A 101,101-nucleotide genomic window follows, 5' to 3' on the forward strand; every position below is an offset into this window, starting at 1 on the left:
TTTTTTTAAATTTTAATAAGAATAAAATAAGTTTATTTTAGATTGTTTATGATACATAAATATTCAATTTAAACAATCTTTTAATATTTAATAAAACAATATTAGTTAACCGAACTCAGAGGGAAAAAAATATTTTTTTTTTGTATTACACACTTTACATAAAACTTGGAATTAACGTTGGAATCGCTACTCTCCTCTCCCCACCTTAAAAAATGTGTATTTAATTCATACATATAGGATTGTCAATTTCTATTTTTCTTCATCTATAGATTACGAATCAAATCACAACAAAATAGTATCGACCTCTTAAACATTACCTTTATGGTCCATTCATTGAAGAAAAAACTATAAAAAAAGTTATTAGTTGTACATACAGGTCATAATACACTTTTTAATTTCGTATTACACAAAGTGTGTCACATAATTTTAATTTATGACCGAACTTGTGATATTGTGTACTTGTGTTACCAAAGATAATTTTTAATAAGCTTAAGTTTTGAAAATGAATGTTTCACTGAAGTTTTTACGGCACTGACTCTCCAAATTTTTAAAACTAGTAAACTCTCCTGGGTTTACATTTTATTTATCTGAAGGAATTATATTTTGTTTTTACTACTTACCATAATTAACATACTTGACTTTAAAAAAAAATTGTTTGTTCAATTTATTATGTTATATAAAATAATTCAAATATACAGTTACAATGTATACAAACGAAATTATTACAGACTGAGATTCGGGAGAGGTTACAATCACCTCGTCTACACAATTGACAAGCAGTATAGCTCAGCTCCCAAAAAATTTGAATATTATAGTATATACCTATTACTTAGGGCCTAGTAAGTAATTATAATTTATTTTATCTTACCAAGTTCCTTACACGCCTAGTACACTTAAGTGAAAAATACTGACATTTAGGTAGGTAATGTGATTTTATTTAAAATGGTTAATTCCCTTATTTTATGTTTGAATAAAACAATGATCATAAGATATTTATGTATATATAAAAAATATTTCTTACAAAACACGGTAAAAGAATAAAATATAAAAAGTAAACATAATTTATATATTTAGTTATTACCATCACAAAAAGTTTAATAACTATTTAAGTACAAACGCACAGTGAACGATATACGTAATAGCATTTTGTATCATGCAAATTTCGTAATTACACAACATTACATCAACCTACAAAATTCATAAAATCAGTTTTATCAAACATTTTGACATTTTTTAATTTAAAATATTAAAATATTTTGTATTTAATGCAATAATGCAGTTAAAAATCGTTAATAGCTGTTTCACCTTCACTGCCTGCTATAGTTTTAAATCTTAATAACCTTACATTATGAAAATTATTTAAAAATAATAAATGTCCAGGACATGCGAATATGTCTTATATAGTTAGGTACATACTTACATTAAAATTCACAGTATAAAAACGAATACACTACGTATTAAGTATAAACATTATACATATAATATACAACACTGTAGCAGTCTGATATCGATAACGTTCTACTGTTCTAGATATTACAATGGTATAAAAATTTGGATAAATTAAATTTGAATGAGCTGCTTCTTTACTTATAAAGTGGAAAGTCACCCCATTTGCACACTTATATCACAGGAAAAAGCATAACAATAATACTATTTTATAATTCTAATTTTGGTTTTGTAAATAGCTGATCGTCTTATTCATAATGGTTAAAGCTACATAAAATGTAGATGTGACTATAATAGAATATTTATTGAATTTTATATTCACATTAGATACATTGATCAAGGAACGAGAAATATCAATAATAGCATAACTTTAATTATCTAGGTATAGGCGTTTGAATTAAATCAATGTTATACAATTTAAATATATATCATATTGTGTAAGTATTATACGATATGTACTAAAATAATGAAAAACTGACTAATTAGTAATATTATATTAATAACAAATAAGGAGATAGTAATGGTTTGCAAAAAATTACATAGAGGTAGTTGGCGAATAGTAATTGTACTACATTGATGAATAGCTAGGTTTTACAAGTGCGTAGTAAAATAAATAAAATAATATTATTATGCACACAGCAAAATATGTATGCTCAGCAGTTCACATCTATAGCTTCGTTCATTTATCTTAATTGGTCTATTGATTATAGGTATAGATAGATTTATCATACATCAAGGTACACGTCAACGTGTATATTATATATCGTGGTCCGTAGTACATTTTATGTCAGTTTGTTACGATGCTCAATGTTAAGGGACTTGTACTTTTAAATAAATTCCTCTCTTTCTATTCATATAATAGATTTAAAATTGATGTATTGTACAAAACAAACGTACAAACACTGTATATAATGTTATACCCTTAAAATTTGACAAAGGATAAATCTGTCATAATAGGTATTAGAAATTTAAAATCGGTGGTTGGTCTATAATTAAGGAGTTTAGTATAGGCAATAAATAAAGTTCGTGCGTGCATGGCTTGTGACTGTGGGTGTAGTAAATGATTATTAGTGTGTGTCGAGTTCTCGCAATGTTTACCTACTCCACTTCTTATCTGCTAATTAACAATGACTGCAACAAAACTATATAGTAATACACATTACACAATAATAATAATAAATTACGCGTCTTCTAAATTATTTTTCACCAAAGCTAAATTGCATATGTGCTTAATGTTAACTATACTGAGCGTAAATTGTCTATGTAGTATGTTACACTTTGCACAATAGTAAGACGACTAGACAATACAACTTATGGGTGTGGTATCCTTCTTATCACAGTATAAATAATAAAACAATAATGTACTGTGTCCTAATTTCCCATATCTTAACTCTAATAAGGTCTAGAGTAGTTAATACCTAATACCGTAAATAAATAGGTATAGGTATCTTATACGAGTAATACTCCCATATTGCAATTTGTGATGTGTTTGATTTATTATTGTTGTATAATTATTTTTAAGTAAATTATGGTAGTTTTCAATTGTTTTTAAACCACATAATTTACTTATATAATAATTTTATATTATATGATTTAAATATCAGGTACCTACCTACTAGATATTTATACATTCATTAAATATTAATAATAAAATTATTATATTGTTTTCGGAAAACATCGGTTTAACTAACTGGCTACTATTTTACTAGACTAACTCACAGATTAGTAATTTCTATTGGCAAGAAAAGAACTCCCCATACGTGAAATTTTTATTTGTTTAATTTATATTTATTTTATAGCTAACCATAAAATTGTTAACTCTATTTTAGCTATACGCCTTTTCGCCATACCTAATAAGTAGTAGAGGTACCATGGATTAAAACATATTATACTAGAATATTTAATTTGTGGTAATACTTACAATTTAAAAAAATTACATATTATGGTTAATATAAACTAATTAAAGTGACCTGGTGTGACGCAGTGTTTGGATTACTAACGTGTTCTGAGATCAATTAGGTATTACATTTTTTAGCAATTCGTCGTTTACGGATTTTCGTTTGGGTTTTCTATGTTTTCTTGTCCATAGTCATTTTTTCCGACATCCACTCTGAGAATTATACTATATTGAAGTAGTAAAATAATGAATATATAGTATATTTGTGAAAATTCTACTGATTATTAGTTTTACTACGAGTATGGTAAACACGTTGAATGACTTATATAAATCTGTTTGAATATAATATTATAGCTCTCGACCAAATTTTTCGAAGTTGATTTTTTTCAAATTATTTCCCTTAGGCCGTCTCCATTTCTAAAAAATCCAAAAAAAAAATTTTGACAAATTGACTAACCAGTAACCCGTGTCACAAAAGTAGTTCTGTAAATCTTTCTTTTTTATATAACCATTAACCAATCATAGTTTTTCAAAAAAAAATTCTACAATATATAATAATAATGATATAATTACAATAATGATACATTGTGTATGGATACCATTTTTAGCCTTTTAGGAAATGAAATGTACGATAATTTGCTACTCAATATGTGTTTTTCGCATAATATATTCGAATAAAAAGGTCTTAGTGGACTGGCATCAGTGGCAGTTTTGATAAAACATCAAGGGGGGGGGGCTATTTTCAATTTTTGTATTACTTATATATATATGCATTATGCATATATAACTTACAGAACATAACAGTTGACACAAAAAAAATCCAAGGGGGCGGCGAGCGCCCCCTTCGCCTTCCCCTAAAAACCGCCACTGACTGGCGTGATATGGTGGTTGGTTTTCACTAACTAACGCGTTTTGAAGTCAAGCATCAACCGGTATCACTAGTCCCCGGATGGGTGACCACCCGGGTTCTATTGAAAAATATCCTCCTCAATGCCATATAATATACACGTGTTCTAACCGACCAGTACTCTCTTCCGCAGTTAAAAATCAACATATTCAGGCTATAATAGACCATAGATGTTGAAGCCTTAACTCGAAAAAAACAACTAATTGAAAATAAATTTTGCCAGTGACTCAATTACGAATCCCAGCGACCCAGCTTATATTTTGTAAATAACAAGATATTAATTATTTTTAATAAACCAAAAGATACCTAATAATACTTTTTACCGGTATAATAAAAATTATTTTTTGAATCCATATGGAGGCTGTGATGGTTGTAGTGAAATCATGGAGGTAAAAATAATAACGTTTTTCACTCGACGTCGAGTTATCAATAAATTTACGTCATTTCAAAACAACTACAAGCACGTGGTTTTGAGAGTATTCGCGACGAATGATAAGAGACCAAATAGTGAGAACTCAATTCGCCGCTTTTGTAAAGCGTAAAATTGTTTTTAACCGTTGTTTTGTTATTCGTTTAATTAAAATGGCTTGGACTTACGATGCGATAATTGGGTTCAGCAATGGAATGTTAAAAGGTAATATTTTTAAGTTTTTTGTTCTGCTAAGAAATTTGTCTAATGCCAATTCTGATCGTGACCACCAAGTGTAACTATTGGTTATTTAAAATAATTTCCTCATTTTTAAACTTGTATGAATGCTAGAAAATCAGTGATTTGTTGTTTTGGATTATTTAAATTGTTTCATTAAGTTAATGTATTGATACTAAATAGTTAATTAACATTACTATGAATATATAACCAACCTGATCTGTTCTCGTTCCAACAGATGACAAAGTTTAAATCACACCTTTAGAATGTGATAATAATACTGCATAATTTATTTAACATTTAACCATCATTTATACTTTTTATGATAGAATAATATTGCAATCAGTATAAAATATCAACAATAATGTCTAAATAATTATGTTATACTCTTTTTAAAATGAGAACCCATCATGTTTGCAAATACGGCAGGGCGCGCAGTGTCAATGACAATGGTCTGCGAACCCACAAACTAGAACCAGAACTTGTCCACTGCCTGGTACATTCTCATTTAAAAAAGTGTATTATGAAATAGTTAGCTTCCTAAAAATAAATATTATGATATTCATTTTGAAATTTAATACATATTATATAGGGTTGTAGGTATTGTACCATTAATGTATCAGTAGCATAATTTTTATTTTTATTAGCCTAAGTCCGAGAATAAAATTTTGACCAACATGTACAATTGAACAAAAAACTGCTATTTTCTCTTGAAAATTAATTTCCACTTTTTATCCCAATACTATTCCCATATTACAAAACTAGTTTAATAAATTTTTTTATCTACCTCCATGGCATCGTTTAAGATTTTTTAAGATAGCTCGAACAAATTAAATTAGGATAATAAATCTGAAAGATGTAAAAACATACATTCTATCCGAGATCTTTAGAAGTTACAGGCATATATGACCCCAGCTCTCCCGCACATTGGAATTTTACAAATTAAATTTTGTGGGATTATAATACATCAATACTATTATTGTTTTGCGTTATACACATCTTTGTAAATGTAGACTTAACAATATTTTTTATCTTCCTCCATATACCACTTAACGTTACAACACTTTTCATTTATACACTTACATGTCTATGTAACATTTATTTAAGCTTAAACATATTATGCATTTTAATTATTATTGTAATAATAACTTATTAGTGCTTCAAAATATTATATTTTTTTTAAATTTTAAAATAAGTTCTATTTTATCACTAGTAATCAGCCCATTGCATTGCATTTGCATTTTGACAGTATGTAAAATAAATTTATATTTAATTTGCAAGTTTTTATTTTGATTTAAGTTGATTAATTTTAAATTGACTCGTGACTTCTCTTATTTTGTAATTAATTTAAATGCTTAATCCTTGAGACTTTAATTTATACTAGGTTAGGAGGTATTTTCTGAAAAGTCAAATATTTTTTGGATTAGGGTTTTATCAATTATATATCTTTAGTTATTGATATGTTTAAATAATTACCTGAATAGTAAATGTTTATTATTGAGGATTCATCATATTTATTTGCTAACAATAATTTTAGAAAAGCTTTGGAGATTTTTTTAAATGTTGTTTTACATGTTTTAAATTTTTTTGTTCTTAACAGGTGTTGAGCTTAAAAAAAACAAGTTTAAATACACTAATTTACTGGATGCATCTTTGACGCTAAATAATCTTAGCATTTATGATGAAAGCAAAACTATAATAAGCTCAAAAAGAAAAATGTTGATATTTGATTTGAAAACGAAAAAAATGTCTAAAAAATATCTCATTAGAGAATCCGGAAATATTATTGGTGTATTTAAAAAAAATAAGTAAGTAATTTAGGTATCATAAATATTTTGTACTTTATTATTAACAATTTATGTTTTATAATAAGTGTTTTAGTTGCTGGAGTGGATAACGGAATGGTGGTGGTCAAACCTATAAAACAAACTAAAATAGTGTCGGAAAAAATAAGTGCTGGATCACATTTATCATGTGTTAGACAAGTTCTTACATTTGATAAATTTGCAACAGGAGGAAATGAAAATCCGTTAAAAATATGGGATTTAGAAACGGGAAAGATTGAATTTACTGCTAAAAGTGTAAGTCTTTATTTTTTAAAATATTTTTAATGTTCTTACCTTTTTTGGGTTATAATACATATTTTGTTATTAATATGTACTTAATAGGATGCCAGACCCACATGTGTTGACTCCGTCTTACAAGTGCGTTATATAATAAATTTTACGCTCGGCGTAAAGATTGAATTGACCACTAATAAAAATTAAAGGTAACATTATTATTTAGGGCATTACATGGACTTTTTCATCATATTTTAATTTTAAAGTGAGTTATGAGTATTTTAAAATTGTAAATTGTTTGGATATCTTAAATTACTCATTACTCGCTTTAAAATTTAAAAAAAATAATAATATAAAGCCTATAAGATGCCGTTGATAATAATCTAGCCTTTAAATTTTATAAAAGGCCAATTCACTCTAAATTTTAAATTAACAGAACTAAACGTGAACTTCTGAGCATAAAATTTGTTATGTTACGCACTTATAAGACATGCGGTTGTGGCATCCTTTTAATATTAGACTAATAGTTTTAATGATTCTTATTTGATTTGTTTTATTGTTTACAGCCTAAACCAGATATGCTTCAGCTCAAATTGCCTTGTTATGTATCTGATATTCAATTTTTTAATAACAATAAAGTAGTAGTCTCTCATAGACATGGAGTGGTAAATATTAATTTATAATTTATTTAAAGCATAAACATTTTTAGAAAAAAATATTTTAAAAATGTTTTCATTGTATCTTTATTTGTATATATTTTACGGGCAATGTCGAATACCATGCAATCTACACATTGCCCGTTCAATGTGGCGCTGCCCGGGCAATGTGAACCACAATGATTTTTTTTTACCAACAAATAATATTTACTGAATTAAAACAATAATTAATTATATTCATATATCATATTAATATCACAAATATTTTGACGGAATAACAAAATAAAGTTAGTCAAAAATATCAATTATTGTTCGTAATATATTGTTGACTGATTTTATCAAGACAGCTCTTAATTTTATCATTCCAATATTAGCAATTTTCTTATTGGAAACTTATGATTCTTAAGTACGACAGGAAACAAAAACAAGTTTGTACAGCGTGTTTCCACAATTTCATAGTTTATTGTAAAATTTCATTTCATTGAATTTATTATAGCTTACTTAAATTATTTAACAATTATTATTATCATTGTCTTAAAATATTCATTATATGATAAAATTTAATAAGATTATAAATAATAATAAAAATAATATTTGTTGGTAAAAATAACTGTGGTTCGCATTGCCTGTAACATATATATCAATAAAATGATATTATATTTAGTAAAAAGTCATACTTGATACATCTTGCATATAAATACTAATTCATAAGGTGTTTGATAAATTATACGATTTGGTAAATATTAAACATGGTAACATCACATGAAATTATTTTAATATTAAGCTGTTAAGGTATTAATAAATAAATATGATTAAAACCTTGAGAAAATCAGTACAGAAAACCCATAAGCTTTAAGTTATGAATTAATTAATGAAAATAATATTTTAAAAATGATGATCTTATTTGAAATATTTTAATTACTTTATACCTTACCTTCAAAATATTTAAACATTGATAAATAAATAAATTTACTATATCGTTTCCAAAGTGTATAGACAAATATATAAAGTATTAATCAAAATTATGTTTTGGTAAAATAGTTCTAGTTAGTAAATATTACTAGAAATTTGAAGTCTAGCTTTGATAGAATTCAGAGCTAAATTATATTTTCATTTACTGACAAAATTTCATTAGCTTAACTATATAACACTCCTAAAAAATAAATGTATTTTCATAAATTATACAAATAATAATTCAACAATAGATCTCAATAAAATACTAATTTTAACCTAGCCCATCCATTTTTTTTTTTGTGGATCTTTATTATTTAAGTATTTATGGCTGTTATCTATTTTGTTATTCTAAACTATTTTTCCAAGTAGAAAATTCTAGCAATTGTAACTTATTTCTATTAGTATAATTTTTTGATGAAGTCCATAATCAAACTTAATCAACTTTTTCACAAATAAACAATTACATAAAAAAGAAATACAACTTAACCTATGATGTTTAGTAAGGATAAGTGCAATTAAATTAATCTAAAGGTTAGATATTATTTGTCTTGAAATTTAAATAATGGTTTATGGAGCTTTTTCTTCTTATTGCTTAGTATAGGCTATAAACTTGAACTAAATCCAAACAAATTCTGTTAATTAGTGCAATTTGTGTATTTATTTATAACTAGGTCTCCCATCCGTCCCAAAAGATCTGTTGTTTTTATAAATATATTAGTAAGTAATGTATACATCATACTTGAGATAATTATAACATTAACTATTAATATAATATGTAATCAATGGTGGAAACCTTAGACACATACAAACAAAAAAAAATTTTTTTGTGAGATTATAAAAACTTTGTGTGTAAACTACTTTTTAGCTACCTGTTGCAGGGATTGAAAAAATAAACTATAAAAACGCTCTGAGTTTCAAGGAATTAGTTGGTATTTGAAAATAGTTCAGTAAATTTTTGAGTCTAATAACTTTGGGTTATCTTACGCTGGATAAAAACATAGTGATTAAATATCAAAATTATAAGTTAAAATATTATGTTTGGTTCAATTATATTATTGTATGCAAACTATAGTAACCATTTATATAGAAAATATAATGCTAATTTCTACTTATTTGCTTATACAACTGTATTATATAATATGCAACTAATGTCAAACATTTATATCCATGAATAAAAATTCCAATGAAAAGGCCTTTTAGTTTTTCAAAAGTTTTCCAATGTTTTGGACTACTTTTCCCATTTTTCTCTCATTTGGAATATTATGAACATTTAGTAAAAAGATAAACCAAATTGATTAATTTGTTCTCGATTAATGCTATTACCAACGAATAAATTATCAATGACCAATGACTAATGTTTAATAATGTAGCATAACAATTTTAAATTTACTTTTACATTATAGGTTGATTTACATGATCCATTGTCTAGTCAAAGAAGACCAGTAGCATCTTGTAAAGCAGAAAACACAGGTTTTGTCAGCTTAAGAACTATGCCAGATTACAGTGATTAGTAAGTGTCTTATTAAGTATTAAGCATTGTTAAACCGAGTACCAATTAACACAAAAGCATTGATGTGTATATTAGTGGTTCCCAATTAGCATTGAGCCACAGACTCTTAGCTAAAACTTAAATTGGATCGAGGACCCCTTATTTATATATGCTAAATAATATTTAATATACATTTAATAAGAATTACCTTACTAGATTTAATTTATTTTTGTAAATATAGAAAAAAACATTTTTATTTTTATATTATGTATGAGGTTAGGTGTTAAAATCAATTTTATATTTTAAGTAAAAAATATTGAAAGTTTTTGATAGCTAAATAATGTTTATTTTATAATTTTAATTAGCTTACTATAAAAACAAATATAATATTTGTTTTAGAAATTAAATATAGCATCATTTTTTATTAATCTATTCATCTGGATTTATAGATTTAAAAAAAAACTGACATTAAATTATTTGCTGTGATTTATTTTTTGATTAAAATGTGTTCCAAAATATTTTTAGGTACCAATTTTTTTAAACTTTTACTTTGTTCCCAATGTCGTTCGTCATATTTATTTAGATATTATTTTTTTATGCTGTAAATATCAATTAAAATTTAAAATATGTTCATAATTATTTATTATTTTTTGAATTGCAGTGAAGTAATCGTAGGAACATCAAAGGGATCTATATTTCATTATGACTTCCGTGGAAAATCTACATTACCTGTGAAAACATTTAGAGGATGTACTGGTTCTGTAAAATCAATATCCTGTGTTAATTATTTAAGCCAAATGCATGTAATGAGCATAAGTTTGGATTGTCATATAAGATTACATAACTTTACCAGTGGTGACCTCACTATGCAGGTATTACATTATAAATATTTGTATACCATGTCATTAATAATTAATGTTTTTTTAAATATCTTTTATTTTACTGAACAGTCTATAAAAAAACTAACTAACTTTTGTAAGAATCAATATTAATTTTTTTTTTATGTATAATATAATTTATAAATGGTAAAAACTTGTGCTATATTTATAATACATAATATTTCATTTTATTTCTTGAAATTGAATATTAACATATTCATATTTTTTTTGAAAAATTTTTGTATTGTAAATTTGTAAATATCAATGAATACATTATACTTTAAAGGTTTAAAGTTAAAAGATATTACAAAATTAATCTATTCTGTTATTTCTATTGCCATTATTACATTTGAACAATTGTGGTATACTATGAACTTCTATAGAATGGGCCATTGCTGTTCATATAATATCATATGGTTTCTTCTTCCACACGACCAGATGGTTTTGAATCGGAGATGCGTGGCACTAACTGTTTTTGGTTGGTGCCAAACTTGTTTTCTCTTAGAATAAAGCTGCGGTCTTCAACCTTTTTAACATGCAACACACTGTGTTATTAAAAACAATTTTATTGAATAATAAAAGGCTTTAGCTGCTATTTTTGCGTAATTTTTCGTTCACAAGTGTGCCCAAAACATTTCCTAAGAAGTTTCAATCAATATTTGATTAATTATTTATATATATTTACGGGTAAAGCCCTTTACAACAATTTGTTTGTGATCACAAGCTTAATTTTAAGTAATTGATTTTTATATCAGTAGACATTTTAACATCAAATAACTGCTCTTAAATCTACTGTAAATAGTTGCTCAATCCTTTCATAGCTTATTAAAATTCATAATTAAAAAAAAAAAACCTGTCGCAACCCTGTTGACCCAGTCCCTACCCACTGTTATAGAATATAGTAATGTTATAGTTTAGTTATATTGACAAAATATGTGTTGAAACTTTGAATCTAATAATTATTTAATAATTGTTTTTTGTTACAGGATTATATTGTAGCTAAGCCATTAGCATTATTGATCAAGCCAGATGAAGCTACAGTTTAATTAATCTATTTATTCTTTAATTGTAAATAAATAATGTCCATTTTATACGATGTGGTAATTGTTAAGATGTTTTTATTATTATAAATAAGGTTTAAAATTATTTGAAGTACCAAGGCTGGACATTAATAAGTTAAAAGGTTAAAGTTAAGTTACTTTTAACTAAGTTAGATAACGAGTTTTTTTTAGTAATTTTTAATGTAACCAGCTAATTTTGTTCTATCTTATGAACAAACTTATGGGTTAATTAATGTTATTGTGACATTAAATTATTTATTTTCCAAAACTGCCGATTTAAAATATTATTTGTTTATCGATTTAGTGAACACTGAAATTCTCGACCGGATTATATTGGAATAAATCGATTTTATTTTTTAAGTTAATGGTATATAAATACACATTTATGGATGCATTTCAAAATGTTTATCATTTTGGTATGCACATGCACAGTAAAATGTGTTATTTTTAGTAGTAGCATCTATTTTGAACACCATATATTTGGAGACTTATTTTTTAAAGTAATTTTTATGGATTAACTGTGGTTCTAAATTTAAGATTGATTGAATAAGAGCCATTTCAATTTTAATGAATAATACATTTTTAAGATTCATTAAAATGCTTAAAGCAATACATTTATAATTACAGTACAATGTCAGTAATCCGGCCGTTCGATAATCCGATATGTCCAGTAATCTGGTTATTTTAACCTATACGTATCAATATATGTTTATATATAAAATTACTATCGTAAACGATAAAATGTTAGATAAAACTAAGCAATACGTATAAACCTATTTGATATTTTATTTGTATGAATATTCGATGAAATTATCGAGGAAGTGACGGCCGAAGAAAAAGATGATGATGTTAAAGGAGGAGAAGTAGGTGTTCAAACAATAACTCACTCCACTGCAATAGATTCCTTTACTATGTCCATACTTGGGCAGAAGAGAACGGATAGTGATGCATGTAATATTTTGGTGCTTAAATGACTATAAGAAAAAGTATTAGAAGTATCATTTCAAACAAAAAAACAAAAAAAAAAATTAATAATTTTTTTAAACCTATCTAATTAAAATACATATTAATTAAATATAACCATGTATATATTACTTATATTCTATAATAGTTACAAAAAAAAAAATAAATAGTAATATATGTATATATAATTATAATACTACATAATGTAATTTATTTTTTTTACAATATGTATCAGTAGAAATGTTAAATTAAATAAGTAGAAATGCGTTTTTATGTGAACCCTTGTTAATCCAGCAGTAGCGTGGTCTGATATGTGTTGGATTACCGAGATAGTATTGTATTTGTTATTGGTTACGTTTGAATATTTTTTTTTATATGTGCTTTAAAAAAAGATTGATCTGTTTATAACTTGTAAAAAAATATTTGTAAAAATATTCAAAATGTAATCAATAATAAATAATTATAAACGCTTTTATGTATTTTAATGAATTACAAAAATTGAAAAATGTATTATTCATTCAAATATAAATGGCTTTTGTTTAGTCAATTTTGAATTTAGACTTTAAAACCATAGTTGACTCATATAAATTACTTAAGCAAAAATAGGCCTATCTGAATATGGTGTTCATAATTAAAATATTTTTAAAACATAAACTAAGACTACATAATTATATTATGATAATATTATTATACACTACAAAATATAATATAATAATGTATTCAAAATATAAATAATCCAAAAAAATGGTTGAATATTATACCTACAATTTTAATTCATAAAAATAAGTCAATTTTACATTGCATTATGGAAAATGTTTTGATTATTTCTTCAATATTTATTTGTATACCATGGTGGACTGACAATAAAGCTAAACCAGTTAGACGATTTTCACTGCAGTTATTTCTTCTCAAATAGGTTTCTAACCTGTAAACATCTGCACATAATTAGCAATAGGTAACCTATAATCCTATCTGTTCGCCATTCTTACAAAAAAATAAGTGATATAATGAAACATCATAACTCATAACATAAGTGTTTCCTGTTAGATAGATTTTTTTTAATATCTGTATGATATATTGTTTAAAATCTACATTTATATGTTCTTTGATACAAATAAAAAATAAAATGTTTTTCGTTTGATTTTATAATATAAAGAGTTGACTGTTGACTGTTCGGTTCCAATTTCATTCAAAATTTGTATGTTTAGGTCTGTGACTGGTTAAAACTATAAATGACTTATAATGTACATTGAATAGTATAAATGAAGAATATTAGGAGCGATTATTTTATTTAAAATTCAGTTTCAACCTATAGGGGGTTATAACGCATCATGTTCTAAGGAGTAATATTTAGGCAATTCATATGACATATACATTTGAGCTGTATTATAATAAAGAGGACGTTATACCCGCAAGTGTTGTCTCCCCTTTACAAGTGCATAGCATGGCAATTTTCACGCTCAGCAGAACACGTGTAACTCTGTTAGTTTAAAATTTAGAGTGAATTGACCTCTTATAGAAATTAAAGGTATAACGTTATTCTCGTGGGCTGTTATTTATTATATTTCAATTTTAGTTACGAGTATTTTAAAATTGTAAATTGTTTGTGTATCTGAAAATACTCATAACTCGCTTTAAAATTAAAATATTATAAAAAGCCTATGAGAAGCCCTAGATAATAATGTTACCTTTAATTTTTATAAGAGGTCAATTCACTCTAAATTTTAAACTAACAGAGCTTCACTTGTTCTGCTGAACGTAAAAATTGATATGTTACGCACTTGTAAGACGGAGACATCATCACATCTTCTTAATGTGTGAGTAGTAAATGAATACAAGTGTATGTGATCGTTATTTGTTTTTAAATCTCGCTCACGTTCGCATATTTCAGTAAATTATGGAAAATGAAATACATTTTTGTTTGTGCAACTATGAAAACTAATAAAACCAATAATGATATAATACTTCCTGAAGTTCAATTGTAATTCCTAAAAATAGATTGAATTCATACGTGTCTAGACTATCTTATTTAGGAATTACTCTTGTTATTTAAGATTTGATCTATACATAGTACATACTAATAACAACCTTGCTCTAAAAATAAAAAAATATAAATCGGAATATTAAATATGAATTATAATAATTAATAATAATATTTTTCTTAAAGAATAACTACCATCATACCTGACCTAAAATTCTTTTTCAAAAAAGTAGTACCTAATAATAAATTAAACTGATACTTCATTTTTCTATCAAATTCATATTGATATTTGCTATACCTATTTCATTTAACCATAAAAAAATTATAAAATATTTTTATACCAAATGTTCGATGTTGATGAAGGGTGGGCAGTCCCCCCCCCCCTGTTCACCTAGATTTGCGCCTCTAATTTTTAAGGAGTTGTGTTTAAACAATCCTTTAGTTATTTGCGTTCACTGCTCGTCTTTGTGTGAGTAGTAAATTACCAATATCGTGTGGATACCTCTGCAGACTAATCACTTGCATTATACATATTACAGCATTAAGTATCCACAATCCACATGCACATGTAATTATTATAGTCATTTTATCATGACTTTTTACAAAGGTCCGATTTTAAAAATGTGAATATATTTGAACGCACACTTAAGCAATCTTATATATTTTTATTTACTTTACATCGGTCGGAAAACTTTTTTAAAATTTTTTAATTCTTGACGGAAATAAACTTTTAAACTTTTATCAATTTTTTTTTAATGAATATAGTTCAATATACTAAAAACTATTGAAAATAATATTGAATATGTGCCCAGAATTATGCAAAGTAAACTATTTCATTAAATCAAAAATCTTTAAATTTTTTACATTGAACCACTAGAAAACTTTAATACCCCAATTTTTGTCAGTCGCTAAGGTCGTTTTGATGACAAACTGGTAGGGTTTACACAAGAGCCTTAACCCTTTATAATGAAATTTTTTATATTATGAATTTTAAAATGTCAATCAAAACCTAAACCCTTGAGCAAGTTCATCAAAATTGCGTTTTATTATTCCTCTTCTTTTATATAGGAAAATGTTTGTTTGACGTTTCATTTATTAGCATATTTAAAGCATTAGCTTTTGCGTTTTCATTTTAATTTTTTTTAACGTTTTGTAAATTCTTTGTGGCTTTTAAAAGATTTCCGATAAAAATAAATTTAAAAATAATCTCAAAAGTTTATGATACGAAACAACACAGTCGAGTTCACATATTATTTTAAAATATTTCGCCCATGTTATTTGTTTTTGGTTATCCACAAAATATTTCAATTAATAATATAAAAAGCTCATCTCGGTCCATAACTCGGTGTACACGCGGGAAATAGGATACGATTTGCCCTTTAACCCTCCAATTCCAGCGCCCCGAGGTATTGCTGTGCCTTGCCAACCCGTAGTTACGACCACTGCCAACTCGTAGGAGAATTAGATCGTGATTTCTATTACGGCGGCCGGTTCGAATAGAGGACTAAGCTGACTACATAATATATTGTATGAGTTATGGAGGGTGGCTCGAGAATAATATTTCAAGACGACGATTGGGGGATTAACGCGTGCTGCGAGGGCTGGTAAGGCGAAGCATTCTGCTCCCTATATTATGGTTGTGTTATGATTTATGCCCTCCGGGTATAGGTACCTGGAGCATCTGCTAAGTGCCATGGGTGTCCCCAGGGGGGCAATACAGGGCATTCCCCCCCTAGAATTTTAAATTTGTTTTTTAAAGCATTATCTGCAACGCACCAATTTAGTAAACATAGATTTACTTTTAAAATGTATAAAAAAATCATCATATATTTTAGATTCTGAGCGGTGTGATATAAACATTTGGATATAAATTGTACCATAGGGATGAACGACTTTTATTCATAATTAATAAAAATAGGTAGGTTTATCACATACCTACCTAAATTAATGTTGGAGGCAACGAACTTTTAAATTGTACAATGATGTGATGTGTTTTAGATTCTGAGCGGAACGACGAATGTATGATTTTACAATGTTGTGTTTCTTTTTGTGTCTATTTACACGATAAGTTGTAGAAATAATGATTCGACTTTCAATTTCAGTACCTACCTTTTCAGATTGTAAAGTGAATCTAGTTGGTGTGTTGGGACGGTCTAATTTTAAAATTCCCGTTAACCACCAGAAAACAAAAACAAAAATTAAGAAAAACTGGGATTTTCTACGCAAAATCATTTTTTGAGAAAATCACTTTTAAATATTGGTGTAACTCTAAAACAAATTACCGTAGACACATGAAATGTTTATACTGGCATTTTCTATGTTTGATAACATTTTCAAAATATTTCAAATCTATTTAAGGTATTTATAGACATCTGAAATTTTCAATCTTTTTAGTTTTTTTCTTTTTTTAATGATCATAACATATTTTTATTCGTTTGGTCAAAAAGCTTCAAAATGTAACACAAGGCTCCTAATATATTGTCACAATGGCAGTTAAAAATAATAAAAACACATGATCATAATTTTTTAAACCGAGCATTGCAAGTTTGAATTTTGAAAAATAAGTAAAAATCACGAAAATTTGCAATTTATTTTGAGTTAAAAATTCATAAAAATGTATCTTTTTAAATTTAAGATTTGAAAATTTAATAAAAGATTCTTTATAATAATTAATTTATGAGTATTAAATGTCTACTGGAAAGTCATATTAAATTTTTATGAGCTTTTGAATTACATTAGATACTTACTCAATTTCTCATGTACTGATATTCTTATTTTGTTGTTATTCAAAACGAATAGCTATAGAAACTTGAAATTTATACTGAATGTGTATTTTATCAATTCCTATACGTGATAAAATTTTAAAATATTTCAATAAATGTTAATCTATTTATAGACATTTGAACCTTCCATTTTTTAGTTTTTTATTCTATAAATGTCAATACAATTTTATTCATTGGGTATAAAACCATAATTTGATATAGTAGCAGTAGGAAAGTATTAAAAACACATAAGTACATTTTTTTATGACCATATAAAGTTCAAATTTTGACAACATTTATTTAATTGAAAATGTACAAATTCTTTAATCGTTAAAAATTATGAAACGCTTATATTTTATAGCTAAGAATTGAAAATTTAAAACAAAGTTCCTGGAGACTTAATACTTCTAGAATATATATTTTTTATTCTAATATTAATATAGTGAATGTCGTTGACGACTTATATTAACACTATATAATAAATTGTATATAAAATGTATGACTGAGTGAGTCAGGTACACAATGAATCTGATTTAATTAATTTAGAATTTGTTTTATAGGTACCTAATTTTTTTTTTGAAATAATATCAATATAATTAATATTGTATGAAACTATAAAATATCCTAGACTGACGAACCGTCTTCGCTCAGAATCGTTTTTCGCATACAATGATATTATAATTATTTTATCATTGAATTCAAATTTAATACCATTCATCACAGTAATCCATTTGTAACCTATTGTACAGTAGAATGACATCCACTTACCCGCTTTTTTAAATTAATTTTGACCCTCCACCCAAGAAAAATGTCTGGGGACGCCCATTTACAGAGCTACACACTAACCTAGCGCTAATCAGGAAGGGAGCTTCTGGTCTTTCTGTGGGGTTTTTATGATATGTGTACAGTGGACCTATACATTTGTTTTGTTTCTTGCTCCAAGTTTCAACAAATGATGTCGCATAGGTGAATACTAAAGTAGTGCGCCACTATAATATAATACTATACTATAATATAAATATGGCGGTTCCGAAAAGGAGTGGAAAAGGTAACAGCCAATAGTATATTATAGATAATATTGTAATTTATAACTAATTTTGTTTACATTTTGCAGATTATACGATTTAACATTTTCCGGAACATCATTACATAAGTTAAAATGTTTATTGTTGTTTGGGCTTTATGCAATTTCTGTAGATAATGATAGCGATTGGGTGCAATGACGGAATATTAAAACAAGTAATGAAAAATAATTATTTAATTATAATTCTACTTGCTATACAATGAAGTAAACCTATTCAAACTATTAAAAAAATATTCGGTTAGGTACTTTAACTAGTAATCGAATTATATCTAATTTCAATTCAGTTCAACTTTTTTGCTTAAACGAAAACACGCATACCTACCTATAAGGCTATCAATATTTAAATGTTAACCTACTTAAGGTAAATTAATTATCGGTCGCAAATTTAGCAGTAAAAACAAAATATCGAATAATATTTGATAACAAAATAAATATATCTTATGATAAAAATAATTGTAGATATTATATAATGTTGGATTTTATGCAAATATAGTCTGTTGAATCGTAAGTTGTATTATGTCAGTAAACTGTGCGAAAATTCTGTAATATTATCATTATGGACGTCAACATTTCTAATATTTTTAAAACATGGTGAGTTGGTATATATATAATATATATATTTAACATCTGAGCACGCAAATGAGTGTATTTAAAACTGTAAGTTTTTTTTTTTTTATCACAGCTAACTAAAACTGAGTAAATTGAGTTGTTTTTTTTTTGGCACGAGTTGTAAAAAAAATTAAATGTGAGAAAACGAGTTGGGTACAGCCTTTCAGTTGTTATGAGTAAAAAAAAAAAAACCAAAAAAATAATACTCATTTGATCATATCAGAGAATAGAGGTGTACATAATGTCTTGGTCTCACCAAAAACAAAAACATTTTCTACACTCCATTGTGTATACCTACAAGTGGACTTGATTAACTCGAAGTTGAAGGGACCGGACAAAAATGTTGAGTTACTCCAGAAGTCCAGAATTCGAGTTATCCGAAGGTAATGCAATACGATAGAAAATTCTAGAGAAATGGGAAGAAGCTCTATCGACGATTGCGAGTTAATCAAGTTCAGCTGTATACGACTGTACAACATATTACTATACGAGAACAGGGCGAAAATGTGTAACCTATATAGGGCAGTAAAATTCCAAATACGTCTCTGCAGGCTCTACTGATTTATAGGATGTCCTCTAACATACGGGCATTGCGATTATAAGTATATAATAGTTTACCGCGTCCACTCAGTATAAAATACAAACTAAGAAATGACAAACAAAAAATTTCTTTTTTTTACAATACATATATAATGTATATATATATATATATATATATATATATATATATATATATATATATTACATAATATTATCCAGATATATTTTATTTCAAGAACAATTTGTACAGTACATAATATATAATAATAATAATAATAATAATATACAATAATATAAGACGAATACCCGTTCGATACAATCACTCGGGCGTTTCTATTTTACAATATTAAAAAATCAACAAAAAATGGTCGGGTGCCACCCCGTAAAAAAAGATTTTAATGCGGTTACCTATATGAATAGTAAATCTAATCACCGCAGCAGCACATATATAGCTAGGATCCAGCTAGGTTTCTGTTTTCCAAATGCGTTTCACTTCGACGTGATTTCTATTTTATAACATTTAGTGTAGATATAATGGTTAACGATATACCTACTAAATATTACGTATTCTAAAACACAACGACGCACGTGATTTTTGTAAACAACTTTAATTCTATTTAATAAGGAATTAATTTTTCGCAAGGCCGTGGACCGAGATAAAAGCCAGATATATAAGACATTTAGATTGAACTAAGATGATGTTTGACGTCGTCCATCAACTTGTAATCATCTCATATACCTGTTATATTATATGTTTGAAATGGCGCGATAAACTAAAAACATAATTCGGGTATTACCTATAAATTATAATTGTCTAGAAACAAAAAAATATTAAAAAAAAAAAAAATTGTTAAAATTACCATAAAACATTATACATTATATATGTAATATTTAATGGGTATAACTATATACGATTTGTGTATTATTATATTATACACAATATAATTATATTTATATATAATATTTAACCACTTACGAAATGTATTTGGTATTTCAATTAAATCAACTATAGGTAACAAAGATAAAACTATTTTAATCATTTATAGGTGCACACACACACACACACAAACACACACACGCATGCACACCTATATATATGACATAAAATATGCCTACTTATATTATAGAACGATTATTTTCAAATGGATTGCACATGCCAATATTGTATCGTTACTCGTAAATAATATGTATATAATTTCGGTGAACTCAATGGCGCACTTCGAAAACAATTTTGCCAAATGTTAACATGTTTAGGTGATATGTAACTGTCATTTGTCAGTCAGTCAGTCCATATGTGAGTGTGGTCTCATATCTATGAAAACTTTCATAATATTATTGTCAACAAATGTTTACTAGATATTTAAACATATGTTTTAACTAAATGATATAATACAGTTAATAAACACGCGGTAATCATTTTTAAACTTATTTTAAGACTTTAATTAATACATTTTTTAAATATTCTTTCAAGAAGTTTCAGAGGAATCTTCTAGATACGGCCCTGTTGAATAGTTACCTACGGGACGTCCGAATAACTTGTCATTAGTAACGTAGTGTAACACTGCTGATAGAACAATCTCTGCAGTCAATTTAATTAGTAACGTGTAATAATAATGAAAAAAAAAAAGAAATCGAAGTAATGATATCTATCGATATAGTTTAAATATCTCAATTGTCAAATTTGAAAATGAGAAAATATTCGGAATGCCTATATTATTAAATAATGTTTACGTGGAGTGAATCAGTTTGGATTCTTATAATAGAATATTGTCGAAAGAAGAAGTTACAGCGTTTTACGTTTCCTATTGCGCTATATTTTTATTATATTATTACTTGCGCCGTATTTTTTCACTGCGTACGAGTAAGATAGAATCGAATAATAATCGTGCCAGAAAAAAAACAACAGATATAAATGAGATGTGTCTGGCTGTGAACAGATATGTCTGTTATCTGGCAATAGCTTCAAAACAAGGAAGGTATGACTAATATGATATCCATTTATTGTTATTTCTTTTAAGTCTCATGATTTACATATAAATATACCAACAACATAATTATAATATTATAACAACACAATATTATTATAATACCTATACCAAAATAATTTCACCTAATTTTAATTTACTAATTAATACATTTTCGGGTTTCCTTACCCATTTGCGGAATTATATTAAATTGACTATGACATTATATTTTTGTGTGTTAAAGGTACCTATAGGTATAACGGGTAAAAATATGATTGTCTATTTTTTATTCAAATGCCGTAATTTAAAAGGTGAAATATAATGAAAAAGGTCAGTTTGAAATATAAACAAAACAAAATAAAATTATTAGTCCGCAAATTTATTGCTAAATGTATAATGTTATACACATACATATTCCTGGACAGAACAGAAAATGAAAGAAATTATCCCCAAAATAGATAAATTAATTTTATTTGTTAAACGCATATATGATAGACATCCGGCATTTAAGAAACCAAAATAGCCAAACCCTTTTAAAAATAAATGTTAACAATAGACGATAGGTTAATAGCATATGAGTTTTTCCATAGGAATTTAAAAAAATACATTTTTAGTATAATGTCGGCACAAAAAATGTAGCTAATATATGGATGGGATTCATAGTCCTCGTTTACAAAAGGTAAATAACTAATAAGCTTTCTTTCAATCACTATTCACTGTTAAAACTTTTGCAAAATGCCCAATTATCGATCGAAATAAGCTATTATAATTATTGTTTTGTTAGTTGCAAATCGTTAGTGCGCCGACGGAAGTATTCGGGAACACAAATTGTGGGTTTGCTGAACATTTTGCTAATATTTATGCATGAAAATATTTAAAAAAATCTAATAATATTCATACATGCAAGTGTCAAGTGTGGATGACGAAGTTTTGCATACAATTTATACCATTTTGTGTTTTTCTTTTTTCATAGTAATATATACCTATGTCTATACGCATGACGCATATTGTACTGTTTGATCTATATTATACTAACATAATATTATATTTAATAATAATAATTAAATTATCAATTCATTATGAATGCGATGCGGCCGAAGTTTGTGGTATGGGCTGGAGCATTTGGTGATGGTGATTGTGGTAAAGATGACTGAGATGATTGTTGTTGTTGTTGTTTATGTTATTGTTGTTGGTGCTGTAATGGTGTTGATGGGGATGATGGTGATGGTGATGGAGATGGTGTGGCGGATAGTCGGACGCGAACATTTCCGAGTCGGACGCCGGGTATCCGGCCACCACCGTGGCCGTGGCGGATTTCAGAGCCGCGGCTGTGGCCACAGAACCCATTTTCCCGCCACCTGTGGACGAAGCCACGTTCTGGTAACACATGGACTTGACACCATGCACGTCAGCCATTTCATAGTTTCTGCTATCCGAACTGCCTATACTCAGCAAATCACTGAAACAAAAATTTCAAAATAGGTAAATCAAAAATATCAAAGTATAATATTGAATTACATAGGATCGATGGAAATCGTTTAGAAAAGGGTGTGAAAGTAAACAAATCTGTTCATTTAATACGCTCTGTAGATGAATTTGAAAAAACTGCCCAGCGATAAAAAAAAAAAATGTTTTTTTTTTTTTTTTTGAGCGTGACGTATATTATTTCGTTCTAATTATTACAAATTACAATATATGTATGTATTGTATTTGAATTCATTGATAAATCATAAAACGATTCTGAGTAAAAGCAGTCTATCAGTTTATATTACAAAGTATATTTTTTGATATTGCTATTAAAGTAATTTATTCTATAAATCTATAATACGGTAGATAAATTTTATTTTTGTCGATCACATTTCATTTATTAAGTATCATTGATTTTAATTTATATAATATTAACACATATTTTTGTCATCATCTTTTAGGGCAGTAAAATGCTTTGATTTTCAATATTAGTATTTTCTCTAATAGTCTTCAAAAGCGTCTAGAAAAACAGGAATTTCGGCGCATAAACAGTTTTCTACAAAATCGATTTAGTTTTTTTGGTGTTACTTAAAAATAACCATAGATACTTTAAATTTTTATCAAATGTTTTGATGAAAATTTTCCATACATAATTAAATTTTCAAAATATTTTGACTTTTTTTAAACTGTTTATAGGTCATGATAAATCTTCAATTCTTTCAAGTTTTTAAAATTATTTTTGATAAACCATTTTTTGCTAGAAAAAATTTTTAAAATTGAATATAAGGTTCTTCATAATATGTTTAAGTGTAATTATAAAAATAAAAATTGAGCGTTATTGCACAATGATTTTTTTATGAGCTTCTGAAGTTCGATTTTTGACAATAATTTGCAAATTATTTTATAGTTTTAAATTCAAAACAATTTTTCTTTTCATAGCTAAAACTAGCTACGGTTTAACCATATAATTAACGATAAATTTAAATTAAGGATAACAAATTGAATACCCGCAGAAGATAATCAAAAAATGAGTATTTTAAAATAATAAGTTTGGTAAATAAATAACTATCATAGTAAACAATTTAACAATTAAATGGTTTATATATAAATAATCTTGTTACTTAAAATTATGTGTTCATTAGATAGTAAATACTCAGAATTTGTGTTTTTGTTTGTAATTATTTCAAGATTTGGCAGTTTGCGATCTTTATGGTATTGTTGTTTGATTCAGTGAGAATAAACAAATTCTTTCGATACACATATTATCTTGCCCGTGACATTCCAACATACAATAGGCCATGTTAAATTGCGTAATAAAATTATCTGTTAGGTCATTATTATTTATTAAATATTTATATATTATAGGGAATGCCGGTAATATATTATATTAAATGTTAAAACAAAAATGACGTTTCAAGAGATTTTACAATTTCTGACATACTAAGATTGACATAATAGTGGGCCATACAATATCACAAAATATATAATTAAATCCAAAAACGACAAAAACCTAGGTAATAATAATTTAAATTGGTGACTTGGTGTGGCGCGGTCTTACGCTCAACTGTGGAAACGTTTTGAGCGTACGTACCGACCGGTGTTGCTAGTTACCGGATTGGTGACCACCGGGGTTTTTAGCAACAAATCCTAGCCATTTATACACAGTACACACATGTCTTAAATCCATGAATTTCTCTTAAAAATAAAATATCAGTGATATATTGAAAGGTATAAATTAATTAATATAAAATAAATTAAGTACTGCAGTACTCATTAGTATCATTTTACTGGAGGAATCTGTGGAAACTAGTGATTTATACATATTCTCTGAGAACATTTTACTATACCTAGCTTAAAATTTAAATTTTCAAATATTCTAAAATCAAATAATTAATAATTAATTTTCTAATAAGAACCAAGACAAATTACTAATCAAAGAAATCATCAAAAATTAAAATTATTTTGAACAACTATAAAAAATAATACGAACATTGTTAAAGTAATAGTTGTTTAATAATCTAATAAGGTTAAACCATTCCGCTCAACGATTACAATAAACATTTGAATTCAAATTTAACCATTTGTGATGATTTTGGCTCGGATATTCATAAACTTTGCATCTTACAATGAAATATCAGAAATTATGTATTCCAAGCTTAAAATGTGTTTCAATAACATACAATCTATATTATTAATTTTTATTTTGCATTTTTAGGTTTTTGTTTTCATTTTTGCGACCTTCGCAAAAAAAATCTCCTTCCCAAATCAGCTACTGATTAGCAATTAAGAAAATCTAGCTCAGATTTTAATACTTCGCTTCGCTACCTGCCTGTTAAAGGTTCTTTGCTCTCCATATGAATAAACCTAAATGTATCATCCGTAATATCATCTGCAAATGTCTAAACTTGATTAGTCTTGCTGAACGGTGGCTTTCCATCAACTTATTGTTTTTCTTAAGGGGATCCTATACCGTGATTTCCTGTCTTTTTTTAACACACGTTTTTTCTAAACGTACCAATTTATATGATAAAGCGACAAGAGTTATAAGAATAGATTTAAATTTGGCGTCAAGACTACATAAGATCGGTTTTCTCAGAGTAGTTAAAAAATTGTCATATTTCAATTTTTGGAGAAGTTAAAATCAAAAATAGGAAGTAAAAAAAAAAATATATATGGAAGTCGATCTCATGTAAATTCCACGAGAAATTCAAATCTGTTTTCAGAAATTTTATAGTTTAATTGTTATATCAATTGATACGGTTTGGTAAAGAACACATCTAAAACCCCAAGTCACGCTTGTGTTATAACTTATAAACAAAGGCAGAAAATCACGGTATCGAATCCCCTTAAAAATAGATATTATTTAATTCAATAGACGGCCCAACACGCTTTTCTCGATTACATTTCCTTCATAATATCATACTGGATTCACAACCCTCCCCATCTTTATTCGTTTCACCACAACTGATTATCTAATCAATTAACTATCCTCTTTACCGACCAACGAGGCTAGCAAATGAAGACCCCTCCCTATCAATTTCTTCTAGTTCAAATTTAATTTTAGTCCATTCATTTTATCGTATTATTATCTTATTATATTGTTATTGCTGCAGTTATTAAATTATCTAACTTGTTTTTCGGGCTTCAGCCTGCTAATTAAATAAAAATACATAATGTTTACAAACACGATAGGTGTATCGTTATACGTTTTAAGTTTATGACATTTCATTAAATGTAATACAATACATTTAATTTTTCATTGTTTAGATATAATTTACTACGTTTTAAACACATTACAAATACATTGGAGGTACATTCACAAAACAGTCTAGCTATAGTAACCTGTGTACGGGCAAAGAATGTTCATATATTCATTTTACACAATACACATAAAATAGTAGTATTTAATTTTCATGACTTATCATTTTGTTTATTAATCGTTTACACAAACTAATGATCGTATTACTCGTTTATGTCTGTTTTTTTAGGTATATACATAATATTTAGTATTGTCATTGATTACAAATAACTAAACAATTATAATCAATGATATTGTTTTCAATTACTTTAATTATTAATGTTATAAGCTCCACTCCAGTACACATATTTTATTTTTACTAAGAGTCAGCGTAAACATATTTTGTTAATGAATAATAAAAGAGTTGTGTTTTGCAGTGTATTACCTATAAATTCCTACATGATAATATATACTATATTATGGTATTTGATTATCATTCATTAAAAATGTTCATAATATTAATGAACTATTTTATTCCTATTATATCTACAGAGTGTATACCTCATAATATGTAGTTATATACGCTTGGTTTTTTTTCAAGATTAGATACGGATCAATAAAATGGAATTTCACAAAAATAGATTCTGGTAATTTTTTTTTTTTGATAAAATCCTCAATTTCAGGTCATTATAACTCATAGTTTATAAGCTTATTGGTCTTTAAGCGGTCAAATTCAGCAAATTAATGTATAGATTTAATTGTAATTTTATACATTATTACATTTTATATATTTCATACATTAATAACAGAATATTGTTTTACCTATGGTAATAAACTAATAACTGTCAATAAATAGAATTTTTATTCTTTCTACAATAATATAATGTACAATAATAATAAACGTGTTCAAAGCCTACAAAACATATAATAAATTAATAAACACTTTTATCACTTTTAAGTATGATGATGAATTGAATATTTTTATTTATAATTTTCATAGAACTCTCCTTATTTTAGTTCAATTTGTATTTAATTTTAACTATGGGTTAGCTAATTATGAAATCATACAACTATACAAAATTAAACAATTACTAAAACTATGATAAACTATGATACAATTTGACAACTTTATTAATTTAATTATATATTTACAATGACATACCCATATAATATAGACAAAAAAGAAAGTTTGCAAAATAAACTTTTTTGACATTTTATAAATCTAACTATATAAAATATAGGTTAGTTAATTATATTATTATATTTTTTATCTATTTCTTTGTCTCATCGAATATAATATGTTTATCATAATTTTTTTAAATTCATTTTATTAAAAATATAAGCTATTAAATGAAATATTCTAATTTATAAATAAACTCCAAAACAGCCCTTCGTCGAAATATTCTAGATCGATTATATTTATATTATTTACCTTAAATCTGTTATAATGTAGTTAGTTATAATTGGTATGTATGTTTTTTCTGTCTATTTTACAAATAAAAGTCAAGACAACACTATATTTTCTGTTACCGCTTTTACATACTATAATATAATATAATAATGTATAATATACTATACTAAAGTAACTCTATATTATGTATATTCCCATTACATATTATTAATGATGAGTGTAATTGAAATCATTACTAGTCATATTTGATTATACTCAGCTGTACAAAGTTAGTAATACCAGCCTTGTATTTTAATATTCGGTACACTAACTGGCATTTTTAAATTATATACGCATAATATGTATAGTATATAGATTAGTACTATAGTAATAGTCTACTATCAATCATCCATGTAGGATGTGTATAAATATATTCTACTAAAACATTTGTAGGTATATAAATATAATATATATATATATATATATATATATATATATATATATATATATATATATAGGTTAGGTTAGGTATATAACTTGTAAGCACAATATACAAATATACAATGTATACTGTGGATCTATCTATATATAACTTACTGGCTACTATCGAGAGGCAAACAATTACATTCTTTAGTAGGTAGTTCAATATCTATTTAAGAACTCAAGATAAATATTAAACAATTTGAAGACTATTCGATGAAAACAATAATTATTTGTGATAACACCTAATATGTGTAATATAACGTATGATTCGGAGTAATGGAGTGCCACTATTAATATTGTTGTTGAACCACTAAATGTTTCCAAAATCATGGTTTATATTATTAACCTATATATTTGTTGTGTATTAATTTAGAAATATATTGGGCAATTCGGAAATAAAATAATAATATTTCGATGTTTTTTCTTGTCTTTTTAGAATTTTTTTAACTATATACCTACTATTGTAATATACGAACAAAATATTATATTTTTATAGTTTCCATTAATATCAAAATGTATTAATAGGTATACTGTCTTATAGCCTATAGGCGTAAACAATTTTTCCAAAGATCTTAGATCAATAATCGGTGAAATAAAATAAGTATTCCAAAATAAGAAAATATCGATTACGACCATTCGCCATTGATATTATTTCAGAAAAAAAATGAAGTATTTATGGTAGGGTTCCATAATTTTAAACATATTGTTTTTATTAAATATTTAAAAAAAATACACTTTTATGCATATTTTAATTTTTTAGTGCACATATTTAAGATTTTTTTAGCGCATATTTATAGTTGGTTTTAAATGCATATAAATCTAAGCTCTAATGATAGTTTATCATTCTGGAGTTTATCTGAAGGCATTAAATTGGGATGAAATGAAGTTCACCGCCATCGCCGGGTCAGCTAGTTTATTATGATTATGAAGTTGATTAAACATTTTACACTGATTATTATAGCGTTTAAGATATACCTATGTTTTAAATTTAATTAAACTAATATTATTTTTCTGTCCGATGTGTAAATCTATTAAAACTTATCGAACAATAAATTAAACTTTTAATACCTAAAAGGCGTAAATTAACTTCTTAAAAAAATGCATTCAGCAAACTCAAAATTGTAAAAAAATTCAAAAATTAAATGAACATAAAAGTAATTTTAACTACTGCAATAACTATAGTATCATTAAATAGTTTTTGAAATTTTTTTACTTATTCGATTAACTTTTAACAAAGTTTCTTTTATATAAACGTTGTCCAGATAATTGCGAATACAAAAAAGTCAGCAAAATCTGTCAAGCTGTTCTCAAGTGACCAAGGGAAATAGGGATTCATTTATATATATATAATATAGTTTATCCTTGGTTCTTGTACTCTTTAACTTTCTCAAAGAAATAACCATTAATCACCACTTTTCCTTCTCATTGGGGACTGGTTCCAACACTTTATTTTTCTCTTAAACAATTTTCAAACCGACTAAATTTTATGCTATAATATATTATCAATAATAATGATTTTCAATCGTAACTATACAATATTTTATATGGTAATTAAAATTTTATTTTATGATTTTGTTTTATTGGTATATTGTGTAGCAACTTGTTTCTCGGGGGAATAATGTATTTTTTATGCACTCGTATCTAAATAATATCTATGACTTATACCATGATATATATAAACAGCTTTATTATGTATAGGTAAATGTGTTATAATTGTAATTTATCTATGTTATTCTTATTTATTGCCAAACAATTAATTGTAATTGTTTTAACTGTCTTAAAAACTTGTTAGGCCTATTCCTATGTTAAAAATGCATATAATTACATTTTATGAGCACATTATAATATATATATATTTATTATCTTAAGCAAGTTAATTTTATATAATACCTACTACACAGATTAATCTAATAAAAAACACAATTTAACCATAAACGACATACATTAGAATATTTTGTTATAGACAATTCTAAGACTGAAGTCTGTAAAAAATGGAACGAAGATTTTTTTACTTTAAATTTAGGAGGAACCGAGTGACATGGACCCAAATAGTTAGTAGGTATGTACCTATAAAACGTGTCTAACAGGTAACGAACTCAGTTCGTATGCATCAGTCTTAATAACATTGTTTTATAAGCACGATAATGTCGTTCAGGTACATCCATGTACTATATTATTATATTATTATGCGTCATCTCACAAATGTTTGCATATTGGATCTGCGTAAATCAGTCACAGGGACAGGATTTAATCGACACGTATAAAAATATGAACATCGTCAAATCAAGCGTGGCGATGGCCGAAATGTGATATCAAACGCTCGGCTTGTTTGATTTTTATTCGATTGATGAAGCAAACACAAACGGTACATATTATAGCTGGCAAGTCATCAGACGCACTACAACAATATAATATAATAACAGAATGATCTATAAATATATTATAGGTCACGGTTTTAACCAAAAGCATTTCAAAACCACGGTACAGGTAACGACATATCGACTGCAACGAATATGTGGGTACCTACAAATATTATGATTTTATGGGAACATCCAATAAAACATTCAATAAAATCGGTGATACTCGTTTGCGCACAGTACTCAATTTTTCACCTGTAGACTGACAACTCGTTTGCGTACATCGAAAAACGTTAAAACCCGGTTAATACAAATTTTGACCTGAAAAATGACGACTCGTTTGCGTAGGTACAGCTATTAAAACGTTTTTTAAATTAAAGACTTATATTGTTACTCGTAGAAAAAAATTTCTATAAGATACACGTAAATACGTAATTGATTAACTAGTGTGCGGCGGTTCTAAACGATAATGTGATTTTAGATAAATGTGTGCGTTATTGACGACCGCTGGATGTTACTATATATGCCTATTATTTAGTCGAACGTACGATGCTACCGAGGATTCCCGGTCGAAAAGTCTGGGGACAAAAAGTCCGGTATGGAAATAGTTGGACAAAAAGTCCGGATTCATTATTTGATTGCCGGACAAAAAGTCCGAACACATTTTTAGTGTCGGACAAAAAGTCCGAAAATACAAAATTGTCTAATTTGTCAAATTGTGTAATTTATTATAATATTTTATATATATATATATTTTTTTTTTTTATATTTTCTTATTCTTATTATTTAATTAATATTATAATTAATGATTGTTAATAACGAGTTAATAATAGCAGAATTTTTAAATAAGATACGTCATTGCTTAAGAAAACGTAATGTAGATTAAATTATTATTGTATTGGCAAACATAATGCGTAGGTAGATATCTGTAAATATATCGTATAGGTACCCTTTTTTTTAAAAATATTATCATTATTCATTATATTATTATTACTGTAGACAAGATTTTTTAAGACATATAAATTTAAAAAAAAAAATATCTTTATTATATTTGGATCAATTTTGTATTGCTTTTTGTCCAACTATTTCCATATCGGACTTTTTGTCCTCGGACTTTTTGACCGATTACCGCTACCGAGATAGCATGGTCATTTTACTTCGTGTAGTACCACGGACATTCAAATATCGAATGTTTTTGAAACGCGCAGAGGAAAACGTTGTTTTAATATTAAATACAAACATAACATTGACAAATTTAATTATCAAAAAAAAAGACATTTTTAATCACGCCTGTTGTAAACAGACAGTCCTAAGCCTGTAAAATTGAGAAGGAAAATGTTTGAAAACAATCTTAAACATTATTTTTGTTAAGGGTTTTAGAAGACTTTTGCTATAGTTTATAAACGAGTCCTACGTTTTGGGTCATTTATCACAGGTATTAAAAATTCGGGTACGCAAACGAGTCGCAAAAAAGTTTAAATGTACGCAAACGGGTATCGCCCGATAAAATTATCCGAACATATTATTATTATTTTTTTGAAAACTGTACGACGTAGGGAGGGCCACTATTAATTTGTCCGTTCGGTTATTAAACTACATCCATCATAATATTATTATCCTATTACGATGTTGTGCACTTGTACCTCCTAATAATAAATAATTTGGCGTCACTGCAGCGCGAATATCATGTCATTTAGTTTTGGACGATTATCGTTATTTTATTTTAGATATTATTATTGTATAATAATTATTATTACTTTTATAATGACTACGGCGTCGTATGATATGCTGGCCGAGCACGACGGCTACGACGGAATAAAATTTAATCTACACGGTCGTATAATATTATTACATGTTTCGCCGACGTGTGGTTCCGCGTATTTTTCTCCACTCATTCGAACGGACAGGATCCGTACGGTTCGCGGCGGTGGCGACAACGGCGGTTGAGATAGAGGCAACGCCGTCATCGTATATTATGGTATATCGTATATGGGCAATCATGCACACACACATATAAGTATAGTTAAATAACCCAGCCAGTAAAAACGTCAAAAACATCATATATATATTAAATAATATAATATACGGCCTCCGAAAACCCAAATTTCATATCAGTAAACAACAATAATAATATATCATATTTTTAAAATTACAAACACTTGGTCGTTGATGTTTTTCAGACCTCGGTATCACCGGAGAGGTCGCACACACTCAAATATAGGTACGTCCCTTTGGCCGTCTTATAATAAATGCGTTTTTGTTTGTTTTAGGAGCTTGGAAAAAATATTAGAGATTTTAGTGTTTTTTTTTTTTTTGTTTAATTAGATTATGCGACATGCGTTGAAACGGAAAGTTATGCCGAAATAATGAAGAGGTAGATAATATTGCAGTAAACAAATATCCAAAATAATATTATGCTTATGCAGCGTGTGCACATGATTGTTCGATTGGTTAAAACTTAACGTTTTTAATCATTAAAGTTACATTGAGTGGCGCGTGATCAAAATTAATAAAGAAGCCTATTGTTCATGTGGCAATTTATTTAAATTTTACGTTTTGTTTACACATTGTTTCGGGTAATTGTAATAAGTTTAATCATCTATAAAACCTATACATTTGATGAATATTTTTGAAACTATTTCTCCGCTGGTTTTGGTGAGAGCTTAATGCTTATAATATAATACGTATATTGTACCTATATATAGTGTTATTATAATATAATATATAAGATATATTGGATTGCAGGGTACGCACTACTACGATAGTCAGATAAAAATACTTATGACCTACTAGTATATACCTAAATGTATTGATGTAACTTGAAAATGATACAATTAAATGTAAATATATATGTGTGTGTGTGTGTAGGCGTAGTGGCCTCGTGTGGGTCTCTTATTTTTTATATAATATATTTAGCAACAAGATTTATTCTTAATTATTATAGTAAAACCAATGCAATAATATAAAATATAACTGGAGTAAAATATGGGCAATGAGCATTCCATGACTACCGTTTGTTTGGAGGAATTTAGGTGTGCCGATTAATAATAATAACGAAAAAATTAGTCGACCAAACAAAAATCGAAAGATAGAAAAAACAAATGAAACATGTAGGTATGACCAACATTAATACAGAGTACGAGTATAATATATGCTATATAATAATTTTATTATGATTTATATTATATTAATATGTACACTCGTGTAATAATTGGCGAATGCTTCAGCGGCGTCGACCTTGAATATAACGCCGTGCAATGCACAATGTGTGCATCTAGACTAACCTACATGCACATTATGCACCTTTCATCAATTGCCGAATGTACATTATAATATTATTATGCCCTATATACATATCGTTGAGACTCGAGTGTATGCTATATGCACCTGTCTGACTCTGTGGTGTAAGGCATAAATCCCCCCCCGTGCCTTTATAATAATATATTATGTATAAATATGTAATATTTGTTCATTAATTTATGGCTTGTTGGATTATGTACTGAAATACTGAAATATGTTTTAAATAAATTAGTTTTAGGATTTTTGACAAATTATTATGCATGCCTTATTTTTATTTCTTGTGGGATCGCCTATGGGAGTGAACCGTTTGCACAATACTATCAACTATAGTATTTACGTACGTCACTATTCATAATTTAGCGCAGAGATCTGCAAAAAAGTAAAAAAAAAAAATCAGAAAAACTGGAGATAAACATTTTTTTTTTAAATCGTTGAAAGAAGCAAAACAAAAAGCTTTCAAATTCAAAAATTAAACGTGTTGTAACATAACATTTAGCACTTTGCTACATTTTATGTCAAACCATAAAAATAAGATAAATATGATTATATAACATAAAGACAGCCTGACGCTGAACATACGCATTAATATTAGAATATTAATATTTCCTCAAAACCGAATAAGTCATTTTCGTAGTTTTACAACGACGAAATCGTAAAATGATAATAATGATAATATTAACGAACAAGACGGGTATGTAGACGATTCGTTTTGGGCCGTGACCGGATGCACCGGACAGACTATATGGGTAGACGGTAGTTTATAATATTAATAAATTATTGTACCGTACGTACCTATATAATAATGTTCACGGTACACGACGAGGTCAGTATGTCGTTACGTAAAAACGGGGCAAAGAAATGCGTCCGTGTAGGTACGATGTTGTTGTAAAACGATATGCCGCCCGTGAGGATTGCATTTTGGAAAAATGCATAATATTATAACTATTATTTTTAGCGTCTAAATAATGTCGCTACCCTAAACTGCAGCGCGCCGCACCACTCGTCGGTCGGTCACACGCCGCAGACACACTTGCCGCCGAAACGTGTACCGGCCCGTGTGATATTATTATTATTATTATTATGCTGTCATATTAATATCATCGTGTAATAGGTACCTAAATGGTCAAAATGGAATATTATTTACGGGCGATGAGTGCCGGGTGGATTAATATGCACTTCTGTTACGATAACTACCGCAGGACAGACCACTGTGTATCGAGCGCCGGTGTTTTAAATAATATAACCTAACCTTCCTCTTATTTTCTCCCACGTCCTCTTTTCGACCAAAAATATCATAAAATAGTTTCCTTTTTTTTCCTAAAAATAATAGTATTGTTTTTGCCCACCTTACATGTTCAAAATTTTGGAAAGCACTGTCACACGGCTTTGGGCAGCTATAATTCGTCACAATTAATCAGGACGACTGATGCATGCGACTGTGTGAGTTCTTTCATAGTTTCATGCATTCTTTAACAAAAGTTTTTATTGTATTGGCTAGGTATTATACAAGAAGTACAAACTGATGTCTATACCTACTCTATATTAAATTAAATAGTATCCATTTACAACATTTTCATAAATATAGGAAAATTAAAGAACGACAACTAAAAAATGAAGACAAAATACAACAGTGCCTAAGAGGAGAGATAAGTCGGTATGAATTTCTTAAATTTATATCGTTCAAAATGTTCAAAACATTTAAGTTTAAATCAAATATTTTTTTATAAAACATCGTTTTAACGACGTCATAGAAATTAATGACAAATACATCTTATATTATATAATAATAATTTAATATCCGCACATACACAGAATATATTTTTTGGAGAGTAATAGAAGCAGCTTTCCTCGTGGTGCTCTCTGGGTCATGCCAAATTACTTAATTAAATTAATTAAAAAATTAAACTTTGAGACAGTGCTTTCAAAATGTTGAACATGAAAACTGGGCAAAAAGAATGCAATTATTTTTAAGCGAAAAGAGGAAACTATTTTATCATATTTGGTCGAAAAGAGGACGTGGGCGAAAAGAGGGAGGTCGTTTTTGGCGAAAGGAGTACCGCCCCCCGGTCGATTACCGGTGAACTATAGACTTGCTAATAACAAACCTATTTTATAGAACCGACGGTTCAGGCTTTGTCCTTTTTTAAAAAGCAGGTGTCGGCTGTTAAAAGAAACACAATCGACCAGTCTTAAGATTACGGTGATGTCTGAAAAATCGTTTTAACAGTAATAATTTGTGCACGCGCATATTTCGACCGTACGTTGGAAAATGAACAAAAATCCGTGTCAAGTATAATACGACGGCGAACGTGTTGTCGGCCAAGAGAAAACACGCGATTCGGCGTATTACGCACAGGAGTCTCATCACTCGGGAATTTCACTTTGCAGAAATAAAAATAATAATATTTCACGACGCGTACGACACAGTACACGTCGATTTCATAATAATCCGTAAGTATCGTTCGTAAAATCATTGCCAGCCGAATACGCGTAGTTATCCGAATAATTCAAAGACCCACTAAACGGCATGAAACCTTATTATATTAATAAATTTGCTGTTTTAAGTTTATCTAACGCAGTAATGACATCAAGACGTGTCCACGTTTTCATATAATATAGTTATTAAAAAATATTCACATTCGAACAGAGACTATAGGCCATAATTGACCAGTTAAACGTTATAATCCACAAGTCGAGACTTGGACAATATTGATGAATACAACAATTTTTCTAAAATTTTGACGAGCGGAGTAACGCTACGATCTTCTCTCCGACCGTTCAAGATTTAAATGTTTATAGATCGTGATAGGTATTCCACAATTATAATTAATATTCCGCTTCAGGACATGAGATCAAAAACGTATATTACGACGTGTGAAGAATCACAAAATATAGGCGCGAATAGGAGGGGGGCTTAGGGAATATTAGCACCATAAAAAAATGTTCGCGTTTATTCATCATAAACTTCTTACAAAAAAAAAAAAAGAAAAACTGAAATGAGAAAATGCGTAGCTTAAGCACCCTTAGTTTTTTTTTTTTTTTGATTGAAATCGAACATAACACGTACCTATGTGCAGTTATATATGTTATTATTTTGCACAACGATTTTTTACATTTTTTCTTCTCAAAGACACGTAGGTACATTTACCGAGAAAACCGTTGCTAGGAGATAAGATAATCACTCTGTATAATCATAATATGATGTGTATATACACGCGTGCGTATTATGGCCGTGTAGGAGGGTATTATTGCGTAACTCGACCGGAGATTTGACTTGTTATTTTGTCTGAATATTTTTGGTATCCCTGGTTGCACGTGCGTTCTCCGTAAAACCGCGGACAGTGTACAATATAATATTATTAGATTAATGCCTCTCTAAACATAATAATAATAATAATATAGAATATTATATTATGTTATTATGTACACAGTAGTATTCCACACGGATTTCGCGGAAAAACTGTTCAAACGCGAAAACAACACAGACGGCGACGCGCACATATCCATACGCAGCGATATGACGTGTAGTGTATATTATAATATATTGCACTGTACGAGTACCTGTGTTTGTTTCTGTTTGATATTATCAAGATTATTTTTTCTATTTTTTTTTTAGAGGAAAACTGTTCAGATCCCGTTGGACTCCATTTAACTTAAAAATATTACGCCAAAAAATAAAATTTCGAATTACTTACTCAATCACTAGCCATATAATATTAACATAGCTTCATTGTAAATCCATATCTAATTACAACATACTTTAATATCTTATAAGTGGTAACTTTTTCGTCAAAAGCTCTTAGGACTGCTACCTAAATTTTCGATTACAGTAAAATGATGACAGAAAAGTATAAACGATTTAATTGAACACTATATTAAAACTAATTTAACTCTTAAATTTACGACAATAATTTTGTATTCGGAGAAAAATAATAAAGCGATAGCCAATAATACAACTTGCCTGACTTCACAAAATGATAATAATACAATATTTTAAGAATTACGTACCTAGTAGTTCACCGTTTACTGGAAATTCAAATGACGTTTTGCGAATTATAAAATCAATACCAACTCTTATTATCTGGTATATTAAGATGAAAAATACATTGTTCAATTTTCAAAACAGTTTTAAAATATTTCGTCATTCGTCGAAAATATTTTTTGAAAAAAATTGGAGGGGAGTTTTAAACCTCAGGATACCCCCCACCTCCTCCTAAATACTCAAATGCCCAGGCATAAATTAGTATTCAACTGTAAAAAAAAGAAAAATTATCGAAATATGACTATTTCACGAGACTTGTAAGATGCCTTTACTATAGTAAATGTTTGTATTTTATAAAAATCGTCAGCTCCGACATTCCATCTGAATACAGATGATACTATTATACGAATTATGAAATTCATAAACTTAAATATTAAAAGTTAAGTATGATTTTTTTTTTGTGTTGATCAACATTTTTATAGAAAAATTTGTATAAAAAGAAATAATAGAAGTCACTCATATATATATATATATATATGTATAATATAATGCATTCAAACGGAATAGAGTAATAATTATTGACGTGTCCTATACTGTTGTATAGTTACCCAAGCTATACCACGAATAATATGTATTACAAGAAGGATTACAAGTCTACAACTACTGAACTACATCAAGTACATACTATTATATTATTGTATACAAATGTACGACACAATATGCTATTATAAATGGTACATCAACATAATATATAACTCGATGTCCCCATAATTGGAGGAGACACGACGATGCAGTTTCGGGCGAATGCGCAGAGATGACCCCGGTCGATTCGATTTTCATGTAAACACGAAACGAACCCGATGTATCGTATTATGCTATATAATATAATAAGTATATATATTATATTTGGGTGCGCGTGCACGTGTGTTTGTGTGAGTCGTGAGTGAAGTCCCCCAGGAGTAGTGTGTGTACCGAACGAATTAAAAACAATTAGCTTTCCGTTGTTTCGTGTCGTGACAATAATAATAAATTTTAATATAAGAAATAAGAATATAACCATGGCCATGGTTGTAACAAGGATTTGATAGTAACAGGAGATAGAGTTCTAGAAAATCAAAGCTCAAAACCGGTGGGGTGCAAAGCTTAGTGGTCACATGCAGATAGGCCCTGTCAAGAAAAAATTGAATATCAGCTATAAAATCGCTCCCCTCATCGTTAAAAATAAAATGTAAACAATAAAATAAGTATGTATAGTATATATAAAATTAAAATAAACGTAAAAATCCTTATTAAATCAACATTTTTTTTTTGTTAGGGAGAGGGAGCACAAACAGTTTTTATAACCTTGATCGCAAAATGTTGGCACTTGACCCACAAAAGGTTTGTTACGCCTGCAGTATACGGCAATATAAATTCTATTATATATACAATATGTAATTATATCAGTATATATTATAACTGCTGCAGGTATTGTATTTCAATGGTGCTGCGGATATCATACGATTCAAGTGTTGAAACGTATTGCAATTTAAATTTTCCGTCGGGTGCTATAAATTATAAATAATTTATATAATACTGTTAAATGAATTGTCCAATTTTATTTGATGTAAACAATAATTATATACATACGCACATCAATATTTTTAAAACACAAAATCGGCATTCTAAATTGAGTGACAGTAGGTATCAGCAGTATATAATTTAGCTCTACTTTAAAAAAGAATCACCCGCACAGTGGCGATTTTAAGGAGGGGCCTAGCTCAACGCTCAACGGTTCAACGGTTATAGGTTAATAATAACTGACTACTAACTTATTGTATAGTAGTTGAGACATACAATTTAAGAGTAACAAAATCTAAAATTTAACAAAAATTATAAAAACCATATTGGTTGAATATATGTAAGCAACAAGCAATCACCAATTAAGTTTAACCATCTTTAAGATTGTAAGAGTATTTAAAAACTACAATACATTTTTATTCATTTAGTTTTAGATAAATATTATTAATGACCATGTTTTATAGTATACTGTTGGTATTAATTATAAATAGTACGAAAAAGTGTACAACGTACACTATAAATGTATATTATATAGTTATATAAACATATTTATTTTAAATTATATAATAATATAATATAAGTGTTTTTTTGATATTGTTGAAATAATGCATGTTTGCAAACCCCCAACCCCTCCCAAAAAAAATCTTGGATCCGCCCCTATCTTTGTTTATAAATATTATACATTGTGCGATATTATTGTTTTATATCATTAATAAGTACCTGCAGTAGAATAGAATATAGATATAGCCATCATATAGGAATATTCAAAATGAATCATCCGATGCGTCGCACTTGACTTTCTAGATCATCTGATCTCACGTTTTGTGACTACTCCTTTTGTGGACATGTTTAAGTTACTATATACTATGTATGTACCATTTTTAAATCATCAACCAAAGAGGAGCTAAAAGTATTAACTGCAGTCAACTATATACAATAACGGTTATGCATGGTATGAATTTGAGTTCCGACTAGATGTTGTTCGAGTAATCTATGGAAAATTCACGTAAAAATATTTTATTGGTTTCATCATAAAATAAATTTGAAATATTATTTTTTTATTTAAGAGGACGCTACGCCCCCATGCGTTGTTTCCGCAGTCTTACAAGAGCACAAACACATAACACGTAGCTGAAAACTCTGTTATATTTAATACTGAATTGGCCTATTATCAAATTTATGTGTAGCAATATTATCAATAGTAAATATCATATATATATATAATATATGTTTGTTTTATATTTCAATCTTAATGCGAGTTATGAGCATCATATGTTAATAATTTGCAACTTGAATTTTATGCTCATAACACGGTTAACAAATAAAATATAAAAAAAATCTATAGAATATTTATAATATATGAAGACACACCTGATATAAACACATATCAAAGTTATTTGGATTCATTCTGTATAAGTACGCATCATTTGCTATGTTATGTTATACGTATGTGAGACGGAGACAACGCACTCCGATGTATATATATAGTGTCATCTAAATGTATCATATTACTATTATAGTACATATTATTATATTTATTATTCTAAACCTAAAAAAAGCGGGTAAGTCGTGGATGTCACTCTGCTGTCCAGTAGGTTAATGTAATGGATGGGATTAAATTTGAATGCAATGATAGGTATCATTGTATACGAAAAACGATTCTGAACGGAGATGATTTGTCAGTCTAGGATATATTATATTTAAATATTGTCATATATTCTATTTTGAAACAAATATTTTATTTTTCAATTAAGACGCATTTTGCATAAGGCAAGGTTAATCAATTAGTATAGTTATCATATAGTTATCATAATTCATAATACCTTATATTATCATAGATATACGAATACCTGGTTTGAGGATAAATCGTTATCATTACGCGATTTCATAAAAATTTAAAACTCAAACGCTCAAAACATTTTTCCTATAATGACGTTTCAAATTTTCTCTATAGCTATTTGAAGCAAAAATTATGGAAAACTTGGTGTTAAATTGTATAACCTTAGATATAAATACAAACAATATTATGAATTTTGAACGACAAAATAATTTGCAAATATTCATGATTTTGACGAATTTTTGTCAATATTTGAAATTCAAATGTTAATAAAAATTTAATTTGAATTTCCGGTGGACATTTTTTTTGTGATAAAGATTGAAAAACTTGTAAGGAGCCTTGTATTAAATTTTCAAATCTTAGGTATAAAAGGAAAATTTGTTATGAATTTCTAGAATAAAATAATTTACGAATTTTCGTGATTTTTACGTATGTTTTCAAAATTAAAATTTGAATGCATGTAAAAAAAAAATGTAGCTATATATTTCTTTTATTTTTCAACTGCTATTGAAAAGCTATATTATGAGCCTTGTATTAAATTCTCAAATCTTAGAATTAAAAAGAAAAACTTTTATGAATTTCGATCTAAGATGATTTGAACATTGCCGTAATTTGTATGTATTTAGTCAAAATTTGAACTGTAAATGCTTATAAAAAAAATTTGTAACAATATATTTCTTTTATTTTTCAAATGCTATTGTAAAAATATTTTAGGAGCCTTGTATTAAATTTTCAAATCTTAGGTATAAAAGGAAAATTTTTTATGAATTTCTAGGATAAAATAATTTACGAATTTTTGTGATTTTTACGTATGTTGTCAAAATTAAAATTTGAATACATGTAAAAAAAAATTGTGGCTATACATTTATTTTATTTTTCAACTGCTATTGTAAAAATATATTTTGAGCCTTGTATTAAATTCTCAAATCTTAGAATTAAAAAGAAAAACTTTTATGAATTTCGATCTAAGATAATTTTAAAATTGCCGTAATTTTTACGTATTAAGTCAATATTTGAACTTCAAATTCTAATAAAAAAAAAATTGTGCCTATGTATTCTTATAATTTTTTAATCACTATAATAATAACTTATGAGGAACTTTTTATTCAATTTTCAAGTATTTTGATAGGGCCAAAAAATTTTTATCGACACTTAAAAAAAAATTTTCAGACAAATTGAAAATTTCAGTCGTCTATAAATATCTCAAAAAAAGTCAAAATATTTTGAAAATTAAATCATGTAAAGAAAATGCCAATCCTAATAACTGGTAAAATTTTCAAGTATCTAGGACTTATACTTTTTGAATAATAACAAATATTTAAAATCGTTTCAGGATAAATCGTTATCGGTACACTATTTCGTAGAAATTTAAAATTCAAACGCACTTAAAATTTTTCTTATAATGATACTTCGAGTTTTCTCTATAGATACTTGAAGGAAAACATATGGAAAACTTAGTGTTGTATTTTTAATCCTTAGTTATATACGCAAAAAATTTTTATGATTTTTAAATTTCAAAATTCCTTGCAAATTTTCGCGTTTTCGACAGATTTCGTAAAATTTTGAACTATAACCGGTTATTAAAAAAATCGCGACTTACGATTTTTAATTTTTTTTAGCTACAATAAGAACAACTCATAAGGAACCTTGTATTAAATTTTCAAGTTTTTTTGGTCGTCCAACATTTTTATACCGACACTTCAAAAAAAAATTCTCAAAAAATTCGAAAATTTCAGTGGTCTATAAATAACTCAAAAAAAGTCAAAAATTTTTAAAAATTAAACTGTACATAGATAGCACTACCATAAAAATTTGGTGAAAATTTCAAGTATTTACAGTGATTAGTTTTTGAATTACAACCATATAAAAAAATCGATTTGGTCGAAAACTGATTTTGCGTAAAAATTCCCGTTTTTCTGTCATTTTTTTTTGTTTTGTTTTTCTCGATTTTTTTGAAAAATGTTGGAAAATGTTTACTTTTAACCTTACTTTTACATCGGAAACCACTCCCAAAGTTTGAAATCGAAGCATTATTTCGACTAGTTATGCTGTACACAGACACAAAAACAAAAAAAAAAAAAAAAACACCCATCATTGTAAAATCAATACATTCTTCACTTCGTTCAGAATCTAAAACTAGAAACGTTTAAGCATTTGTAATCAGATGAATAATTTGTATAACCCTAAATGGCCTAAAGGTTATTTGTATATATATATATATAGTATAATCTACCGGTGGGTTGGAGAGCTCGGACTTAGTATAATATGACAATATAATTGGTATATTTACCTATTAGTTATCCGTCAACGTGGTGCGCGTGCACGACACATCACACTGACTGTGCAATAGTGCAGTACACCTGCAGTCGCCGCGGGGAGTGGATCGCGCAAATGGGTGAGCTTTTCAATGATTATCATACACGCGGCGCGTCGAATCACCTCTGTTCCTCTAATCCTCGACGCCGCGACCGTCGTTCCGGTGGGCGTGTCCGGCCGTACACAAATGCACACGCCGCCGCTTCGTCTGTGCCCGTGCAGTGTAATAATAGTAATAGTCATAATACAACTAATAAACGTGTAGGTACATTCATGTACCTACCTATATAATTTATACGGTAGTGTTCCTTCAGCTGCCCCAAACTCTAGCGCCGTTTTAATAATAATAGTATGTATAATAATATGGGTAGATGTGTGTGTGTTTTCTCAATGTAATTTTCGGATTTTCCTTAAGGTGCGACGGCAAATACTGTCGTTTCGAAATCAAAAATGACTAAAAACTAACACGTTGCACGATGTCGTCAGTTCGACCAAAATAATACATGAATCGAATTAATGTAATTAACGAAGTTGTAATAATTAATAAATTGTATAATAATATGATTGTACCTATACACAGAATGCTATTACTTAAAATTATACGATCCATAATATGATGGTATATAGATCCCAGATTCTGTAGTGTTTTTGTTAGATTACGGTATTTGTATCCGGTCATTTAGGCGAACGATATTTCAAGTGTTGTTTTTAATATCCTATACCGGATATACCTCATTCCATCAACATTGCCATCTTTCTTATATATAATTTCAATGTAGCTCCCCTTTGAACCTTTACCTTATACATTTTATCCCACGAATATTAGAATATACTTAACAGCTTCACTGACCAATTTTGATTTCGATCGAATTTTGATTAATATTTATTGATTATAATATATTCAATATTGTCAAATAATTTGAGTAGATATAATGTCCTATATGTATTTACCTGCTGCAGTGGTGTCTTAAGAGTGGCGAATGTGTGATTACAATAATATCTGTACATAGAATATAGATATACAAATATAATAAAAATTACTTTCGATCGCTATAACGACAATCGCGTTCACGTCGAAAAATGGCATTAAAATTATGCAAGAAAAATAAATAGTAATTTTTTAAATAATGAGTGTATAGTACTGTATACGTAATTACGTATTATTTATTGTAATATACATTTTGCCTGAATCCTGATGTATATTATATTATAGTTTAGTTACTATATTATTTTTATTTGATTAGTATACTAGACTTTCAAGTTTCAATTATTTGTATGAAACCGCAGATTGTGATGTGTACTGCAGGGGACTGCTTTAAATGTTCTCCGTCACTCTGTCTTTATCTATCTATCTATCTCTCTATATATTAACGACAAGCTTGCTTACAAATCTCAAAAGAACATCGATACTACTTTTATGCTTGTTCAAAATAACTATATTGTATACGAAGAAAATACAATATAGGTACAGCCCAATTTCTTTTAACAAATAAAAACCTAACCCAAAATCTACAGTACTAATTCAATAGTATTTTAAATAAATATTTTAATATGTTATTGTATGCATACAAACGTGACCTCTATAATGTCGGTCGTTGTCTTGTGCTATACAATGATGCGACATAATCTTCTATAGTATAATAAGTATAATGATGTACAATATATAATGGGTACTTACACTACCTACACACAGAGCCCAGACTCTAGAGGGCAGAGATACATTATATAGTGTGCATGTATGTACTATGTATCCCGAAGAACAAACATATATTATATTATTCGTATATTATAATTTTAATGTTAAAACAATTGTCATACGTATATTCTTGGTCTAGGTACTGCGGTGCGGTGCACCATTATGATGGTTAAACTTGCTCCACATCATAATATTATGTAGGTGGGCTATTAAGTATTAATATTGGTATTTTTATCGGATATATGTACAGCAACAGGGGAGGCAGCAGCAGTGAGTGTGGTCTTAGAAGAGACTGTGTAGGGGTGACATTATAGGATCAAATGGTGGTAGGGGTGCAGGTCGGACCAGCAGGGATCGACTAGATGATCTGTACATATAGCTGGCAAATCTGGTAACAACGTGATTAGACGGACGGACGGAGTGAGCGTAAACGGCTCAGGCGACGTCTGTTGCGGGGCGGCGGCGGAGGGTAATTTGTCACGGACGCCGAAATACAAGAATGTGTGATTAGCAAACACGTGTTCCACCGAAAGGGACGCGCGGTTCTTTTCAGTCTCTCTCCCATTCATTCTACACACACACACACACACACACACACACACACACATAAGCATATATGTAATATTGTAATACACTTCTCGCGACCTCTCTCCATATAATATTATATATACCTCTCACGACCTCTCTCACTCCTTCTCTCTCTCTCTCTCGTTAATTTTTGGACACGGGGTATACACTGTACACACAGACACACACACACACCAATATAGTTTATATATATTATGTATATATAAATATACGTCTAATATATATTTTACATGTGCGCGCATGTACACAATAACATCGTAAACTCAGCAGGTCGGTATACTCATATACTATATTATTATATGTTTGTACTACTGGGCTTGACCGTCGGACACACCGCCGCCGCCACTGTCGCCCCATATACTAAATATATGCGTTTAATGGCAAACACGACGCGCGACGGCTTGATTTTCTTTACGAAAACGGTTATACCGCCACCGTCATCGACGACGACGTTTACGGAAATTTTAATATTTTTTTCTCCCACCTAATACAGTATGTTTTAGGTTTCGCCGTTTTTGTAGGTAGTTATTATACAATATTAAATATATATATGTTTTTACGCGTCACCAGTTATTGTATAACTAAATGTACCTATTCAGTATTCTACACATTATTGTAGGCCATAATATTATAACTGTATAATATAAATGCGCACGTTCAAACCCTTTGGTTATACACACATACATGTACACAGAATACAGAGTTTTATATTCAAATACTTAAATTTTTATACCATTTAAGGAGTGTCCTGTGACGAAGCAAGCATCGTGTTTCACTCGTTAAAATTTTGATTTAGATAAATCTACATTAAAAAAAAAATCATCTGCTTTAGCGCTTTACGAATACTGTCAGTGAAAAAGGTTATGATGGTTCTCATTTGGAAAGTAAATTTTGTATCGTTGCAGGGCTTAAACTGTATAAAAAAATCTTAGTAATTTAACTTAATATAAAATGGTCCTTAAATTATATACTTAAAATAAAAATATGAATTAATTTTTCATTAAATACAAAATCGGGTATGAGCATGCAGAGTGAATCACTTTGTATATACATTATACAGGCGTAACTAGAATAAATATTTTTATGGGAGGCTAACCTACAACATATAGCTGTTAATTTTTAAATTGCACTACTTAAGACGTATATAGATGTTGTATAATATTTGATGAAAACTTTTGATTGGGATCTTTCACATTGTGCTTATATCAACCTAAACCATCTTATTATGATGCCTGTATGTACATCTATTCATTTTCGGCTATTTTGTTTGTGTTCCGTGTGTATGTATATTGTATATATATAAATATAACATGATATTATATGATAAGTCTATGTGTATTGTAGACGTGCCACGTAAATACTTTAGATTTTACTAATAACCAAAACTGCAGATTTTGAAAAAGTAGTTGTATTTTAATACATTTTATTATAATATTCTGTATAAAGATTTATTATATATTGGTATTGATAATAAACATGAATTACCTTGATAATTGATCGGTCAACGCGATCGGGCTTTTGACATTTAGATCTCTATATAGGTACAGTCGTTATTTAAATTTAAACCATCAAAAACATATTTCATAGCTGCGCGTATATTTTAAAATCGGGTCTTGTGTGTGCATGGTATCAATTATTAATGAGATTCCTTCCCGTATAGGAATTTCGGTTGAAAAAAGTCTGGTCTTATGGTTTTCCATTTAGGACTAGCCCACGTCAATTTTTATGCAACACATGTGTTATATGCAATCGACTAGTTGACTAATCGCTTTTGTCAATCTTTTCAAAATGCAGTTATTTGGGGTAAACATATAATGTCTCAGCGCATAACTAAATTTTTGGTTAACCATTTAAATAAAACGTTTTCACTTGAGTCGTATAAAGTATAATAATATTATAGGTATTATACTGTACGTTGAACCAATAAAAATAAATGTTTCCTAAAAATTAAAATAACACGTCTGTAAAATATTAATTGAAAAAGCATCCCGATTCTAAATAATTGAAGAAAAATCGAATTATCATCCAATAATTATTCATAGAATTCATTAGTTTTGTAAATTTAACACATTTTATATGAACTATATTGAATACTGCAGCTAACCTAATGGTTATTTTTTACCATATGATATACTTATATCTATATATATATAATTACATTTTTTAAGAAATATAAAAATTACTATTGAGCATTTTTTTTTTTTTTTTTTTTGTAACTTGCGACGGGAAAAAAATGATTAGATTGCGAAAACCCCATAAATTATTAGTTTTATTGATGAATATAAGTTTGAGAAAATTAAAATATATATATATATGTGTCTAACTATATGTGCATTGTATTATACGATGGAATAGGCGAAGGTACTATATAGAGAGGGCCGGCACAGTAAAAATAAAAGAAACAACAACAATCATTAATAATTTAGCCTTGAAATAAATAAATAATATTATTCGTGTATTTTCAACTACCTATTTACATTTTTATTTCCTTAGCGATAACCTATTCTTGTTAGTTGTCACCAAATAACATAACGCTAGTGTATTTCTATGTTTTCATAATAATTTTGATAGTGCATAATAATATAAACACCTAACTGACGTACTGACGAGACAATTCGTCGTCGCGCGGACGATCGTTTTACCATTATTCTATGATTAACGTTAAGCAAAACAAAAAAAAAAAACTTCTAAATAATCATATCAACATATGTTTTCCGCATAGAAGGGCAGCGGTGCTTAGCCAGGATTTTTAGGAGAGAGGGTGTTTTAATTTAATATTTGAGTACAATTTTTTTTTTTTTTTGGGGTGGGTAGTTGTTCACTAATTTTATGGGTATTCCATCTTTAGAATGTTTAATATGTCGATAATTTTTTACGAAACGTTCCGCGTTGTCTGTAAAAAATTGTTATAACAATTATTGGCGTCAGCGGTAATAATAGTGATTATATATTATTATTCTCATTATTATACCGTATCGCGTATTTACGCGATGTTGTGCGTGAAAAAAATATTGTTCGTCTTTGTTTAACGTCCGATTGTGTATGTATCGCGTAAAAGGGAAACGTTTTTTAAGTGCGTAAACTATAAATACTAAACGTATAATAAAATTTATATTGTAGTTATATCAAACTCTAATATCACATCGCTGTATTAGTCGTGTGAAATTATGATAGAGTATAGTAGGAAGTGAACAAAATAGCAAAATAGCGAAATTATTAATTTAGATTGATTTATCTTCACTATAATATTATTAGTGCGTACTAAATCATTCAGCTATTATCATATTGCTAAACCGTTACTCGATGTTTACTCAATTTAAACTTTTTCACATTTTATTTATCATGTTGTTTATTTCAACATATTGGTGATTGCATTCAACTTACACATAATGTTTTTGACAGTTTTTGCGAGTCGTGTACGAAAACAAATATTTTTTTTTTTAATGAAATTATCTTTATTAAGATAAATTAATTTAGACTACCTACAACCGAGTAATCGACAGTATATAATATATATAAATTATAGTTATATCAAGGACTGATACAACTATCTAGTTGGGCTAAAAACTTGTCAGTTTCCATCATATAGGTACTATAAAACTACAGTACATCAGAATTGCATGCCATATGGCATTAATGGGCTATATAACATACATTATATAATTTAATTTATTTTGGGTATTTAAAAGATTTAACTCAAAAACACCTGCTGTTCTATGACCTGTCAATCCTAACTCAGCTAACACTAACAGTGGAAAAACGAAAAAAAAATTTTTCGTTTCATATAGTATAGGTACCTCAGGTTACAATTATATTTATATTTAGTGATTGTTTTCGAAAACAATTTAAAAAAAAAATTAATTTATGATTTTGAATTTTTTATTTTTAGAAATATTATAAACTTATAAATTAAGTAAAGTTTATCGGATTGTTTTTGTAAAATGTAATATAATGTAATATAATGTTGATAATAATTAATAATGTATAATACCTATATTTATATATTCCACAATGCCCGTAGCATACAATTATCGTCGATATTTTAATAAATAAGGATGTAGCAATGATGCAAAAGTTTTTTTGGGTTTTTGTTTTTTACACACGATTTGGATGCATCGCTGACCATGCGGCAATTGTAATCTAGGCCCAAAGAAAAAAATGTACAAAAGATCTTTAGTAAACTTAGCCCCTTATTTTCAAATCAAAAAGATTGACATATAATATGTAAATTTGGCCTGAATAAAATTATTTTAATTTTTATACCCATTTTCATTGAGTAGGTTTTATACCATTTTTTATGGTATAGATACTCAATGCTATAATTAAAAAGTATTCAAATTCGTAGAATTAAATAATACAGATAATATTATTGTGTGTAGTACAAATTATACGTTATATACATTATTTATTATTTTAAGATTAATTTGTGTCGTGCTTGTTAAATTTTATCAGGTAGATTTTAAAATAAAAAATATAATTATGGGCCTAGCTTACATTTGCCTGTCAATGCAACTTATAACGACCAATCAATTATTAACCAAAAAAACTATTGCAACTGACCTGTGCTGCTGGGGCGTCCTGTCACGCTGCCGCCGGTTTTTGAACCAGTTGCTGACTTGCGTGAGCGTCAGACCCGTCCTCCGCGCCAGCTCGCGTTTCTCGTCCGGTGTAGGGTACCTGTTCTTTAGGTAACAGTCCTTCAGCGCGTTCCTCGACTTCTCCTTGAAACAGTAAACGGTCTCCTCGCCGTCCCATATGGTCTTCGGCAGAGGGTACTTCTTGCGCAACCGATACTTGTCCACTGCGCCTAGCGACCGACCGCGGATCTTCTCTGCTTCCAGATAGTGCGCCTTGAACCACAACTGCTGGAGCTGCAGGTGGTGCCTAGAGTCGAAACTCTGGCTCTCTAGTATGGCATACAGCTCGTGGAATGCGTTCCTGTAACAGGGAAGTCATTTTATTAATAAGATAAATATGTGATATTTGTTCGATTTTCTATTATATATATATATATATATATATATATATATTATGCCAACTTATATATAAGATTTGTGCAGTTCAACAAAATACAAGCAGATGTTAAAAAACACAAACCTATAAAATGCAATTGTCAAGGAGCCGAATTCTTTCTTCCTGAGAATGTAAAAAATTCATAAATATTTGACTATACAGTTACGCAATCAAGTGAATAATATTTATACAATAATTTACAAATATACAAAACAAATTCAAATCGTTTTTATAAGAGAACGTAATACTTATACTCTCTTATGTATTATCTCAATTTTACAAAAAAGATGGCAAATTTATGTTCAGCATAACCGATTATGTGTTGAAAATTGTAATAGTCTTTAGTTTTAATATTAAAGTTAAGTAAAGTAAAAGCAAGTTATATAGTGTTGAGTTAACTAATCTAATAATAAAAGTTAAGAAAATTGTTTGCATTTATATGCCAGTTCTACTCTGATACTAATAATTTGTTTAAAAATTGAAATATCGTTATGAAACAAAGCTTATGATGGTACAATTCGGATTAACAACTCATAGGACAATACATTTTCAAAAAACAATAAGAATATATAAATAAATTTATAGGAGTATTATAGAACCTTGTATATGACTATTATTATTTATATATATATACCAGTAGCGAAATTTCAGGAAAATTAAAATATGCTTTCAGCGTTTTGTGAATAACGTATATATTAAGACGTATAAACTATTCATTAAAATTTTAACTTGCATGAAGGTTGCTAAATATCAAATATGCTTTAGATGTATCTTAACTGCATTAGGATACCAAACTTACTAATGAGGGATCCTAGTCAACACTCAACATCTAGAACAGCCTGCCCTTGTGTAATAAATTATCAACCACAAATCGAAATCCAAGATTCGCCACTGATAGGTGTCTATATACACATACGCAATATTATCTAAATGACTATAGATAGTTCGAGTACTTATAATATGACTTATGAATTAAGCTTAATATGAATTTATGAGTAAACTATTACCTATATATAGGATATGCGTATTTCAGTATTTGTATCACCGTCGTTTTACCATATTTTATCATGGTGGTGATGACATCATCATTTTATTCGATCCTTATATTATATTACACATATGTTTATCAGTCGTACAGACTGTATATAATATACGTGTTATTTGTAAACAGACGGTTATTGGTATACCTATAACTGCAGAGGATAACCTATTTGTAACAAAAAAATGTTTGTATTACCGGATTCATTCATAAAATAATTATTTCAGAGATTTTCGATTGTTATTATAATTCAGTATAACGTTTGTAACAATGACGTTTGATATCTCATTGAGTATATTACATATGTTCCGTGTTTATATTTCCTCGATCCGCAAAACATTATAAAAATTATGCAGATTAGCTCTTTTTATATATGTCTTTAATTACGTGTTTTTATTTTTATTATCATAAGAATTGATATGAGATTTTTTTCATCAAATGCAACATGGGTTTTTATAATTTTTTTTTTGTGAAATCCGTGAAAATTTTTTGTTTACACAATTAATTCGGGTACTTAGGTCACGTACAACGTCATTGTTATGGGATTTATTGTTTAAAGATCACTGTGTATATCTAAGAAGTCTATTATATATAAATCACAATAGAGTCAAATTGCATGCATTCGTTTAGGTTTTACCTTTAAACATCATTGTGCGCCTCTGTTGATCATATTTAATCTAATTTTTGAAGAAAAAAAATTACCTGATAATCTCCCAAGACTGATTAAGTGTATTTAACGTTCTTCACACAGCTAAAATATCGTTCAATATCACCAGTTATGGTTGTTAATAATAAATCATGAATTGATATATGCATAAATGTTAATAGTAATTGCTTTCTGTGAATGATTCAAGAGAAGGTTTCTAATGGAGCTTGCATACTTTTAAAAAATTCTTAATTGTTCATATTAATAATGTTTTTTTTATTTATCTTCTATTATAGACCATATTATAGCTCAAAAATTAATGTGAATATATTAGATGCATATAGTACGTGACAATAAAATATATAAACATAATGTAGGTAAATATTAATAAGGTTATAGTATAGGTACAAGTTCATATTAATTAATTTACAAAAATTTGTTATTTTTATTCGTCTCTTATAAAAAAAGCTAGAATATTTCTACAAGTTTGTGGATGATCATTTTATAAAACTACTATAATTTAAGTCTGACTTATAATAATTGATGATGCATATCTATTATTTTATACCCAGTAGTTCAACATTTTTTTTTCAAATATTTTCATGTAAATAACCAAATATGATGTTAATATGTTATAAAATATCAATATAATATCAATGGAATAATGTATATGTATGAGTCTTATGGGGGGAAGGTAGGACGGAACTTGGTTAGTGTAAGAACAACAGACTGACCACACTCGAACTACAACCCGTTTAATATCAAATTATGTCACACAGGATTTGAAAAAAACCAGTATTTTTTATCCTTACAATTTATTTCCCTATAGTAAATACAATGCATTCCATTCTAACTGGCCCTACACGGGTGGCCACAGGTAAGGATAAGGGTGAGGGAGGGTTCCCTTAACCATATACACGTCGTGTCGTTATCTCGTTTTAGGTTTTCTATTATAATAGCTATATAAACTTATATGAGGTGTATATCAAAATCACTCCCCCTTCTTCTCACCGTTTTCTCCCTTCCGATCTTACTCATGGATCTTTCATTATGACGGTTGTCTTGATCTTTATGCATCATCTGCACCCTTATCATCACTTTATCCGGTATTTTGTTCGTTCACCGCGTATTTACATATAAATTCGTTGTGTATAATTGAAACATAGGTATATATTAATTATTAATATTATATATTATAATATCAGTGCATTTCCGGTAGATATTGTTTTTTTTAAACGCGCCAAATTGTTAGACGAACATAATTTTTTTTGCGAAATTTCGCGTATATTGCTTAATATCGTTGAACATTAATATTCTGTTTTTTTTTTTTTATTGTTATTTTATTATATCCATGCGTATAAGGTGGTGGCTGAATACCGCTTATCCACGAAAACATTTACTTCAGCAAAAACTTAAAAACGGCGTGAGAATTGGAAATAAAGAAATAAAAATATATGCTACGTCTGTCAGGAAATATATTGGCGTTTAGATGTCTGCGAATGTGATTACGCTTTAGTCGTTTCCGTTATAAAAAAAGAAAAAACATCGCACGTAAAATATTTAAATAGTTTTATATCGGGTGAAAAAAATAATAATTGATATAACCTCTTATGTATAATAATGAATTGTAATAAACACATTAATAGCAGAGCTCAAAACTATTGGTATCATTCTGTGCAAACATATATTTATAATAGATGCATACATATTTTGTCAATGAATCTTTAGAGAAATTATCAATAGGTGACATCACGGAACAAACTTTAATACGACTATTACTGACTGTCTGACTGCCACACTAAACGCCTGGTTCCAAACAATACTTTAATGTACTATAGATATGTTAAATATTTGATTTTTTTTTTTAATTAGTAAATTGTACCTATACCTACCATTCATAAAATATTTAATCCGATTCTTTTAAATTTTAACATAATTAATTTTCGAACACATACCTATTCATGAAAAATATTAGATACCGCGAGCACGCAATATGTATACAGTCATGTGCGTATTAGGCTCTTTTTTCAGATAAATAAAAATAAGTACAAATTGCTGTAATTATTTTGATAAATTATTTATTTATTTTCATCCTATGCTTATTGATATATTATAAATTATAATTGATTATGTTTATACGTTAGATATGTATAAAAAAAAAACACCACATGCCTACATCCCCAATCGGCAATCATTGATTGGATTTTTTGGTAAGTTTAATAGATCATCATAATAAATATTTTAAATGAAATAAGTCACGAATCATAATATGTCTTTACATATATGTATAGCATATTATTATATATATTTTACTCTTTCAGTTCGATTTCACATGAGTATGTCTACACAAATCATCGCTTGAATTTAGTGTAGGTATACCTACATGATAGCGGTATTGAATAACAGGCTCCCAAAGTCTCTATCACCACTGTAGAATGACTTTAATATTCGGTATAGTTTTCTCTATGTGATAAAGCAAAGTTTTCATGTAAAATTCCGGAAATTGCAGTCTTATGTTTCACGCATACAAATTAATGATATATATATATATATATATAATAACGATCGGTAAATAGTACGTGCATCATTTATCAATGTTTCGTTTTTAACAAAATCCATCATTTGTTTACAATTTTTGTGGAAAATGGATAAGTCACTACAAGAATAATTTTAGTCTTTAGAAGATATGGTCATATAGTATATGTTGTTTTTCGAGCACAAATGTATATGTAAATCGTCGAGTGAGAGTGAATAATATACACAGCGACAGTTGAACATTTTACAAACACTGTATTAGATTCTGAGCAGAAGCGAGGAATCTATAATATTTGTTTTAAAATATTGTGTTTTTCCTTTCGTTTCAAAAAAAAACTTGCATTATACCTGCGTTGTACTGCATTATACTCACAACTATAGAAGCTATATGCTTACCTATATATAAACATTTTGTGCAAACAGATACTGTGTCGATACGAATTTAGATGCAATATTCGGTGTAATTAATTTAAGAATTTTCAATATAGGTTGAAGTTTAAACAAGTTTATCTCAAGAAAAATAACACCTTTACTGTTAAATATCAAAAATTGTTGTTTAAAAAACATTTTTCATAAGAGAAATAGTGATTAAAACGATCACATATTGACCTGCACTACAGGTTTTGAATCAGCAAAGTAAAATCTATATAATTTACCTAATCATCCGCATGCTGCAGTTAATACAATATTATTGTTTTGCGAAATGACGAAAACATTCAAATTTAATAGATAAAACTATCAATAATTCGAAATCTATTTTTTGTTCAACTTTCGGGATAGTTGTATATTATAATTTTCAAATAAAATTATGCTGATAGGGATACCTATATATATATAGTACCTATATATACTTATATAGTTGAATGTTTAATCTTCGTTTAAACGAATTGTTTTTATACAATTCATGAAATTTCCTCATTAATATATAATATTAATATCGTCATCATATTATAATGATATTAGTATTTTTTTTTTCATATGAGCCATCATAATTCATTGGCGTGCCATATTAATAATTATTACCATATGAATAATGCAACGCTGTTCGACTTTAGCGCCGGTTAGTGTATGTTATAACTTATATGTGTCATATAATTATAAAATTACAATATAGTTAACGTATAATATAGCGGCGTAGTACCTACGCATATTATAATTGAAAATAATATTATGTTTTGTTACTAAACATAAAGATAAAACCGTTTCATGAACCATACATAACTTTAAATTTCAGCAAAGTCAGTTTAGTTTTAATAAATTTGATTCAACGAGAAATGAGAACATATAATAGGTATTAGATATACAAGTTCGTATATTTTTAGAAATTAATGACACATCATTAGACATGCATTTTTAAATTTTTATTTTATGATTTAGGAAACATACGCAATTTAATAGATTACTAGGTAAATTATAATAACATAATTGTTGCATGATGTGCAGGAGATTAAATTTATAAAAAAAAATGTCTCATTGGATTTATTTATAACCAGCTGGTAACTTTTATCATTTAATATATTTGTTTTTTGTTTATATTTACAGTAGTTTAGACAGTTTAGTATGTAAATTTTATATTATAACTATGCATTGTTATATTTAAAGTAATAAAGTAAAATGTAAATATTATCGTATAATTGAAATCTTTCGTCCATTTTAAAGAGGTTGTTATTGTAAACTAAAATGAAAATCTTCTTAAAATCTGATTTCATATAATTTAATTTTTTTTTAATTATTACCTAAACTATATCTAAATTGAATCAAGGTAACATTTGTTGGTTTTATAGGTAGAGCCATATGGTTAAAAAGTCAAAATTATTTGAAATAACTAAGTATAGGTATATCAAAATCTGGTATTGAAAATACTTGCGGCCATTTAAAAAAGTTGTGTTTTGCATTTGTATAATTAAAGTGCTACAAATTTGAGAATCGTCAACAAATGTGTATTTCTGGTAGCACGTCTCAAAAACTATATTTCAATCCGAAGAGTGTCTTCTGCAGTGTGCTACAGGACAGAGATATTTCGTTTTAAATTTAAAAGGAAATGCACTATATAATTGTTTAACATGTGTAGGTAACTAAAATAATTATTTCTAAATAAAATGTCATTGTTACTATACTTACTATATAGGTATTTTTAAATTAGGATTGAATTGCTATACAAATGCCTACAATGCAAATATTTTAAAGCTGCGCGGAAAAATGCTGCTATGTCGTACTCGAATTCCGTAAATTCAGAAATAAGTCAATGTAATAATTCCATGTTTATATTTATCGTACATTTTTAATATACTATGTGTGTAATTTTTTATATTTATTACCGGAATCGTATATAATTATTGTGTACTTTACTTACCCGTAATAAACGGATTTTAAAAACCTTGTTTTCTCAAAGATGTGACCGTTCGGAAGGAAAACGAACTAGATTTTATGTCATATTTGAGCAAGCAGAAAAGAAGCAAAAAAAAAATCAAGGAATTCATCGTTTTATGCCCAGCAAGAGTGCATATTAAGTACCGTGTTTATATATGAAATAAAAATTAAAAAAAAAAAACAAATCGTTTGAACAGTGCCGTAGATTTTTAAACGGGTTACAACGAAAACAATAAAACATACTATTGTATATATATTTATTATATTTTAATACACGAAGACTAGTAGAAAACTATGTGTATACGTTGATATCGCTGATAGGCAAAACGTGTAAAACAATCGATTTCGTTTGGAGGCATTACATAAATACTTAAAATATAATATAATAATATTAGTCATAAATACGAAATTATTAGGAAACATCTAGCGAAGTCTTGTTGTAATTATAATATCACTGGAATAATCTGCAGCATTTTAAAATTATATAGTTATATGTTACATTATTAATACACAATAAGAAAACGTCAAAACAAAAGAGCTCTTGTATACGATGTTAAAAAGTATTTTTTAAACTATGTTTTTTTATAACCAGTAACATTTTTTAAGTACAAATTAATAAACCGAAAACAAAGTTTATTGGATAGCTACTTTATAGTTTAGTGGACTTAATTATTTTTATGAAAAATACCTATATTATTTAGTTATATAATATGTTATGTAAATTCAACCTATTTCTAATATAAATAACAAAACAACGGCTGATAACTACGCAATTGGCTTAAAAATAATATTTAAAAAAATGTACCTATATTAGTTATAAACTTATAAGTTATAAGTTATAATATATTATGTATCTACACTGGGCACTACACCATTTTTGATATATTAGATTATGATATTTTGATACCGTTACAGTACACCATGGATATAATTAAATACATATACAGTTATACCATTATATTAGCATTTAATGTGGAACAGTTACTTTATACTCATTATCCTAATTATATACGATCGATAAAAGACATGTGTGTAGAGACGTAACCGAAGTAAAAGAATTTAAATATTGTAGCAATTCCAATATATTAAGCTTTAGCCTGGCTTTAACTTTGAGTTATCTATAAATACAAGATTATTGTGGTTGTCATTTACTTGGTGAAATTTGTATAGATATAGAGACATAGAGGATTTAGTTTTATGTTCGCTAAGTAATATTGTGTTTATTTTTATCCTTAAACTTATAAAAATAATAAATATTTTAATATTAAAAAAGAATTAGGCACGTAAATACAAAATGAGAAATTTTATATTAGATTTTTTTATTTATGGAATATTTTTTTAAATAGTATTCGTTCGGTACACATTCTAATCATATTAATTTGATTATATAAATGTGTACATATAAATATAATCATATAATTGATTCGTTTGTAAATAAACGATCTCTTGATATTTAGTACTGAGGTACCAATATAGTGTGTTTTAGTGAAGACGTGAAGTATAAGAGATTCGAGGGCAATCGGTGGTAAAAATACGATATTAAAGTATATCAATATAGAAGGTGTGAAGAAAATAGAAAAAGACACATCACTTATGTACCTATACATATTATATGCATCGACAAGTACACTCTTTTTTTCTCTTAAAAACGATATACCTAAGTAAGTGATGAAACTATCTAATATAATATGCTACCAACATCGCGCCTATAATAAATAAATAAATATAATAATTAAGTATAGTTACTGCGATGACGCGTTTTTACCTGTGAAACGCCACTAGGGCTCTGGCCCGGAGGACGGTCTCTTGGCCACGGAGCAGTTCGCTCGGCGGTAGGTACCACAGGAACCGGGCCAGCCTGTCCACGTCGCCGGACTGCTGGAGAGCCTCGCACATGCACGACACCTGTTCGGACGAGAACGACAGGCTGCGCTTGGTCTGCAAGAAATCGGACACGGTGACAGAGCCACCCGCCGCGGCCGTCGCGCTCGACGCCGAACTCTCGCTGAGCGCTTCCATACAACTACCCGGCGACAGGCTGATGCTGCCGGCGGCGCGGACGCCGACAACGTCCCTCGGCGACATGTACGACATGCAATGGCCGGAGCGTCGTCGTCGTCGTTGGGTGACCGCAGCGGACAACTGTTTATTGAAACGCGCACGTCATCGTCGCGATCAGGTCCAATGTGATTATACTGTTGATATTAAAATTATTATTTATGCAGATGCACCAGCAGTGTCGTGTCCGTGCGTGAGACCGTCTCTCGAGTTTGGTCTGAGCTGCAGTGCGACGAAATCGTATACCCATACAGCCAGCAGACTTACGCGAATATTGTAATCAGTTTTATTGCGTTCTGTATACGAATGTACCTATACAGCGTGCATTAGTCGATCGAGACCGTTAGATACAATTGAAATGCGTTTTCGTGTTTTGCGACAGAGACACGATCGTTTCGTAGTCGTTTCGTGGTCGTTACCGTGCGAATACTGACGAAGACAGCAGTGGCAGTAGCGGGCGCGTCTGGTCGGTAGGAGGGCCCTGGACCAGGTTGGTCGCGCCCCGGACGTGCTCATTGGTCGCGTAGTGCGCGCGCGTCCCGTCACCGTCAACATCACATTGGAGTCTTTGTCGCCGAAAATGCTACAGCCGTGACCGTCAAACTCGAAAGAGATTGCAATTATGTAATAATGGTTAGATATTATGATTTATTATTATACTATCTAGCCAACAAATATTTTTAAAATGGATCGAAAATCATTTTTATTTTGGTATGATAGGTAGGTTACTTGGCACTAGGTTATTGATAGTATAAGGATTAATATGATTATGTAATACGCTATACCTATATCATTTTTAATAGTGAAACGTATAGTGTAATATAAATCAATAACAGTTAATACGCATTATATCCCTATTTATAAATTATTATAAATACAAATGTTATATAATCTGCAGTGTATACCTACTCGCGTTATCACGACACCATCACGCTAAAATTGTCAGCTGCACCCTGCCACCCTATAGGCTATATTAATTATATAGGCAAAATCGTTTGATACACCCTTAAAATCCATCATTATCATGTGCCAATATCTATTTGAATTGCAAGCATATCATAATGTTGACACATCAGTTTGTCATATTGTACCTATATTTAGATATGAGTTAGGGGCAACGTTCCACCTTTGAGAACGCCAACTTTTTGAAGTTGTGTTTTTATCGTACCTATGTTCTACATATATATAGCGAGTAGTTTCAGACTTTCTATAAAACGGATAGGACTCATAAAAAACTTCAATTACTAAGAATCAATACATTAATGTTGTTAAAACTATTGATTTATTATTTACTTGTGTCTTATATATGCGTAGTTAATATATAATATTATAGCTGAGTGTAATAGGGGAGACCTGGGCAAAGCGGAAAGGTTAACTTTGTGTGTCAAAAAATGGCACCCTCCAAACTATATTATTTTTAAAAGTAACCATTAATTAACTTATAAAAGTTATTTTTTTTTTTACTTAAAAGACACTCATACGAATGTTTTATTACTCATTATAATATTAACTGCAAATAATAAGAATATTTTTAATTTAAAAAGTAAAATTTTATTTCTTTGAAAAGTGAAAAGTGGTAAACAATAAAATAAATAAATAATTTATATTAATGATGTGACAATTTTTTAAATTATAATGTTGATAAATAAATAAACTAACTCATGGGTAATAGAAAAACAATAGGTATTTAAAAATAAAATATTCAATTCATAATAGTGATAAAGTATGAAATTCTTTATTATATACAATTAATAAATACTTTTCATTGTAAAATAAAAACAAAATAGATAATAACATCTAATCATCTTAATAAAGTAAATATATACACAACATAATAAGAAGTGAATGTATCCAATATAATAAAATACAAACAAAATATGATTGATTTTTTCTTAAATAAACATAATTTTTCTTTATCATATGAAGTGATTTAGGAGATTGTTTTTAATAATCATATACAAACTGAGTATAATTATTGACATAATAAACTTAGTTTAAGATAGTTAATTATACTTGTATGACATTTTTTATAAATTATAAAATGTTGAATGATTAGTATATTAATTATTACAATTTTCAGATCATCTCCGCTATATTTCCCATAAGGTACCTATCACATTTCTTTCAAAAATGATCCACGAAAATATATGATTATTCGTAAAATTATATAATTGTAAATATTCCAAAAATTAAAATTTGATTAAATTAGCTAGTTATTAGAAAGATGAGCGCATGCTTGGTACGCTCTGTCTATGCTATATAATATACTCTTGATTAGAGATATATTAAAACTTTATTTGTTCAATCATATAATAGGTACTAGAATTCGCTAAAATGATCACTGTTTATATCGACTGTCTGAAAATGTTCATCCCATCGCATATAAGATTCTATAACTATAATAGGGTTTATTAATAGCACGTATAGATATAATTTATTTTTCAAACTTTTATACATTTAATTTTAATTACATTGAAATATATTCTATATACAGGTGTCTTATTTTCAAATTGTTCTACTTGCTAAATTTGTCTATGTCTTATTAATTTATTATAGATATATATATATCACTATTTATTTATTATAATTGTATTTTGAGTATATTAGCTTATAGTTGTTAAGTACAATATTATACCTATAAATTAAAATTAAATAAAAAATATCTGTTTACTCAATATGCATTTAAAAATTATTCGCTGAAGGAATGGAGTCGAATCGTATCGTAATAATATAATATACTGCAGTGGCGTGTATTTAAGAATATTGCCACCCCAAGGCTATATACGGCCTACGCCCCTATACCTGTTGCCAACCCCTTCTTAAAGTACAGCAAACGCCGGAATCACGAATAATATGACGTATGGGTGTCCTCATACAAAAAAATGAATGTATTTTCCGGGACGACCCCATTATTTTATCCGGGCAAAAAACTAGCATCATATTGAATATTAATGACATCCGCTATTCGCTAAAGTAGCAAACCTGCAACCGTCTAACAGCCTTTCGGCTCACTCCTGGGAATTTTTAATCTAAAAATAATAAATATATATATAAGTATTATTTACAACCAAATATTTCCGTTTGCTCTTGTTTATGATATTATCTCATAATTTAATTAAAATAATACTATTAAACATTTGTGCTTTTGTATCTACCTTATAATTATTTAACATTGGCAAATATATAATCTGAAATCTGAACAAAAGCTGGAAACCCATATTATGACACAATATAATTGCAGTAATATACTATACCCACCTAATATATATTCAACATAATATAATGTTTCAATATGCTCGGGACTTAACAATATTGGTTTTCTTTATTGCTATCTGTAAAAATATTATGCAGTAGATGTGTTAAATATATATATGTGTGTAGTTTGGAATAATTATCTGTGCATGGGCCATGGGTTATATCTTATATATTACTAGAAAAATGTATTCAAAATCTCCTTATGTTTAAGGATAATAGAAGCGGTGGATATGGTCGAACTGATCTCGAGTAAAAATCAGGTAGTGGTCGAACTGCACTCGAGTAAAAATCAGGTAGTGGTCGAACTGCACTTGGGCTCAAAAAACGAATTTCAATAAATTTATTATGCATTTGAAGGGGATAAACTAAAAAAAATATTAAATATCAGGAAATAAGTGAAAATAAAATTTTGAAACGTCAATATTTTCAGAAAAATAAACGCTACAAAATGGTTATCTTTAATTTTTTTGGAAATAATTAAATAAAAAAATATATTTTTTAAATTTTTTACCAAAACATTAAAATCAATTAAAATATGAAATAATTGTAGTTTTTATCCCTGTGAGTCTTATTAAAAAACCAGAATTTCGATATCACGCCATTATTATATTATATATACATATTATAATAATATTATTATTATTATTACTATTACTATTTTTTTTTTTTTTTATTTCTTTTTTAAATGGTCAAATTTAATTATTGTCATTATTATAAATTTTTCTTTTATTTCGATCATTTGTTGTAGTAATGACAAACTGTATTGAAAAATTCTAGCCTGGTGATAGTTCGCTTTTGAGTAAATAAGTCAATAATATTTTTCAATATTATTTATTTTTGATTAATAAATACTATTATATTAATTATAATTAAAATAACTTTTTTTTTGAACGAGTACAGTTCGACCATCGCCTTTTTTCAATCCAAGTGCAATTCGACTTTTTTTTTTAGTAATAAGTGCAATTCAACTATCCCGGAAGCGGTGATTTTCTGTCTTTGTCTAACACACGTACCTACTCCTCAACTTGAATTATAGGGAAAGAGAAATGAAGTTCAAGAAATGTATTGTTTTAGTTATTTCCAAAATTTTTACACTAACTATGAGTAGTTATTATAGTAATTACAATTTATACAGTGCTCTGTTGCTCTGTATAGGTAGACCCCAATATTCACAACTATTTATTATTGATAAATATGTTTTATTTAACATTTAGGTATAACTATATATTTTAATTTTAGTTTATATTCACAGTCGTGTAATTCTTAAATAAACAATACAATTTAATTAACACAGAACAATAAAACCTCAAAAATTGATTTAAAAAATATATATTTAAAACCAAATATGCAAATATACAACATGTTCAAATGTAAAATTTAAAAGAGTACCTATACCTATATTTTATATTTATTTTAGTTTATCATAGAATATGTAAAAATCAGAAATATTATATAACTCATTGTAAAATTATTGTTTCTTTTTATTTGTTTACATTTTTACGCTATTATATTGATGTGAGTTAGTGAATGTAACAGGTAAATTACAATATTTTAAATTTTTATATATAGTTTTTATAATTTACATACAGGTATGTCATTTCGATTTATGCTGTGGTGCAGATTACTACAATTTTAGAGTGGCGTACATTACAAATGCATTTAAATGTACCATACTTATTGTTATAGCGAACATTACAAGTATATTAAAATTGGCATAAAATTCCATCTCCCACGAATATACGAATATTGCTTACGATATAGCTGCAGTTGGCACACACAAAACACATAATATAAATCGGACGAGTCATTAACGCGTTATCTACATATTGTGTATGATATTATGTTAAAATAATAGGCATACGTACCTTTATTGTATTATATTAATATTAACTTTTTAATTATTATGTAATAATGCATCGCACGCTAAGAAACTACACTTCTTGTCACCGTATATTTATTGGGAGCCGTGCAATGCAAGGTAAGCGTTTATATCGATGACACACGTTACACGTGCATAATTTATTATATAATTTCATACTTAAGTGTCTGTGTGTGTTAACAGTATATTGATCAACGGACTACATTGCATATTCGACCGAAAATGATGGGAACTGAATTACATACATGTCATAATATCGAGTTGTGATGCCGTTGTTACAGCTTACTCGTTATTATTATTATTTTTTAAATCGTCTTAATACCGCGAGTTGGTAATTTTTTTTTATCGCAAAAAGTTAAATGAATACGCAGACGATGATGGCCCAAGTAAACGACGGTCTATATTGTATAATTATATATAATACCTACTGCAGCGGTGTATATTATATAAAACTTTCGTGGAAATACTGATGTTCAAACGAATTATATAACATAGGTACATGCATAATTGTATACTGTAGTTATATACGAACAAAAAACTGCATAATTTGTCGATAAAAATGTACCTTTTTCATTTTAAGTAATATATCCCTTACGGAGTTTTTTTTTGGAAGAGGTGGATGGGACACAAATGGGTATTCCAGTAAATAGGCATTAGAAGATGTTTTTAAAAATAAAAGTTCTAACACTTACTGTCTGCACAGTACCGTGTTTCCCGTGCAGTAAACACTATATAAGTTAGTTATTATAGGGTGGCAAATAATTTTTAATATTAATATATATTATGTAACTAGAACTAAAAAAAATTCAACTAGTTTTATTTTATTTTAAGTCATAAAGGAAGCAACCATAATTGAATGTTTTAATAACATTTTTTAGACTAGAAAAATATTTATATTAAAGAAAGGCAATTTTCTATAGTCCTTATTATAGCGGCACAATTATGGTTAAATCCGGCACTATATCTGCAGTACTATCTATTGCTAGGTACCTAATGTCTATAATATGTCCATATTTTATTCCCCTAACTATACTGCTCAAGGTGGCCATATGGCTATGAATTGTTGAATTATTTTCATTAGAATACATATAAATGTACTATTCATATACCTAGCCGTTAATTTTAATGAAATATTTAATAGTAATTTATTATTAGTGTCGAGACTCGAGAGAAACCCGAATCGTGATCTTCAAGATTTTTATACCGATGATGTTACCAAAATATCAAATATTATCATATTATTTACTACGAGGCGCCGCCGAGAATCAGTGTAGATTTTTTATAGATGTATATAGATATACGAATTCGGTTGAAACGGCTGATATGGGTAAGGAATGATGCGATTATATTGCAGTCGAAAGGTTTGTCAACATTATATTGTAATACGATCAATATATAGTAATAATATAATTAAGGTTGCGACTCGTTTGAGTATATTTATATTTTTTACAACTTCTTGTGCTAAAAAAACTAGATTGAGCGCTGCAGACATTAAGTATAAGTTAGGTACCTAAGTGTTCACACTATTTACTGTTTACAACCCCTTTGGATAACTATAGGGTAGATCACACATGATTGTTTTTCAGCTCACGAGAAACAATTTTTTTTTTTGTTAAGTTGTCTGGTTACCATTGGTTACATATCTATTATAATATTAGAAGATATTAAGTATAATATTATATTTTTTACAAACATATTAATCATAAAAAAACAAATCTTTAAAAGCACGGGTAACTCTGGACGAGACAACTATGTTAGTATAAAAACATAAACATTGATCGTTGATGAAGTATTTATGGATTTAAGTGTATTGTCGTTCATATCGCGTACGGAAATAGTATAATACGGAGTGGTAGTTTATTTGTTGTGAATTGAAAATCACTGCAGACACGTTTACTGTATATTCTGTATTATCGGCTATATACATAATATGCAAAGTACCGATTTTAAATAACCGTAGGTACCCATTATATGTTAAAACGAAAAATGGAATTTCAACAGTTTTCTAGTGTCACTATTACGTTAATCTAATATAACATGATGAGCAAATCTATAACATCATATCATTTTGGAAGTATGGTAATAACACTGAAGATGAAAATCGTGTGACCCTGAATATATCTATATACAATATGGATGCCATCACAGTCTTCACGCAAGTTGTTATCATTATGTTCTATACCTACTTTAATATTATATTAAAATATCATTGCAAACTAGAAATTATGACAACCTGGTGGTCAACGTACTATTTCCACTCGTATAATATTATATAATACGTATTGTCGACCGTCGTATATTTATATAGTCGTGCGGGCGTCGTCACTCGCCGCTGCATCGGTGACAGACTCTCGAGATTCGCGAGCGGGTCCTACAATAATCGACGAAAGCGGCGAATAAACACACACACACACACACCGTATTTTATATACACAGGAGGGGAGGGCGTGTTACACGATGGCCCACGCGCAGTGTATACCGCGGCGAAACGGGCGCGCCTGGCATCTCCCCACTCGCGCCGCCCCGTATATAGCTGTATCACTGCTTTCACTCCCTTATTCACCACCGCCACCCCTTTATCGCTGTCTACCCCCAAACACCTCCCTCGACGACCGAGTGCCGACGTTACGCACGTCTACGCGACATTCTTTACCGCTGCCGTTGCCGACCGTCATATACTTAATACTTATATATACATACACCGTCATCATCATTCGTCCCGCGCGCGCGTAATCCGACCCACCCAAGGGTGTCATTCTACCTGTTCGTCTTTATTGTCTAACGAGCTCCCTTATATATATATATTATATAAGTTGCCGCGCTTTCCGATGTCTCCCAACGCCTGCACCCTCCCGCCATGCACCGCGTAGTACCACCTACCTTTGCGTCGCAGCTCCTACCTACCATATATACCACTACTATCCTACTATATGTATATATTATGTGTGCGTATAGAACGACCGTCGTTCGGTCCCACCCGGTCACCACCGCGCGCAAAGCCGTTCCCTCTCTGTCACACGTCTCTGTCTCTGCTGCAGTATAGTCCAACAAGATCATTCTTCGTGTACACACGCACCCCATTATCGGATCAACGCCACCGCCACCATCGTCGCCACGTCGTCTCCCCGCGCGTATACGTACCAGCAGCTCCGCAGCTACCTTCCAATTATTATTCGTGTTTCGTTTTTATGACGACGTTCTCTTTTATTTTCCTCATCGTCGTTCGTTGCTATCCTCCCCTTCACCGTCGTCCGTCTCATCCCTCCCGCGAGGATTACGCGCGCGTAGGTTTATATTGTTATAAAACGACGATGTACTTTCCATCACGTCCTCGAGTCTTTCTGTATAATATTATATTCCTCCGTAGAAGAGGTTCGAGAAAATAGAGAGGAAAAAAAACTGAAAAAAATCAACAAAAAAAAAAATCAGTACCGTGCCAATTGAAAACAAGCGTTTCCTAGAATCCCTATACACGGCGACGGCTTTCTCCAACCACCCCGACACGTCATGCATTGTTATAGGTACCTTTATAATAATATATTTGTATATACTTAATACCATATATAGTGCTGTATGTGTTTAGATTCAGAACATAATGAAATACAATGTTATTATTTTATATATATAAAGAGATAGGTAGTATATAGACACGTATTATTCGTTTGACGCATTTCCTTTTCGACTACCATTCTTCGCCGTTCGAGATTTATTGTAACCGCGGCTATATACAATATTATTATATGTTATATGTTCAGAAAGACATTTTACACCTATACCCATATTATCGACTGTACCGTCCACTATTCACTATTGGCACTTCACACGCGTATTACATTTGAGATGAGAAGTGTTTCGAAAATGCTTTGTAAATAGGTATATAATATTATTAACGTATTCCTTAACAATTTTTTTTTGTGCAGACAATATATTATAATATGCTGAGTTTAGTTTTAAAATCACTTATGTTTTTGTTTAAATTTAAATTCATTTTTTTGATTAGAAAGACTGTGTGGTACTTTGATGAGGTCATTTTTAAATTTTCCCTGAGCGTACGGAACACGGGTAAACGTTATCAAGCGCGGAGATAAACCATACACAACGCTCATCATAATAGTTTTTGGAACGCGATCATTTTTAATCATTTTTTTTTTTTAATTTATTGTATTATAATTTCTATAAGAAACGTCATGATTGGAGTCCATCATCCAGACAGAAATGAGTCACTATAACTTCAGTCTTCAATGAAAAAATCTTCAACGTTTAAATAATGCTTCATCGAGAATTCAATAGATACCTATATATAGTGTATATACCTAAAAGTTTGTTCTAATAACTTTGTAACACAAAAATCATTAAAAAAAATGGATGTTAAATTTTGATACCTATGCCTCTGTGAATTTTTACATATTAAATATATAAACATATAAAACTGTTCAAATTTCAACATTAATGAAATCAATTCAATTTTATTTGATATAATAATAAGCTGGTGGTTTAAAAATGGTAATGAAGTTTATAAATGTATATCTTTTGCACTTTTACTCGATCTCTATGTTATACCGAAAGTGCAATCAGTTTTACGCTATTGGATTATTGATAATACATTTTTTTATTAAAACTTACTATAAATAACTGATGAAAAAAATTATTATTTGAAAAATAATTACCAGGAAGATTTCTTATTCCCTACTTCAGTTGTACGCGATTGATTTATCTAACACATCTTCTGTTTTCTCTTTTATCACTGAAAATGCATTTTAAATTTATGCTACATTGCAATTATATTATAATCTCTGTAATTACACTTTTTTTTGCTTGTAAAATATTCTCACAGTTGTGCCACACATGTTGCTGAATATCTAAGAATAAAAAGTTGTTGAAATCATTAGCAAATTAAAAAGGAAAATATGAAAAATTCCTTACAAAAAAAATTAAAAACTTATTTGTAAAAAATCTGATAGATAAAAGTATAGAAATATTCAATATTATTTCATTTACACTTTGTATAGTAATTTATGATTTTTATGATGTTTTAATAAAGTACCTATATAATTAATAGGTTAAAATTCTCTTTCATACTTTCTTTATTTTTTTTTTAAACACAAATAAAGATGAAGAATAAAATAAAATATGACACGATTTATTTTAAAGTGAACAATATTAATTAGTCTGTTGACAAACACCAATGTATTATAGATTGTTTTTTCAAAATCCAAGTTAATAGTTTTAGAAATAAACATTTTCAAATCAAATTATGGTGATAAAAAAAGTTTTGTAAAATACACTTACTACACTTATATTGAAAAGTACAAATAAGGTAAAATGATTTTACTTGAAGATTTTACTCCTTCACCAACAATAAACATATGTTAAAAATATTTTTTTGGCTTTTTTTCTATTGTTCTTTTTTTTAGTTAAGTTATTCCCCCCCCCCCCACACACACACACACACACACACACACACACACACACACACACACACACACACACACACACACACACACACACACACACACACACACACACACACACACACACACACACACACACACACACACACACACACACACACACACACACACACACACACACACACACACACACACACACACACACACACACACACACACACACACACACACACACACACACACACACACACACACACACACACACACACACACACACACACACACACACACACACACACACACACACACACACACACACACACACACACACACACACACACACACACACACACACACACACACACACACATATTTTACATAGTAATTTTATTGATTATTTATTTTTCGGAAATGAGGCTTAGTATTTACCAAATATTCAAATGCATAGGTATATACACGTATATGACACACATTAAACATAGAATCAATAAAAAAATCCAACAACAATAAATAATATCACTTCATATACTTAGCTATTGTTATTCAAAGAATTTTATAGATATAGGTATTGTTACTCAACCTAAACTAAATTAATGGTTAAGTGATTGTTTTTTAATGTACTAACTTCTAAATACCATGTTGACTTCTATGATTATCAATTTTAACATTTTCTTGCGCTTAAAAATATCATTATTTATTCGTACAGTGTTGATTGTGGCTGTTGAAAATAATTTAGTATTGAACTAGAAAAAATGAGTATAGTCGCAATGTGGATCATATAGATATATAATAATGTGTTCACAAATTTAATTTCTGTGATGTTGGTGTTACGAATCCGTCAGAATATGTTTTTGATTGGTGGGTCGAAGCCCGTAGATATTATTATAATTTAAACCAATTATTAGAAAAACACTTTATCGGTATGCATTTTAATAGTCACCGTTTATTTTTGGAAGTTAGTTTTACGTAAATTTATTAATAATAACCTACATAGTCAAGGAAAAAAAATGAATGTATAAAAAAAATAGCTGCTACGGAGCTCCTTATCATCGTGGGATTTGCAATATATCAATTCATCAGGTCACTGGCAATTTTAAAAGTTTGCACGAGAACAAAATTAATAATAGTATCAAAAAAATATAAAGAAGAGATAAATTTCGCTTGTTTGAATTTTTTTGTCGTAATTCGCACATCATATAATAGCATTCTTGTAAAAATGTCAAATGCATTTTGCCACGCTATGGTTTTTATAGATCAGCCTAATTTTTATTTGTGGGGTTTCGTAGTATTTTGTTTCTATGGTTAGTTTGCCTGTAGACAAAGTGGCCAACGGATAATATTTAAACTCATCATAATCGTTTAGAAAAAAACTCCAATATTATAAATATTTATTATACCTATTTCAAAATTATTTTTATTTTATATTTAGTTTGTCTCTTACCCTCTTTAATTGTTGTTCTTGATAAAATTGAGTATTTCTCAGAAGGAATTTTTTTAATTTTCCATTTGTATAACAGCTTATGTGATTGCTGCTCATTGTTTATTAAAACTAACTGATATATAACTGTTTTATAATATTTAAGTTAGAGACTTCAATTTGGGCTCGTTTTAAAGCTTATTAAAATAGCTTTAAATTATGTTCGGTAATTTATTTGATCACGAGATTATTTCGTTTTTCACACAAACAAGTATAATAAAATATACCTATCAAAATAAAAATAAATACATTTTTGACTGTTGATTTTGGCTTTTTTTTATTAGTTTGAACTGCATGTTTTTTTTTATGGTTTTGGGCTTTTAAAGCATATTTTTCAATTTTTTATTACACAAGCGTAATTTACTAATGTGCATGCTTATTCAACAGTCTTTTACTCCTTTAGTAGATTAAATTGTCAGCTCAGCAGTTTATTCTATTTGTGTACATTGTTCTTGTCGACAGCGGACGATTTAACGCTGAAGTGTATCATCGCAATATATAAATAATAATCTGTTGTTCACCGTCGCACGAGAGGGTGAATTAAATTAAATTACAGCTATTTGATTACAAAAATACAATAATATACAAAATATATTCGCAATATGAAGTCTATTTGCGTGTATTATATTCGGAAACAAACAATTATTATTTACTCGATCAGCGTCATCAGCTTGTCAAAAATCAATACGGAAATGTGTATGTATTTGTGTGAGTATGAATGTGTGCGCGCGCGTGTGTGTGCGCGCGCGCGCGCGCTGCATCATACACGTGTATTGAAAAATAAATATTATGTTTTTTTTTTTGTTATCGCAAGGTTAACATCTTTAACCATCATCGCGATATTTCATTTTTATTCGCGCGCGGCAGTAATTGGCAAGTTTGCGAATAATAATAATAATAATAATAATAAAAGAAATCATCCCTTCAATGTGGTATGTAATATACAGACATAATAATAATACGATGGAACGTGATTGATGACCGTACATTATTGTATCTGTTGGGAGCCAATTAGGTGTCCGTTCGGTTCATATCACACTGCACACTCAGTGCAGTCGGCTAATTAAACTTGACAACAATGTATAGTAATAATTTTGGTCGATTACTATTATCATCATATATTGTCGCCACCGCATAATAACAATATGTTTTGCCTACCACCGGTGCAGTGCGCGGTGGAAGTGTAATGTGTATAATACACGAATTAACGGATTTCCTAGTGGGGTTCTGCTTCAGCTCATACGTACACGCCATTAGTTTCCCCTCAGGCAGAAACGACTGTAATTTTTAATAGGGAGAACGCGTTGTAAACACAGTATGGAACTGATAAAACCAATAATTAAAAATAAGTGAAATAATTTATTTATAAAAACTCGAAAATTAAAACAGAACTAATATCTTCAGCATATTTTGGGCTGGTTATTTTTTGGACGAGCAAATCTACTTAGGTAAATCAGGTAGCTCAGTACTCATAACATATGGATGGTATAATGTAGTGTACTGCACTAGTGTGTAGACAAACGGTCGGCATCTGGCGGATCGCTGTTCGACTCTGGACGTGGAAGGCAGAAAACTGGACCGTCAACATGTATTAAAATTTGTTCGTCTTCATATAACTATTATAAAAGTATAAAGATTTGACAAAAATTGTTTTAGTTGGACCTCATTTGTTCAATATATTATTCATCCGAGCTCCATTAGAAATTACATGCATAGTTGTAGATATCCCTGGTGTAGATATTAGAATATTGTACGGAAATTTGCATACGAGAGATATTTAGGATGGAAGTGTCTAAACCTAAGTTTTTTTTTTTATTAAGAAAGACAATTTACAATCTGTACACCTAACCTAACCTTACCTAAGTTAACATTATTTTTAAAACTACAAAAAAAAATTTAAGACAACACAATTTTTTATGTCTATTAAACTCTTTTTTAAAAGATCACATTTTTTTATTTTAAACGCCAACAACATTTTTAACCACGCCTACAGATAATTTCTTCTCACTGTAGCCAGTCCTCAGCTATTGTAAATGGGAAGGAAAATGTTATTGATCGGGAGCCGATACGTCCATACCACTGACATCGGGTCGGAGCCGATACGGTCACATTCAAATTAAAGGAGGGAGCCGAAACGGACGAACGGGAGCCGATGCGGATACTTCCATTGTATTTTCGGTAATTACCTAGGTCCTAAGAGCTAAGTGGCTAGGTACGGTATTTTTGGTAATTGCCGCAGTTCGGTATTTTCGGTAATTACCTAGGTCCTAAGAGCTAAGTGGCTAGGTACGGTATTTTTGGTAATTGCCGCACTTCAGTATTTTCAGTAATTACCGCAACTCGGTATTTTCGGTAATTACATAGTTACGGTATTTTAGGCAATTACCGCACCTCGGTATTTTCGGTATTACCGTGGCACGGTATTTTTCGGTAACAACGGTAATAACCAAATCACGGTATACCGGTATTCTGAAATACCGAAAATACCGGATACCGAGATTTTTTAAGTACCTGTAATTACCGGTATACCGAAAATACCGCCAGCCCTATAGGTCAATTCATTCTAAATTTTAAACTAACATCAGAGCTACACGTTTTCTGCTAAGTGTAAAATTTGCCATTTTACGCATTTGTAAGACGGATACAACATATGCGGGAATCTCGTCCTCTTAAGATTCAGTGTTATATATTTGTCATTTTTTATTTTTACCAATGGGGATTTATAGTAAATATGCACATGAATGTATGATATCATCATCATAATAAAACAGATAATCTTTTTTGATGCAATGCTGCAAATCGCATTTGTTTTCAAATTGGGACATTTTGTACGCTCCAGTACGCAACTGACGACGGTATACCCTATATACGGCCCTACGGGAGTTGACGAAAACGCACAACAGCCACTTATATTATATGAGCACGCCGGCTGTGTAAAGCACCGACTTTAAACATCATATTATAATATTATATCGACCCTTTTGTTCGGTTCGATTGCACGACGACGACGACGCGCACGGGGGCCACAATCGAAACGCGGCGGAATCTCGGTAATCCGACGCTCAAAGGACATAATATGCACCTACCTCTATAATATACGAAAAACAATTCGCGAAATTTAAATCACCGTCGTTTTTGCTTTTGTAGGAACCTTTATATACATGCATAATATATTGTACTTTACACCGTTTCGAATCAATGCTGCACGTTGTCGTATATACACCTATAATTATATATATATATATGTTAAACGCATGTACATTCACGAAATATAGCGTGGTAGGTAACTCGAATCACAGATGATATATATATATATAGGTACTCGCACTTGACTATATTATTATATTGAATGCGTTTTATTCGCTTTGTAATATATTGTAAACGTTACATGCTGCAGTTCGTCCAATTCAATATGCCCAAATATATTATTTTATATATTCGTTCAAAAAGAGATTCTTACAATAGACTATAGATTATATATAATATTTATTTTAATATTATTAAAAATATAATATGGGTAGTAAGTACAAAATTATTACAAAACATCTCTTTCAATATTAAATAACGTTCAAACTTTTACAAAATTATAAAATTTATGAAATGTTAAATTTTTATTTTAAAACGAAAATATCTAAATATATATATTATATAAATAAATATTATTTTATAGACATTTCAAGTTCAAATTTTTGTTCATGATTTCATTAATTATCGTTTTAGTTGAACTTCCACTATTTTTTACATACCTACATTTACTGTATATATTTATATTATATGTATTGATTATACTTATGAATGCAGTACCCATTTTGAAAATGTTGTTTTTGATAGATATTACATTTTTTTACCTATTTTCATAACAACTATTGCAAACAACTTTAAAACAATGTATATGGTCTTGAAATTAATAAAATTTTAATCATACCAAAATATATCAGATTCGTAGAACCTCAAATATGCAATTCTATGCAAAATAGATTTCCATATTAATTGAATCATTGAATGTTTCAAGCACAACAGAGAGAATGTATTTTGTTTTCTGTAATATTTAATATTACAGTGATTAGGCAAGATTGCTATGCGAATTTCATTGAACTTACGACCTCATTTAAATATAGATATACGAGATATACGCGTATAGTCTATTTATATTAACTTTTGATTTTAAATCGAAATTTTCAATTACTGTCGGTGTGGAATATTACTTTTATAAAACTGTTGAGAATATCGCATATTGTATAAATGTGTCAATTTTTATTTATATGAACCATTTGAACGAGCTTAAAATAATTTCACTCACAACACACGCGTTCTACCTGTACCTACAACCTACCATAATATTGACGACTCGCATCCATTCAATAAACGGTTGGCATATTATACACGCACATAATATTGAAATTAAAATGTGTTGGTACAATACGACAATATTATAATATTATAATAATGTAGTGCGTGTGACCACAATCGCAGTGTTCAGCAGCAGGCATCACAATGCGAATAATATAATATTATGATAAACCTGTTGACCTGCCGACGACGTTGTGTCTGTTCCCGCGGGACATTTTCCGCCTCGGACAATACGCCATTTTGTCGTCACGATTCCCGTCATTGTGGTGGTTTGTAAACAAGCTCATTGCAAAAATAACAAAATCAGCAGTGGGTCTTCGAGCGGGGGCGGCGGCGGTGTGAAATCTTCTATACGCGACAGCAGCTGCGAGCGGCGGCGGCGACGGCGATGGGAGACGCGCGCACCACCCCTACCGCCTCCCCCCCCCCCGCGCCGTACAATAACGCAAAAGAAATTCGTCGGACGGATATTATTATATTGTGTGCGCCGTCGTCGACGTTCGCGCACAGGTGCAGAGGACCCGTCGTTTATTATGTTTAATATAATAATAATCATAATAATATAGTGTACATTATTTTTTTGTGACGATTTAAGGTATCGAAAAATTGTGTTCGTACGTGAATTCGGCGAGGGAGACCGCGTCGGCATCCGCGTGTCGCGGTCCCTACTGAAATATGTGCACATATGTACAATATGTGTATACCACACACTTCACACACATACGCCTCAATAATAATAATATATTATGCTCGCCGTGTGCCCTACCAAAGGACGCTATTGTATAATATCATTGGCACTAGTCGAGAAAAAAGAATTGTAAATTCGCACTTGAATTTATTATTGTTATATCAACTTGACATCGCGGTGTAAAGACTCATTCTTCCGTGCGAATATTATTATTATTATTATTATATTATAAATACCACAACAACAACGATCGGGTGCATTCTTATCGTTGGACCGTCGGTATATAAAATAATATATTATGTAGTTATACCGGATAAACGATTTCGGGTTTTCATAATATTTGATCCTAATAATTATCTTTTCTAACTTTTGAGTTTTGAGCGACTTCTATACTATCTAGATATTTAAATCTGATGCTCTATAAAGTCTAAATACTCACAAATCTGCATTGATATACCTCGAGAAATGGTTTGATTATGAAAATTCTCCACTTTAATTGTTTTTGTGATCAAATTAAGTGAATTACCTAATAACATGACTAAATATAATAATATTAATAATGACTAGGGTTCGGATTTATATGTATTAAAAAAACCAAAATATGTAAATATATATATGTAATAATAAATCACTTTATATATGATTAAAAAATGAAAATATGGAATACAAAAATATTACAAAAAAATATAAAAAATAGCTTTATAAATCACGTAATTATCTAATTTACCTTATTTTACTACTATTATTCATCTTGAACTTGAAAGCAATGAGGTACCATATCAAATTGTCAAAGTTAAATGATCTACGGTTTGGTCGTAACATAGATTTGTACCGACTGAAGGAGCGCTCGACTTCCACCGAGGTTATAAGTGCAAATTTCATATTTGCAATGTCCAAACAGTGAGTTCAGCCGGAAATATTACCCCATTCATTTCGGAATGTGTATCTCTAATTAATTTTAGGCAGTCTAAACCAGGATTTTTATGTAATACTCTGTTTTGGTAATTGGTATTATTTTGTTTACATACTTTTTGAAACATGGGAAATCGAATACATCGTATACAATTATTAATAAATCATAAATTGTCGAAATATGTAGGGAAAAATGGAATTATTGAGAAATATGTAAAAAATATGTAGGTACTTACGACAAAATATGTAAAAATATGTAAAATAAAATATAGTTCATTACAATGGAAATCCGTTGAAACGAATTTATCACTTACCTAAATTAATTTTTATCAAGTCACAGTAAAAATAAATCCGAGCCTTAATAATAACCTAACAGATTTTCTGGACTTTAATTAAGGTTCATGTCAATGAAGATGAACTTTGTGAAGCGCTTAAATTGATTAAGTTATTACCAAATGATATCACACAGAATTCACTAGTTTTTGGAAAATGGGTATAATTTGTCCGATCATCTACTGCAAAATTAAAAAATATTAACGAATTGTGCAATGTATAGTGTGTATTTTTGGTGCCGTGTAGTAATGTATTTGTTGAACGCGTTTTTAGCCACATGAATAGTTTGTGAACGGAGCGTAATCATTTAGGAGTTGATACGGTTGAAGCCGAATTAATTATTATAAGAAATAGTATGTAATTGTTCGGAGTTATTAAAGAAATAAAGAATGTACAAAATGTATAAAACGTTGTGAAAAATACCGTTACAGAATATGCTTTTAAAAATGTATATAATTTACCTATTAAATAGTAAATACCTACTTTATTGTATTATTTTGAAATTATGTAATATTGAAAATTCACGAAAAATTATAACTTTGTTTTGGTACCCTTGGGCTGGTATTTTTCAAATTAAAAGTCCCATGATTTACAGGTGTGGCTTTTTTACAATTCTAACGACTCTGACTTCGTAATCGGTACCCACTCTCAACGTGTCTCACAGGCTCTGAGTTTCGCCATTTACTAGTTATTGTTATAAAATATGTATTCATACCTTGTTGAAATGGGGAAATACTGTGTTACAGTCGACGAATTGTCTGAAATAATGAATTGAAAAATACCTACTCAAAATATTGTGTTTTGAGAATAGGTATATTTATCTTTAATAATATTGATTACTGCAGATGCAGGTGAATCGCGATTTACAAGAAGTGGGCATTCCTGGAATGCGTAAATTAAATTATATTTTGGAAACTGAAGTTGAATGTGAAATGTGATTATATTAATCCATAACTAACAACTTTATAGTGTAAATTTAAACTAGTATATACCAATGCGGCAATGCACTTGTTGGTTTGATTGAAAAAAAAAAAACTATTAAATAATAGTACCTACTTGGCTACTTCTTGCAACTGTTACTGTTACAGCTGTTACTGAATTTAGTGAAGAATAGTAAAAAATAATAATAATAAAATGAGATTGGATATTTTGTTAGAAAAGGGTAATGTATGTATATGAAAAGTTCATGAATGGCACAAATCTTTTTCTTGAACATAGGATTTTGGATTTTAGAATGTAAAATTTAATTTTAGTGCAGGCCGTATAATGAGGACCACTGCTATTATAGATCAATTGATGGTATTTTGATATGGAGACTGTATTTATAAATTCCTATATTTTCCACGTGAGACAGATAGATAATCACCGCTTCTATTCAAATTAAATAAAAATGTTATAGATCTATTATAAATTATAAAAAAATGTAATATTATAGGAGTGGCGTGAAAACATTTTTTGATAAAATCTGTACATATCTTAGTACTTTTTTTCTTACATACCTATTTCAATTTCATACTATCGTTCTTTTTCATACAACTAATACATTACGAGTATAATTAAGAATTGAAGATGGTATATTTTTGAACAGTTTGTCCACCTATTGATTGTTATTTTCCAGACGTACTAGAAAATAAAAATTCCATTTTTCATACTAAATAAAAATAAAACTTATTGTTATACAATATGGATTATTTACTTATTAATAAACCGAAGAACAAATCTACAAATCACTTAGAAACCAATAAATTAAAAATATCAAAATATTTTTGATGATTTTTCTATTATTTATTTAATTTTCGTATTCTATACTCATCATACGCCTGTTAGGGTAGGTTCTCACCTAGAAAATGAAAGTACTTTAAAGTTGTATATATGTATGTGTAGTATGTAGGTAGGTATATACTATTTAGTATATAGATATATATACCCCCATATGCATATAATGTAAAAACATATAATATAATGTATACACAACTCTAAGAAACAAAATATATATTTTGAACTTTATCTTGGAAAAATATCATTCAGTTGATGACGAAGAAAACGGTATTGTCTAACCCTTAATAATTAGTAATTATAATCAATGGGGTATGCTTTGTAAGTGTGTGTATAGTTACAAGCGTAATACTTGTTGAAGTGTTATAGGTATAATTTAAGTATTGAATCATGTCAATACAGTTGCGTTCCAGTTATTATTCATGTGATTATAATTATTATTTAATATAATCGTACTTAGGTATATTGCAATTGTAATAATGTAATATTGAATTTATGGTTGTGGTGTAGACTATCTTAGACTAAGCATCAGATTCATTACCATTTGACATTCCTGCGATATATATGTATTATCATACGAGAGTGAGTGTAATTCGATGATATACCGTGATAACTGTATTATTTAATATTTAATATTAAAGAGGGTTCTCACATATCGAATTATATGTAATCGTATAACAATTGTTCATTTACAACATTAGCTGTATCATATTATATTAACAAGAGTACATCACAAATTGTCTAAAGTACAAATATTGTCTAATTGTACAAAAAAGCTTTCTTATTCATAAAATAAAACGCGCAGAATTGATATAATTAATATTGTCTTTATGGGATTTGTATAATTGATTAAATATAAGAAAGACACTACAAAAATTCTGTTTTAATTAATAAGTATATTTTAAAAAAAGAAAGCGGGTAAGTCGTGGATGTCGCTCTGCTGTACAGTGGGTTACTGTAATGGATGGGATTAAATTTGAATCCAATGATAGGTATCAGTGTATACGAAAAACGATTCTGAACGGAGATGATTTGTCAGTCTAGGATATATTATATTTAAATATTGTCATATATTCTATTTTTAGACAAATAAATTATTTTTCAATTAGGACGCATTTTGAATAAGGCAAGGTTAATCAATTAGTATAGTAATCATATAGTTATCATAATTCATAATACCTTATATTATCATAGATATACGAATACCTGGTTTGAGGATAAATCGTTACGCGATTTCATAAAAATTTAAAACTCAAACGTTCAAAACGTTTTTTTCCTATAATGACGCTTCAAATTTTCTCTATAGCTATTTGAAGTAAAACTTATGGAAAACATAGTGTTAAATTGTATAACCTTAGATATAAATACAAACAATATTATGAGTTTTGAACTACAAAATAATTTGCAAATATTCATGGTTTTGACGAATTTTTGTCAATATTTGAAATTCAAATGCTAATAAAAATTTAATTTGAATTTCCGGTGGACATTTTTTTTGTGATAAGGATTGACAAATTTTTAAGGAATCTTGTATTAAATTTTTAAATCTTAGATTTAGAAAGACAATTTTTTATGAATTTCTAGCTTAAAACAATTTGCGAATTTTTGTGATTATTACGTATTATGTCGAAATTCAAAATTTAAATGCTTATAAAAAAAAATTGTGACTATGAGTTTCTTTTATTTTTCAACTGCTTTTGTAACAATATATTAAGAGCCTTGTAATAAATCTTCAATATTTTCTACCCAAAAAATTATTTAAAAAAATATATAACAATTTTTTACTTTTGACCACCAAAGTACCAACTAGATTCACTTTCTGATCGAATAAGGTACTGAAGTCAAAAATCGAAGGTTAGGTTAGGTAGGCACTTTTACTGCCCCAAAACGATGACAGATACAAAAAAAAATTGTGCTTATGTATTCTTATAATTTTTTATTCACTATAAGAATAACTTATGAGGAACTCTGTATTAAATTTTCAAGTATTTTGATAGGGCCAAAAAAATTATATCGACACTTCAAAAAAAAATTTTCAGACAAATTGAAAATTTCAGTCATCTATAAATATCTCAAAAAAAGTCAAAATGTTTTGAAAATTAAATCATGTAAAGAAAATGCCAATCTAAATAACTGATAAAATTTTCAAGTATCTACGACTTATACTTTTTGAATAATAACAAATATTAAAAATCGTTTCAGGATAAATCGTTATCGTTACGCTATTTCGTAAAAATTTAAAATTCAAACGCACTTAAAATTTTTCCTATAATGATGCTTCGAGTTTTCTCTATAGCTACTTGAAGGAAAACTTATGAAAAACTTAGTGTTGTATTTTTAATCCTTAGTTATAAACACAAACAATTTTATGATTTTTCAACTTCAAAATTACTTGCAAATTTTCGCGTTTTCGACAGATTTCGTAAAATGTTGAACTATAAACGCTTATTAAAAAAAAATTGTGACTTACGATTTGTAAGTTTTTTTTAGCTACAATAAAAACAACTCATAAGGAACCGTGCATTAAATTTTCAAGTTTTTTTGGTCGTCCAACATTTTTTTACCAACACTTCAAAAAAAAATTCTCAAAAAAATTGAAAATTTCAGTGGTCTATAAATAACTCAAAAAAGTCCAAAAAATTTTAAACTGTATATAGATAACACTAATATAAACATTTGGTGAAAATTTCAAGTATTTGCAGTGATTAGTTTTTGAATTACAACCATATAAAAAAATCGATTTGGTCAAAAACTTATTTTGCGTAAAAATTCCCGTTTTTCTGTCATTTTTTTTTGTTTTTTTCGATTTTTTTGAAAACTGTTGGAAAATGTTTACTTTTGACCTCTATAATGCACCAAGGATCTTCATTTTACACCGGAAACCACCCCCAAAGTTTGAAATCGAAGCATTATTTCGACTAGTTATGCTGTACACAGACACAAAAAAAAAACACACATCATTGTAAAATCAATACATTCTTCACTTCGTTCAGAATCTAAAACAAAGAGTATTTATACTCCATTCAAATATTACATCGGTTAGGTTCCATAGAAAGGGAAATAACAGATTATTGCCTCACTCTGCTTATATTCAATATATTATGTATAGTAATTTAATTTTTCAGTGTGGTTTTAGTATGCCTCATAATGTTATAAGTAAACTTATAATTATTTGTTCGTTGCTTTAGTATGACTTGGTTGCTGGCCCTACATGTTTAAAGTACCTAGGTTTACAATGTATGTATAGGTGTAAACATCTAAGAAGTCATCGATAGGTTATACAGGCAGCGTTCGATGTATTTTTTTAATTCAATAATAATAGAGTTGCAAAAATTGTGATATTGTTATAATATGTCGATTTTTTTCAGGTACCTATACCTAATAGTATTGTTATTATTATTATTGGTTATTTTATTTATTATTACATTTTTATCAGTTTAATTTAAATTTAAACATTATAACTGCTATAGATAAGAGAAAACTAAAGGACCGCCTTTTCAGTTCATATCTCTTCAGAACTATAGATATCTCGTGTATATCACAAATAAGTAGACCAATCTACAGAAATACCTATCACTTAATATTATATTTATGTATATCTGCAAGATTTAATATTACTATTTTTAATAATCTACGAAATAACGCCATGGCAACCATCCTGACGAGCTGTTATTCGCTGTATACTTAACATATGTTAACATTATAACATGTAACAATATTTGGGCATATTTCTAGAACCACCTATACTGTGAAGGACATACATATATAAGATGGAGTATCATATGAATCAGGCATCGGAAATTCTCAGAAATCAAAAGGAATTTCAGAGATTTCGGAAAAAGTTGTTCGAAGTGCACCTGAAACCTGAGAAAGCCATCGCGAAGAAATTCGAAAACTATATTGACGAGAATGAATACGAAATGCCACCTCCAGCCGAGAGCGTGTTGGATACGAATGAAGCCATTGCGAACGCCGAGGAGGTTACCACCACTGCAGACGTAACCACCGCCAAGGATGCAGACGTGGCCAAGGACGGCAATACAGTATCGCAGCACGTCGAGGAGGAGACCGCGTGGATGGCTGCAGACATAGTCGAAGATGGCCCCGCGGTAATCGATGATTACCGCGAATTGATTAAGGAAACTGTTGTGACCGGTTATGACGACGACGATGACGATGGCGACTATGGTGATGACCAAGACTACCATGTAGTCCTCGGCGAAAATGCACGCGAGGAAAGGAAACAGGACGGCGAGTCGTGAGGATAAATGCACATTTTTATATTAAATTTGCTGTAATTATTATGATTGTATTGTATGATATTGACTCAACGCAGGGTGTGCTTGGGATTTATGAAAGGCAATGTTTAAAGGTAGTGTTTAGGGCAGAAAAAGAATATTTAAAAAGACACCTACAATTTTCTAACCAAATATATTGTTCTATATAAATATATGCAATATGCATTGATCAACATCAAAATATAAAAAATGAATTACAGTTAAAATCATTTTGAAAAAAATATAGTTAAAATTCATTTTTTATAATAACCAATAAGTAATTTAAAATTATAATGACTTTAAAATATACATATTTATAATATATAATAATATAACTATATATAATTATTCTCAATTATTTGTTAATTACCTACATAAATTATTAAAATGAAGAGTTATATTGTTATTGTATACTACCTATCTGACTATATTTATTTTTATTTTTTTTGAGATTTTAACCAAACATTACAATATATCGACAGTTAATAGGTAAATATATACTTATTTATATATAAAAAGAATTGTTAAAGCTCACACTTTTAGATTCTGAGGCCTGAGTGCGTTATAACATTGAGCGTATGTTTAATTACTTTAACATTATTTGTTGATAGAGCATCAATGAGGGAAAAGTTGATTCCATAGGTAGAGAAATGGGACTTGTGCTGGGTTCTTTGGGTGAAGAGTGAAGGATAGTTTAGGAGAAGGTTTGAAAGTCACAGTAAATGCCACCACCACTGTAATGTAGAGGACAATAGGGGCTACTGCTGAGTCCCAACTTAAATGAGTGGTCTATATTTATATAATTTATATACATAAATATAAATCAAACAATTCAAGTCATAATATAAAACTTTAAAAAAATATTTAAAATGTGTTAATGTTTAATAAATTAAAAACTCAAAAATTAAGAAAAAAATCCGTTCAGAATCGTTTTTCGTATACAATGATATAATATCATTGGATTCAAATTTAATTCCGTCCATTACAGTAACCCACTTGTAACCTACTATACAGCAGAGCGACATCCACGACTTACCTGTTTTTTTTTTTTTTTAGTTATGAGCTAGGGCTCGGAAGTTGTAGGAGCTAAAAAAAGGTAAAATATGCAAAAATATTATTCTGAATTCCAAAAATATACGCACTTCACCTACTAACAATAAGACATCTAAAACGAAACTGTCACTGTCAAACATCAATCGTGTACAATCAACAGTAACGATAAACGAAGAAACCATAATTATATTTACGATAACTTATCGACGATAAGATAGTACTACAAATAAGTATTTCGGCATACTAGCGTGATAGACTAAATGTGTATCACATCAGTACATCACTGTTATTAACTCCGTAATTGACTATGGCGATGACAATAAATACCTTCGTTGTTCATTTTGAGTTTTATATTCAATATTAGTTGAAATAAACAGGTTAAGAGAGAAAAGAATCAATTGTTTTTAGAAAAATATGAAATATGCATAATATGTGTATACAATTAATGAAATATGCACTTTTTAGCTAAAATTGGCAAAATATGAAAAATATGCATTTCCAATTTTCAATTTTTTAACTCACAATTGTATATTTCAAATTTCTAGCTAGGTCTGCTATAAATTGAGAACAGAACAATATGCAATTCCTACAACTTCCGAGCCCTAGTTATGACTTAACGATCTCTATGTACTAACATATATTATTCATTTGAACTAATTATGATTTATCATTTAAACCATCTAAGAATTTATAATTATTAATAAATAAAAAGTAGTTTTTCTTAAAGTTATTGATAATATTATGTAATATATTTTTTTGACGAGTCCCAGTGTAAACAAATATGACTGTATGGGTATGCTGTAAATTTTGTGCATAAATAAATTGCTGAAATGTTGAGTAGTATGTAAGTTTATTTATATGATAATTAAATAAAAAATTCATAAGAATTTGACAAACCAAAAACCGGGACTGATTAAAAAAATTCACAACTTTTATGAAAGCCGCCAATATAATATCTTTAAAAATTCTAAATTAAGTTAATACCTACATAACTACATAAGTGGCGCCGACAAAATATATTGTAATATTGTATACATGTGTCAACTTGCCCCACCGCGCCGATAGATTATTTTCTTCGTAAGTATCTGATATTTAATTAAGATAATAATTTAAAATAATTACGTAGCTTACATGCATTGGTGATGTTTTTCTTAAATGTTGAACGTTTAAGTCATAAAACTTAAAAAATTTAAAAGTTGAGTATATCAAGTTAGACAAATAGCCCCGGTCTCCCCTATTATAATATCTACATTTATAATGTTGTAACAGTCAACGTCTATAACGATAAAAAAAAAAAAGTGCAATGATATTAAAACTAGACATGATCGTTTCACGCCATCGTCGGTAGTATTTCAGGCGATGAACGCGTCGAAACGATTCTTCGAGAAACACCGTCGTTCGACTGGAGTGTCGACTCCAAAGACCCATTTGCCCAACCGCGGTTGATCGGAAATTCAGAACTGACCATCTACGAGGCGTTCGGGGCGGCGTGCGTGTTGGGCATATGGGTCGACCGGATCGGCTTGATGGACGCGATTGATGGGACGGGAACACTGCGCGACTTAGACAATCATCAGCCCTCCACTGTCAACGACGACGAGGAGACCGATGACCGTACCGATACCACGTCGGATCGCGGTAAGGTAACCAAGTTGCTGGCGTTCGTGCGGGACATTCTCCGGGTGACAGTCCAGGAGCTGTCGTCGAGTGGAACGTTTAACGAGCTGCGCCTGGCCAATGAATCGATGCTGAGCGCGGTGCGCGAGGAACGGCAACTGGAAGCGGAGTTGGCGTACAACCGGAACGAATTGAGCATTTTGAAGGCCACGATAAAAGAACGCAAGAAACATTACAACGTAATTATTTAAAATTTAATATATATGTTACCGTAAATCAGGGACGGATTGGGCCATCGGGAAATCGGGAAATTCCCGATGGGCCGCGTGCTAACTAGTTGACGGGGCCGCTGCATGCGTTACCAAACTACGGCTGTAACCTGTCGCAAATTAAATTTTAAAATTTATAGATTTTCATAAATACGATTTTAAATTTTATTCATATCAATTATTGCAAACTATAAAGCAATAAGTCAATAACCAAAATATGAATAGTAAATATTACCAAAGTCTATGACGCATAATATTATTATATTAATTATTATATTGTATAACAGAATAAATTTAACAAAAACTGAATAATAATTTAAAGTTATAGCAATAATTCTAATCAAAAATAAAACAATCTCCGTGAACAGTAAATCTACAAATAATCTGATATTCCATCTTCGTTTTGTCGCCTGTCGGCGGGTAACGATGACGAATTTTAACAATGCAAGTCGGCATGGAACTGTAGTCTGAACAATAAAAATGTTTTTATTTTAAATTTAGATTATTTATAATATTGTAATAAGTAGTATCGAATTGATATAATTATAAATATACATATTAGTTTACCATCTAAACATGGGGCCGCTAAAAAGTTATTTTCCCGGGCCGGTCCAAAATTCCAATCCGTCCCTGCCGTAAATGCCCGATCACTAGGTAAACCTAGGTTTTATTAGTTAATGCTAGGTTTTACTGTTTGTACTCAGTAAATGCTGAAATTCTAAATTTTATTCGGGCTTTTACTAAGCACGTTGTGTACATCCTAGGACATACAAATTGACTTAGTAAAAGCTGATCAATACACGACACATAACATTTAAGCTGCGTAAAAATTATAATTATATATTATTAAAACAAACTACTGACAGTTATTTAAATTCTTTATACAAAATAAAAATCATTTAAAAACAGAATCATTAAAAATTAAAAAAAACATTTTTTTTCTTCATAAAAATTAGTAAAATTGGTTTATTTATTTGCACTTGTTGCACTATTATGGCACCTACTATTACATAATACATTTGACTGGCGGCATTTGCATTTTTTAGTTGTACATTTTTTCTGACAATTACACCTCAAAAATCCTTGCCCGCCTGATAGTGAAAGTTGAGCAACAGCTTGGCGTATGCTTGTTGTTGTATTTGAAATATCGGATATTGAAATAAATTTTTCTTCGCATAAAGTAAATTGATTTCTAGTGAATAATTGATTTAATGTCCCAGCTTTAGATCCTATAATCGATAAAATTCTTCGTCAATAATTTCAACAACTACTGCCAATATTGCGGAAATCAATTTTACATCGGTCGAAATCTGGAATTTAAGTTGTAAAATATTAATCTTTAATCCGATAAAATGCAAGTCCCTGCAACACATTTAAGTCGTAAATTTATCTTCGCAAAATAATTGTTATTAATCGTTGAAAGCAAAAATGTTTGAGGTGTGATTACAACTGAAGATGAATTTTTATCATACATTATTTCAATCTCAAACATTTTCAATAATGAATTATCAAAACTCAATTTGAAGTTATATAATATAAAGGATTTTAAATTATTTGGTGATATTTTTAAGTGGGTAGGATACAATAGGAAGCGTAGCAATTTTATGTACCTACGTATTCATGGTACACGTGCCTCAAGATAATTTATTATTCAACGAAAGAATACATTTTTTTGATCTAGTATAAATTTTCATAGTTAGTGTATATTTTAGACGGATAAATGGCGTATTCAATCGGATATATGCAATTTGGACAAACAGTTCAAGAAAACCTTGAAACTAATAGATTTAGAAGCCGATTATATACAATCATGGGAAAATCAATGTTTGAATGAAAATGACGAGTTATTGAAAGAGGAGGCAAACCGTCTCCGTCAGCCGATACAACATGATAGCACATCTATAGCAAGAAATGTTTTATTCCCCGAATTAATAGCAAACATAAGTCTCATTTTAGAAAAGTGGGAACGAATGTATGATATACAAGTGAATGCTATCGACGTTGACACGTTGACTTTGGAAAATGAAGAAGAACAAGAAAACGACAAGATCAAAAATTTGCATGAAGTCTGCGACTGGATGCAAATCACAATAGATGAATTTGAAGAACGTAAACGAAAATACGAAGAACGTATGAGGTACGAAGCTCACATTAATAAAATGGCCACTGTAATACAAGCGTTTTGGAGAGGTACAAGGGTGAGAAGATTTTTGGGTCCATACAAACATCTAAGGAAATTATTCGGAAAAAAATCAAAGAAAGGAAACAAATCTAAAAATAATAAATCAAAAAAAAAAAAATGATTAACTGAATTATAATTTTAGTAATTTAAATAATAACTATATTAACATTTCTATGTGATCGTACTAGATTGGGGTTGGAGTGAGTTTTTTATATTTTTGAACACCTCTTTTTTAACACCAGCTGGTAAAAGAAGGAGTATTCAAAATAGAAGTAATATTTTCACATTATACTCCAACTAGCCGTAGTAATAAAAGAAAAATAAATTAGGTAATAGAAATATAATAATTATATAATAAAATAATAACTATAATAAATAACTTGTTTATTAAATGTTTGCAAAAAGAAGGTTAGATGATGAGTTTATGGGGCTGAAGTACGCACTAAACTCAAAATATTTTAGTATGGTCTAACAAACAAATGGTCCTTTAATTGAAAATAATTACCGAACGCTGTTTTTGTTTGCGGCCAGTTAACGTTTCCATTTGGTATCTTATATAAACAGCTTATTAAACACGCTACATTAAACCATGCCCAGCATCGTCTTTTAAAAGTAATGATTTATCATCGCTTAACCAAAAAAAAAAAACACCCGCCCTAGTGCCTATGGGCGATTGTAAACTCCACCGATTTACATGTAGTCGATTTTAAGGTTGGATTTATAACATGTAAATTCCACCCATACATTTTTTTTACCTGAAAAAAAAAATGTAAATTCCACCGATACGTATTTTTGACCTAAAAGCACGTAAATTCCATATAAAAATCCAAATATACATCACTTTACATAAGCTCTATTAGATATTCAATAATTATTATATTATTTATTTTAATATTGTGTAAAAAAAGATATAAGTATCTGAATATAATATATATAAGTAGTAAATCTGTACATAAATTATGTAGATACGTATTACTTTCGTAATGTTAATAATAATTATATATTTTTCTATTATTTCTATTTGATTTTTATACCTATGATTTTTTTTTTAAATTATTGTATTTAAATACGATAGATTTATTATAATTAGGGCCTGGATTTAAATGTACTCAAAACCATACAAATATGCTCTAAAAAATAGCCAAACATGTCCTTAAAAAATGCATTTAACCTCAAAAAATGACCTTAAAAATGCCATTTATATTTATTTTTTATACAATTTGTTATTTTAATTTGGAATTTATTATTAAAATATATTTATTACTTTATTGAAAAAAAAAAAATTGGAAAAATTGACTTGATGCTGCTATGAAAAAACATACCAGTGGAGTTTACATATTTTTTTCAGGTAAAATAATCGTACCGGTGGAATTTACATGAAAAAAGGTCTAAAAAGGTCACAATCGGTGGAGTTTAAATGCGCCCAGTGCCTATATAGTGACCAATAATCGTACCGCCCAATTTCCAACTTAATACATATCTTATATTTTTTTTTAACTAGCAATTACATTAAGTAGACTGGGTAGACTTTTTTTCCTAGCTCCTTGTGAAGAATTAAGCTGTGAAAATAATTGTTTACTCATAAATGTAAATTCTTAACATAGTATTAATTTATAATAATTTGTTATTAAAACAATATCAAAATAATACATTTTATTTCTAACGTGCTGAAAAAACCTTTTGTTATAAACCTGAAGTTTTGGTACCCGAATTGATAAAACATGAGTTTGAATATTATATAAAATGAAAATGAAAATATTCAATCATTCATTTTACAAGACATGATTGTGTTAGTAACTATATATACCCGTGATTGAAAATTGTGATATTAATCATGGTTTTATTGTCAATATTAAATGCTATTTCATAAACAAAGTAGTTATAAATAACTTTAATAAAAAATAATAACAAAACGAAACGCCTTAAAAACAATGAGTAATAACTGGACAAATGAAAAAATAAAAATAAAAATATTTTGTTATTAACGTAGAATCTAGTTGTTTTGATAAGTATTTGTTTTTTAGATCACAGGCATAGCTTTGTTTAGATTTGGATCATAATATTATAAAAGTGAGTAAATACTATTTTTATCAGGTTTATACTCTTCGGTCTCTTCCTATTTCTACCATTTTAGATTTTAAACAAAGAATGAACAGAGTCTAATATTGTTTTTTCAATATTGTTAGAGAAAAAATAAAAAATACTCAGTACTTTTTTTTAATAATTGAAAAAAACTAAAAATGTTATGTCAATTTAGTACATGATTCCTCAAAAATTATTTTTATAGTGTTTAAAAATATCATGGTTTATTTTCAAGTTTTAACAAAAATGAACAATAACGATTTTAGTCATTATTATTTGTAATTGAAAAAAATTTTAATCGTTAATAGATAATAGAAACTTTTTAAAATAATAATTTATACATACATATATAATCTAAACTTTATGAAAATTTCGAAATATTCGAACTAATTTTAAGTGATTTTTATGTAACTTTAAAAATATGTATAAATTGAAGAAATCTAAATAAATTTAAATTTCACTATTCCTTTTACTATAATTTATGCACAGTTATATAATTATTTTAAATATCTAATTTATTCAACGTTATTAAATATATGTAATTTTGTCCAACTTTGAACTTAAACGAACTATGTAAATAAAACGGTTTTATAATTTTTTTAGATTTTTTGGTTACAAGAGAACTTCTTACTTAAAGCCTGATTTTACATTTTCAATCCTTAGTTATTATAAAAGTTGAGCGTTTTAAAAATTTTAACTACCAAATAATTTGTAAATTTTCAACTTTAAATACTTATATAAAAAACCATACCTATGTGTTTATAATGTTTTTTAACTGGTATTAAATTTTCAATCTTTTTGACCAAACGATTACAATTTTATTGACATTTAAAGAAAAAAAAATGAATATTGAAAATGTCAGTATACAGTTCAAAACAATTAAAATATTTTGAAGATTTTATCCAATACAGAAATAAAATAAATATATCTAATGTGAATTTCAATAGTACCTATAGTTATTATTTTTTTTTTAAATCACAACAAAATAGGAAAATCGTTTCACGAGAAATTGTGTAAATATTAAATGTTGTAAAAATCTTCAAATGCTCATAAAAATTTAATTCGACTCTCCAATAGACATTCTTTTTTGTTTAATGTTGACCAACTTAGATTTAAAAATATGAATTTTTATGAATTTCGAACTCAAAATAATTTGCAAACTTTTGTGGTTTTTATTATTTTGTCAAAATTCAAAATTCAGACGCTCATAAAAAATCATTATTTCAATTTTTTTTTTTTTATATCTACTAACAAAAACTCACGAGAAACCTCGTATCAAATTGTCAAAGTTTTTGACAGAGTGAATATTTTTTTATCGAGACTTCTCGAAAATAATCTAGTATTAAAAGAAAATTTCATATGTCAATAAATAGTTCAACTCGAGTCAACATATTTCTTAAATTTTGTTGAAAACCGATTTCGCGTAAAAATTCGCGTTTTTCCTTAATTTTTTTTTTATTTTTCGGTGCTTTTGAAAACTACTGAAAATTTTAAACTTTGACCTACCTACTGAATGCACTAACTATAGATTCGCTTTCTCGTCAGAAAAGAAACTGAAATTGAACATCGAAATGCTATTTCGACTTTTTATTGTGTATATATTTTATATATATATATATAATATAATATATGTACATAGACACAAATAATAAAATTTAAAAAAACACATTTTAACCCATCATTGTGAAATCAATACATTCATTACCCAGCTAAGAATTTATAATTATAGACGTATGACGTCAATATATAAAGGTAAGATTTTTTTCTAAATTGTATATGGTAGCTTATATTGCGTTGTGTTAAAATATGTGTGTAGGTATGCAATTTATCCACAGCCAAATCTTTAAGGTTTGAACTATTTGAAATCTATCACACTAATGGTTCTGAAATTTGTTACGTGAATAATCCTATACAGGAAAATGTGTACCAAGAAGCAGAATTTTTAATTTTATATTTTTAAACAGGTTCTTAGCGTTTCACACAGAGATTTGTTGTTTCTATAGGATTACAATTGGTAGGCACCTAAAATAAAATAGTTTTTTTAATTTTCTATAATTTTAGACCTCGGGTTTGAATTAAAAAAATAAAAACAAATTTAACCTGTATTTGAAAAATTTGGTACAAATCCTTCAAATGAATGTGTTAAAAATATTATGTGTAGCTTTAATAAATTAACCAAGTTCAAGCAGGGTAAATCAACTGATATTTAACTTATTTAATTTATTACATGCTATTATACGCTGCGCCATCATGGATGATCAGCTTTATACAAATACATTATGAGTTATGTGATGCGTTATTATTAATAACTTATTAATAAACGTTTTCAAAGTATTCTTGTGATATTTTTACGCTTGTTTTTTTTCCCATCTTGGCATATCATATACAATTTACATATATACGTACGTATAATATTATATATATTATTCACAAATCTTTTTGTTGTCGGCCGCGGCAGTTTCGCCGTCACCGTCACCGGTCTTCTTATGGTGTGTTGTTCACCACGGCGATTTTGGTTTTCGTTTCATAATAGATATTATACTTATAACTATACAATAATAATAATAATAATTAATATTATTATTATTATTGTGTTCGGTGTGGAACTGATCCAACAAATGTTCCCGACACGTCGATGACGAACGCACGTCAAAACCGTCGCACACCGTACGTGCACGGCACACACCTCGTGCGACAAGTACAAACTACAAAGACGTATTATTATTATAATTATTAATAATAGGATATTAATATAGGTATATAGACAATATTACGAAGGCGTGTGCGACCGGTCCTCGTCGAGCGATGTGTGTTCGTCTGCCGAAACGACAACGGAAGAGTCGTCAACGTGTCATCGTTGGCAGTAAATGCGGTGTATACTTGTATACAGGACGATTCCACAAGAATCCTCTACCAATTTTTCCTTTGAACTTTGATAATTAGAAATCTGATTTTTTAAATTTACAAGTATTATGCTCAAATACCGTATTTTAAAATATTTTTTGTATTACTTAAGGAATCCTGTTACGGAGAGTAGAACGTATATTTTTCGAAAGAGAACCCACGCGGAAGCTTTTTATTGTAAATTATTAATCAGGTCATTTTTCTGGAAATGTTGACGTGTCAAAATCAAAATTTTAACTAAAAGCTTTTGTTAGTTATCTAACTTTGTATTTATCAATGAGGCACTGTACTATATGCTTGAGTAGTACAAAAAATCTCAAGAATTCAAAAAAAAAAAAGGTATTTAATAGTGTATGTACATTTAAAAATTAATTGTTAAGGTAAACAAATGAAGAAGATCATCAAGCTGTATATATTATATATTATATGCACTCACACAAGACCGTAAAAATATAATATATAATATTGCGTTATATCCTTACGGGATCCTGCGGCGCCCCCGTCTCCCACCATCTGCACCCTCGACCGCCGTCAAAAGGACTGCTGTTATATCCTCGCCGCACGCGCTTAACGAGCTGTGCGTACGCCGCCGTCGTGTCGGGTGTCATCCTCGTGACTTTCTCCACGGATAGAGACGAGTGATGTGTGCGTGTTCAATGCAAGTACTTATCACACCCATACCTACATAATATACGCCATTTTAATATGTTATATTTGAATGTAGGTACCTAACATACAGCTATAAGTACATCTATATTGTTTCATTCGTTCGAATGATAATATGAACTGCACTAGCTGATGTATACCTATCATATCACACATGGGCGTAACTGATGTCGGCCAATTTGTAAGCTTTATTTCACACCGCCTATACGACATAACGCAAAAATATAATCATCTGAACCGCGTATTTATGATGCAAAATGTCATTCTTATAGATCGTCATCTCGCAAGTAGGGACTATCGCCAAATACTGTAATCGTTATTCATCTATAAATATAAATTATATTATAACAGTTAATCCCATTGTTGTTTGTTAGATAGGTAGGTACCAATGTTATAAAATAATCAACATAATGATTAATTTAATATTCTAATCGATTTTTTTCGTACAACTATAAAAATAAAATTAAGCTATATACCTAAAACAAAAATACGATTTTGATAGGGCAGACATTTTTTTAAATTCTCGAATTATGCGTAACTGTGTAACTGTGGTTGTATCATTAATATAACAATACAGCTTGGATGCTAATGAAAATTCATAAAATATGTATTATTTAAAATTGAAAATATTCAATTACTTAGGTAGGTACCTATATACCGTAAAATGTAGCCTTGAAATGTGTTAAATATTTTTCAACAACACTACAAAAAAAATATATATATATAGTTAATATAAATAAGCTAACCCACTATATGTGTGACTACTTACTTAATAAAATGAATTTAAAATGCTTATATTAATAAAATTACATTTGTATTAATACATTTACCAAATTATGCATTTGAAAAAATTCAATCAGATTTGGCATAATATAAAATAAAATAGGTACTATTTTACATAAGCTAATAGTATGTTAGGTCAGTAGTATGGTGTCCGATTGGTCAGTTGAAACGCACTTGATTTGATACGATTCGTTTGTTTTTAAGTAAATTAGATCGTCCAGAAGAAGCAGACGATATACTATAATATAGTACCGAATAATTTAAGGGGAAATATCTAAGCAATATGCAATTTTGTTGTCACCGCCCGTGGCGTTTGTGTTAGTCGTAAATAATGATGATCAGTGTAATTGATCGTCTTTTATATTAGAATTTTGATTTTTTAAACAGGTACTTACAGTAAAACTTCCGTTAACGGTCACCTCTAATATACGTTCATATCTATACTCTATGTAACAGTAATTTTTTTTTGGTCCCAAAAAGTGTTATGGAGAAAAACATTAAAACCTATTTATGGATCTATAGACAACAGGCACTCTAACATTCAGAACATAAGATAAAATATAAGAAATTTAAAGTGTGTGTTTTGCCCAAACCGTTAATGGTATTTTATAGTATAGGTATATCTTATCGAACTTTTTCGATAACACTTTTTGAACACGACGGGCGACGGGTCAGTTGAAAACGTTTCGAAGTGCGTGATAAGATGGCGTCCAAACAAAAAAACAACAAACTGTCGCAGAAAAATTTAAGCACTGAACTATTATTATAAAAATTAAATATGAGTGCTCTCACAGATAATGTAGTAGATATATTTATTAGTTTTATATATACAGAGTGATTGATTTTATTAAACAACACTCATTATTTAAAAAAGTATTGACTTTTTTCAAAATATTTTTTTACATAGTTTCAAGTTGTTAAAAAACCAACGTTTTCATTAATAATTATGTTTTTAAATATTTTTTATCCTTGTAATTTTTTTATTTTTTGACTTTTTTGAATGACAACATAAAGTTTTAATTTCATATTCCAAAGCAGAATATTTTACTAAGTATTTTGATTCATAAAAATCGAATTTAAGACGAGTAGTTTATGAGTTATAAGTATTTAAATTTTAGACAAGCGGAGTATAGTGGACAAACATTTTGTGGGGTATATCATTCTGCATGGCGTTGCTCGTGATTATATATATACAAATTATAATATAATATAATGTCAGTGAACATACCTTATCTCAATGAAATGTGAACTACACGTATTTTTAACACAGAAGGGTTGACCAGGGCAAGTTGACGAAGCGGGTAAGATGACGAATTGATAATAACTGATTATAGATTATAAGAACAATCAATGTTATAACTTATAAGATAATTTAATAGTATGAAGTTAGATACGTCTATTTTATTTTATTTAATACAATTTTGATAAGAACAATCACATTTATTTGCAGTGTGTTATCATACTTCAAACTTTTAATTTTACGCCGCTCGGCATAAGGATTTTTTCAATAACAGTACGTAAAATTTATAATTAATTTATGTTGATTTAAAAGATAATTTTGTGAGGTTTATTTTTATGTAATTATGTAGTATATTTGATTTGTTTGAATTTAAAAAATATTGTGTTTTGTAAAATATTATTAGTTGGGGTAAATTGACGCGGGTAAGATGACGATCTTCAATTTATCCCAATGAGTAATATTTACACTTTATAATATTTTGCCATAACTTATAAATAAGTAGACGTAAATTACTTACCTACCTATTATTTAAGTACCAACTATTTACATCAAGTCAGATAAATGAGATGCCTTTACCACCATCTAAAATATCTGCGAAACTTCCAGCTTTACCAGTAGCAGTAAGACCTATATCAAAACGTCGACCAAGGGCAAAAATGCCAAGTTTAGAAATTACCAGCTCACCCGTGAAATCTATTTTAGAAACAAAAATTAAAAAAAAAACTATTTAGTGAGCAACAAAAAAAAAGAACGATTAAATAAAAGAAAATTAAACACGTTAATAAAAGAAAACAAAATAAAAAATAAAAAATCTGTTAATAAAAAGAAAAAGGGCTTGAACAATAATTCTTCTGACAATTCAGAAGATGAAGAAGTACAATATGTCATTACAGACAACGAAGATTCTGCAGATGATGAATGTATTTACTGTCAAGAGCCTTACAAAAACGATAAAAGAGGTGAAGCATGGATAAAATGTATAAAATGTGATAGATGGGCTCATGAACTTTGCTCAGGAGTTGAGTGTTGGAAGACATATTTATATGTGAGTTTTGTAAAAAATAATTGATTTTAAATTGGTATTATGTTACTATTATTAATAAGGTGTTTTAAAGTTTTGAATGTTATATTATTCTTATTAACAAATAACAATAAGATTTGTTAAAATAATTTTATATTTGTTATTTTGAAGACTGTTTAAAAATATTAATATTAATTTTAAATTGGTATTACGTTACTATTATTAATAAGGTTTGTTAAAATAATTTTATATCAATTAATTTTAAGACTTAAAAAATATTTACTTTTGTCATATCAAGTTGTTTTAATAATAAAAAAAACTATATTTAAAAGTTGTTTAGTTTATTTATATTTGTATGTCATCTTACCCCAGGGAAATGTCAACTTACCCCAGGGAAATGTCAACTTACCCCAGTAGGTGGGTAAGATGACGAATTTCGTTTTTTTTTTTTATTAAAAACAAAAATGGTTTAAAGTAAAATGTTGACTCCAATATTTTTTAAAAAAGTTTTCCACAAGTTAAACTATAAATTGGCGTAGAATTTGGGTTTCTATCATAAAAATTAGTCATCTGAGAGTACGTTAAACCTTAGATTCGTCAATTTGCCCTGGTTTCCCCTAATATTTGGGTGATTTTGACTAAATATAAAATACTGGCCAAACATTAAAACCAATCAGATAATAATTAATAAGAAATAAGTATTAACTATTTTATTTTCCGCGGGAACCAAACGGCACGACCAAAATAATATTCATTTTTTATGACTCAAAAAATTGCCGTGTGAGTCGCGAGCCCCTTTTTAAAATCAAAAATTCAGTACATTCTCGGATACATGATTTTGTGTACTAAATTTCAAAGTTATATGAGTGCGATAGAATATTAGCTGTTGATCGCTCATACACCCTCAACTTATATAGGTATACCTTTTATTAATATTGATAATATCTGTTATATGCTTAAAACTAAATTATAGGCATGAGATAAGACATGAGTCATAAATGCATAACCTATAATAGGTACATATTATGTGTACCTATGTCCTATATTACTTGTATCACAGTCGCTTAATGTAAAAAAAAAATAAAAATTTCCTACATTTAAAATTGTACTTTGATATAAAATTATTTTCATGTCTATAACGTAGTCTGCGATTATATAGCTATAAACAGTATGATTTAATTCATATATTAGCTTATATAGAATCAGCGAGAGTCGTTCTCAGAAATAAATATTATGATGCGCTTAATGGAACGGATAAAAAAAGTGTCTACGGAGCAAGTCTCACTCGCACTTCAACACGATATTTATGTTGTAATATATGCAGTTATTATCTAAAATGTCTTGAAATGTATAGCTATAAATAAACAAATACCTACACAAATTGCATTATTGTATGGGTATACAATAATGTAATTTGAAGATAATACCGAATACAATTTAACTTGAAATTTTTTGGGAAAAAAAAAATTCTATTCAATATTTATGTTTGAATGACAATTTAATTATTATTTATTTGAACTGAACACGTTACTTAACTCGCATGCGTATTTGCATGCTATTTTAAACCGAAAGCTTCAAAAGATAAATTAGATGTAATACCTATTGATTAGACTAATTTTCTTTCTTGAATATCTTTATGTTTATTGATGTGCTGGATAACTTGATCGCGTTGGTCAATAAATACTGATTTTTCACGAAATTCAAAATACAAGATTTGTCCTAATCACTTCTAAAAACGAGTATGCTACTGACGTTTGAAATACTTAATAAATACCAGATAAGATATCGAATCGTCATCGTTTTATGCCAAAAGGTATAATAGACATAGCGTAGTCTAAACTACGGACTATGGTTATAATGGACTGGTCTCGAAGCATTATCAGTGGAACCGAAATGTCAAAATGACTAGGGAGTTTTAGGAAAACAGGGCCATCTATATTATTCAGTTTTAATGATGCCAATGCATAATAAAATAACAACTTTGCATTATTTTTAATAAAAATTTGATGTTTTGATAGTTTTTAGGTACAAACAAGCTTTGGAAACTTTTTTTTTCGCATTATTTTTATTTTTATTTTTGTTTATTATAAGTGTGTACTGATGCGTTCTCGTAATAATGTAATACGATATAATAGACATTAGTACATCACTTTTATGGTCTTGACATGGAAATAATAAATAATAAACAATGTAAAAATGTTAACTCTTACAATAGCAACATCCGGTGGGATTGAGTATGCAGACACACCATATCTTCCGAAAGAAAATGATCAGCACACACAAATTGCATAACAGAGTCTTTGCAAATATACTTATTGATTGCCAAAGAACTGTTCTTTGGAACTTTAAATAGAGAAATCTCCGGGTATTTTACGCTTGAACATCCCAGAATGAACACTTCCTTACTTTCATTTTAAATTTTCAAATGTAAAAACAAAATCTAAAATGTCTAGTATCGAACTGCCGATTACCGAAGATTAAAAATCAAATAATAATTATAAATGAATAAATTATTTTCACTTTCAATATATTTAAAAAAGGCAGTATAGTGTTATCAAAGAATAAATTATAGTATCGTGCTTAAAAACCAGGTTGCGTTTGAGAGCATAAAAACCCCTAAAGGAAGAGTACAGACATTTGCGACCCGTCCCGCTATACACTCCTCATCATTTCGAGACCAGTCCATTATAATCATAGTCCGTGGTCTAAACACAGTATAGGTACAACCTTATCGTCTAATCATATCGTGTTAGTGACAAGATTGTACCTAATCACTAAATAAATTCTGAAATTCTACAGTAATACAGAAAATAACATTTACATCAATTTATTAAAAATCTAATGAAACATAAAGTATAGACATATTATGTTAAAAACTTTTCGGTATTCAAACCACATAAAATATTGTTTTAAATTAAAATTCGTTCTTTATGCTGATGGCGAATTTACATCATAATATTTAAGTTATACATATTTGAATCATGGTCTCAGTAGGCTATATAGGCATTCACTTATAAGTATTTAGCTAAAATACAAATTGTTGCTTATTTCGCCATTTTTTGCAAGAGCGAGTATAGGTATTATATAGTACTTACGTAATGTATATTTTAATATCGTTAATATAAAACACAAAAAAAAATTTAATAATTGTAAT

At 28.8% G+C, this 101,101-nt stretch overlaps 3 protein-coding genes across 3 annotated transcripts; 2 read left to right on the top strand and 1 right to left on the bottom strand.

The window, feature by feature from the left end:
• The first annotated feature begins 4,724 nt into the window (after positions 1 to 4,724).
• Positions 4,725 to 12,029, top strand: l(2)k09848 (WD repeat domain 74 lethal (2) k09848). The gene is made up of 7 exons (XM_089217287.1): positions 4,725 to 4,884; positions 6,497 to 6,704; positions 6,770 to 6,977; positions 7,523 to 7,621; positions 9,970 to 10,076; positions 10,717 to 10,927; positions 11,920 to 12,029. Exons 1-7 carry the CDS (start codon positions 4,740 to 4,742, stop codon positions 11,977 to 11,979), a joined length of 1,038 nt encoding a protein of 345 aa, XP_089073413.1. The 5' UTR covers positions 4,725 to 4,739; the 3' UTR covers positions 11,980 to 12,029.
• Positions 12,030 to 20,153: 8,124 nt separating this feature from the next.
• On the bottom strand, positions 20,154 to 60,187 carry LOC107164623 (homeobox protein six4). Its single transcript, XM_089217241.1, has 3 exons — positions 59,480 to 60,187; positions 50,672 to 51,049; positions 20,154 to 23,356 (listed from the first exon to the last, which is right to left on the bottom strand). The coding sequence occupies exons 1-3, from the start codon at positions 59,806 to 59,808 to the stop codon at positions 22,975 to 22,977; spliced, it is 1,089 nt and encodes a 362-aa protein (XP_089073367.1). The 5' UTR covers positions 59,809 to 60,187; the 3' UTR covers positions 20,154 to 22,974.
• Positions 60,188 to 83,623: 23,436 nt separating this feature from the next.
• LOC149061592 (uncharacterized) lies at positions 83,624 to 89,435 on the top strand. Its single transcript, XM_089217940.1, has 3 exons — positions 83,624 to 84,111; positions 86,532 to 87,039; positions 88,782 to 89,435. The coding sequence occupies exons 1-3, from the start codon at positions 83,624 to 83,626 to the stop codon at positions 89,370 to 89,372; spliced, it is 1,587 nt and encodes a 528-aa protein (XP_089074066.1). The 3' UTR covers positions 89,373 to 89,435.
• Positions 89,436 to 101,101: the final 11,666 nt, after the last annotated feature.

Source organism: Diuraphis noxia, unplaced genomic scaffold (genome assembly GCF_037042655.1).
Source record: "Diuraphis noxia isolate RWA-SAM2 unplaced genomic scaffold, SU_Dnox_SAM2 contig0001, whole genome shotgun sequence".
Classification (NCBI taxonomy): Eukaryota; Metazoa; Arthropoda; class Insecta; order Hemiptera; family Aphididae; genus Diuraphis; species Diuraphis noxia.

Bases quoted from the DNA above. Each gene is read 5' to 3' on its own strand.
- LOC107164623 (XM_089217241.1), bottom strand. From the start codon at position 59,808: ATGTCGTACATGTCGCCGAGGGACGTTGTCGGCGTCCGCGCCGCCGGC. The intron at 51,050-59,479 runs GTAAAAACGCGT...TCCCTGTTACAG, and splicing joins GCCCTAGTGGCGTTTCACAG to GAACGCATTCCACGAGCTGT. The intron at 23,357-50,671 runs GTCAGTTGCAAT...TTTTTGTTTCAG, and splicing joins AGGACGCCCCAGCAGCACAG to TGATTTGCTGAGTATAGGCA.
- LOC149061592 (XM_089217940.1), top strand. From the start codon at position 83,624: ATGGAGTATCATATGAATCAGGCATCGGAAATTCTCAGAAATCAAAAG. The intron at 84,112-86,531 runs GTGAGGATAAAT...CATCGTCGGTAG, and splicing joins AGGAAACAGGACGGCGAGTC to TATTTCAGGCGATGAACGCG. The intron at 87,040-88,781 runs GTAATTATTTAA...TGTATATTTTAG, and splicing joins AACGCAAGAAACATTACAAC to ACGGATAAATGGCGTATTCA.